The sequence below is a fragment of the Camelus bactrianus genome, chromosome 22 (assembly GCF_048773025.1).
Source record: "Camelus bactrianus isolate YW-2024 breed Bactrian camel chromosome 22, ASM4877302v1, whole genome shotgun sequence".
NCBI classification, from domain to species: domain Eukaryota; kingdom Metazoa; phylum Chordata; class Mammalia; order Artiodactyla; family Camelidae; genus Camelus; species Camelus bactrianus.
In genome coordinates this window covers 28,878,655-28,986,936 of record NC_133560.1, presented here as the reverse complement: position 1 = coordinate 28,986,936, position 108,282 = coordinate 28,878,655, and the positions used below count along the sequence as shown (strand labels likewise).

The 108,282-nt window shown below is 55.0% G+C and overlaps 5 protein-coding genes across 15 annotated transcripts; 1 reads left to right on the top strand and 4 right to left on the bottom strand.

Moving 5' to 3' along the window:
- Positions 1-2,166: 2,166 nt before the first annotated feature.
- On the top strand, positions 2,167-24,495 carry HDGFL2 (HDGF like 2). 3 transcript variants are annotated; one of them, XM_074351058.1, is made up of 16 exons: positions 2,167-2,348; positions 4,728-4,804; positions 4,899-5,037; positions 11,318-11,509; positions 15,092-15,208; positions 15,319-15,390; positions 16,143-16,305; positions 16,415-16,490; positions 16,571-16,883; positions 17,944-18,047; positions 21,809-21,882; positions 22,082-22,152; positions 22,535-22,636; positions 22,810-23,023; positions 23,750-23,882; positions 24,180-24,495. In XM_074351058.1, the coding sequence occupies exons 1-16, from the start codon at positions 2,277-2,279 to the stop codon at positions 24,280-24,282; spliced, it is 2,022 nt and encodes a 673-aa protein (XP_074207159.1). In that variant the 5' UTR covers positions 2,167-2,276; the 3' UTR covers positions 24,283-24,495. The 3 variants fall into 3 exon arrangements, with proteins under 3 accessions (XP_074207159.1, XP_074207160.1, XP_074207158.1); XM_074351059.1 differs by having other exon boundaries at positions 16,140-16,305; positions 24,183-24,495; XM_074351057.1 differs by having other exon boundaries at positions 16,140-16,305.
- On the bottom strand, positions 24,472-36,521 carry PLIN4 (perilipin 4). 4 transcript variants are annotated; one of them, XM_074351050.1, is made up of 8 exons: positions 36,364-36,521; positions 36,180-36,247; positions 35,527-35,674; positions 34,576-34,637; positions 29,377-32,929; positions 29,071-29,258; positions 26,929-27,006; positions 24,472-26,856 (listed from the first exon to the last, which is right to left on the bottom strand). In XM_074351050.1, the coding sequence occupies exons 2-8, from the start codon at positions 36,228-36,230 to the stop codon at positions 26,524-26,526; spliced, it is 4,413 nt and encodes a 1,470-aa protein (XP_074207151.1). In that variant the 5' UTR covers positions 36,231-36,247; positions 36,364-36,521; the 3' UTR covers positions 24,472-26,523. The 4 variants fall into 4 exon arrangements, with proteins under 4 accessions (XP_074207151.1, XP_074207149.1, XP_074207148.1 ...); XM_074351048.1 differs by lacking the exon at positions 26,929-27,006; XM_074351047.1 differs by lacking the exon at positions 26,929-27,006 and having other exon boundaries at positions 29,068-29,258; positions 36,364-36,519.
- Positions 36,522-39,719: 3,198 nt separating this feature from the next.
- PLIN5 (perilipin 5) lies at positions 39,720-47,155 on the bottom strand. Of its 3 annotated transcripts, XM_010966733.3 has the most exons (8): positions 47,015-47,154; positions 46,153-46,233; positions 45,134-45,329; positions 44,145-44,227; positions 43,593-43,773; positions 42,543-42,742; positions 40,927-41,055; positions 39,720-40,764 (listed from the first exon to the last, which is right to left on the bottom strand). In XM_010966733.3, exons 2-8 carry the CDS (start codon positions 46,210-46,212, stop codon positions 40,234-40,236), a joined length of 1,380 nt encoding a protein of 459 aa, XP_010965035.3. In that variant the 5' UTR covers positions 46,213-46,233; positions 47,015-47,154; the 3' UTR covers positions 39,720-40,233. The 3 variants fall into 3 exon arrangements, with proteins under 3 accessions (XP_010965035.3, XP_074207161.1, XP_074207162.1); XM_074351060.1 differs by having other exon boundaries at positions 39,720-41,055; positions 47,015-47,155; XM_074351061.1 differs by lacking the exons at positions 45,134-45,329; positions 46,153-46,233 and having other exon boundaries at positions 39,720-41,055; positions 47,015-47,077.
- Positions 47,156-48,094: 939 nt separating this feature from the next.
- LRG1 (leucine rich alpha-2-glycoprotein 1) lies at positions 48,095-50,610 on the bottom strand. 2 transcript variants are annotated; one of them, XM_010966735.3, is made up of 2 exons: positions 50,458-50,610; positions 48,095-49,481 (listed from the first exon to the last, which is right to left on the bottom strand). In XM_010966735.3, the coding sequence occupies exons 1-2, from the start codon at positions 50,508-50,510 to the stop codon at positions 48,464-48,466; spliced, it is 1,071 nt and encodes a 356-aa protein (XP_010965037.1). In that variant the 5' UTR covers positions 50,511-50,610; the 3' UTR covers positions 48,095-48,463. The 2 variants fall into 2 exon arrangements, with proteins under 2 accessions (XP_010965037.1, XP_010965036.1); XM_010966734.2 differs by lacking the exon at positions 50,458-50,610 and adding an exon at positions 50,146-50,451.
- Positions 50,611-54,190: 3,580 nt separating this feature from the next.
- SEMA6B (semaphorin 6B) lies at positions 54,191-85,483 on the bottom strand. Of its 3 annotated transcripts, none has more exons than XM_074351055.1 (17): positions 85,179-85,483; positions 65,337-65,486; positions 65,073-65,196; positions 63,396-63,456; positions 63,172-63,234; positions 62,618-62,719; positions 62,118-62,208; positions 61,658-61,777; positions 61,069-61,157; positions 59,560-59,777; positions 58,629-58,760; positions 58,262-58,411; positions 57,396-57,578; positions 57,162-57,308; positions 56,315-56,392; positions 56,127-56,185; positions 54,191-55,740 (listed from the first exon to the last, which is right to left on the bottom strand). In XM_074351055.1, exons 2-17 carry the CDS (start codon positions 65,455-65,457, stop codon positions 54,830-54,832), a joined length of 2,649 nt encoding a protein of 882 aa, XP_074207156.1. In that variant the 5' UTR covers positions 65,458-65,486; positions 85,179-85,483; the 3' UTR covers positions 54,191-54,829. The 3 variants fall into 3 exon arrangements, with proteins under 3 accessions (XP_074207156.1, XP_074207154.1, XP_074207157.1); XM_074351053.1 differs by lacking the exon at positions 85,179-85,483 and adding an exon at positions 66,338-72,288; XM_074351056.1 differs by lacking the exon at positions 85,179-85,483 and adding an exon at positions 66,170-66,288.
- Between the last annotated feature and the right edge of the window lie 22,799 nt (positions 85,484-108,282).

The following is a 108,282-nucleotide window of genomic DNA, read 5'->3' as shown; positions in this document are numbered from 1 at the left end:
TTTATTTGTTTTATTATTATTTTTAACGGAGGTACTGGGGATTGAACCCAGGACCTCGTGTATGTCAAGCATGCACTCTACCACTGAGATGTATCCACTCCCCTGCAAACAGCTTTATCGATATCTAATTTACATGCCCTAAAATTCACCTTTCTAAAGTGTACAATTAAATGAATTTCATTGCATACTTACAGAGGTCTGGGACCATCACCACAATCTAATTTTGGAACATTTCCGTAAGCCTAAAAAGAAACCTCATACCCCTTTGCAGTCACCCTGGATTCCTACCCTCAGCTCAAGGCAAACACTGATCTACTTTGTGTCTTGAAGAATTTGCCTTTTTTGGACATTCTATCAAATGTCTTATGATGCTGGAATCATAGAGTATGTGACCTGCCTGGCTTTTTTTTTTAACTGAGTATAACGTTTTTGAGGTTAATCCCTGTTGTAGTGTGTATCAGTGCTTTGTTTCTTCTTACTGCTGAAGAGTCAGCAATACAATTCATCATCAGGGTACACCACATTTGGTTTATTTACCTGTTGATGGACATTTGGGTTATTTCCTCCTTTTTTTTGCTTTTGTGAATAATGCTGTTATGACTTTTAGTTGTATATGTTTTGGTGTGGACGTTTGTTTTCATTTGTCTTTGGGTAGATACCTAGGGTTGGAATTGTTGGGTCATATGGTAAGTCTATGTTTAACTTTGTTTAAAAAAAGTCTTTTTTGAGATATATTTCACGTGCATAAGGATGTTTCTTGACTTTAAAGTATTATCTCTGTACCTGGTGATCAAATCTCTCCAGTTTTTTTGTCCAAGAAGTCAAAATAAAATGAAAGTGAAAATAAAATTTTAAATTTAAAAAAATAAAAAAGAAGTTAAAATAAAACCCAAACTTCTCACAGATATTTACAAGGTATATGATAGGTCCTCAACAGATCCTTTTGTTAATCCCTCTGCCCCAGATGCCCTCCCGGCGCCCACCCCACTAAATGGACCTGTCTCTAGTCATCTTTGAACTCTGGTTAAACTGTTTCCTCCACAAAACCTTCCTGGCCCTCCGGGATAGACGAAGTCTCAGCCGTTACTCAGCTTTTTCTTAAACACTATTCTACTTTGAGTTTCTTCCACGGATCCTAGTTACAAAGGTATTAACGTTTCTTTGCCCTGCTAGACGTTGAATTCCTCAAGAGCGGTGGGTAACAGTTCTCCCAGTATTTCCAACTGGTAGGCACAGTTTCCAGAGCCTTAGGGGTGGTGAAATCGTTTAATCCTTACTCCCCTATAAGATCGGTATCATTATGAGTCCCATTTTACAGGCAGGGAGCCTGAGGCATAGAGGTTACGTAATTTGGCCAGCCAGTGCTCAATACATTTTTCTCGACTGAATTAATATGTATATTGGGTATTCTGTGGCTCTGGCATATGGTAATAAATTTACCGTGAGAGAAGAAGTAAGTGTTCTGTGCATCTTTTGGCTGTTTATCCTCAGACCCCGCCATGGCCCACCCCTACCCCTAAGTCCCGCCTCCTCGAGGAGGCAACGGCGCGGCCCTATTTTGAGTTGAACCTTGTCTCTTAAGATGTCCAATGGCGGACAGCTGCTTAAACCTTTCCTTCTGTGACAGCCAATCCCCGCTGTCTACCTTGAGCCGCTTCACCGGCGGTACCCAATGGCCTGCAGCTCTATATTAAGCCTCTCCTCAAGGGAGAGGGAGGCTATCAATGACCCGCCCCTATATTGATTGGGCCTTCTTTCCTGTGGTATCCAATGGCATGCTTCCTGCTTAAAACTCCTCCTCCTGCGGCGGCCTAGGGCCCGCCCCTCTGCCCTAAGCCCCGCCCAGAAGAAGCCTGACTGCCCGCCTCTTCACTCTTGGAGCGCCTATGTTTCTCTCCTCCCACCTTTTCTCTTTCACCTCCCATAACCTCCGTCCACTCCCATTAGGCCTCTGGGTCACGCCCCCTTGGCTCTACCCGTTATCCAATCCCGTTAACTTGCTCTGCTCCAACCCCTCTTCTCATTGGTTCCCCTGCGCCTCTATCCTCGCACGTGGTCATGAGCGACGGCGTCGCCAGCCCGTGACGGCCGGTGGGCGGGACTTCCGGTGGCGCGCAGCCCAATAAGCACGTTCAGATCCGCTACCCAGGCCGCCGCCACCGCCCCCTCGGCGCTCTGCTCCCGCCCCCGGCTTCGCCTCCCGCTGCCGCCGCCTCCGCCGCAGCCGCTGCCGCCGCTGCTGCCGCTTCCCGCGGCCTGGGCCTCCCGCCGCCAGCATGCCTCACGCCTTCAAGCCTGGGGACTTGGTGTTCGCCAAGATGAAGGGCTACCCGCACTGGCCGGCCCGGGTGAGGCCGCGCGGGAGATGGTCCAGGCAACGGGGGTGGGGGGGTGGGGCAGTAGCGGCCCCCGGCCTGAGGAACTTGCTCCCTGGGGGTATGTGGGGCTCCCGGCCTGAGGAAGCCTCGTGCCTGGAGGCCTGGTGGGGGGGGTCCCCGGCCTGAGGGACCCTAGTACCGGGGGTGTGGGGGACATGGGCCTGGACGTCTCAGGGTCCCGGGCCTGAGGGACCCGCCCGATGGGGGTTTGGGGAGACCCCGGCCTGAGGGGCCCACTCCGGGGGTCTCAGAGCCGAGGGACATGGGGTTGAAGGACCTGGAACCTGAGGGACCAGGGTTCAAATTTGAAGAAGGTCGGTGGGTGTCAGGGGAACTGAGAAACCTGGGATTTGAGGAGAGGGCTCAAACTGGTGGGAAGGAGGTACCCTAGACTGAAAGACCTCATTGGAGGGCAACAAGAAGCCAAGTTCCGAGGGGCTGGAGGTCGTAAGCCACGCCTGAGGGGGGGGGGTGGCCTAGGGATAAGGGATAAAGTAAGAGAATGGTTGAGGGTCAAGGTTGAGAGGTGTTTAGGGAGGCCAGGGCTGGAAATGGGGCTGGGGGCTGTGTTTACAAGGGCGCTGGAGCTGAGAGGACTGGATCTGAAAATGTGGGGCATCAGAGACCAGAGGTTGGAATGAGACTTATTTGGGGAACCCTGGGGTCTGGTGCCCTGTGAGGACCATCCCCCCCACCCCCAGACCCTACTGGAGGAGACTGGTTGGGGCACCAGTTGGAGGGAGGGCTTGGTGTGGAGTGATGCTTGAGACCAGCCACTGGGACGCAAGCTGGAAAGGAAGAGCATCTGAGGGAGGGGGCTGGGCCAAGCGGAGTTTGGGGATCCCTTTTGGAAGAAGCTGGGATTCAGAGAACCTAGGTGATTCGAGGGGTTCAGCTCTGAAGGGCGTCTTAAGTGAGAGTCCCAGATCTGCAGAGTGGAGTTCCATGCACTGTCTGTGGGGCAGGCCAGTGTGGAGGAGGGGCCAGGAGGTTGCTGTCATACACAGACCTAAGTCACCCTAGAACTGAAGTTGTTGGAATATGCTTGGTAGGACTGGAGAAATTTGGGGGGTGGGATGTGAGGCCCAGGCAGCAGTGGAAGCAAAGGACAGTAGAAAAATGAAGCTGAATGTTCAGCTGGAACAGGAATACAGGAGTTGCCTGGGTGGTACTGTGGGGTTGCTAGAGATTTCGCCCTCACTCCCTACTAGAGCCCCCTCCTTGCCTCCCTCTGGGTGGAAGTAAGCAGAAGGGCATCACACAGAGCTGGGCATTTGGTTGCAGAGAGTCTTCCATAAGGTGCCAGGAGAGGGCTCTGGGTCTGCTAACCAGGCAGCCCTGTGAGTAATCCAGAGCCGGTGCTGCTGCTAGGATGTCTGGGCCTCAGGCTCAGATGCAGGTCCTGGGTGAGAGCAGAGCAGAAGTCAGGCCTGGAAGGCATGGCAAGCTGGTCCTCAGGGTGATGGAAATTGGGGATGCTTCTGTGCAGGAGCGGGATGCCTGGGATGAATGAACAGGGCCCAGAGCTCAGGGAGCCACGACTCTGAAAAGTAGCACAGAGAACTGAGGAAGGAAGCTGGGTGAGGGGGCAGGGAGGATTCCAGCAGCCCCTAGGCTTTGAAGAGGATGGGAAGGAATTAGTGGGGACCAGAGAACCCAGTATAACCTCGTGTGCTCGGGCTTACTTTCTTGGGGGCACCAGAGTGATAAAACTTTACGGGCACTTTCCTTATTCAAGAGTACCAGCTTCTCCCTCTCCTCCGCGCCCCACTCCAGCTGGCTTTCTCAGCCCAGAACGTTTCCAAGCACCTGATTGGAAGTGAAGAGGCTGCTAGCCTCCTGTGGGGAGGTGACTGACAGCTGCTGGAGCCCATGGGCCTGTAGGGAGAGGGTGGGACTTCCTGGATGCTCAGGCCCTGTCTCCTGCAGCCCACCCCCCACCCTCTGCATCCTTGGAGCTGCCAGCTGGAGCCTGTGGGAGACGGATCACTGATCACCTCTTTACGGGAGGGGTGTCCTGTGGGAGGGTCCTGGGAGTTCATAGAATCTGGGCTAGGCCCCACCCCCTGGCTCCTCAGAGGACCATATTTGGCTTTGCCCAGGTGAAACATCTACCTTGGGGGCACAGAGAGCACCCTGGGGGGGAGGGGGCAGGTATGCAGTTTTTGGGGGGTTGTTGCACAGAAGAATGCAGATGTCTAACTGGAAGCTGATGTGTCTTCCTCTGTTGAAGGCTCCCCCTCCTCCCAGCATGATTTCCCCCAAGTAACTTGGCTGATTTCTTGGTGATTTCCTGGGTCAGTGGATGGAGCTAGCCCCAGCCACCCCCTGACTGGTCTCTCACTGCAGATCGATGACATTGCTGACGGTGCTGTGAAGCCCCCACCCAACAAGTACCCCATCTTCTTCTTTGGTACACACGAAACGTAAGTGTCCTCAGCTGGGGCTGGGTTTTCCCCACCTGGTGCCTCGTGGGGTGGTCCAGCTCACCTGTGCCCGGCCCGTGCTTCCTTTCTCCAGAGCCTTCCTGGGACCCAAGGACCTGTTTCCCTACGACAAGTGTAAAGATAAGTACGGGAAACCCAACAAGAGGAAAGGCTTCAATGAGGGACTGTGGGAGATCCAGAACAATCCCCATGCCAGCTACAGCGCTCCTCTGGTGAGTACATGTGGGTGGAGAGCCGCTGGTGTGGTGTCTGCAGAGCCCAGGTCAGCACGGGGACCAGAGGCGGTCTTAGCTTGTCTCGTGGCAAAGGAGGAGGCCTCTGGGATGGTACTCCTCCAAACTCGGCCCCGCTGACATGTGGGGCCTAATCGTCCTCTCAGGGGCCATCCTGGGCACGGTGGGTGTTCAGCAGCATCCCTGGCCCCCACCCACTCGGTGCCAGGAGCTCATTCCCTACCCAGCTGTGACAACCAAATATGTCTCCAGGTGTTGCCAAGTGCCCTGGGTTGGGTGAAGGGGTGCAGGGTCAACCCTGGTGAGACCCACTGTGCTCGGATTAGCCTCAATGCATAACTTTGTTGTTATAGCTCCAAAGAAACCTTTTGTTTCCTAAGGAAAAGAATTTTTTTCTTTCAATAACACCCCTTCCTTCCCCTATTACTGCCAGATTTCAGACTCAGAAAAAGGCCATAATTAGCAGATGTTAAAGAGTTCTTGGTTAGGTGAGAAAGAAATGCCAAGAGTCACAGATGACATCTCAGTGGCAAATCAGTGTCTGGAAACATTCAGGGAAAAGAAAAGAATTTAGAGAAGTTGAAGTTAAATTCATAAAAAGCTGTAGAAAGCTGAGGAAGGACGGCAGGGGGAGCTTTGCTCTGGGTGTGTGGGGTGAGGTTGGCGGATGAGGGGAGGCTGGGCTGGGGGTCTCCACTCTGCTTTTCGCCACCACTCTTGGGGTTCCTGCGGGAGGCGCGGAGAGGTGGAGGAGCCTGGCCTCAGGAGGGGTGGGCTCGAGGTTGGCTGGGAGGCCAAGGGAATTGACTGCAGGGCTCAGAACTCGGCTGTTAAGAAAGAAACGGACCTCCCATGTGGTCTGCGGGCAGGGAAGCAGAGCTGGAGAGAGCCTGGTTTGTGTGAGCGAAGGACTGAGTAGTTCTGTAGCGTCTGGTCCTGCTTGAGAATTCGGGGTCTCAGGATGGTCTGGATGTGCCTCTCCTGCAGCTCAGTCCACCCATCCATCCGGCAAATGCTCCTGTCTTGACCCCTGCCCTGCTCGGGCCTTGTGGCCTCCTAGGGACCAGGAATCCACGATGAAGCTGACACACCTCTGGCCTCCTGGGAGCTCAGGGTCCAGAACCCAGGGTCCTTCCACAGGTATCTGTCAAGCACCAAGGGCTTGGCAGCACCTGCCCGAGGGGCCTGGCCCACATTCCATGCGCCTGGATGTCTCTTACTTTTTCTCCCCTGGTGGGTCTGGGAGACCGAGGTTCCCCCTGCTTTGATCCCTGCCGTCCCTCTGGGCTTTGCTTGTTCCTGACTTGGGTAAGTGGATCGGAAGTTCTTTAAGGTGGTTGAGTTTCATGAGCTCTTTTTCTGGCCCCAGCTCAAGATCTGTTTAGTCTCATCCTAAGCTTATTGCCTCCTGGTGAATCATCGCACCATTTAATACTTATTACACACCTTCAGCCTGCTAAACACCGCGTAGACACCTGCCCTCGAGGAAATGAAACTCAAAAATGGTGTAACCTGGACATTAAACCAGCCCTCTGCAGACTCCCCAAGTTGAGAAGTAGCTGTAAGTCTGAGTGTTTGTGCTGTTGCTGTTGGTTCCCTGACCCATCTACACCTCCAAACTGAACATCGGCTTAAAAATGCAGATACCTGGGCCCCACCCATAGAGATTTAGGTTTAGTAAAGGCCTAGGGCTGAGGCCTGGGCTCCTTGAGGTATTCGTCCCACGCGTTACCCTTGATGCTTCTGATGGAGCCAGCCCACAGCAGGCTTCTGGAAGCACCGCTTTGAGGGTGCCTGGGCAGTCTGTCTTTTCATCCTGTGAGTTTTTAGTTTATTTTTACGTTTCAAGTGGGAATACAGACTTCATTGTACAAGACTGAAAAATACAAAAGGGCGTACGGTGTGAGGTCAGTCCTGCCTCCCAGCTGCTCTGTTTCGATTTCCTTTCAAGGTAGCCCCAGCTACCAGTTCCTTGGGTGTCCTTCCATGATCCTTTATTCATGTAAAACCCTCCATAGCTTGCTTTTTTAGAGCATGTAGTTCTCTACTTTGCTTTATTCCATCAGTAACGTATCTTGACAGTTGATCCCTCTTGTCGTGCAAAGAATAGCTTCATTCTTTCTGACAGCCTTAACCCAGCGTGCTCCCACCAGGTGCATCCTGCCAAGCCCAGAGGTGGAAAATGGTATCTCAGGGTGGCTCCAGGCACACAGTGATCCCAAGATGGGCTGGGCAGGCCATATCTTTTCCATTTTACAGCAGAGCACACTGGGGACCAGAGGGACCCTGCTAGAATCTGCCACCTCTGAGACCTAGACCAGGGTTTTTGAACACTGTGGGCTGGATCACTCTCTAGGGGCGACCTGAGCACTATGGGCTGTGGAGCAGCCTCCCTGGCCCCACCCACTGGATGCCAAGACCACCCCCCACCACTATCTTGACTATCTGAGTGTCTCTAGACTTGGCCACATGCCCCCTGGGGAACCGGATCACCTCTGGTTGAGAATCACTGACGTTAAAGGTCCCCAGTTGAACATCCTCGTGACTGGACAGAGGAGGAGATAAAGGGACCTGTCCCAGTAGCTGGTTAGAGCTGAGCTGGGACTAAGACCCAGGCCCCTCGTCCCCCAGGCTGAAATTCTTTTCTGGTCAGTATAAGATGGGGACAGGGGATTACTGGAGCAGGAGGCGGCTGGGAGAGTGACGTCTGTGCAGAGGGACCTGGGGCGAAGAGCCCTGCTGTGTGGGTGTGTGGACCTGCATTCGAGCCCTGGCCCTTCCTCTTGCTCACCGTGCACCTTGGGGATCGACGTCACCTCTCTGAGCCTGTTTCCAAATCTAAAACAAAGGCTCAGGGTAGAGCCAGCTCTCGTGGGGCTGTTGGGAGAACGCAGGGAGCAGTGTGTGCCTGGCACCCAGCATAGCCACGTGGGTAGCGCTCAGTGGGTGAAGGGGCGGTAGTGGGGACTGAGGAGGCCAGGCTGGGCTTGACTTTCCCCTTCCACCTCAGTCACCCCCCTGACCTGTGAAGACGGCTAGAGAAACCCACACTCATCCCACTCAGCCAGCGGGTCTTGGGGTGGGCCAGCTCTGGGCCTTTACTTCTTGGCTCCTCTCCCAGCCGCCAGCATTCTTGTCCCCTAAACATCCCCATGGGGGTCAGATTTCCCAGAACCTTTGCTGGCAGGTGGTTCGATCCCATGGGCTGAGCCCAGGAGATCCAGAGTTCCTGGCTTTATCCACAGGCACAGTGGAGGGCAGGTTACTTACCTTCCCAGAGATTCTGTTTCCCGACTTGTGGAATGTGCCCATTTGTCCTGGTCACCTGCCCGGGCCATCGAGGCACAAATAGGGTCACAGTCAGTTGAGAGCTTGGCAGACGCAGGGCGGGATTTTCCATGAGCAGAAGTGTGTCCACTGGGTCAGGCTTCGAGGCCGAAATCGGGCTGGCTTGCACCCCAGCACTGTTGCTTACTCGCTGTGTGCTCTGGGGCTGTCATGCCGCCCTTTGCCTCGTTGGCGGAGTGAGGATGCCAGCTCCCACGTGTGACATGGGGAGTGGTGACCACTCGTATATGGGGGTTAGACCTAACTAGTGCTGCCTCTTCCTGCCACGGTGCTGGGCCCATCCCTCCTGCAGATCAGGAGGGTCTCGGACCTGCCATCTGCTCGCTCATGCTCCAAGCTGCTGTTTTCCCCGAGAAACCCCAGGGATGTCATCTCCCTCCTCCACTTGCCAGGGGTGCTCCAAAGAGAAGCAACGCCCCGGAGGAGAGGTGTGAGGGCAATCCCTCTGTAAGTCTTATTTTTCTCTCCTGGGGTTTCAGGTTCAGGGCTTGACTTCGTTGTGTGGCACTTTTTAGTCTTGTCACACAGCAAAGCCAGGGCCCTGTCGTTGTGCCTGGGGGCCTTGGCCATGATGACTCAAGGATGCTGGTCGATGGGGTCCTGGGCCTCGTCTTCCTTGCTGGCTCAGTGGACACCGTTAGCCCTTCTGCGCAGAGGCTGTGGGGGCTCAGGACCTCTCGGCGAGGAGAGCAGGGGCCACGTACAGGGTGAGCATGGAGCAGGAGGAATGGACCGCCGGGCCCCTCTGTCCACACCCTCCACCCAGGCTGTCCCCGTCCTGGCCCCGGCACCCGCCTCCTCTCCCACGTTTCCGTCCCCTTCCACGTCTTTCTGCTTCGATGTGCTGCCGAGGCCTCGGTTCGGCCTCTGGTGCTGACCTGGGCCCTGCGCCCTCCTCCAGCCCCCCGGCCACGCACACTGCCTCTCCCGGTTCCTTGTGCCCAGTCTCACTTGGTGCATCTCGTCACCGTGGCCCTGGGGTCCCCCTCTTGCTCCTCCTCATGTTTTTATTGGCCAGCGTGCGTGCCCACTCCCATGCATTGACCCCTGGCAGTAATCACACCAAGGGAATGTGACTTTTTGGAGTCTGTTGGAATGTCCTTTTTTTTTTAATTGTGGTAAAATCCACTTAGCATAAAGTTCACCATTTTAAGCATCTTAAAGTATATGCTACAGTGGCTTTCAGCGCGTCCACAGTGTTGTGCAACCATCACCACTGTCTGATTCCAGAACACTCCCATCACCCCACCGAGAAACCCCCTCCCCATTAGCAGTCACCTGTAATTCTTCCCTCCCTTCAGCCCCTGGGAGCTCCTTATCTACTTTCTGTTTGTATGAATTTGCATATTCTAGACTCTTCATATAAGTTGAATAATGTATTTGGTCCTTTGCATCTGGCTTCTTTCACTTAGCATGTTTTCGAGGCTCATCCACATCGTGACATGATTCAGAGCTTCATTCCTTTTCTTGGCCAAATAGTATTCCATTCTGTAGCTGTCCCATGTTTTGTTTGTTGGTCAGTAGATGGACACTTGGGTTGTGGCTTTTACAAAATCTCAGTCTCTCTCTTTCTTTTTAAAAAAAATCATGATTTAGAAAAGAAGTACCATTGAATAGTGCAGTCAGATTTTACACTCGGCCTTGGCCGTGATGGGTGCCCCGGAGCGGTAGCGGCTCCCTGGAGCCGGGACCTTGTCTTACTGGTCTCTCGCCCCAGCACCCAGCGCAGGGCTGGGCGCGTAGTCAGTATTCCACACATTCACTGGATGAATGAATGATGGCTGAATATGACCAGGCCTCCTCCACGTTTCTCCTACAAACATTAAACACCCAGAACAAGTTCAAAAACAGACCCAAGAAAGCCCTGTGGCCTGACTCACTGTGCTCCTCTGGACCCGTGATAGGCCCTGTGCGGTCCGGCCCTGGCCCACCCTTCCGTCCTCTCTCCTGCACCCCAGCCACACCCACCTCTCCGTGTCTCTAAGGGCACCTTCACCCTGCCTCCTGGAACTCTGGCCCCGTCCACTTTGCATGCTGGGGACGACTCCTCAGCTGAAATGTCATGCCCTCCAAGGGCCCCCCCACCCCCACTTCAAAATCTTCCTGTCACTTTGCCCCCACCTTCCCCTGATTCCTTCACTCCTATGCACCAGTATTTTCCAGTCAGCCCATCACTAGAGTGACGCTGATCTGTTGAAGTGGCTGTGCTCAGTCTCTCGTTAGATAGTAAGCTCCCCGGGGCAGGGGCCATGCTGCATTCACAGCTGGGTGCCCACCGCCAATCTAGCACAGTGCCTGGCACCCGGCAGCTGCTCGCAGCCAGCTCAGTGTGTAGTCAGGTCCAGCAGGCGGCCAGCACGGAAGAGGTGCTGTCTGCGTGTTTGCAGTTTTTGTGGCTGTGACTGCCTGAGCCTGCATTTTGGGTTAAACACGTAGAAGCACCAGAAGTTCAAGCCCAGCAATCCTGCCCTAGGTCATCTTCCTCCTCAAAAATAATGGGATGATAATGATTTTTACAAAAAGCAAACCTTGATGGACTTCTTGCTATTCTGTGCACTGACCTGAGTACATCACTTCTGCCTCATCCTCGCCACGGCCCCATGAGGCCCAAGCGGTGTTGTGCCCATTGCTCAGATATGGGAACTGAGGCACAGAGAGGCTTACGTCACTGACCCAGGGTTTGCCCTTGGACCCCACAGTGCTTGAATCCTAGCGCCCAGGACGCGTGTCCACTTTGCCCTCCCACCTCAGTTCGCGGGGCTTTCTGGGCCTCCGTTCCCTCATTTGGGGAGCGAGCGGCCGGGCCTTGATACCTGAGACCCTGCAGGTAGGCGCTGTCCTGTGAGTTGCCGTCTTGGTTGGGAAGCCCTCCCAGCCTGGTGGTGACCCGCTGTCTCTGCCCCCGCCCCAGCCGGTGAGCTCCTCCGACAGCGAGGCCCCTGAAGCAGACCCAGTGGGCGGGAGCGAAGACGAGGAGGACCGGGGGGTCATGGCTGTGACTGCCGTGACTGCCGCAGCTGCCAGTGACAGGATGGAGAGTGACTCGGACTCGGACAAGAGCAGCGACCACAGTGGCCTGAAGCGGAAGGCAGTGGCCTTGAAGGTAGGGGCGGGGCGGCGCACCTGGCCTGGGGGGGACTTCCTCCCACCAGGGGTCCCATCTGGCAGCCTGCTCTCCCTGCCTGTCCTTTCCTTCTTTTCTTTTTTAACATATATTAAAAAAAAAAGTGAGGTAGTGTACACATATCATGAAATGCCCTCTTTCAAAGTGTACTATTCAGTGGGTTTTAGTACATTCACAAAGTTGTGCCACTGTCACCTCTGTCTCTCTGTCTAGTTCCAGAGCTTTCCATCATCCCAAAAAGAAGCCATGTCCCCATCAGCAGTCACTCCCCATCTTCCTCCCCAGCCCTTGACAACCAGGAATTCACTCTCTGTCTGTGGACTGGCCTGTTCTGGACGTTTCATATCTATGGAGTCACACATTGTGTGTCCTGTGTCTGCTTCTCTCACTGAGCATCATGTTCTCAGGGTCTGTCCACGTGGGAGCGGGTGTCAGAGCTGCTCTCCTGCTCACGGCTGAGTGATGCTCCCGTGTGTGGAGGGACCACGTGTTTATCCATCCATCTCTTGATGGACATTTGGGTTGTTTCTGCTTTGGGCCGTTACAAATAATGCTGCTGTGAACATTCAGGTAACAGGTTTTTGTGTGGACGTGAGTTTTAAGTTCTCTTGGATAGATTCTCTTTCCTGCCTTTTTTCCTCTCCTCTGCCTTTTGACTGCTTCTGAGTATTTGGGTGCAGAATGGAAGGACCAGGATTTAGCAGCAAGTTCTTTTGCTAGAGTAAGGCATTCTTTTTATGATTTGTAAAAATAACATTTGCTTTTGGTTCCAGTTGTAACCATAAGCCACGCTCATAGATAAGTTAGAAGATGCAAAAAAAAAAAGAAAAGATGCAACAGCATAAAGAAGCTGGTGGAAAATGCCTGCACTGAGACAGTTTCTGCGCCGAGGACTAGAAACACCCTGATGTGTTTCTCAGTGTTCCTGCGTGTGCCTTGTGTCGGGGTGCGGGTAAAGTACAGAGTTGGCAGTCATACGTACAGTATGTGCCGTGCTGCTTCTCCACCTAAAATGAGAGCATTTCCTTGTCGCTAAATATTATTTTATGATGCAGTTTTCAGTGCTTGAGAAGTAATCTATGGTATGACTAAATTCTAACTAATATCTTGGTAAGATTTTGGGCATTAAGCTTTCCCTCAACTTTTCATGATCTACTGGGCATTGGTTTTAAAAAGTCCCTGCTGTTTCGGTTTACAGTTGTTGGAGAAGTTAAACAGAAATAAGTAGAAAATGAATGCCCCCCCATCCTACCCCATAGAGATAAACCACTATTTGTAGGTCAGTATATATTCAGCCTTTTTTTTTTTTTTTTTGCGGTGGATGGTGGAGCCAGCTTTGCATTAAACGAATTTGAGAATTCACTACTACGACACCTTTTCTCCGCACTCGGAGACATTTAGAAGACCTCTTCCCTCCTAACCCCGTGCCCCGGCTCGTCGTCGGTGTTCCTTGCCCCCATGGCAGGGGCGGTGGCGGGGAGGATGCCATGGTTTTCCGTTGGGTCAGCTTTGTGCTTTCTCTCTAGTTAACATGACTTTGTCGCTGTTTTCCTGTGAGTCTCTGGATCTGGTCTTCATGTTCACACTTCTCAGTCTCTCTGTGGAAGGCCTCCTGTTGTGAGGATTTCACAGCAGAGCCCGCCGCTGCCTCGGGGAGTAGGGGCCCCAGAGTCCGGCAGGAGGGTTGCTGAGCCGTCTGCCCGGCTCTGTTCTCTCTGGGGTCACAGGTTCTTGCTGCCCCCATCCCTCCCCACATCCTCCCCTTGGGCCCCGCCTAGAAGGTCCTGCCTCAGTCATCTTAGTCGTCACGATTCCTGCCCTTCCATCTGGGGAGCCAGGCCCCACCCTGGCTTGAAACGCCCAACCTGTGACTGCTTCGAGAATCTGACAGAATGTAACTGTGCATGGGGAACAGAAGTGTCCTGGGGTTATGCTGGGTTCCCTGAGTGCTGGGTTGAGTCCCTGTGCTGACAGGCGAGAAGGGAAAACACACATTCCCTGTCCCAGTGAACTGGACCCAGGGTCCCGCCCATCCCCATCCCCTCCTGCCCAGGAGGGGGCCTGCCGAGGTGTGAGGGGCGCCGGCCTCAGCATGGCCGTTCGTCCTGGGAAATGGGGCCAGACTCCTGCAGGCCCGGCCCCAGCCGTGCCCCGTCCCCTCCCTAACCACTCATTGCCCTCTCCCACCGCCTCCACCCAGGGACTTTGTGCCTGCGTCTCCTCGGCCTCCCTGCAGGCTTCCCCGTGCCTTTCCCTGACCGCCCCGCCATGGACGCCCCTTCCCGCCGCACCTTTCCTTCCCCAGGACTCACTCTTTGATTCCTCCCTGAAGTTTCCGCTGGTCTCTCCCGACCAGAGGACAGGTTAGGTGGAGTTGGGGCCTCATCTCTCATTGGCGCATCACTGATATCATTGACCCACAGACAGGGGCCTTAAACAGCAGCCGTCTGTCCTCCCACAGGCCTGGAGGCTGGACGTCCAAGATCCAGGGGTCGGTGGGGTCAGTTCCCTCTGAGGCCCTTCTCTTTGGCGTGAGGACGGCGGCCTCCTCCCCGTGCCCTCGAGTGGTCTCCCTCTGTGTTTGTGTCCTGATCTCCTCTCCTTACAAGGACACCAGTCACACTGGATCAGGGCCACCCTAATACCTCATTTTATCTTAATTATCTCTTCAAAGACCCTGTCTCCAAATAGTCGAGTTCTGAGGTCCTGGCAGGGCAGGGCTTCAGGGTAGGAATTTTAGGGGAACACAGTGCTGCCCCTCACACCTGGCCTTGGACAGGCCCTGGAGTTGGGGAGATGCTCCATGAATGATTGTGAAGAGAACCAGTGAGTCTCGGCCGTGACAGGACAGAGGCACAGGCGCAGTGTAACTAAAGCGACGGCCGACGACGCGAGCGGACGAGGCCGTCAGTTGGCAGAGACCTGTCTCTCAATCTCAGTCCTCTGCCTCCTCAGTTCTTCTTTTATATGATTTCTGAAGTTGGCTTCTTTGGGTGGACATCTGGGAGTCCACGGGCCCCTGAAACTGAATTCAGAATTGTGTATGTGTGTACTTAAACAATCTTTTTTATTAAGGTGAAATTCAGAGAAAAACTAACCGTTCTAAAATGTACAATTCAGTGGTGTTTCGTACATTCACAACGTTGTGTAACTACTCCCTCTGTCTAGTTCCAAAACATGTTACGTGTTTTTCTCGGGAAAAGATCCCTGGTTTGGTTTTTCTTTATTTTTTTTCAATTGTAGTAAATTACACAGAACGTAAAATTCACCATCTTAGCCACTTTTAAGTGCACAGCTTAGTAGCACTAAGTACATTCACACTGTTGTGCCACCATCCCCATCATCTGCCTCCAAACCTTTCTCGTCTTCCCAAACTGAAACTCTGCCAGTGAAACACTCAGTCCCCACCCTCTCCCCCAGCTCCCTGCCCCGCCATCTACTTTCTGTCTGTGGATTTGAGCCTCAGCTCTTCCCGGGCTGTGGGTGGTCAGGAGGGAGACAGCTCTGCCGAGCACAGGATTTTTCTCAGTTGCTGATCCATTCGTGCTGCTTCCCTTCCAGATGTCGGTCTCAAAACGGGCTCGAAAGGCCTCCAGCGACCTGGATCAAGGCAGCATGTCTCCATCCGAGGAGGAGAACTCTGAAAGCTCCTCTGAGTCGGAGAAGACCAGTGACCAGGTGAGCCGCTGGCTGGCCCCAGGCGGGCATGCCGGGGGAGGGGGGCACAGGCGGGGCTGAGTGGCAGCCGGCCAGCGAGTGCCACATCCAGCCCTCTTCTCTCTGCCCAGGACTTCACCCCTGAGAAGAAAGCCGTGGTCCGGGCCCCGCGGCGGGGCCCCCTTCCAGGACGGAAGAAAAAGGTACAGAGTTTTGTCTTGTTTTGTTCCTATTTGCCGGCCTGTGGAAGCCCCTCAAGCAGCAGCAGCCATGGTCTGCGGCAGAGCCGGTCCGGTTTGGAGGAGGGTAGGCTGCAGGCCCCCAGGAGACCCCAGGGACCGCTTCTGCCTCCACTTTCACTTGTGGCTTCGTCCTGTGGTTTCCGAGCACTGTGTGCACAAAGCACCTCCCCAGCGCAGGCAGCCACCCAGCCGCCACCGACCCCGAGAGGGACTTAGAGGCAGTTTGGAATATGCAGTGCTGGGATGCTGGCGTCGGAAGGGATTAGCGCACTCTTAGGGGCCCGTGTGAGAGAGAGAGAGAAAGCATGTGTGTGTTGTGTGCGTGTGTGCATGTAGGAGTGTGTTGTCTATGTACAGGAGTGTGTGTACAAGCGTGTGTCTGTGCCTATATGTGTGGGTGTGGAGTGTGCGTGTCTGTGAGCGTGTACACGGGTATGTATTACGTGCATATACAAGTGAATATGAGTGTGTGTGTGGTGTCTGTGAGCATATGTGGTGTGTGTGTGTGCGCACGTAAACATGCATGTACAAGTCTGTGCCTCCTGCATTTGGAGGAGGCGGTGAGGCGCAGGGAGGTCTCCCACCCTGACTCAGGTGAACAAGCAGGCAGCTGTGGGCACAGATTCTGGGCCAGAAGGAAGGGTTTCTGGTTTGGGGAGGTGGGTTGCTGCAGGGGCACTTGGGGGCACCCTCGCCCCGGCCTCTTCCAGAAGGCGCCCTCAGCTTCTGACTCAGACTCCAAAGCAGAATCAGACGGGGCCAAGGCTGAGCCGGTGCCCATGGCGAGGTCCGCGTCCTCCTCGGCATCCTCCTCTTCCTCCTCCTCCTCTGACTCAGAGGTGTCTGTAAAGAAGCTTCCTCGGGGCAGGAAGCCAGGTAGGCCGGCTGGGGAGGTGCCACCTGGTTCCCTGGGCCTGGCCTGTGGGGGTTGGGGGGCTCCTGGTGGCAGAGCTGGTTGAGGCCACCCCCTCCTCCTCTGCCGCAGCTGAGAAGCCTCCCCCCAAGCCCCGGGGGCGGAAACCGAAGCCTGAGAGGCCGCCGACCAGCTCAAGCAGCGACAGGTGGGTGCCAGGGCCCTGCTGCGGGGCGCAGGCGGCGGGTGGACCCTGGGACCGGAGCCCTGACCGGCCCGCACCCGCAGCGACAGCGACGAGGTAGACCGCATCAGCGAGTGGAAGCGCCGGGACGAGGAGCGGCGGCGCGAGCTGGAGGCCCGGCGGCGCCGGGAGCAGGAGGAGGAGCTGCGGCGGCTGCGCGAGCAGGAGAAGGAGGAGAAGGAAAGGCGGCGCGAGCGGGCTGAGCGCGGCGAGGCCGCGCCCGGGGGCAGCGGGGGCAGCAGCGGCGACGAGCTCAAGGACGACGACGAGCCTGTCAAGAAGCGGGGCCGGAAGGGCCGGGGCCGGGGCCCCCAGTCCTCATCCGACTCGGAGCCAGAGGCCGAGCTGGACAGAGAGGTGCGCGGGCGTCCCCGGGGCGGGGGCAGGGCGCGGGGTGCGGGAGGCTCCTCCTCTCGCTGGCGCTTCTAGCAAGCCCGTCCCTTTACCTTGTGCGTCTGCTGGGCGCCAGGAACCGGCAGTAGGGCCGTATGGAAACAGAAACCCACTGTTAAGGAGCTGACATTCCGGGCAGGGAGGCTGGCAGTGGTTGGTCACGAGTGGACGGCCTGAGGACGGTGTGTGGTGTGTTCCAGGGCGTTCAGTGCCAAGGTGAAGAGTGAAGCCAGGGGTAGGGGGTTGTGAGCTGCTGGGGTGAGAGGGTGTAGGCCTGAAAGGCTTCAAGTGAGGAGGTGGCATTGAGTAAGGATCTAAATGAAGTAAGATGAAGTGAGAGGTGATCTGGGAAGATACCTGGGGGAAAGGCATTCTTTGCAGAGGGCGTAGTACGTGCAAAGGCCCTAGGGCAGGACTGTGTCTGGTGTATGGGAGGAACAGCAAAGAGGCCTTTATGTCTGGACCAGAGTGATCAAGGGGGAAGAAAAGGAGGAGGGGAGGACAGGAGGGACAGGACCATTAGCACTGTGTGCTACTGCAGGCCCATTAGCTCCCTGTCCTCGTGGCACTCAAAGGCCAGCCTGAATCCAGGAATCTGACCACCTCCCAGGCCCATCACCTGCTGGTCCGAGCCTAGAGCCCCGCACAATGGGAGAGGAGGAGGAGGAGGAGGAGGAGGAGGAGGAGGGAGCAGGACAATGCCCTCTCCTCTCCCCACTGCTCTCCCTTTTGTCGAAAAAACGGGACCAAGTTCCCTGGCCTGGGAGGGGTCCTGCTCAGCAAGAGGAGTTCAGTGGGGCCGCCTCCTCATTGGGTAGTCCTTTCAGGGCCTGAGAAGCTGCTGTCCAGGGATGGACTGGAAATGGGGTCCTTCCTCCTATCCCATCTCGCCCGACCCACCAGCTCCCATCAGCGCGAAGGTGGCAGCAGGGTGTGTCCAGCTATATCTTTAAGGGGACAGCTCATGGATCCTGGGCAACCCCGCACTGCCGCTCCAGCCTCTCCCTTTCTCTGGCTGCTGCAGGTGAAGAAATCTGCGAAGAAGTTGCAACCGCAAAGCACAGAGCCCGCAAGGAGACCCAGCCAGAAGGAGAAGAGAGGGCGCTCTGAAGAGAAGCCTCGAGCCAGGTCAGTTCCTGCTCTGCCTCTCCTCCCACAGCCCCTGGGGGTTCTCCCGCCTGCCTGTCCTGGTCCCCATGATCCTGGGCACCCCTACCCCTTGCAGGAAGGTCCTGGCTTATTCTGGTTCTTGGGGCCGCATCAGGTTATGCAGGAGCCGCTGCCTTGGACTGCGGTCCTTCCTGGAGCATGCCTCTCACTCGGAGTGACCCTGCCCCCAGGGAACAGCAGGCAGTGTTGTCATGCTGGGGGGCTTCTGGCATCCAGTAGGTGGGGTCCGGGGAGGCTACCCAACACCCCACCGTGCCCAGGATGCCCCCCACCCCGAGAATGACCCAGCACCCAGTGTTAGAACTACCTAAGGGAGAAAGTGTCCCTGGACCACTGGGGACTTTTTAAGTCCAAGGCCCACTGACGTTGGGGAACAGAGCCCATCTCCCTGCCCACCTTCTCCGTGGAATCCCAGCTGGCAGTGAGCAAACCTGTGCACTGGGAACATGGCAGCCGGACCCCCGAGCAGGACAGAGTCGGAGGGGTGGTAACATGCATGCTACCATTTCCCAGTGTCAAATTGGAGCGCCTTTCATTTATTTATTTATATTTTTCCAAACTGCTCCCTTGTCCCCTTTGGTAACCATAAGTTTGTTATGTCTCTGAATCTATTTCTGTTTTGCAAAGAAGTGTATTTGTATCATTTTTTTAGATTCCACATATGAGTGGTATCATATGATATTTGTCTTTCTCTGTCTGACTGACTTAGTATGATAATCTCTGGGTCTATCCATGTTGCTGCAAATGGCAATATTTCATTCTTTAAAAAAATTTTTTTTCGTGTATATAGTCCATTGTGTGTATATACACCACTTCTTCCTTATCCAGTCACCTGTTGGTGGATATGTGGGTTGCTTCCATGTCTAGGCTATTGTACATAGTGCTGCTGTGAACACTGGAGTGCGTGTATCGTTTCAAATTAGAGTTTTTGTCTTTTCGGGATATATGCCCAGGAGTGGGATTGCTGGATCATGTGATAACTCTGCTTTTTAGTTTTTTAAGGAACCTCCATGCTGTCCTCCATAGTGGCTGCACCAGTTTGCATTCCCACCAAGAGTGTGTAGGAGGGTTCCCTTTTCTCCACACCCTCTCCAGCATTTGTTGTTTGTGGACTTTTTGATGATGGCCATTCTGACCAGTGTGAGGCGGTGCCTCATTGTAGTTTTGATTTGCATTTCTCTGATAATTAGCGATATGGGCCATCTGTATGTCTTTTTGGAGAAATGTCAGTTTAGATCTTCTGCCCATTTTTTGATTGGGTTGTTTGGTTTTTTGATACTGAGCTGTATAAGCTGCTTGTATATTTTGGAAATTAAGCCCTTGTCAGTCACATTGTTTGCAAATATTTTCTTCCATTTCATAGGTTGTGTTTTCATTTTGTTAATGGTTTCCTTTGCTGTGCAAAAACTTTTGAGTTTAATTTGGTCCCATTTGTCTATTTTTGATTTTGTTTCCATTACTCTAGGAGATGGATTAAAAAAAATTTTGCTCAGATTTGTGTCAAAGAGTGTTCTGCCTGTGTTTTCCTTTAGGAGTTTTATAGTATCTAGTCTTACATTTAGGTCTTGAATCCATTTTGAGTTTAGTTTTGTATAAGGTGTTAGAGAATGTTCTAATTTCATTCTTTTTACATGTAGCTGTCCAGTTTTCCCAGCACCACTTATTGAATAGATTGTCTTTTTTCCGTTGTATATTCTTACCTCTTTCGTCGTAGATTAATTGACCATAAGTAGGTGGCTGGATTTTCCTGTTCCATTGAGCTATGTGTCTGACTTTGTGCCAGTACCATACTGTCTTGACGACTGTAGCTTTGTAGTATTAGTTTGAAGTCAGGAAGCGTGATTTCCCCCATCTCTGTTCTTTCTCAAAGTGGTTTTGGCTGTATAGGATCTTTTGTGTTTCTGTACAAATTAAAAACATTTTTTGTTCCAGTTCTGTGAAAAATGCCATTTATAATTTTATAGGGATTGTATTGAATCTGTAGATTCCCTCGAGGAATGTGACCATTTTAACAGTATTGATTCTTCCAGTCCAAGAACACAGTGTATCTTTCTGTTTGTGTCATCTTCAATTTCTTTTGTTAGTGTCTTAACAGTTCTCAGAGTATAGGTGTTTTACCTCCTTAGGGAGGTTTATTCCTGGATATTTTCTTCTTGTTGATGCAATGGTAAATGGGATTGTTTCCTTCATTGCTCTTTCTGATATTTCATTATTAGTGTATAGAAATGCAACAGATTTCTGTATATTAATTTTGTATCCTGCAACTTTTCCGAATTCATTGATGAGCTTGAGTAGATTTCTGGTGACGTCTTAGAATTTTCCATGTATAGTATCATGTCTGCAAACAGTAACAGTTCTACTTCTTCCTTTCCAATTTGGGTTCTTTTTATTTTTTTTTCTTCCCTGATTGCTGTGGCTACTAGGACTTCCAAAACTCTGTTGAATAAAAGTGGTGAGAGTGGGCATCCTTGTCTTGTTCCTAATGTTAGAAGGAGTGCTTTCAGCTTTTTGCCATTTGTATGATGTGAGCTGTGGGTTTGTCATACGTGGCCTTTATCATGTTGGGGTACATTCCTTCTATGCCCACTTTCTGGAGTGCTTTTATCGTAAATGGATGTTGAATTTCATCAGAAGCTTTTCTGCATCTATTGAGATGATCATACAGTTCTTTTCTTCAGTTTGCTAATGTGGTGTGTATCACACTGCTTGATCTGCAGATAATGAAAGAGCTTGCACCCCTGGAATAAATCCCGCTTGATCATGGTGTGTGATCTTTTAACATATTGTTCGAATCGGCTTGCTGGTATTTTGTTGAGGGTTTTTGCATTTATGCTCATCAGTGATAATGTCCTGTAATTTTCTTTTTTTGTGATATCTTTGGTTTTGGTATCAGGGTGATGGTGGCCTCATAGAACAAATTTGAAAGTGTTCCTTCCTCTGCAATTTTTTGGAATAGTTTCATAAGGACAGGTGTTACCTCTTCTCTAAATGTTTGGCAGAATTCACCTGTGAAGCCGTCTGTCCTGGGCTTTTGTTTGTTGGGTTTTTAAATTACTGATTCAATTTCAGTACTGGTAGTTGGTCTGTTCATGTTTCCTATTTCTTCCTTGTTCAGTCTTGGGAGATGGTGCCTTTCTAAGAATTTGTCCCTGTCTTTTAGGTTGTCCATTTTATTGGCATATAGTTGTTCATAGTGGAGTCCCTTTTAGGAATTCATGCACTGGGTTTTACACAACTGGCCACTGACCCCTAGCCCCTGTTTTTTTGTTTTGTTTTGTTTTGTTTTTGTAATTGAAGTGTATTTGATTTACAATATTGTGTTTCTGGTGTACAGTATAGTGATTCAATTATATACATTGTTTTTTATATTCTCTTTCATTGTTGTTTATTATAAGATACTGAATATAGTTGTCTGTGTTATACAGTAGGACCTTGTTTATTTTATATATTTTTCAGTTACATAATTAAACAAGGAATTCTGGGCTTTCGTGTTGTTTTGCTAGAAAGACCCAAAGGAAGGGTGAGGTCTTTGTCCCCTCGGGTGCAGCCCTAAATCAGGTCACACCGGACCTTGAGCCCTCTTCTCCCAGATTCCTGGGCCTCCTGTAGATTTCCTTCCACAGTGACCATGGGTCACCCCTTGTGGGTCATCCCTTGGTGGGGAGGATGGAGGCTGTGGGGACATTGGTGGGGCCGTCTAAGGGCTCAACTCCCCACAGGCCCGTGAAGGTGGAACGGACCCGGAAGCGGTCGGAAGGGTTCCCACCGGACCGGAAGGTTGAGAAGAAGAAAGGTGAGGGGCCGGTTGCCTAGTTGCAGCCCCCGTCGTCACTGAGAGGGAGGAGGGATGGCTGTGGAAGGGCTGGCTCCTGTCACCGGAGCGGTGCTGGGGCAGGTCCCCAACCAGCTCCTGGGAGGGGCCGCAGGAGCACCTCGGTGCAGCCTGGGGCTCCGTGCTCAGGCCTCGGTGCCACCTTCTCTCCTGAGCACAGAACCTTCTGTGGAGGAGAAGCTTCAGAAGCTGCACAGCGAGATCAAGTTCGCTCTGAAGGTTGACAATCCGGTGAGACCTTCCCCTGGGTGCAGAGGTCATGTCACGGTCCCCCTGGCCCCTCACTGCTAGCGCTTCCTTAGAAGTTTCAGGACACAGAGGCAAACCCAGGCTCCCACAGGGTGGGCAGCATGGGGTCCTTGTTCACGTGGGGGTCCCCCCTGCTGAGGGCCTAGCTTGGCCTCCTGAGGTGCAGTGCTCTGCATCTCCACTAGGTGGTGCCATGCAAAGTCCAAAGATCCCTCAAGTTCTGGGTCCTTCCCACTGTCCCTGGGGTCCCTGTCACTCAGCCCTCCCCTGCAGGGAGAGCCCCAGGGGGTCCTTCTCTGCCCTGTTGGGCCCCAAGGACCCTCTCAGCTAGGAGCTGTCCCTCATTGCCCTTGCCGCCCTGCAGGATGTGAAGAGGTGTCTGAATGCATTAGAGGAACTGGGGACCCTGCAGGTGACCTCACAGATCCTCCAGAAGAACACAGACGTGGTGGCCACACTGAAGAAGGTATGGCAAGAGCCTGGGGGGAAGGGGCTGGTCAGGGGGGCAGAGGGCAGCTTGGGAGCCGGGTGCCCGGCCACAGCAGCCACAGTCAGCGAGGAGGAAGCTGTGCACAGGGGAGGGTCTGGGCGGGGGCTGAGGCTGGCTGCGCCTCCTGAGCCAGACCTCTTGGTGGCCAGATCCGCCGCTACAAGGCCAACAAGGAGGTGATGGAGAAGGCTGCGGAGGTCTACACACGGCTCAAGTCTCGGGTCCTGGGACCAAAGATCGAGGCCATCCAGAAAGCAACCAGAACTGGGACGGAGAAGGAGAGGGCCGAGGTGGAGAAGGCCGAGGAGGCGCTAGCTGGAGAGGAGGCCCCCACGGAGAGGGCGGAGGACGAGGCGAGCACTGGTGAGGAGCTGGCGGGAGAGGGCTCAGCACATTCAGGGCCCTGAGAGCATCCTGGAGCTTCTCTCCAACAGCCCAGGTGGCACGATCCTGTTGGCACTCTCTGCACAGGCTGGCTGTGTACACGAGGCATTGGCGCCTGGTACACACACCCCTAGGCCACTCAGGCTCCAGACCCTCAGTGCAGATAGCATGGGAGGCTGTCTGTGTGCAGCCAGGTGTGGAGCGTTACTGGGACAGGCAATCGCAGAGGTCTGGGAGGGAAGGGGCACAGATGGCTGGGAGGAGAAAGGGCATCTTTGTAGGGGACCAGAGAGCCTTCCTTCCTGATGGGGTCACATGGTTGTGGTGAGAGATGCTTAGAGCAGCCCTTCAGACTGGCATCAAGATAGCTTAACCAACACTGCCTGGGGGAAAGCATGGAGGGGGAGCCTTTCCTCATCTCTGGGCTGTGGCAGGCTTTTTACCAGTGTTGCCCACCGCCCCTCCCTCCTCCAGGCTGTGTGGTCAGGGCTGGGGGCTGGCTAGAGGAAGGACCTGCACACAGCCAGCTGTCCCCATGTGTCCAGAGGCTCAGGGGTGGAAGTGAATGCAGTCATGCAGGCAGGTCCAGAGTCCTCCAGGACTCCTGCCCCAGACCGACTCGCCTCCTGCTCGTTCTCTATGGGCACCGTTTAAGGGGTCCCCGACAACAGCCCCACAGTGTCCCATGAGGCTCTCTCCCCCCAGATCTCTCAGCCCCTGTGAACGGTGAGGCTGCGTCCCAGAAGGGGGAAAGCACGGAGGACAAGGAGCAGGAGGAAGAACAGAACTCAGAGGAGGGGCCAGGGGGCGGCTCCTCCGAGGACCTGTTACACAATGAGTAAGTGTCACTGGGACTGCGGGGCGACTTTCTGAGAGAAGGCACGCTGATGTCTGAGCTGCTCCCAATGGGGTAAGGGCCACAGGGACTTCTGCCCCCACATGCTGGCCTCCCACCGTCACCTTTGCGGCTGCCCCCTAGACCCCTATTGAGGGAACCCTGGCCATGCTGAGCGTCCAGGGCCAGCCTGTGCGTGCGGGGCTGCAGGCCTGGCTGGGGGAGCGTCGGTCTCTGTAGGTGATAGGAGGGGGACAGACAGGAAAGGGGTCTGCTCACCCAACCCGTGCCGTCCACCAGCAGCGTGCGGGAGGGCCCGGACCTGGACGGGCCCGGGAAGGAGCTGCAGGAGCGAGAGAGGGTGCGGATGGACTCGGAGTCCCTGGACGACGAGGACAGCTGAGCCCGGCAGCCTGCGGCCAGGCCCCGCTGCCACATGCAGATGGCCCGAGGCCAGCCTGGCTCCTTCCCGGCGCCCGGGGAGCAGAGAACTGTTGGGGAGACGCTGTGCTGTTCGTTTGTATTTGTCCCCGTGGGTTTTTTTCTGCCTAATTTCTGTGATTTCCAACCAACATGAAATGACTATAAAGGGTTTTTTTAATGAAAAAAAAAGTCACTTTTATTGGCTTGGTTTTCTAGTGGTGTTACTGGTACAGCTGGGCCAGAGCTGGGGAGCGGCTTGCAGCAGTCAAGGGCCTGTCGCGGGACAGAGGGTTTTAAGCCATGGGGTCACCGTTAACAGCGCTTGTGAACTTGGTTCTGATGCTGCTCCCAGCCCTACAGGGCTGACAGTCAGTGGGGGTGGAGCAAGGCCTTTCCAAAAGTCCAGGAGGAGGAATACAAACCTCTCAACTTCGGAGCTCGGAAGGAGGCTGTGGTTTGATGTTCCTGTGTCTGTGGCCCAGTGCTTGGGTGGGAGCAGCCGCTGCCTCACTCCATCAACTGACCGTTTCCTGTTCCCGCTCAGGCTGCGGTGGCTCTGGGGCCCACAGGGCAAGACCCAGAGCCCTGGCAGCACCGACCCCAGCCCTCAGGCCAGGAGATGTGTGCAGACTGTCCACTGTGCTTAACAGAGGGTGTGGGTGCTGGGGGCAAGCCTTGCTGTGTGATGTGTGTGACGTGGGACAAGTGGCAATCCCACCTGGGGCTTCTCTTGCCTCACCTGTCACCTGGATTCAGATGGCAGACATGTGCGCGGTTCTCAGCCACGGTAGCTGCTGCTTAAACTGTGGCCTCTGCTGTGTGTCCTCTGCCCTGCCCGTGGCTGAGCCCCTACATCCCAACTGAGAGAGGGGCCATGGTGTGGTTAGACTTGAGGTTGTCACTGAGCTCAATTTCTGGGAATGACTGTTTCCAGTGTCACCACCTCTGATGACTACGTGATGGAAACCAAGGAAGGAAGGACCGGGTGCAGGTCACAGCCAGAAGTGCAGGGCCTCTCAGGGCTCCTGGCAGCCATGGTGACCCTCTGAGGGGAGCTGGCGCATCCGTCCGGGAGCTCAGAGCACCCCATCATTTCTGAGAGGAGGGTGCGCTTCAAGCCCTCCATCAGGGAGACAGCCAGGGGTTTGCTGGCGTGATACAGGTTCTAGGAAATAGGGGCTTTTAACAAGGGTCAGGCTGCTGGTGTTCTGCCCCAGGGGAGCAGGAACAGGGCAAGGGGTGGGGGCAGGACCTCTGTGGCTCCAGCTTCCCACATGCGGCATCCATCACCAGGCTGCCCTGAGGCTCCAGGGAGAGCAGGGCCAGGAAGGAAGGGGCCGTGGACCCACGGCTGCCATCCCAGCCCGTCTGTGGGCTGGAGCATGTGACCAACACCTGAGTGCATGTCGAGCACATTTTGTCACGTGCCCTCTAGGGTCCTGTTCCTTGTAAGGGAGCCCTTTTATTCCTTCATCGGCAGCCTCTGTGCCCAGGCACCTTGGGGACCCAAGAACATCAGCTCTGGTGTCGTTATGCTCAACCGTGACCATGTGGATGGGCCAGCAGGCGAGTGGGCCGAGGCAGGAAGGGACGTGTGCTCATCCCCTGCCTGCAAAGGCCAGTCCTCGCCTGTGGTGGCTGCTGCAGCTTGGTCTTCTTGAAGCCTCTTGGCCCCTCCAGGGGTCAGCAGAGGCGGTGGGAGCCTGCCTGCCTCAGGACGATGGTGGCGTTCTGGTACTTGGGGTGTGGGCTGTCTGCTGAGGGGTGTGTGCTTTGAGAGCAAGGGTGGAGCTGCCTGGAGCCCAGGACGGAGGAGCAGAGCCGCCTGCTAAGCTGGCAGCTAAAGGGCCCAGACTTGGGTAGATGACCTGCCCTAGACGTGAAGGATAAAAGGGTCGGAGTGCAGGTGCTGAGTGGAGAGCCTTCGAGACTTAGGCACGACTCCAATTCTCATTCCTAATTGGAGCACTTGCTCGAGATATTCAGGCGAAGGCCCCCGTCTAGGGTCTTAGCAGCCTGAGGCCGCTCGGCCAGGAGAAGGTCCAGCCGTGCTCGGGGAGAAAGGTGGACAGTGTGGGCAGGGCGGGAGCCGGGTGGGTGGTGTGGCAGCTTGGTGTCTCCATTGGTGCCAGCCTGCAGGGGCCGGAGCTCCGGGGGTTGGAGCTGGTTTCAGGCCAGGGAGAAGGCTCGGCAGAGGGCTCCCCAGGCAGAGGAGGGGCTCCTACAGCTGCTGCCCCCCGGGCTGCAGGGCAAAGGGCCCCACCAGCCAGCTGAGCGGAGGGCTGTGCTGCACGCCCTCCAGCAGCTGCTCCAGCCGCTGCCACGCCTGGACTACAGCCCAGCGGCTCTGAGCCAGGCGCTCCGCCGGCAGCTCCGCACCGCAGTCAGCAGAGGAGACGACGCTGTAGAGCTCGCAGAGGCTGCGCCGTGCCTGGCCGACCTGCTGCTGGAGCTCGGCAGGAAGGCCCTGGAGGCCGGAGGCCAGGGCGCTGTAGGCCACGTGGAGCTGCTGAATGAGGCCGCAGGCCTTGGACAGAGCCCCGGCGTCTGGCACCTGTGGGCAGAGGAGTGAGGTGAGCGGGGGCTCAGGGGGTCGGGGGGCGGGAGCGCAGGCCCCTGGTAGCACCTCTTGGGCACCGGCTTCCTCTGCTCCGCTGCTCTGATCCTGGTCCTGCCTGACTGGAGCCTGCTGGGCTTTCTCAGTCTGGAAGGAGAGCCCAGCAGAGACATGATGGATTCTCGGCAGGGACCTTTCCCACGCCCCCCACCAGGGGCAGCATTCCCAGGCCTGGCTGGCCCTGGAGCCTGGTGTTCACCTTTCCCATGGCATGGCGGAAAGGCCTCCAGTTCAGAGCCAGCCGCACCAGGATGGTGCATCTAGAAGCAGTTATCCAGATTCCTCATGAGGTACTCGGGGGCTCAGACAGCAGAGTGTCAGTGTCACCATGACACACCGCAGCTCCAAAACCCTCTCAAATCTCCCAGTGGCCTTTGGACCAAATCCACCTCCTCACCATGGCCTGCACGGTCTGCCTGGGACACCTCCGACTCCATCTCCGGCTGACACCCCGTCATGCACTCTGCTTGGGCCACGCTGGCCTCCTTTTGTCCCCTAACCATGTCCTGCATGCTGTCCCATGTCCTGCCTCAGGGCCTTTGCACTCAGCCTGGAGAAGGCTTCCTCTGGCCTGGTGCGGTGGCCCCCAGTCCTTCCCTGTCAAATCTCTGTTACTCTCCCCAGAGGCACATCACTGTCTAGCTACCATGTTTCTTTGTTGTTTATCTCCCCCCTTCGGTGGGGGCTCAGTCGGACCTTTTCCTCCTGGATTTTTGGGTCCCTGGTACATTCGGAGTCCCCTATCCCCCACCATACATTGGCTAATCTTCCTTGTCCCCCTAAGAGCTGGTGAGGGTCAGCGTGTGGACCAAATGTTGGCCCCAACTTTCGATCACCCATCCAGCTGTTATCCCAGCAGCTGACTCCATCGGGGGGCCTACTAGTCATCTTCAGCTTACGTTGTCTAAGGCCAGGCTCTTAATGTTCACCCCACCTACCCGGCATCTCCAAGTGTCTGCTGCTAAAAGTCTCCAAGGCTTCGTAGGGTCTCTTTCTCACTTCCCACATCTAACCTGGCTGCAGACCCTCACAGTTCTGCTTCTGAAACATCCAGAACCCACCTGCCTCGCCACCACTGCTGCTCTCAAGGTCCTGTCGGCACTTGCCAGGATTTTTGCAGAAACCTTCTCATCTCCCAGCTCCAGCCCTTGACCCCCTGTGGCCTGTCCTCTCCACAGTAGCCAGAGTGCTTCTCTTAAATACAACCTCCGGTGGATAAGGCCATTCCTCTGCTCACAGTCCTGGAGCCGCATCCCCGGCCCCACCCACTGGCTGCCAGGAGCACCACCAGTGTGACAACCCCAGATGTCCCCAGGCATGGCCTAGTGTCCTCTGGGGACAGGAGTGTCCTCTTTGAGATCCTCTGGGTTGGAGCAGTGGTTTTCAAATTGGGGTTCAATTTGACTGGGAACACAGGTGCCTGAGCATACCCCAGGGATCCTGACTCAGGCAGCATTGCTGGGTTCCTCACCACCTGTGTCGGTGAGGCTGTTCAACATTTAAGAGCCATGACCTTGAGAACTTGGAGAGTCTCAGAGCTGGGGGCCTATCACCATCTGCATCCGCTGTGGATGGGATGCTGCTAAACTTCCTACCATGCACAGTTCCACCCGCACTACCCACAGGGAGCTGGCGCAAGTGTCAGCAGGGCTGCAGCGGAGAAAGCCTGGGTCAGAGGAAGCGAGTGGAGACAGCGAGAGAGCATGGCCTTGCTGGCCCAGTGCCTATCCCCGGGATGGCATTCAAGTCACCTTTGATTGGGTCCTTTTTTGCATCACTGAACCCCACCCAGATCACATGGGCTCCTCCTACCCTGTCCCCCACTTCACTGCACCTTCCAGCCCCAGCCGCCCTGCTGCTCCTTGGAACACATTAGCTGGTTCTCAGACCACTGTCTGTCCTTGGGGTCCCCACTTCCCCATGACTCCACACCATGTGGCTCAAAGGGACACACTCCTGCCCAGCCCACCCCTCTGCACAGCTGCCCTGCCTCCTCCTCGGCACCCTCATCGGCTGCAAGGATCTGGCCTCGTGCTCACCGTGCTCCCTGGACACGAGCCTTGTGAGAGAGCCATCTTAGTGGCCGACAGGCGTGTTTGTTGAGTCCCCGCACTGAGGAAGGCACCAGGGGAAGGGGAAGGCTCTTACCACCTTGACAAAGGCATCCTCGAGCTGGGCCAGCGCGGCCCTGGCCTGGAACTGGCCATGCTGCAGGTGGCTCAGGGCGTGCTCGAAAGCCCGCTGTCGGAAGCCGGGGGCCAAGTCACCCAGACGCACAAAGTAGCTTCCTTGGTCGGCCGTGAGCACTCTTGGCCTAGGTTGGGAGACAGCCAGCCGAGCTGGAAGGGAAGACAGTGGGGGTCATTCAACCCAAGAGGCCCCTTGGGCATCAGGGGTGTGGGTTGTACAAATGACCTGCCCCTGCTGGGAACTGGGACCAGCCTGTCCTATTCTCACCTTGTTCCTCAGCACTCATGGGCTGGAAGATCTCCCCCAGCTCCTCCAACTCATTCCGGAGTGTCACGAAGCTCTGGGCCCCTTCGTGGCCATGTGTGGTGGCCCCGTGTCCCACATCCTCCTTGCCCAGTACGGCCTCTTGTGTGAATGTCATCACAGCTGACACGAGGTCCTCTGTGCTGGCGGTGGCTTCACCTGCAAGGTCCAGGCCTTCACAGAGACTGTGCGGGGATGTGGAGACCCAGCAGGACTGAGCCTCATGAGGGCTTTGAATGGTTTGTTCCCCTCCTTCATCCGAGGTCCTGGAACTGGCGAGTCTACTTGAGGTGGCATCCTGGGAACCAGGCAGCCAATGCTGGATGGTGCCGAGGCCAGTTTGCACAGCTCCTTGGGCCACACCCCCTGCCCTGCGGAGCCCACTGGTCACAGCATCTTTAGAGTCCACAGAGACGGCCTTCCAGGTGTCCAGGCCCCCCTGGGCGGCCACTTGGGCCACATTCACGGCATTAGTCACGCCACTATAGACGGTGTCCCATGTGTCTGTTGCAATGTTCTGGGTTGTATTCAGCCCAGTATGCACAGCCCCTTTGGCCACACCCACTGCTCCAGTGAGCCCAGTGGCCACAGTATCTTTGGTGCCGGTCGAGACAGTCTTGGTGGTGTCCATGCCAGTCTGGATGGCCCCCTTGGCCACACCCACTGCCCCAGTGAGCCCAGTGGACACCACATCTTTGGTGCCGGTTAAGACAGTCTTGGTGGTGTCCATGCCAGTCTGGACAACCCCCTTGGCCACACCCACTGCCCCAGTGAGCCCAGTGGCCACTGTATCTTTGGTGCCTGTCAAAACAGTCTTGGTGGTGTCCATGCCAGTCTGGATGGCCCCCTTGGCCACACCTATTGCCCCAGTGAGCCCAGTGGACACCACATCTTTGGTGCCGGTTAAGACAGTCTTGGTGGTGTCCATGCCAGTTTGGACGGCCCCCTTGGCCACACCCACTGCCCCAGTGAGCCCAGTGGCCACTGTATCTTTGGTGCCTGTCAAGACGGTCTTGGTGGTGTCCATGCCAGTCTGGACGGCCCCCTTGGCCACACCCACTGCCCCAGTGAGCCCAGTGGCCACTGTATCTTTGGTGCCAGTCAGGACGGTTTTGGTGGTGTCCATGCCAGTCTGGACGACCCCCTTGGCCACACCCACTGCCCCAGTGAGCCCAGTGGCCACTGTATCTTTGGTGCCTGTCAAAACAGTCTTGGTGGTGTCCATTCCAGTTTGGACGGCCCCCTTGGCCATGTTCACTGCCCCAGTGAGCCCAGTGGCCACTGTATCTTTGGTGCCTGTCAAGACGGTCTTGGTGGTGTCCATTCCAGTTTGGATGGCCCCCTTGGCCACACCCACTGCCCCAGTGAGCCCAGTGGCCACTGTATCTTTGGTGCCAGTCAGGACGGTTTTGGTGGTGTCCATGCCAGTCTGGACGGCCCCCTTGGCCACACCCATTGCTCCAGTGAGTCCAGTGCACACTGTATCTTTGGTGCCTGTCAAGACAGTCTTGGTGGTGTCCATTCCGGTTTGGATGGCCCCCTTGGCCACACCCACTGCCCCAGTGAGCCCAGTGGCCACTGTATCTTTGGTGCCTGTCAAGACGGTCTTGGTGGTGTCCATTCCAGTTTGGACGGCCCCCTTGGCCACACCCACTGCCCCAGTGAGCCCAGTGGCCACTGTATCTTTGGTGCCAGTCAGGACGGTTTTGGTGGTGTCCATGCCAGTCTGGACGACCCCCTTGGCCACACCCACTGCCCCAGTGAGTCCAGTGGACACTGTATTTTTGGTGCCAGTCAAGGCAGTTTTGGTGGTGTCCATGCCAGTTTGGACGGTCCCCTTGGCCATGTTCACTGCCCCAGTGAGCCCAGTGGCCACTGTATCTTTGGTGCCAGTCAGGACGGTTTTGGTGGTGTCCATGCCAGTCTGGACGACCCCCTTGGCCACACCCACTGCTCCAGTGAGCCCAGTGGCCACTGTATCTTTGGTGCCTGTCAAAACAGTCTTGGTGGTGTCCATGCCAGTTTGGACGGCCCCCTTGGCCACACCCACTGCCCCAGTGAGCCCAGTGGCCACTGTATCTTTGGTGCCAGTCAAGACGGTCTTGGTGGTGTCCATGCCGGTTTGGATGGCCCCCTTGGCCACACCCATTGCCCCAGTGAGCCCAGTGGCCATTGTATCTTTGGTGCCAGTCAAGATGGTCTTGGTGGTGTCCATGCCAGTCTGGACAGTCCCCTTGGCCATGTTCACTGCCCCAGTGAGCCCAGTGGCCACTGTATCTTTGGTGCCTGTCAAGACGGTCTTGGTGGTGTCCATGCCAGTCTGGACAGTCCCCTTGGCCATGTTCACTGCCCCAGTGAGCCCAGTGGCCACTGTATCTTTGGTGCCTGTCAAGACGGTCTTGGTGGTGTCCATGCCAGTCTGGACAGTCCCCTTGGCCATGTTCACTGCCCCAGTGAGCCCAGTGGCCACTGTATCTTTGGTGCCAGTCAGGACGGTTTTGGTGGTGTCCATGCCAGTCTGGACGACCCCCTTGGCCACACCCACTGCTCCAGTGAGTCCAGTGGCCACTGTATCTTTGGTGCCTGTCAAAACAGTCTTGGTGGTGTCCATGCCAGTTTGGACGGCCCCCTTGGCCACACCTATTGCCCCAGTGAGCCCAGTGGCCACTGTATCTTTGGTGCCTGTCAAGACAGTCTTGGTGGTGTCCATGCCAGTTTGGACGGCCCCCTTGGCCACACCCACTGCCCCAGTGAGCCCAGTGGCCACTGTATCTTTGGTGCCAGTCAAGACGGTCTTGGTGGTGTCCATGCCGGTTTGGATGGCCCCCTTGGCCACACCCACTGCCCCAGTGAGCCCAGTGGCCACTGTATCTTTGGTGCCAGTCAAGACGGTCTTGGTGGTGTCCATGCCGGTTTGGATGGCCCCCTTGGCCACACCCATTGCCCCAGTGAGCCCAGTGGCCATTGTATCTTTGGTGCCAGTCAAGATGGTCTTGGTGGTGTCCATGCCAGTCTGGACAGTCCCCTTGGCCATGTTCACTGCCCCAGTGAGCCCAGTGGCCACTGTATCTTTGGTGCCTGTCAAGACGGTCTTGGTGGTGTCCATGCCAGTCTGGACAGTCCCCTTGGCCATGTTCGCTGCCCCAGTGAGTCCAGTGGACACTGTATCTTTGGTGCCAGTCAGGACGGTTTTGGTGGTGTCCATGCCAGTCTGGATGGTCCCCTTGGCCATGTTCATGGCGCCAGTCACCCCACTGCAGACGGTGTCCTTGGTTCCGGTCAGCACAGTCTTGGTGGTGTCCACACCTGTCTGAACGGCCCCTTTGGCCACACCCACTGCCCCTGTTACCCCACTGGCCACAGCATCCTTGGTGCCTGTGAGCGTCGATCGGGTCATGCCCAGGCCTCCCTGGACCACGCCTTTAGCTGTGTCCACCACGCTGGCCATCCCAGAGGAGATGGCATCCTTGGTCTTGGTCATCTTGGAGCACACCAGGTCCTTTGCTCCGGAGATCATCTAATGAGGAAGTACAGTCATGATCAAGCATAGAGTTGAGAGGCACCTAACCACCCCCAACCTCCTCCGTTGATTCCTCATGTGCCCTGGGGAGAGGGACATCCCCCCCATCAGCCCTGCCTGCTCAGCTCCCACCCAGCATACCTCCTCCCTGCTTTCAGGACACAGCCTCAACAAGCTCTGCTACAGTGGTCCCCCTGATTCAGGAGACCCCCCACCACTGACACTGCTTCTGAGCACTTCTGGGACCCTCCTGAGCTCGCTCAGCAGGCCACTGAATTACACAATTGTTCATCTTGCCTAATCTCTATTTATGGCAAATTTTCAGCCTGGTTTTCTCATTATAGGGAGAAGTTTGAGGAGACCAGATGCTTCTTAAAATGAATGTATTCAAGTAAGAGAAGAGGATCAACGTTTAGAAAAATAACAGGAAAAGCACAGGTGAAGCACAGGGCGTGCACCACAGCCAGCTGTCAGTAACTTGAGTTTTCGACCTTCCAAAGGGCAGCTTTCTCTAGTTCATCGTTTAAACTGCTGAAGGGTTGTGGTGGCCTCAGGGTCACCACCCCCCAGGTCATGCTGTTTCCAATTCAGGGGTTCTTAGCTGGGGCGATCCTACCCCCAGCGATGTCTGGGGACACCTGTCGCAGTTACAACTTTGGGGAGTGGGTGTTCCAGGCATGGAGTGGGTGAGGGCAGGGAGGCCGCTGCACACCCCCCAGCGCCTGGGACACCCCCCACAATGAGTGACCCAGCCGTGTATTGTCCGGAAGGCTGAGGCTGAGAAGCCCTGAGCACTTTGCAAGTAGCAGGTGCTCCATTAACACGAATGAGGATGAGTGGAGGGGGCAGGGAGAAAAGATGTGGAGGGGTCCCTCAGCTGCGAGGGTCTGTTTTAATTTGGGCCAGAGGGTGAGCCTGCTGGTTCTTCCCCCTCTGAGATGCTCCAGTCTGGCTGAATTGAGGGCAGAGGGGAGTTGAGGAAGGCTCCAGAGTGGGGCGTGTGCTGGGTGGAAGGGTTATATTAGGGCTCTGCCATGCCTGCTGTGGCCCTCAGCTGTCTTACACCAGCCACTCTGCTTGTCCAGGCCTTGGGGACACGATAACATGGGCAGTCCCCATTTATCCAAGACTGAGGATAGATGCAGTGTCAGCTATTATTCAGCCTCTGCCTGCCCAAGATTCAGATCCCACACTACCCTGTCTTGCTGTGTGACCTTCAGCAGGTAGCTTGGCATCTCTGTGCTTCAGCTATTGTGCAGGGTACTACTGCTCCCTTCCTCACAGGGCGGTTGGGAGGATTAATTACTAAGCAGCATGTGTGAAGTGCTTAGCCCAGACCCTAACAGGTGGTGAGTGAGTTACCACTGTTTCAGCTAGGCCTGGAGCGGGGTGGTAGGTGTGTAGACCGTATGGAGCCTTATTGTTTCAGGTAGTGAGGCAGTACTGCACCCATTTCACAGATGTGGAAACAAAGGCCTAGAGAGGAAGACTGCCTGGAATCCCACAGTGGGACACACAAGGGTGCCTGCCCTCACCCTGGCCTATGACAGCCCCCCCAGATGGCAGGAACCAAAACATCCCAGGAAGAGGTAGCCCAGAGGGAGATGGAAGCCATCAGACTAGGCTCTGCCAGCTTCTCTCACCTTGTCTGAAGGCGGCAGCATCTTCTCTGCCCCCTTGGCCATCTGCTCCGGGTCGGTGGCCGCTGTGGGGACAAGAGCCAGTCAGGCAACCCAGGGAGGGTGAGGGACACAGGCTGGCATCAGCCGCCCTGGTGCCCATTGCACAATCGGTGGGCAAAGCCTGAAAGGTCAGGAATGTCCTAGCCTCCCTATAGGGACAGCAGAAGGTGACATCCACAGCCGTGGGCCTGGCTCAGTCACTAGCCCCGCCGGGGGCTCCCTCAATCCCCAGGGCCTCGGTCCCCTGGAGCAGGGGTTCTGTGGAGTTTTCTCTGCCTGGGTCCTGGGTGCTGGGTGCCCACCCGGGGGGCTGCAGGGAGAGGAGTCGGGGCTCACTCTGCCCCACCCCCACCCCCGCTGGCAGCTGCCTGTGGGCCTGAGGACATGGAACAGAAGTCAGCTGGCTGCGCTCCAGGCCCAGAGCAGGGCCCAGCCCGGGCAGCCACTCCAACCCGAACTTCCCTGCACTAGCTCGTCTTCTGGCCTTGGGGCTGGGGCTGCCCCGGGCACCCTGGCTGAGCAACAGTGTGACCTCAGGGAAGCTGCTGCCTCCCTCTGGGAACACAGTCAAAATCTGCGATGAGCTGAGACATGCAGAACACCCAGCCCCTGGTCCTTGGTGCATCTGAAAGGGGGTGAGGGTAAGCAGAGAAGGGGTTGAGAGTGTGGGGGGCACTGCTGTGTTCACACCCCCATCTCACTGGCTATGCCACCTCAGACCACTCCCGCTCCACATTTATGCCTCAGTTTCCCATCTGGCGCTAAATAACTGTGCCAGCCTCATTGGGTCTATTGAGATGATGCAGGCACATATGAAGTGCCCCCCCAAGATGGGCAGGAGTCCCTGCCAGGGCACCCCCATTCCTGAGGCCCACCTCCAGAGCCCCCGCCTCCACGGAGCTGTGCACTCACCCTGAGCCTGGGGCTGGGCGGCCTCGGGGGCTGGAGCACCTGCAGGATCTGCAACTGGCCGGGACTCTCTTGCTGAGCTGTGGGTGTTGGCCACCAGGTTCCGAGCAGAACTGAAGCCAGGCAGGGACCCGAAGAAGCTGCCCAGGGTCTACATGGGGTGGGGGGCAACATGAGTGGAGCCAGGCTGTGGCGGGGGTGGGGCAAGGGAAGCATCAGACAGCCCTGGGTTCCAAACCGCCTTGGGCCCTTGCTCCTGGGCGACCTCAGGGACGTGTACTAGCCACTCTGAGCCTCAGTCTCTTCGCCTGGGCAGTGGGCAGGTTCAGCCTGCCTCCCGTGGACAGAGGAAAAGTTCCTCCTCTACGTCTCCAGAGGCCTTTTCCTTCCATGGCCCACATTTCACAGATGGGGAAACTGAGGCTCAGAGAGGAGCCAAGGCAGGCCCAAGGTCACACAGAGGGGAAGGAGCTGAGGCTTGTGTCCCCCACCCTCCAGCCTGAGACTGGAGAGAAGATTGGCACTGTGGCTCTCAGAGCCCTCCCACCCCGCCTGGGGAAGCCCCACCGGACCCCAGGACTTTGGAGGTCCCTTTCCCAGGGTTCTGGGGGCTCTCCGTGCCCCAGCTGGAGTCTCCCCCTCCTGCCTCCTCTCACCTTGCCCTTGGGTTTAGGGGGGTCCCGGCCTCCTTCATCTTGAGCAGACATGGTAATCCTCTAAGAAGCTAGAAGGAGGCAGAGAAAGCGTGAAAGGGGGCTTCAGGCCTCCTGCCGCACACTCAGAACCCCGAGGAGCCCCCGACGCCCGCCTGGAGGCCAGCCGTGCCCTGGGATTGCCCACCTGGACCATGCGGCAGTCCCCGGGAGTGACGGGCAGCACCGCTGGCAGCTGGCTCTGCTCTCGGCTCCCAGGCCTTATAGGGTCTGGGGCAGTGCAGGCCTGGCCGCGAGAGGCAGGCGGCCAGAGGGCCAGGGGAGGGCCCTGGACGGTCACATGCCTGCCTGCCCGGCCCAGTGTGGGCCCCGGGCCCAGCACCTTTTCCCTGCTCTCAGCACCAGGCAACCTCTGCCCACGGCACCTGCCCCGACCAGGCTGAGTGATTCATGGGCCTTCCTGTACCCTCAAGGCACTGCCTGCTTATTCTCTTGGCCTCCGGTTTACATCTGGGTTTGGTTCAAATCTTTTCTCTGCTGGGCCACCTTGGCCAGTTACCAGGCTTGTGCCTCAGTTTCCCCTTCCAGACTCCTCACCGTGGCCCACAAGGTCTTGCTTCCTCCCTGCCCTCACCTCCTCCCTCTCCCCCTCACTCACTGTGCTTCACCCACACAGGCCTCCTCTCTGTTCCTCCAACTCTCCAGGCCTGGTCCTGCCACAGGGCATTTGTACCTGCTGTTCCCATAGCCTGGAGCACTCTTCCCTAGACACCCACGCAGCTTCTTCCCTCACCTCCACCAGGCCTGCCTTTTGTTTCCTGCTATGTCCCCTGCAATAGAACAATACCTGGCACACAGACGGCACTTAATAAATATTTGGCTAAATGGACCAACTCATAGGGTGGATGTAAGCATGAAATGAGGTTACACGTGTAACCTGTTTACCACAGTGCCTGGTACCCAGCAGGTGCTCAGCAAACATCAGCTTAGCATTGTCTAGGCAGAAAGAGGAACAGGGTCTGTCCCAAGCAGGGAGGGAACATGCCACATTGCAGAAGGGCTTCCCTTTAAGGGCCAAAATACATCCCAAGACAGGTACCAACAGGATTAGGGGGCCCCTAAGAGGAGATCCAGGCCTGGTGGGCTTGGGCCAACCCAGGGCGGCTTCCCAGAAGAGGTACTTTGTGCCTGAGGCCACAGACTGGGAAGTGGCAGAGACAGGATTTGAACCCAGACCCAGAGCCTAAGTGCTGAGCAGGCTGCCTGTGGGTGGGTGTGCAGGCAAGCAGAGACATGATTACTATGCCCTTCCTGAACACCCACTGCCTGCCCCTGGGACAGGGATCCCAGCTGTGTGCTGGCAGTGGGGTGGGGGTTCTAACCTGCTTGGTGGCTCTGGGCACTAAGCCAGGAGGAGGGAGGGTCCAGCCACTGGCCCTGATGACCCCCAGGTTGTTTCCTTGGAGTCACCACTGTGTTTGCCAAACAGTTGGGGAACAAAACAGGATGTCTCCCAAACTCTCTCTTCCCAGCCAATGCTTCTCAAAGGTGGTGGGGGCGGAAAACCCTGAATGTGCCCCTCCCCTCCCCTGCAGGGCTGCCACAGAACAGTGAGGGGGAGAAACGCAGCCAAAATAATAAGAATGATCATAAACACCAATTCAGGTCCCACCCCTCCTCTGCCCACAGCCCTCCAGGCCTCCCACCTCCCTTGGGGTAAATAGCCCAAGTCCTCCCCGCAGCTCACAAGACCTGCCCCATCTCCCTGCCCTCCCCTCCTCCCTCTCTCTCCATTGCTCTCTGCTCCAGACACATGGGCCTCTTGGCTGTTCCTCCCACACACCAGGCCCAGTCCTGCCTCAGGGCCTTTGCACAGGCTGTTCCCGCTGCCAGGAATGCTCACCAGTCTGCAAATATGTCACCTCTTCAGAAAGGTCTTCCCGAACTCCTCCTTTCCTATTTAAAAAAAAAATCACCCTCCTTGTACCCCCGACACTCCGTATGTCCCATCTCATTTTTTTCATCATTAACACTGAGACAGTTTACTTTTCTTGTTTATTGTGTGTCTCTCCTACTGTATCGTAAGGTCCTAGAGGGTAGAATTTTTATCCAGTTTGTTCATTTCTGTGCCCCCAAGATGGAGAACTGCCTGGCACACAGTAGGTGCTCAATAACTAATTTTTTTGAGGGAGGAGGTAATTAGGTTTGTTTATTTTTAATGGAGATACTGTGGATTGAACCCAGGACCTCGCACATGCTAGGCACACACTCTACCACGGAGCTATACCCTTGCCCTCAGTAACTATTTGTTGAATGAACAAATGAATGAGTGGGTAATAGCTTCCATGAGTGAAGCGTCTGTTAGGATTGAGCACAGCTGCCTTACCCCCACTTTCACACCCACTTCACAGAGGAGAAAATGGGGGTTCAGAGAGGAAGAGTCACTTACCCACTTGAAGGCAAGGCAGGGACTCAACCCCAGGGCCTTAACTACTGCTCCCTCCCCGCGGATTTCAGGACCTCCCTCATTCTTTCCCTCCCCTCTGCTCTGGTCAAACTGATTCTCAACTGCTGCGCCTTTACCTGAGCCGGTCCCTCTGCCACATGGCCTTTCTGTGTGCCACTCTGCTCCCGCTCACTGAGCCTGGCCCTCCAGGGGCCCCCAACCTCACGGGGGAAGAGAAGGCAAGGCTGCCTGTGGTTTCTGTCCAGGTAGAAAGGGCTTGGAGTTCCAAGAAGGTGGGCTCTGGAGGGGCAGAGCTGTCCCACTGGGGGAGTCAGGGAGGGCCAGGGAGGTGGTGGTATTGGGGCTGGCGTGAGGATGGGTGAGACGGCATTCCAGTCCCAACCTGAGCAAAGGCACCAAGGTTGGGGAATGTGCACCAGCGTCTGTGTCAGGCCGAGGATGAAACTGGAAGTCCTCAAACACCAGGGTGAGGAGCATGGGTGTTTGGTCTGAAGGTGACAGGGAGCCATGGACATTCCTAAGCAGCGGCAGGAGGTCAATCTGGCTGGCGGGAAGTGGTTGGGATTCCCAGAGCCACCCTTGGACTGGGTCCCAGGGAAACCAGGGGCCACCCTGACCTCACCACAGCAGACTGCAGTTTCCCAACGCCCTGCCTGGCCACAAGGGAGTCTGAGGGGCAGCCAAGAACACGGTCAGAGGACGGGAGGGCCCCCATGAGGCTGGCCTGTGGCCCTTGCCCTGCCTTTGTCTCCCCCATCCTGACTGGTACAGCTGGTCCAGGGAAGTGGGCAAGGAAAGGCTGCTCCCTCTGACTTCTCCCTCTTCCTGATCCTGCTGCCTGCAGTTTCCAAGAAATTCATTTAAACTAAGGTGTGAACAGCTTCCACACTAAGAGGCTACATTTGAATGCTTTAACCCAGGTGGGCTGGGCGCTAACAGTAGAACCCCAGACAGGTTGACAAGCTGGTCAGGGAGGCATCACTCCTTTCAAACCTAGAACCCTGGCTGGTGCCATACTCTCACACACCTCTCAGCCACCCTCACCCCCACCCCTGGAATAGACACTGGCCTTTGGACAACATTAATCACCTTTATTCTGGAGAGTAGACACCAACCAGCAAAGCAAGTGGGTGTGGCGGGTCCAGCTGTAGCAGCCAGATATCTTTGGGGACCCCAGTCCAGGATGGACAAGAGGAGGAGAGAGATGCTCACTTTTCAAAGCCCCAGATAGAAGCTTGTGCTTCTACTTGGGCAAAACGTATGCTTTTCTGGGGAGTTTTGATCAGCTGCTTGGGGTGGGACAATTGGGACCACAGGCCATGAACCCAGCTTGGGGCTAGTCAGACCTGAGTTAGGTTAAAGTCCTCACGTGTTCAAGGGGAAGACTGGGAATGGTCTGATATCAATGAAGCTGGTCTAGATTCAGAATTCAGCCCCTAATCCCCACCCAGCTCTATTCCCCGGCCAAGGCCAAGGCCAAGGCCAAGGCATCGGCTAGTAGTGCTGGGGCATGACCACTAGGGGGCAGCAGAGATAGCCTGGTGCAAGACGGCCTCCCGCTGCCTCTGCTGCCCCACGGTCCCCAACAGGTCAGAAGTCCAGCTCTGGCATCAGAGTGTGCTTGGGGTGGTTGAGGGGCTCAGGCTCCTCCTCGGGAATTTTCCCTGGGAGGCCTGTCCCGTCCCCATGCTGAGCTTCCCAGGCTCTCTGCTGGGCTGGCCAATCCAGGTGTGCCCAGCGTGGGTCGGGCCCCCCCACGACCTCGTCCACCAGGGCCTCCAGGTCGGGCGGGGGCCCTGACCGCTCCACCAGGATGGGCGCGAAGGGCCCGACCAGCCAGGGCAGTGGCACGGCCTGCACCACCAGCTCCAGCAGCTCGTCCACACAGGCGTGGGCCCGGGCCATGCTGCCCCGGCCCTCGGCCAGCACGGCCGCCGGCACGTCCCCGAAGCAGCGGGCGTCGGCGAAGGCGACCTGCAGGGCGTCCACGCTGCGCCGCACCTCGGCCACCTTCTCCTGGGCGTTGGGAGGCAGGCCCCGCACGCTGGTCTCCAGTACGTCCACGGTGCTCTGCAGCTCCCGCATCAGACTGCGGGACAGCACCAAGGTCTCCAGCTCCGCCTGCGGGGGAGGGGAGGACTTTCGCCAGGAACACTGCCCTGCCTCAGTTTCCCCAGGGACACTCCAACCAGCTGACCTCAGCACTTGGTTGGAGATGGCTGGAGTCTGGCCCCTGGGTGGATCCAGACCACCCTCACTTTCCCTTTCTCCGCACCATCCTACCTGGCTGCGGCGGCGGCGGCGGCGGCGGCCGTTCTCCGGGGAGCACTGGCTCCAGTCCTCCCACAGCTCATGCACCTTCCCAGGGCGGGCTGGGGTGATTGGGGTCACCCCACACTGCATGCGGTCGATCTGTGGAGTGGGAGTTAGAGCTGGAGGATTCGGGGGTTGGGGGAGCCAGGACCCTAGCCTGGATCTGGCCTCAGTAAGCATTTAGGGAACAACCCCTGTACATAACCTTCCCCACCTGCTGATTCAGCCTGGCCAGCCTGCCATTTCTCTCCTCTGCCTTTGGCTAGACCCTGTGACCCGTGGTTCTCCTGAAGCTCAGGTTCATTGCCAGGCTTTTGCCCACGCTGGTGCCTCTGCCAGCTACTCCCCTTCCCCCTGCCTGGTTCACTCCAATTCAAGTCTCCTTGTAGATGTCACCGTCACCCCCTCCAAGAAGCCTTCCTTCCCCTACTCCTGGCTGGGCGGATCCCTCCTCTGGGTCCCACAGCACCCAGCATGCTCTCCTGACTCTGATCCCCCTACTAGACTGTGAGTGTCCTGAGGGGGCCACTGTGCCTTCAGTGCCCGGGACAGGAAAGGTATTAGAAGATTAATAGAAATAAATTGTGGTTCATCCGTACGATAGAACAGTCTGCGCTCTGTGTCCACGGGTTCTGCATCCTCAGATTCAACCAAAATTCTCAGTTTGTTGAACCCTTGGATGTAGAACTGGTGGATACAGAGGGCAGACTGTCCTACATACGCTGTTTTGTAGAAGTGACCTGAGCACCCACAGATTTTAATATTCGTGGGAGGTCTTGGAACCAATCCCTCACGGATACCAAGGAACGACTGTATTATTCAGCCTTAAAAAGGAAGGAAATTCTGACACATGCTACAATATGGATGAACCATGAGAACACATGCTCAGTGAAATTAGCCGTCTCTGGGGCTCACAGGTGCCCTCTGGTGGCTGCTTCAGGAGAGACAGACTGTGGGGTATGGGATGAGAGCCTGGAACCAGGTGAGCCATCTGGGGGCTGGACCCAGGTGGAGGGACGAGATGTCGGCCGGCTCAGGGCAGACTTTGAAGGCAGAGCCAACAGTACTGGCTGATGTGTTGGATGAGGGAGAGGAGGAGAAGAGGAGCGTAGAGCTTGACTCTCAGGTTTTGGCCTGAGCCTCTGGAAGGACAGAGCTGCCGTCAGTTGAGATGGGGAGCAGGGTGGGGGGTGTCTGAACTTGTCAAGCCCAGCAAACAGGAGCTGTTAAGTTCCTTTGGAGCAGGGAGGGGTGCACGATGAGGGAAGAAGCTGGGTATGAGATAAAACCCAAAGTCTGGGGAAGATTGGGGTTGGTGACTGGAAAGCCCAGAAAGAAGTACCTCCACCCACTTCTCATCTACCTTCACTGCCTGTAAACTCCAGCTACTACTTCCCTCCTGACTTTTCAGGCTGAGCCTTGGTGCCCACTGAGTGCCTCCGGCCCAGGTTCCCCGACTCCCCAGCCCTGAACACACATGGCTCTGCCTCCCCTTTCAGACTAGCCCGGAACCAAGTACTCCACTGGCACTCCCTCCATGCTTACTGGCCTGCATCTCCGGGCTGGGGTGGGCAGAGGGCTCTCACCAGCTCCAGAGTCTCCTGCAGCTGGGCCAGCGTGTCCTGGGCATCATGTTTCCTCTGCCTCAGTTTCCCCAGAGAGTGCTCATATGCCAGGTGGCGGAGCCGCGCAGACAGGGAGCCCAAGCGCACAAAGTAGCCCTGATGTCGCCTCTGCTCTTCCACCGAGCCCACTTCCGGGCCCTCCGCCTCCGCCGCCAGTGCCGCTGGAGGAGGGGGAGGGGGTGGGGGTGGGGAGTCATCGTGGCTATGCCCTCTGCCTCTGCTCACCCTCCTGGGTGGATAAACACATGGGTGCCTAAATTTATAGTTTCCCTTTACGTATTAACTCATTCGACCTTCCCCAAGCCCTACAATGCAGGCACTATTATTAGGTCCATGTATAGATGGAGAAAACAGAGATAAGAGAGGTTAAGTCCCACAGCGTCCAAGAGGCAGATGTGGGATTCGAACCAGGCACTCTTAACCATTCTCCTAACTGCTTCTGAAAGAACTGATCACAAGTGCTTGGCACACAGTAGGTGTTTCAAAGATGCTTCACAGCCTTTCTGCCAAGGAGGGAGTATGTCCACATGTACGTCTAGGGCCGTAAAGCAGGGCTGAGAAGTCAGATGGCCTGCAGGGTCAGCAGACAGGATGTAGAACTTGGAGAATGGTGGGGTTTAAGGGAACCATGTAAAGGGGAGGATGCTATTCGACCTAACTCTCCGGTTTTTCAAGGCAAGCTAGAAATCAGGATTTGTAGGACAAAATCTGATTTTTCAATGCATGTGATGAATTAAACCATTTTAAAGGCATTGCACAGGCCAAATACTACGATATGGAGGGCCACCAGTTTGACACTGTGGCCCTCGAGTCTCTAGTCCTGTATGCTCTTGGGGGTCTGGGCAGTCAAGTTTCTAGGAGGGTGTGTGTCAGGGACTGTGTTAGTGGACGGGGAGGTCAGGCCTGGGCCGGAGCTCCTGCTGATCTGCTGTGTGGCCTTGGGTGAGTCCCAGACCTCTCTGATCCAAAACCCTCAGGGATGGGGACTGGCAGGAGATTCAGGGACCTTACCGAGCTCTTCCTCAGTCATGGGCAGGAAGTGGTCCACCAGCTCCTCCGACTTGCCCAGCACGACGTCCACTGCATGGCTCATAGATTGTTTCAGCTCCACACTCCAGCGGCGGCCCTGCCGCGCCAGGCCCACCACGCCTGTCACACCACTGGCCACTGCGTCCTTGGCTGAGGTCACCACCTGGTGGGAGGGACCCCTGGTTTCCAGCTCCCTTCCCCTGACCTCAGCTCCCTGGGGCTTCAGGGCAAGGACCCCTGGCTCCTTCCTGGCTTTGGGCCACAGTTTCCCCTCTATAAAATGGAGGGAAAGAAAATCGCTTCCTCACAGGTTTGTCGGTGGGCTTCCCAGCACCAGCTGGCACATATTAAGTGCTCAGAAAATGTGGGTGTCAATTATTTTCATCTGGCTGGTGTTTTGCAAGTTGACGAAAAAAGCCTGACTCGTCCTTGGAGTCTAACCAGCCCAGCCATCCAGGCCAGCTCAGAGGAGACTGCATTCCTCGCTCCCACCTCTACCCACTGCAGGTCCCCACAGTCTGCCGGTGCTGGTACCGTCTCCGAAGGTTGCTGGAGAAAGGGCAGCTTCTCCTCCAGCTTGTCCAGGCCCATGCAGGCTAGACTGTTCACTGTAGCCACTGCAGACAGAGAGGCAGGGAGTGAGAATCGAGGAGATGTGGCAGGAGATAGGGACACACAGAGGGTCACAGAGGGAGGGGGTGCTGAGGGAGAGGCAGAGAAAAAAGGAGACACACACAGAGGGAAGGAGAGAAACTGGGAGAGACAGAGAGAGGCCTGAATCACGGGGGGCACTTGGCTGGCCCCCTGCAAGGGGCTGGGGGGCCCTGAGGGTGTGGCTGGGCCACCAGGCTGGACCCTACCTCTCTGCCCTTCTCGCCTCTGCCCTACCACTGGCTACTGCCAGCACCAAGGTGACTCCTCACTGGTGCCCAGCTCAGATGCCCCAGGAAGCAGGTTCAAGGTCACATAAGCCAGCTGAGAAGGAAGCGGGTGAGGCCCTGGGCTGGGACCCTCAGGTGATCCCCTTCCTCAGTGAGATGTGAGGCCCAGGGTCTCTCTGCCCCCTTTCCCCACCACCAGGTGGGGAGGCAGGGACAGAGGGGCAGACTGGGGAGAGAGGCTGGACTCAAGGCACATCAGGCCAAAGAGATGACAGTGAGATGGACAAAATGGGACGAAAGAAAGGGGACCACAAGTAAACAGCTCAGGGCAGTCAGCCAGGCGATCAAACTGCAGAGGGACAATAAGCAGAGGCAGAGGGCAGGAGGGATGCAGGTACCATGGTGGGGGTGGAAAGGCAGAGAATGGAAGGGAAGATGGAGCAGGCAGAAGGACCCAAGAGAGGGTGACACAGGTGGCTGGGGGACAGGCAGGCAGAGACTAAAGGCACACAGGATAGGTAAGGTGAGGAGGAATGCCAGACCCCTGGGGTCCATGGCAGCCCATGTCACGCAGAGGGAGCATGAGTGGCCAGGGGAGTGGGACACACCACAGGACCCAGGACATGGGCTTGGGCGACTCACGCTGGGGCTGCAGGTGGCTGAGCAGCGGCTGGGCGTGGTCCAGGGCATGGGTGGTCAGGCTGCACACGCAGCGCTCGGCCAGGCGACAGGCAGAGCCCAGCAGCGGGTGTTTGTCCTTGGTGGCACTGTAAGCATCGGAGACTGCGGTGCACGTGGCCCTGACCAGGGGCAGGGCCGCCACGCGCTGCAGCACGTTCTGCAGGAAGGGGGGGCGTCAGCGGGGACCTCAGGGGTGGTGAGGGGCTCAGCCACATGCTGGATAGCCCACTCACCCTCTGGGGGCCAGGACGAGGGGTGGGCAAGAGGGGCCGGGGCGGGGGGCGGGGCGCGCTTTGAGCACAGCTGTGTAGAGGCAACGGAGACCCGCCCAGAGGTGCGCCTGTTCTCAGTAGCATGCACAGAGTGGGGCCAGGTCTGAAGGAGCTGGTCTGCTCTGCTCCAGGGAAGAGCCACTAGTGTCTGGCCATTAAGAGCACAGCCTCTGAAGCAAGGCGACCTGTGTTTGGTTCCGATTTGGCCACTTCCAAGCTGTGCGAGCTTCGGCAAGTGAGTGCACTGCTCTGTGACTCAGTCTCCCCATTTGTAAAATGGGTCTCTAGGGCTGTGGTGGGGATTCAAAGAGCCGATGTATGTGGCTGCTTGGGACACTGAGTGATGCCGAGTATAGGCCATGATTGCTGCTACTATTATTGTTGTTAAGAGTGCCATGATGGTGGACACAGAAACAGAGAGATACAGGCAGAGACCCAGAGATGGGAGAGGGAGAGAGTTGAGCAGAGGCCACGTAAGCTGGCCGGGAGTGTCTGGAGAGACATGCACCTCCCTGGGCCTCACTTTGCCCCTCTGGGAAATGGGTAGAATGTGCCTCTCCTCCACCCCCACGGTCCAAAATGCTGTGAGTGAGGCACTCACAACAAGGATAGAGGTGAGTGGAGCAGATCCCGTCTGAAACTACCCTAGGAGGGACTGTCCCCCCACCCTCTCCCGTGCCCTGCTCCATGGGGGCCACAGCCCCTCACCTGCTGGTCCTGCTCCCACAAACTGGTTCTGGGGGCCTGAGCTGCCTCCTCTTCTGACATGCCTGCTGCAAACAGGTCACCCTGGGGGGCAGGATAGAGTGAGGGCCCTGGCACGCCAGCTTTCTCGGCTGCTGCCCAGGCCCTGGGCTCTGTCCGGCTTGGGCTTTGTGACCCAGGCAAGTCTCATTCCCTCTTGGGGCCTCAGTTTCCTCATCTGCAAAATGGGGTAATGATGATACCTACTTCAGAGCATCACGGGCAAGGACAGTGCGTGCACAGGGTTACAGTAGGTGCACACTAGAGAGCCTCTGGCAAGGTGGGGCCCCTGTCGTGATTCAAAGCATGGGCTCTGGGGAGAGAGACACCAGCATTTGAATCCTGCCTTGACCGGCTCCCTGACTCTGGGCAAATGCCTTCACCTGTGTGGGCTGCAAAGGGAGGCAGACCCCTGTTGCCCCTGGCCTGGGACAGAACTGGGCAAGTAGTCCCCTGCAGGGGTGCTGGTGGTAGCTCAGGAATCCCAGTAAACCCACAGTCCAGCTTGACAGACAGGGAAACTGAGGCCCACAGCGGGCCCATGCTGGGCCCAAGGTCACTCAGTTAAGTATACTCAGAGTGGGAGTTCTACCTCACACTCCCCGCCTGCAGCACTTCCCCCGTCCCCACCCAGCATCCTCTGAACCCTAGTCCTCGCCCAACTGGGTCCTGAGCTTGGGCCAACTGGGCCAAGGGTCTCAGCCACCTGCTCCGGCCCATCACATCCCTATCTCCCTAAGCCGCTGGACTCTCGCTCACCCGCTCGCGCACCCACCCACCCACCGGGCTGCAGGGCGCTCCTGGACGCTGCCCGCGCGGCACTCACCTGGGCGCGTGCAGCCTCAGCCCCCAGGTACCGCGGCGGACCCTAGACTCAGGCTCCAGTCTCCACCCCCAGACCGCCCCGCCCGCCTTATAGCGGCTTGGGGAGGCGGGGGCTGAGGTCCCGACCAATGGAGAAAGGCTGTCCGGGGGCGTGCCCAAGGGCGGGGCTTAAGACCCCTCCCCTTCTTCCCAGTGGCTCCTGGAGCGCTCCTCAGTTGCCATAGCAACCTGGAGACGCTGGTGCCCAAGGATTGAGCTACTTTTGTTGGCCAAATTGGCCACCTGTCACCCTCACTGCTGTTGCAGCAGAGACAGTGGAGGGCGATTACAGCCCCCACAGATTCTCCCCGTGACCTTGGGCAAGTCCTCAAGGTCTTTCCTTTTATTTTTGAAAATCTGCCACTTAACTAAATCAGGAGACAGACCGGAGCAAAATGAGGCTCACAGTGCTTAAAACCACTTGCCCCAGGTCGCCTAGTGATTGAGCAATCTGATTCAACCCCAGCTCTGCCAGACTCCCGAACCCTGGCTTTCATTGCCACTCCTGGAATGACCACGGATGTGGGCACTACCCTCCTTCCAGGGAGGGTCAAAAACCGAGCATGCCCAAACATCCCACGATCCTCCCAATCTGACCTTGACCCCACCATGCCCAACGCTGTGTTGGCAGGTGGCCCAGAGGTTCTGGAGCTGTGAAAATACAGCCCCCCTGGGCCTCTGCCCAGGTGTTCAGCCCTATCCAGCCTGCCCACACTTGCCCTGGGCAGCTGCCCTCCTGGTTATCATGGGCCAGTGTGAAAAATTATTTGGAGCCCTGAAGCAATCTGGTTTAATTTAAACCTTCCCCAGGACGCAAGCTCTATCAGGAATCCACTGGTAAAATGACACCCAGGGCAATGGTCAGGGTTTTATTTCCAGTTCAGTCCTGGGACGGGAAGAGGGGGAGGAGCAGTCATGGCTGTCAGATCTCAATTGCCATTCGTTTGGGATTTCATGGCGTGGCTCCTCTGTCCTCCAGCTTCATCCTGGAGACCTAGGAATTCGACTTGGGAGATGTTAGGAACACAGCAAATACATCCAATTCCATTCCAAGTTATTTATTAACCTCTTCTGGTCTGACCCCAAACACAGTAATGCTAGGTTAAGGGGAACCCAGCCCCAGGCCCTGCACTCAGAGAACCCCTCAAACTAGGGGACAGAGTCAGATGGCCAGGGCAGGCTGAGGGAGCCAGAGACCAAGAGATCTGGGAAATGGTGCCTCTGGAAGAGGGTATAGCTTGAGCAAATTGCAGAGGCAGGGAAAAGCCCCAGGTGGGTTTTGGGAAGTGTGGGCGAAACAGGTCCTGGCAACAATTGGAAGCCCCAGTCTCACCCTCAGAAGGTGGGATTATTTGCTAAGTGGGGTGCAGTGTTCTGCCAAGCCTTGTCTTCCCACCCCCACCTCAGCCCTTCAAGGGGACCTGGCCACTGCCAAGAGCATCTGGCCCTTCAAGGCTCTAGGGCCAGCGCAGCGTGTGTCATTCCGGGAGAACATCTTGTCTTCGTTGGCCACAAGCCACTGGTAGAGGTCGTCCAGTTTCCGGTCGCAGATCCAGGGGTTACCGGAGATGTCAAAACCGTCCTTCATGTTCCCAGCGGCCTTTCCCAAGGATGTCCAGAGCCCCTCGGGCACAGTGGTCAGCAAGTTGTTGGAGAGGTCCAGCATGTCCAGCCTCTGCAGACCTCGGAAGGCGCCGGCTGCCACTGTGGCCAGCCTGTTGTCGCTCAGGAAAAGGTAGCGCAGTTTTGGTTGGGGCTCCAGAAGTTCCTCTCCAAGCACCTGCAATCTATTGCCCTCCAGGTGAAGCCGTTCCAACTTCAAGGGGCCCCTCAGAAGATCAGGGGGCAAAGTCTTCAGGTGGTTATTGCCAAGGTCAAGGGTGTGCAAGTCGGTGAAGTTGGCCAGCAGCCCAGGGGGCAGCATCTGGAGCTCATTTCCCGACAGGTCCAGATGCCCCAGGGCTTTCAGGCCATGCAGCCACGAGGCCTCCAGGCCTTTCAGCCGGTTTTCCTTCAGCACCAGGGTGTGGAGGGCAGCCGAGACCTGGAAGAGGCCGGCGGGCAGCCGGGTCAGGGAATTGCGGGTTAGGTCCAGCACCTTTAGCTGAGGCACAGGCAGCAGGAACTTGGCAGAGAGGTCCTCCAGCTGGTTGCTGGAAAGGTGCAGTTCCTGCAGGTTAGGGACATCCTGGAGGGTGTTGGCAGGCAGCTGAGTCAGGTTCAAGAACTCCATGGCCAGGTAGATGGTGTCAGCTGGGAGGGAGTGGGGGAGTTTGGCAGGTGGGTGGCAGGAGACGGAGCTGCCATTGCTTGACTGGGATACCAGGCAGGCATCAGGATTCAGATTTGGGGTGACCCCCTGGGCTGAGGTCACAAAGAGCAGTAGCAGGAAGAGGATTCTAGAAAGATGGGGGTCCCAGCCGGCTGGGCTGCAGGCAATGACAGAAAGTGCTTAATAAGTCAAAATAAAGATATACATACAGGTGGAAAAATACCTGCTTGCTTCTTCCTGTCTCTATTTCTACCACCCTGGACCATGCCACCTCGTTGCTGGGCTGGCCTAGTGCGGTAACTTCCTCTTCCTCTCCTTGCATCCACCCTTACCCCCTACAAAGCCAGAAGTAGCTCCTGTCCTAGGAATAATTCTAGTTCTATGAAATCTGAGTTTCTTAGTCTGGCCCCTAAATGCTACCCTTCCCCATTGCCAGCAGCCCCAAATGGCCTATTAATTACTCACTAATTTATTCTGCTCTCACTTGTTTCCTGGGTCATTTCTTTTCTCCCTGGCTCCATGTTTTGAAGGCAAAGCCCATGAGCTCTTACTCATCCTGCAAAGCCCCAGCTCCAATGCCCCACTTTCCACAAAGCTTTCTCTGAACTTCTCAAGCAGAACTCTCAGTTTTCCCCTCTGGGCTCCTTCTCTTTTTGTCCAGCCCTGACCAAACCAGGTTAGGTTACATGTGTCTGGCCCCATCTCATTCCAAAGTGCTAGGGTGCAACCCAGGACTCCAGGTACAAACAGGACTCTAAGCATGAAAAGTGCATCCTCCTTTGCACAGGGCTGGCATTTGGCTTTGGGAGGGGGTGACTTACAGTTGGCACTGTAACCCTTGGAGGGTTGGGGCTTCTGCTCCTTCTGGTGACTCCAGCAGTGATGTCCTAGCCAGCAGCACCAGAAACCACCCAAACATCCTTGGTGGCTGTAGCCCGTGGACCACCTGGGGCTTCTGCAGTGAGTGTGTGTATGCGAGTGAATCTGTCCATAGTTTGAGCCTGGGTGTCAGTCTGTTCCAGTCTGCAGGCCTATGTCTGGCTCTGTGACTTCGGTGGGACAGGCGGACTACTATCCATATCTCTACCATCTGATGTCCAGGACTCCCCAGGATGGGTGGGGTGAGGACCTACCTCTGTTTTCCCTCCAGGCTCCAAGAAGACATGGCAGCCTTTCTCTTTTCCATCCAGTTTCCCTTGGTCTGGCAAGGTGGCCTTATACCTGCCTGGGCTGGGGGCAGGGACACCAACCATAGGGAAGTCCCCACCCACGTCCTGTTCCTGTTAGGGGCTGGACTTAAGCCAGGCAGGGGAAAGGGAGGAGTCAGGATTGCAAAATTGCTTCCTGGCCGGGAGAGGAGAGGAGGAGGGCTGCCCACTGCCTTCTCTCCGGTCCCTGCCCCTCCCCCCCCCCATTCCTGCATTTGGAAGGTATCTGAGGCTGAGTCCCACTTCCCCCAGCCTAGGAATCAAGGGTCAAGTTCGCAAGGCACCAGTCTTGGGGGATGGGGGCAGCTCTTTGAGCAAGAGGTACTATTTACAAAACAATCTGAGCCACCAGGAAGCTCAGTGAGGAGAACAGAAAACACTTGTCTTAAATTCATGACATACTGTTATTGGGTTTTTTAAATAAAATAATTTTTAAAAACAGAATTTAAAACTGAGTGATACCAAAAGTCTCTACTGTCTTTGAACAACAGTCTAAAAGGAACTAAATCTGGTTCTTACCTTGTTCCGAATCCCAGCTCTGCTGTGCCTGCTTTGCTTTGTGAGCTTGGGCAAGCGGCTTAGCTTTTCTTGGCCTCAGTTTCTCCATCTGTGAAGTTGACCTCCTTCTCCGAGGGCCCCTTCTGACCTTTCTTTCTTCAACTGAAGTGCTACTTGTTTCGGATCTTTCTCGCTTCCTAATAAATGTATTTGGAGGCTACACATTCCCCTTCGAAAGCTGCTTTGATCGCATCTCACAGGCTTGGTTATTCAGTTATTCAGTGCTTTAATTCTTGCTGAGTTTCTAAACATCCAGGTGTGATGTATTATCTTTATCTGCATGTCTGGCCATGGCCTCTTTTCAAACCCAGCCCAATTTCTGAAGGATTTTGTCCCTGTTCAGTTCTCTCTTAGTGGACACACAAGCTGAAAGGGAAACAGGCAGGCTGGCATAGGAAGGCACATATAAAGACAGACAGATACCACCTACATGAATACCCGGACACAGGCAGGGACACAGAGATGGGGGAAATACATAGAACCAGAGACACAGGCAGAGCAGGACACACAGGAGAGAACAGCAGATCTGCAGAGATGGAAAAAAAGACACACACACGAAAAGGCAAAGGACCTGAATAGATGTTTTTCCAAAGACATACCAATGGCCAACAGGTACACGCAAAGGTGCTCAATTCATTAATCCTCAGGAGAATGCAAATCAAAACCACAATGAGACGTCACCCACTCCTGATGGAACGGCTTCATCAAAAAGAGGAGGTAACAAGTGCTGGTGAGGATGTGGAGAAGGGGGACCCTTCGGCACTGTGGGTGGGAATGTAAGTTGGTACGGCTGCTATGGAAAACAGTAGGGGGGTTTCCTCAAAAAATTAAAAATAGTAATTCCACATCTGGGTATGTATGGAAAGGAAATTAAATCAGTATCTTGAAGAGATATCTGTTGTGGGGTCGGGTATAGCTCAGTGGTAGGACATGTGCTTAGCAGGCATGAGGTCCTGGGTTCAACCCCCAGTACCTCCATTTAAAGAAAAGACATTAAGAAAAAAAAAGAAGAAGAAGAGATATCTGCACTCCCATGTTCATTACAGAATTGCTTACATCAGCCAAGACATGGAAACAACCTAAGTGTCCATCAACAGACGAGTGGATAAAGATGTGATACATATATATGTATGTATATATATGGTGGAATATTATTCAATTATAACAGGCAAATCCTGACATTTGTGACAACAAGGATGAAACGAGGGCATTATTCTAAGTGAAATAAGCAGAGAAAGACAAAGGCTGAGTGATCTCAATTATAGAAAATAACCAAATTCATAGAAACCAAGAGTAGAATGGTGGTTGTCAGGGACTTGGGGGGAGGGGAAGATAGGGAGACGCTGGTCAAAAGGTACAAATTCCCAGCTATAAGATGAATAAATCCTGGGGATGTAATGTACAACGTGGGATTACTGTTAACAATACTGTGTCATATACTTGAAAGTTGCTAAGAGATTAGATCTTAAACATTCTCAACACTCATACACATACAGTAACTATGTGCGGTAATGGAGGTGTTAACCTTATTGTGGTGATAATCTTACAATACATATCAAATATATCAAATCATCAAGATGTACACCAGAAACCTACACAATGTTGTATGTCAAATATATCTCAATCAAGCTGAAAAAAACAGACATGTTCAGGAGGAGCTGCTAATTGCTGTCATGTTGTTTTGTGTTTCTTTGTTTAAATCAGTCTCCTCACGATAACGGGGGAGGGGGTCCGTCTTGTTCACTGCTCAGTCCCCAGAGCCCAGCGCACAAGAGGTGCTTTATCAACATGGGCTGGAAGGAAGGGCTGTGAACTGTAATGACATAATGCTAACATGAGCTCTTAAAATGAAATCAGATCATGTTCCCCGCTTAAATCTCTCTGATGGCTTCCGGTCCCACTTAAAGTTCATAAGGCTGGAGGAGGGGGATGGGGAATCAGTGTTTCACGGGGACAGAGTTTCAGTTTGGGAAGATGGAAAAATTCTGGACATGGATATCAGGGATGATGGTACAACAATGTGAATGTGCTTAACGTCACTGAACAGTACACTTAAGAATGGTTCAAGTGGTAAATCTTATCTTTTCTGTTATTTACAATTAAAAAAATAGTACTCCTCACCTGAGAGGCCCTGCCTGCCTAGGGCCCTGGACTCCCCTCACCCACGCTGCTCCAGCCACACTTACCGCCTTGGCCCTCCTCCAACCTTGTTCCCACCACAGGGCCTTTGCACTGGTTGTCACCGCTGCGTGGAACACTCTCTCTGCACATCTCCGCCCAGCTGCTTCTACCAGCCCATCCCACCTTAGCTTAAATGTCACCTTCTTTGGCAGGCCTTCTTCAACCCAACCCCCACCCCAACATACAGTCACCCCTACCTAGCACGTTATCTGTTTTTTTTCTTCATTACACATACTACTAATTCAAGTCAAGTCCTGATTTGCTTGTATGTGGTCAGTCTCCCCCACTAGGCCGTGAACTCCATCAGGACAGGGGTCTTTGTCCCCACAGTGTCTGGCACACAGTAGGTGCAGAGTAAATATTTGCTGAACTACCAGACACTGGCCCCCATCTTGATGAAGATGGAGACCCCTAAAACTCTCCCACTTCCACATCCAGCTCCCCAAAATCCTGTCACTGCTGTGACCTTGCCATGACCATCATGGGTGCTCCCAACTGCCCCAGGCCACGCCGCTGTCCAAGTCCCACCCCCAGGAGACAGAGCAGACCCAGAGCCTTGGGGGCCGGTGGTTGTAAACAGTTTTATTGATGGGGGAGTGGGGGGCAAACTCCAGAGAGGGTCCAGGAATCAGCTGGCCACTCAGCTGGCATGCATGGTCAGCTGGAGGTCAAGGGGGAGGTCCTAGGGGACGGGTGGCATGGGACCCTCTGACCACCCTGGGGCCATATTTACAGGGGGACCCGCCCACCTTTGCCGTCCCCTAGACCCCCGAGCCCTTAGACAGCTGCCAATATGACTTCTGGGCAAGCCCTCCCAACCCCCTGCCTGGAACCCTCTCCTCATCTCCTCATCTCCCCTCAAACTCCTAACCGGCACCTTGGAGGCCCCCCGGCCTTCTGGAAGCCCCGGCGTCGGCTCAGCCAACACCCAAGCCGCTGGGGCCTCTGCTCACACACAGACACGCACACTGCACGTGGTCGCCCCCACGCGCACGCGGCAGCAGCCCTCGGGCACACACGCACGCCTCCCTCCCCTCCCTGGCCCCTTGCACACAGACACGGCATGCACACAGACACACACACACACACACACACACACACACACACACACACACACACACACACGCCGGGGACCCAGGGCGAGGAGGGCCTTTGGGTGGGACGGGGAGCTTGGGTCTGCGGCCGTGCCCCCTCTTCCCACCGCCTCCAAGCCCCCGGCCGCCACCCCGAGAACGGAGTTGTGCAACTGGTTAGAAAACTGCAAAAGAAACGCAAATTGGAAAACAAACCAAAAAAACCCACGCGCAGAAGGTCAACCTCAAATCCACAGCACATTCCTCCCGCCCGCCCACCCCGGTCCGCCTCAGTGTCCTGCGGCCCCGGGGGGACCGGGCAAGGGGGTGGGGGGCGAGCCCGTTGTGCTTCCGTGCGGCGGAGGGGGGCCCCGACGCGGCCGGGCTGGACGGGGTCAGGGGGAGCTGAGCACCCACTCGGAGCTGGCCCGGGCCCTCGCTCCTGGTTCCCGTGGCTGGCACCGCCGAGGCGCGGGGGCCCCGGCCTAGGGCACGGGGGGCGCAGTCCTGTCCGGGCCCCCGTACGCGAGGAGGTGGGCCAAGTCCGTGCCGGGCCGGGCGTGGCGGCCGCGGGGCCGGGCCTCGCCGCTGTTGATCGTGTGCGTGCGGCGCAGCGCGGCGGCGGGCGGGCCGTGCGCGGCTGGCCTCCGGAGGCTGCCCGTGGGCGGCGGGCTCCAGGGCCGAGGGAGGCCGTCGGCGGCGGAGCTCGGGTCCGAGGGGCCCGTGGGCGCCGACACCACCCGCCGGCGGTCCGGGCTGGCGTGGGGGGTGAGCGGGAAGTCGCTGTGCGAGGCGCGGCCGGGCCGCGCGGTGAAGAGGCGGCCGTCGGGGGCCGGCTCGCCGGGCGCGGGGGGCGGCTCGGGGGCGCGGGCGGGCGCCAGCAGCAGCAGCGAGGACGAGGCGGAGGCCGAGAGCAGCGCGTGGCCGTGCTCCCAGGCGCGGGGGCCCAGCGCGTGCGGGGCCGGGGCGGGCAGGCGCTTCTGCGGCAGCGGCGTCTGCTCTGGCGTGGGCAGCAGCCCGGAGTCCAGGTCGTGCGGGCCGCCCTGCAGCAGCGTGGCCTTGGCCCACCCGTTCTGCATCAGGGGCGCCAGCAGGGCTTCGGGAGGGCCCCCCGTGCCGCCGCCGCCGCCGCCTGCGCCCCGGCCCCCGGGCCCGCCCGCTCGGCGCTCGCCCAGGCGGCTGACGCTCAGCACGGCCTCGCCGCCCCCGTGCGCCAGGATGGCCTCCTTGTCCTTGCGGCGGGCCAGCTCGCGCCTCTCGCGGAGGCCCAGGTACCAGCCCACGCTGAAGCCGGACACCACGGCGCCCACCACGAAGGCCGCCACCGACGACGTCACCAGCAGGTTCACTGACACCAGCCCCGCGCGCTCCTCCGAGAGGCTGGCCCGCAAGAGTCCTGGCCGGGAGGGCCGCGTGAGAGGGGCCGGCGGGGTCGCTCCCCCGCGCACCTCCCGCGGCCTCAGGCTTGGCTGTCCACCCAACTGGCTGTCCGTCTCTCTGCTTCATGGCGTCCCTCTGTCCTTTCCAGAGCCCCTCTCCTGTCTGTCCGGCCCCTGGCATCTGTCTTCTCAGAGTTTGCCCAGCTGCCTGTCTCTGCCCCTTGGGGTCTGTCTGTCCTTTTCCCACCTCCCTAAGTGGAAGTGGGACCCTCTGCCCTTCCCCAGCCCTGGCAGATGCCAGTCACCCTGCCTATCTGGGCATGGGCAGCAAACGGCGTGAGAACCCTGGAGGACCAGGATTTAGAGTTCCCAGGCCTCCTCCCCACCCCTCCCCTCCACTTACCTGTGCAGTCCCCTAAGCCTGAGGTGCTGGCCCCGGACACGTCCTGCTCAAAGGTGGCTCTGATGGGGGGAGGGCAGAGAGGTGCAGTCAGCAGAAGCCCCTCTCTCAGAGCTGTGGTTGGCGGTGGGGGGATTCCCCGATCATCAGGTGGGTCAAACACCCTCCCCATCCTCCCTCTTCCCCAGTACCTGGTGCCGGGGCTGAGGAAGATGCAGGAACCATCGGGGGTCCACCCGCAGTAGGGGTCCTGACTGCCAATACAGTTCCTAGAGCAGACAAGGGACCCGGTGGGCAGATCAACCACCATTCCTTCTGAGGCACCTCCTACTGTCACCACTGGGAGTTCTCGAGACATATCTTTGAGGTGGGGGCTACTCATTCCCCATTTTTCAAATTAGAAAACTGAAGCTTAGGAAAGTTTGCTTTTGCCCAAGTGACAGAGCCAGGCCTGGAGCCTAGGCAGGCTTGCCCCAGTCCGTGGTTTGGGTCTGTGCAATGGCATCATTATTGCTAAGACGGCGTGGGTGGAGTGCTTCATGGGGAGGGCACACACTGAGTCCAGAAGTGTGCCAGTATTTTATCTGCATCTGATTTTGCCACCCATTTTAGAGGCAGATGAACGGCCACCTCTCTGGTCCCTAGATTCTGCTCCTGATGCTCTTAAAAATGTCAGTCACATCCCATCCCTGCCCTGCCCGCAGCCTTCCATGGCTCCCACCTCCCTCGGGGTAAAATTCCAAGTCCTCCACCCACCCCACAAGGCTCTGCACGACCTGCCCCATCCCCTCCCTGCCCTCACCTCTTCCCTGTCTCCCCTTCACTCTGCTCCAGACACACAGGCCACCCCGCTGTTCCTCCAATACAACCAGGCCCAGTCCTGCCCTAGGGCCTTTGCACGGGCTGTGCCCTCTGCCCTGCTCATCGTTCAATGAGTCAGGATGCTGTTGGGTCCTGGACTTGAACTTGGCTTTCCCCCTCTTCCATGCTCATCTCCCCTAGCTTCCCCTCTCCACAGCTGGCCCAGGGGGCACTCACTTCATGCATCCTGAGTACTGCTGGCAGCGCGCCACAGGCACTCGGACCACACAGCGGGGGAAGGCCGCCAGCAGGCCACCCGAGGCTGAATCCAGCTCCAGGCTCAGCAGCCGCTGCCCCGTCTCAGCACTGCCAGACCATCCACACCTGGAGGTGAGAAGATTGGTAAGACTCTAGGGGCACGCCCTATCTGCTGCCTGCTGGCCCTGCCTCTCGGCCTCTGCCCAGCCTCACCTGTCCGGCCTGTAGGTCTCAAACTCCTCCAGGAAGACACTGGGCCCGGCAGTGCCCGAGGCGCTGGCGTTGGGCCAGACAAGGAACTTGAGGACAGTGCCCGCCTCGGAGCCCAGGAAGACGACAGTCTGGTTGCCCCAGGGGCCAGCGCCAACGTCCACAGCCACTCGTGTCAGCTGGTGCCTGCAGCCAGGGTGGGGCAGAGGTCAGGCTGCCTCGCAGGCCCTGGGGTCCCCCGGGCACAGTCAGAGACACCACCCACGCCAGGCAACGTGGGCATGGGCGTGGCTACCCAGGTGCACATCGTGGAGAGAAATAGACCCCCAACCCCATCTCCTTCCAGTGTGCCTGTCTCTCCGTGTCCCCTTCCATCTCTCTGTCTCTGAGTGTCTCCCTCCCTGTCTCAGCTCTATCTTCCTCCGTTTTCTGTCTCTCTCTCTCTCAGGATTTGTGGCTCTTGTTTGCTCGATCTCTTTCCGTCACTCTGTGTCTCTCTCCATCTTCTCCATCTCCTCCGTCTCCATCTTTTTTTTTTTTTTTTAGTCTCTTTATTTTTTTGTGGGGGGAGGGTAATTAGGCTTGTTTGTTTATTTATTTATCAAATGGAGGTACTGGGAATAGAACCCCGGACCTCGTGCATGCTAAGCACACGCTCTGCCACTGAGCTACACTCTCCTGCCTCTCCGACTCCATCTTTCTGGGCAGCCCCGGAGCCACATGCTCAGCTTTCTTGAGTGTCTGGCTCTCCACCTTCCCCTCGTGTCAGAAGTTGGCCCTGTCCTCCCTCTTCTCCCACCAGCCTGGCCTGGGCTCTCATCCCTATCCAGACCTGGCCACCAGGATCCCAGCCACGTGGAGGGACTGACCGCATCAGAGTCCGAACAATCCAGGGAGCATGGCCCAGTGAGGGCACTGCCTCGTCCATCAGGGGGTGCGTCTTGACAAAGTTGAGGATCTCGTCGGGGAAAGCGCTGGACGCATTGTACTGCATGCCAGGAGCCGCACAGCACCCGGGCCTGGGTGGGGATGTGGAGGTGGTCAGGGTGGATGCTGAGGCCCCCCACATAGGGGCTCTGATTCACCAGGGGACCTGCTGCCCTGCCCAAAGGGCCTCAGTTTCCCCCATCTGCATAATAGGTACAGCTGAACTCAGCAACAGCTAAATAACTGCCTGGAAGTCCCAGGGTCAGGATCCTACCCCAGCACCTAACTCAGGATTGAGGGGGCTCTCACCGGGGCCGTGGCACCTGATCCTCCGGCACGGGTGTCCAGATGGACTCAGGGGACTTCTGCTCACGGAAGCGGCCTTCAAACACGGCAGCCACCTGTGCCATGTCAAAGGCACAGACTGCCGAGCCAGGGATGCTGGGGAGGAAGAGAGTAAGATGAAAGGGAGTGGTGAGCCCAGCGGGGGGGGGGGGCACCACCCTGGGGAAGCACGTGGAGGAGCATTTGTCCTCTGAGCTGGCAGGCGTTCAGGCCCCTGGGCCAGGCATTGCTGCTCACTTGTCCAGTCCACCTGAACAGTTCTCTGATAGGACCATAGTTCAGCCCCTCCCTGGACCCCACTGTCACTTGCCTGGTCATCCAGTCTTCCAGGAGCCACTATTGCCTCCTTTCAACCCATTCCCCGGGGGGCTTTTCAAAAATGCAAACCTTGCCCTTTTCTGCTCCTCACTCTCCCATGGCTCCGTAGTGCTCTCAGGGTAAAATCCAGGCTCCTCCCCACAGCCCATCACCTCCCTGCCTTCATATGCTCCTCTCTCCCCCTTGCTCCCTCCACTCCAGCCACATGGGCCTCCTTCCAACTGTTTAAACATATCAAGCTCGTTGCAGCCTCAGGGCCTTTGCACATGCTATTCCTCCAACTTGGAACACTTCCCTCTTCCTCCATCTCACACCCATTGATGCCTAGTTCCAATGTCCCCTCCTCCAGGAAGCCCTCCCTGATCCCTCCTCCAAAGGCAGAGGATGAGGACCTCCCCATCTGCCCAGTTCTGACCAAAGGGCATTGGAAGGTCAGTGTCTGGCTTAGCCTCATCCTGACCTGGGACCCAGGCCTCTTGGGAGTCCAGTCTTGCTCAGTGCAGTGTGAGAGAATATGGGACGTCTCTGCCCATGCCCACCTAATGCCCCCAGTTTGCTCCCATCAGTGCCCGCTGACCTGTTGCTGGGTGTGGAGAAGACAGCAAGGACCACGGGCCGGCCCCCGAGGCTGACCACGGCGGTGACGGCCCGCAGCACGTTGAAGTAGAAGTGGGAGTCCCCCGGCACAGAGCAGTTGAGCCGCGCCTTCAGGAAGGACGTCCACTGCTTCTCCAGCACGCGAGGGGAGCCACCCACGTCGTTCTTACACACCCGGGCCACGCGGGACACCACCACCTGGCATGTCAGTGGCAAAGTGGGGCCTGAGCCCTGTGTCCCACAAGGCCTGCCCGCAGGTTGTACTGCCTGCCACCCAGGATGGAGGAGCCTGGCCCTGGCTTACTGTGGGTCCCTGGCCAGTCACCGTACCCCTCTAGGCACCAGATTCCCGGACATAAATGTGGAGGTGATGATAATCACAGCCACCATGACAGTCATAATCACAGTCACCTCCATTCACCATACAGATCACTCACCATGTGCCAGGCACTTTATTTTCACCATCTCTTACATCCCCCTCAAAGCTGTACAAAGGGAAGGCCTACTGATATCCCCATTGTATGGATGGGGAAACTGAGGCACACAGGGAAGTAACCAGCCCAAAGTCACTCTAGTTGTAAGTGGTAGTCTGTGTGTTTAACTGTCTGCATGGATTGAGGGATGGAATGGATGAGTGGGTGTGTGGACGGATGGATGAATGGCTAGATGGGTAGATGAATGGGTAGGTGGATGATTGGATGAAAGGATAGTGAGTGGATGAACAGGTGGTTGCAAGGAGAATGAGTGGATGGATAGGCAGATGAAGATGTTGGATCCCAATGGATGGGTAGATCCATGGGTTGATAGGAAGATGAATGGAATGGATGAGCAGGTTATAAGGAGGAAATGGGGGCAGGCAGATGGAGAGACGGATGGTAGATGGATGAGGTGATCAGTAGGAGGACAGATGGATGGATGGTTAGGTATATGAGTGAATGGACAGGTAGATGGATGAATGGGTGAAGTCAATGAGTTGGAGGGGGTGGATAGACATAGAGGTGTACGGAAGGGTAGATGTGTGGATGGATGGGTTGGTGGATGAGTGAGTCAGGGGCTGGGTGGATGGATAGATGGACAAATGATTTGATGGAAGTGTGGGTGGGCCAAAGAACAGATAGGTGAGTGGGAGGGTGGCTGAGTGGGAGGGTGAGCAGGCAGGTGGATAGGCAGTGGATGAAGGATGGGTAAGTGGATGGCAGGTGGATGGGTGGACAGGGGAACAGCAAAGGAGCACCAGGACTGGAACCCACCGGCATATCTGACTTCGGACCCCAGAACCTCACCCCAGGGCTGTGTGCACGCAGGCTGCTCCAGAGGTCTTTGAACCTCAAGGCCCTGGTCCTGGCTGGAGTGGACAGCCTTGAGGTCCTGAGGGACCCTCTCACCCCAGGTGGAGATTCAGGGACACCCCTCTGCTCCCCACTTCCCATGATTGGAGCCTCTCAGCTACACTGCATGGGCCCCTCTGGGAGGGGAAATCGGGCCTTACCTTCTCCAGGTAATTAAACTCCATCGCGATCTCCCGGAAGAAGAAGTAGATGTGGCTGCCCCACTCCACCGCATGGACGAAGTAAGGCTCTGTAGAAGAGGAGGGGTCAGAACCCAGCCCGTGGCGTAAGAGAGGGGCTTTCTGGGCTGGGAGCGCATTAGTCTGGGTGGTTGCTTTTACAGTGAAGGGAGGCCATCAGCCAATTACCAGGAAAAAATAAAAGAGACTCAAAGATCTGAGGGGTTTTTTTTGGGCGGGGGGAGTGGGTGTCAGAACCCTAAAATCACCATGTCTACTTTCCACAAACAGCAACGTCTACTATTTTGCCTCCTTCCTCCCTCAGGTGCTGAATTGCTGAGCTCCTGCCATACCTCCTGTGGGGTTCCATTCCAGGCTTCTAAGCCACCCATTTCCAGCAAGTTCTGCTTTAGGTCCAACTTAAATCTTTTCCTTCTAAGTTTATCTTCAAAGAGGCCACTAGCTTCCAAAGATGAGATGAGAGCCTCCTGCCTGTCTCGTCTGGGACTGGTATTCTGGTAGGGGGATCTGACAAAGGTCAGCCCTGCCAGGTCGGCCCTTATGGCCCCACCTTTGAACCACTTGGAGTCGTGTTTCACGGTGCGCAGAGTGGGCCGGTCCCCAAGGCTGCGGTAGATGACTGCATCGATGGCCAGGAAGTCGGTAACGGTGGCTGTAAACAGCATCCCTTCTGGATTGGGGGAGTCGAGGTAGATGAGATTAGATCCCAGGGGTCAGGGGCTGGGTGGGTCAAAACTTGATCTTTGAGACTAAGCCCTGAGCCTGAGTGAGCCCTGTCTAAGCCCCCTGGCTGAGCCCCCACCCTGCTGAGACCTTGACCTCAGGCTGATCCCCAATCCCCAGATGAGCCGCGACCTCAGCTGAGTCCTGACCTGGAGATTCTGCCTGTTTCACAGCTGGACAGATGGTCTCCCAGCCACTTTCTAAGGACCCAACTCCAAGAGTAGAAAATGCCATGCCTTGCTCGGGCCCCGGGCCTCATCGGATGGTCGGACTTAGGGGACACTCACCAGAGAAGAGGGCGACATTGGCGTGTTTGGGGTCGTAGGGGCAGCGGGCCATGCCGCTGATGTTGTCCCCAATGGGCTGTAGTGTGTCCATCTGCAGGGGGGACAGGGCCTGAGTGACAGAGCTCCTGCTATGCCTAGCAGCCCCTAGCTCCCCCAACCCCTCCTCCAAGGGGAATCCTGACGCCACCTTGGATGTTGTGTGACTTGGTCAGTCACTCAACCTCTCTAGGGCTCAATTTACTGATCTGGGTCTAAGATCGATCTTAGTTAATCCTCTAACTGGCTTGTAGCTTAAGAAGCTGCAGCCTGTACAGGCCTCCTTGGGAAGCCTCGTCTGGAGCTCCGGGTGAGGGGGCGGGGAGAGTATATCCAGTAAGGCTTCCTGTAGGAGGTGATGTGGCCTGGAGAAAGGGCACGACCAGTGACCAGTGGAGGGCCGGTGAGCAAAGGTGCGGAGACTGAACCTGTAGCGGACAGGGCTTCGAAGGGCAGTGACTCACGCTGTAGTTGGCACACACGGGGTTGAAAGCATTGGAACCACACACGAAGAGGGTGGATTCGTCCCGAAGCAGAAGCACCTTTACAAAATTTCGACATTCGCCCTGGGTTTGAGGCGGGGGAAAAAAAAAGCTAGGGTGGGCGTGGTCATGAGCGTGGGCGGAGCCAAGACTGGCGGACAAAATGGGACGTAGCTATGGTGAAGAGAGGGATCAGAGCAGAGGTGAGGCCCTGCGGAGAGGGGCCAGGGGTGTGGGCGTGGCCAAAGGAAGGTGCTAAACTAGGGCATGGCTGAGGGCGTGGCCATGACTAAGGGAGGGGCCCAGAGAGGGAAATAAGAGTATTTGAAGGGGTAGAGCTTTGGCAAGATGAGGGCTAGGGGCGTGGCAACGGCTGAGGACAATTTTGGGGGCGTGGCCAGGCTGCAATGGCAACACCAGGGGTCCTGGCTTGGAGAGAAAGCAAAGGGCTATTTGCCCCAGGGGTGGCTGGGACGCATTGGGGGGTGGTTGGAGGCGTTGCCAGGGCTGACCGGGCGTTGACCGGGCCCACTTACCTCCTGTTTACCCTTCATCCGACACACGTTGATGTCGCTGGGGTTGGAGCGCCAGGTCAGCTTCTGGGGGCACAGGGAGCTGGTGAGGGGAGCAGGGTCCCTGACAGCCCTAGGAACCGTGCTAGGCAGGACCAAATCCACCTTGCTCCCCAGTCAGTGTCAGGTCCCCCTAATGGGAGCCCCAAGCGATTCCCCCTTGGCTCCCGCCTGCACCCCCTCCTCACCCTCTGGTACCGCAGCTCCGTGGATGTGGGGGGCTCCAGCTCCACTCGATACAGGTTGTCCCTAGAGGAGGGGTGCAGTTAGTGAGAGTGGGGGGCCTCCTGCCAACATATTCTATTCTCCTGGCGGCAGACGTGGTGTCCAGGATGTATCACACAGGGCCGTCGAACGCCTCTGCCCCGAGAAGCTCCAACACTGAGCATGTCCTAACATGCCTCTGCATGCCCTAAAACGAGCCACGGGTTCTAGCACACTCCACATGCCCCACCAGGCCACCCCACGCTACACACCCCACGGCCTAAGGGCCTACACTCAACACGACGAACTATCAGATGCCTTTACATCAGATCTCTGCCCTTCAGCATCCCTTGGTCACTCCCTGGATCTCACCCCTCCCCCCATGCCCAGAAACTGACCTGATCACGGTCATTGACCATTGTTAAGTCCAGCGGTCATTTCTGTGTCCTCCTCCCCCTCTCCACAGTGTCTGACATGGCCAGTCCACCCTCGTCCTGGGAACTCCATCCTCACTGCGTCCCTGGACCCTGTGCTCCGGGTTCTTCCCTTTCCCATCCATGCCCCTCCTGGGTAGCCTGGTCCACTCTCAAGGCTGGAACTGCATTTATGCCCGGAACACATCCACAGTCCTGTCTCCACCCAGGGCATCCCCTGAGCTCCAGACTTGGAATCCAGCTAACCCTCGAGGTCTCTGTGAGGAGGGCTCACAGATGTCTCACACTCAACTTGGCCACGCTGCACCCAACCATCTCCCAAACCTGCTCCAACCCTGTCCCCCATCTCGGCTGAGGCAGCTCTGTCCTTCCAGGGGCACAAGCCACAACTTGGGAGTCACCCTCAACTCCTCTCTTCCCCTTCCCTCCCACACATCAGCCAATACTGTCAGCTCTGCTTCCAATATCTATCTGGAGTTCACCCACTTCTCACATCCTCTACAGCCACCACCCTAGTCCAGTCCCCATTAATGCCCACCTGGACCAGCATAGTCCCCTCTGCCCTGGTGTGGTGGCTTCCACCCTTGCCTCCACAGTCCGCCCTCCCCAAAGCAGCCACCAGAGAGAGCCTATGAGCACCAAAGTCAGGCCCTGCACCCCTCTGCCCCCAGCCCTCCAGGGCTCCCATCTCCTTTGAGGTACAAGACCAAGTCCTCACCGCCGCCCATAAGGCCCTGCACCACCTGCCCTGTCCCCTCCCTGCCCTCACCTCCTCCCTCTCTCTCCCTCGCCCACTCTGCTCCAGCCACAGGATCTCCTTGCTGTCCCTCCACCATTTCAGGCACAGTCCTGCCCCAGGGCCTTTGCACCAGCTGAGTCCTCTGCCCTGATTTCTCCCTCTTTCCCAGATTTCCTCATGGCTGGTTCCTCATCATTCAGGTCTAAACTCAAATGTCACCTTCTCAGAGAAGCCCTTGGGGTGGCACTTCAGCACTTTCTGTAGGCACCCAGTAAATTTTGACCAAATAGCTGTCCCCACCTGGTAACACACCATAGCAGGCTCTGGGCTCCAACCACACCCAGAGTTCAGCACCCTTAAAACTCCCACTCCCAGGACACACATTCACTCCAGCCAAACAACAAGCCCTATCACGCAAACCTCCCTAAAATGCTACCACCCGCTCCCCACACCTCACCCTGCACCCTCTCCCGGACAGCCCCTCATACCTGTCCCCGATGAACAGCGTTCTGTTGACCCGCAGAACCCGCTGGATGTTGAGGTCGTCAGCGCCCTCTGAGAGGGTCAGGTGTCCCGGCCCGAGGCCCACGAATACGGGATAGTGGTTCAGGTCTGGGGGAGGGCGGGGAGGGGTGTGATCTAGGGCTGGGGGGAGCCTGGCCTGGTGAGCCCCCGGGGGGAAGGGGGCAGCAGATCCAGCTGAGGAGCAAGACCCACCCGCGGGACTCCCCCTCTCCAGGATTCCCACTCACAGTCCCTGGGGGCCACACTGAGCGGCGGCGGCTCCTCGGGGAATAGGCCGCGGGCGCCTCCCAGTAGCAGCAGCAGGAGCAGTAGGGCCGGTTGGGGAGGGGGCGCTCGCGGGGTCCACATGGCGAGGTCAGGGCGACGGGAGGTGACACCTGCGAACGAGGGGAGGGGCGGTGAGCTGTGCGGTGAGCAGCGCGGCTTGCAGTCCCGACTGTTGCCAGCAGAGGGCCACAGAGGCCAAGACCTTCAATTCCCAGAAAAATCCCCCACTGGGATAATAATTTAAACATAACAACAATCAGGGCAACGACAATAACAATACCGCCACTTGTTACTTACCAGGACAACCTTCTGACCACATTGTAATGAAAGCTCAGGAAACGGTCTAACAAAAAATTACTACTAATGAGAATATTTAAATAATTTAACAAATGCTTTTCAATGAATAATAATAGATACATTTCAAAATATATTTAAAAATTCAATCTCAGAGCATATGCTAAGGATTACTAGCATTAAAACACAAAAATCTTGAAAGGCTCAAAAAAAATTCAAGGGGGAGAAGGCCTAGCTCAGTGGTGCCTGTGTTAGCAGGCACGCGGTCCTGGGTTCAACCCCCAGGGCCTCTATTAATAAATACAAATGAATAAATCTAATTCCCTCCCCCCAAACATTTTTTTAAAAAAATTTAAAGGCTCTTGGAATTTTGTAAACCACAATCTGGGAACAGCAATAATTTAGAATCACAGAATATTCCAGCTGGCCAGGAACTTCAGAGGCCCCATAAGTCCGACTTCCTTCCTGAGTCCAGCCTTCCTGCCCTCTGCTCACATACCTCCGTGACAGGAGCCTCACTGCCTCTCTGGAGGCTTGTACCCCACTCTCGATCAAGAGAATTTGAAGAACCTTCCAGGTGTGCAGAGCAGGGACACCACCCCCACCCCTGCCCCAACCCTACACCCCCATCGATGATCTGGTTGGTGGAAGTGTGAGCAGAACTCACCCTCTGGAACCCAGCCCTCCACGCCCCTTCCAGAACGGGTGCAGTCCAGAGGCCCCAGTAAGAAACCCGCAGCCTCGTCCTTCTGGAAAGTCCTGGGCAAACCCCATGCCTCAGTTTCCCTGTTTGAGCAGCAGGGACATCTCCAAGCCCTGCGCTGGCCTTGAGGCTCAGGGATTCCGAACCAGGGGAGGTGGACTTGAGGTGGGAACTTTGGCCCTGGAGGATTCAGGGCCAAAAAACAGGAAGGCCTTGCGTGGACCAGCAGAGTTTCCTCTCCATGACCCTGAACTTCCGGGATTTGTGACTCAGCGGACGCCTGCGTCCCGTGTGCGTGGACCTGGCTCTGCTTCCTTACAAGTTTCCTTCCCCGGCTCCTCCCCTGCTCCGTAGTCGCTCATGGCTCCCAGTGACCCCACATCCCGGCCCCAGACTCTGCCTGCCCCTTGAATCCCCCAACTGGACTGCCAGCCCCCCTGCTGCCAACTCTGCCCTGCACACTTCATCTCCACAACACCTGCTGGGCACCCCACCTCCAACTGCCCTGAGCCTTTTTTTTTTTTTAACTTTTTTTTTACATTGAAGTAACATGTATATAACATAAAATTTGCCATCATAATCATTTTTAAGTGCACGGTTCAATGGCACTTTCTCATCTTCTCAAACTGAAACTCCGTCCCATTAAACACTCACTCCCCATCCCCTCCCCAGCCCCTGGCCCCACCGTCTACTTCCTGTCTCTGTGGATTTGACTCCTCTCCATTCTCCTGTGAGTGGGATCAGACAGCATTTGTCCTTCTGTGTCTGGCTTATTTCACTGAGCATTGTGTCTTCAAGGTCCATCCATGCTGTGGCGTGTGGTCAGAATTCCTTTACTTTTTTTTTTTTAACATTTTTTTTGTTGTTGTTGAGTTATAGTCATTTTACAATGTTGTGTCAAATTCCAGTGTAGAGCACAATTTTTCAGTTATACATGAACATACATATATATTCATTGTCACATTTTTTTCTCTGTGAGCTACCATAAGATCTTGTATATATTTCCCTGTGCTATACAGTATAATCTTATTTATCTATTCTATGTTTTGAAATCCCAGTCTGTCCCTTCCCATCCTCCACCCCCTTGGCAACCACAAGTTTGTATTCTATGTCTATGAGTCTGTTTCTGTTTTGTATTTATGTTTTTTTTTTTTTTTTTAGATTCCACATATGAGCGATCTCATATGGTATTTTTCTTTCTCTTTCTGGCTTACTTCACTTAGAATGACATTCTCCAGCAACATCCATGTTGCTGCAAATGGCGTTATGTTGTCAGTTTTTATGGCTGAATAGTAATCCATGGTATAAATATACCACATCTTCTTTATCCAGTCATCTGCTGATGGACATTTAGGCTGTCTCCATGTCTTGGCTATTGTAAATAGTGCTGCTATGAACATTGGGGTGCAGGTGTCATCCTGAAGTAGGGTTCCTTCTGGATATATGCCCTGGAGCGGGATTCCTGGGTCATAAGGTAAGTCTATTCCTAGTCTTTTGAGGAATCTCCATACTGTTTTCCACAGTGGCTGCACCAAACTGCACTCCCACCAGCAGTGCAGGAGGGTTCCCGTTCTCCACAGCCTCTCGAGCATTTGTCATTTGTGGACTTTAGAATGATGGCCATTCTGACCGGTGTGAGGTGATACCTCATTGCAGTTTTGATTTGCATTTCTCTGATAATTAGTGATATTGAGCATTTTTTCATGTGCCTATTGATTATCTGTATGTCTTCCTTGGAGAATTGCTTGTTTAGGTCTTCTGCCCATTTTTAGATGGGGCTGTTTGTTTCTTTCTTATTAAGTCGTATGAGCTGCTTATACATTCTGGAGATCAAGCCTTTGTCGGTTTCATTTGCAAACATTTTCTCCCATTCCGTAGGTTGTCGTTTTGTTTACTTATGGTTTCCTTTGCTGTGCAGAAGCTTGTAAGTGTCATTAGGTCCCATTTGTTTATTCTTGCTTTTATTTCTATTGCTTGGGTAGACTGCCCTAGGACAGCATTTTTGAGATGTATGCCAGATAATGTTTTGCCTATATTTTCTTTTAGGAGGTTTATTGTATCTTGTCTTATGTTTAAGTCTTTGATCCATTTTGAGTTTATTTTTGTATATGGTGTAAGGGAGTGTTCTAGCTTCATTGATTTACATGCTGCTGTCCAGTTTTCCCAACACCATTTGCTGAAGAGACTGTCTTTATTTCCATTGTATATTCTTGCCTCCTTTGTCAAAGATTAGTTGACCAAAAGTTTGTGGGTTCATTTCTGGGCTCTCTATTCTGTTCCATTGGTCCATATGTCTGTTTTTGTACCAATACCATGTTGTTTTGATTCCTGTAGCTCTACAGAATTGTCTGAAGTCTGGGAGAGTTATTCCTCCAGCCTCTTTCTTTTTCTTCAGTAATGCTTTGGCAATTCTAGGTCTTTTGTGGTTCCATATAAATTTTATTATGATTTGTTGTAGTTCTGTGACGTATGTCCTGGGTAATTTGATAGGGGTTGCATTAAATCTGTAGATTGCCTTGGGCATTGTGACCATTTTAACAATACTGATTCTTCCAATACAGGAGCATGGGCTATCTTTCCATTTTTTTAAGTCTTCTTTAATTTCCTTAATCAGTGTTTTATAGTTTTCCATGTATAATTCTTTCATGTCCTTGGTTAGATTTATTCCTAGGTATTTTATTAATTTGGGTGCTATTTTAAAGGGGATTGTTTCCTTACTTTCTTTTTCTGTTGATTCATCATTAGTGTAAAGAAATGCAAATGATTTTTGAACGTTAATCTTGTAACCTGCTACCTTGCTGAATTCTTTGATCAGCTCTAGTAGTTTTTGTGTGGACCTTTTAGGGTTTTCTATATATAGTAACATGTCTTTGGCATATAGTGACAGTCTTACCTCTTCTTTTCCAGTTTGGATCCCTTTTATTTCTCTCTCTTGCCTGATTGCTGTGCTAGGACTTCCAGGACTATGTCGAATAGGAGTGGTGATAGTGGGCAGCCTTTTCCCAGATTTTAGTGGCAAGCTTTTGAGTTTTTCACCGTTGAGCACTATGCTGGCTGTAGGTTTGTCATATATAGCTTTTATTATGTTGAGATATGTTCCCTCTATACCCACTTTGGTGAGAGTTTTTATCATAAACGGGTGTTGAATTTTATCAGATGCTTTTTCTGCATCTATTGAGATGATCATGTGGTTTTTGTCCTTTCTCTTGTTGATGTGATGTATTACATTGATTGATTTGCATATGCTGAACCACCCTTGTGTCCCTGGGAAGAACCCCACTTGATCATGATGTATAATCTTTTTTATGTGCTGTTGGATGCTATTTGCTAGTATTTTGGTAAAGATCTTTCCATCTATGTTCATCAGTGATATTGGTCCGTAATTCTCTTTTTTGGTGGTGTCTTTGCCTGGTTTTGGTGTCAGGGTGATGGTGGCTTCATAGAATGAGTTTGGGAGTATTCCCTCCTTTTCAATCTTCTGGAAGAGTTTGAGAAGGACTGGTATGAGTTCTTCTTTGTGTGTTTGGTAGAATTCCCCGGTGAAGCCGTCCGGTCCTGGACTTTTATTTGTAGGGAGGTTTTTTATTGCTAATTCAATTTCATTCCTAGTGACCGGTTTGTTCAAGTGGTCAGTGTCTTCTTGGTTCAGTCCTGGTGGACTGCGTGTTTCCAGAAGCTTGTCCATCTCCTCTAGGTTATCCAGTTTGGTTCCATATAGTTTTCCATAATATTCTTGTATGATATTCTGTATTTCTATGTTATTTGTTGTAATTTGTCCATTTCCCTTTCTTATTTTGCTTATTTGTGCTCTCTCTTTTTTCTTCTTTGTGAGTTTGGCCAGAGGTTTGTCGATTTTATTTACTCTTTCAAAATACCAGCTTTTGACTTGATTGATGTTTTTCTATTTTTTTTTAATCTCTATTTTATTTATTTCCTCCCTGATCTTTATAATCTCCTTCCTTCTGCTGCCTTTTGGGGCTTTTTGTTCTTCTTTTTCTAATTCATTCAGCTGGTGGGTTAGATTGTTTATTTGAGATGGTTCTTTTTTGAGGAAGGCCTGTATCGCTATAAACTTCCCTCTTAGCACTGCCTTTGCTGTGTCCCATAAACTTTGTGTGGTTGTGCTTTCATTGTCATTTGTCTCAAGGTATTTTTAAATTTCAGCTTTGATTTCCTCATTGCCCCATTGTTTTTTTAATAACATATTGTTTAATCTCCATGCTTTCCTTTTTTTCTCCTTTGTTTCTCTGTAGTTGATTTCTAGTTTCATGGCATCGTGGTCAGTAAAGATGCTTGAGATAATTTCTATCTTCTTAAAATTGTTGAGGCTTCTTTTGTGCCCAAGTACATGATCAATCCTAGAAAATGTTTCATGTGCACTTGAAAAGAATGTATATCCTATTTTTGGGGGGTGTAATACTCTGAAAATATCCACCAAATCTAATTTTTCTATTGTATCATTTAATTTCTCTGTTGCCTTATTTATTTTCTGTCTGGAAGATCTGTCTAGTGATGTTAATGTGGTGTTAAAATCTCCGACAATGACTGTATTCCCATCAATTTCCCCCTTTATCTCTGTCAGTAATTGTTTTATGTACTTGGGTGCTCCTAGAATTCCTTTACTTTTTAAGGCTGAGGAATATTCTACTGTGTGGATGGACCACATTTTATTTATCCATCACTTGTTGATGGACACTGGGGACACTTTTGGCTGCTGTGAACAGCAATGAACACAACTATGCAAACATTTCTTTGACAACTTGCCCTCAATTTTGTGTGGTACCTTGCCCTCAATTTTGTGGGGTACACACGTGGGAGTGGGGTTGCTGGATCATACAATATTTCTATGTTTAACTTTCTGAGGAACCACTAAGCCCTCTTCCACAGCGGCTGCACCATTTTCCATTCCCACCAGCAATGCCCAAGCGTTCCAGTGTCTCTTGCCAACACTTATTTTCTGATTTTTGATAGTAGCCATCCTACTGGGTGTGAGGTGGTGCTCTGTGCCTTTTATTCCATGTTTTTATTGAATAATATCTAACTTCAGAAACTTCAGACAATAGCTTTGGCCCACACACCATGCAGCACTTATGGCTGGGAGGGGTCGAGTCCCAGCCCTGCCGTTTACAGGCCGTGTGGCCCTGGACAGGTCGCTCCACCTCTCTGGGCCTCAGTTTTCTCACCTGTAAAATGGGCAAAGTAACAGTATCAACCTCACAGGCCCGTGGCAGGTGTTGGCACGGCATGTGGCTCACTGTAGGTGCTCAGTAAATGCTAATTATTATTCTTGTTGCCGTGGACATATTAAGTACCAGAGGCTGGGCTGGGTGGTTTGAAGGAATTGCTTCACCGAGCCCTGCAATGGCTCTAGCAGGGTTGGTGTAAAATTCAGCCTATTTTGCAGATGAGGAAACTGAAGGGGGCTGACTCAGGGGCCACGGCCCCACCAGAGAGGATGCAGCAGCTGGACTGAACCCAGGGCTCTCTGGCTCCAGGATTTCGCTCCTAGGGGTTGAGCATACTAACAGTCATGACAAGACTAATAATCGCCCGTTCCCTCATCCCTCCACCTGGTGAGGCCAGCAGTAACTTAATACCCAGTTCACAGATGGGCACACTGAGGCCCCAGCTCGGGATGGGACCTCACGGTTACTTATTACTCCTGGTTTTTGTTAATTTTGTGATGAAGCAATTCAGGGTTAGAAGGATGTTCACTTCCTCCCTCGGTCTGCAGCTGCCCCCAGCCTCAGCACCATCCTGGGACCCCTGAAACCCAAACTGGGGTTTTCTTGCCTCAAACCTGCTTCTCTTACCAAGTCCTTGACTTAGAGCCAGTCCTTTTGCCCTGGAGCCAAAGACCAGGGTGTCGGCCTACCAGTCCCTTCCTCTGCTCTGAGCACCCCACAGCCCAGCTCCCACCTCCTACCTGGTCCCCCACCTCCAGTCCTGCCCCCTCTTGTATCCTCCTCAAGGTGGCAAAGGAATCTTTTGGGAACCCAAATCTCACCTGTTTCTGACCTTCTCTGAACCAAGGTCTCACCACTGCTGCACTGCTAACATTCGGAGTCAGATCATTCTCTGGGGTGGGGCAGTCCTTGGCACTGTGGGGTGTGGCACAGCATCCCTGGCCCGCACCCACTCGATGCCAGGAGCATCCCCTAGTTGTGACCACCAGAGATGTGCCCAGACATCACCCAGTATCCCTTAGTGGGGCAAAACCACCCTCAGCCAGAACTTCTGTTCTAAACCCCTCTATAGCTCCCCGGTGCCCTTGAAATGAAGTCCCCTCTCTTTCATCTTTGCCTCTGGGCATGTGCACATGCTGTTCTCTCTCTCTCTGCCTGGAACACCGTCTTCCTGCTCCCAGTAACCTGGTGAATGCATTCATCAGGTCTCAGACACCTCCTCCAGGAAGACTTCCCAGATCAGCCCAGATCGACTTCCTCCAGGCTCCTGCCTGCCAGTGCATTGCCCATAAGCAACCTGATCAGCCTATCTTCCAAACGCCTTGTTAACTGTTAGTCTTCCCCACTGGACTCTGAGCCCCCGGAGAGGCCAGGACTGAGTCTGTCTTGGCCACCACTGTGTCGCCACCACCCAGCACAAGGCCTGGCATACAGTAGAAGCTCAATAAATAATAAAAACAAACACCAAGCACTTGCTATGTGCCAGGCACTGTCAGAAGAACTTAAATTAACTCACTTAATTCACATAACACACTCGAGAGGTGGGTCCTGTGAATATGCCCCCTACACAGAAGGGGAAACTGAGGCACAGAGAGGTGAAGTCATTTGCTTAAATGGAAATGGTGGAGCTGAGACTGAAATCCACTCAATTAACAGTAGTTATTTTGACAATCATGCAGAACTGAACCCCACATGCTATTCTTGTGGAGTCTGGGCCGCTTTGGGACCAACCCACTGCCCCTGGCCTCAGTTTACCCCCTGACCTGGGGTTATCAGAAGCCTCAGCACCTCCCCCACCTCCCCCAGACCATCTGCTTTTCTCCCTGAAACTTGAGGCGCCTCTGCCAGCAGCCGCCTGGCGCCCGCCTGCCTGGATGTGGCCCCACCACCTGCCCCAGCACCTGGCCACTGGGAGCCGCCCCCTGGGGCCGGGTGGGGGGAGCCACGTGGCCAGCGTGTGCACCCCACGGTGTGCAGGGCACCCTGCGCCCACATGTCTGCGTGCCTGCGAAGGGGGGTGTGGCTCCTGCCTGCAGCCCAGGGATGTGCATTCATGTCTGAGGGGGCGGCAGGGACGGTCTGAAGGAGACAGAGATCCAGCCCCTACCCAGGAGGACTCTCTGCCTGACCTCGTGACCATCACTCCAAGTCTTGGCACACAGACCCACTGCACAGATGTGGAACCTGAGGCAGGGATGGCCACTCCCTGCAGGCCTCCCCTCTTCACGCTCCCACCCGCCTTCCCAGGCACCATGCGGCCCTAGCTGCTAGCACTTCACCATAGCTTGATTTCCCTTCAGGAACGTTTCTCCCACCCGGCACTGCTTCAGGCCAGGGTGTCTGGGCTACTCCTGGCGCCCCCAGCGCTCCAGCATAAACTTGAGGATCAGCTGGTAAGTTCCAGAATGAACAACATAAAACATAAAACATAAAACCTGTTGACTGGCAGGCTCCCTGTCTCAGCTGATGGCTCAGGCCACACCTGGGAGTCATCCCCCAGCTCCCTCCCTCACTCCCCCTACTTCCCCCGCCTCATTCTCTCACCTTCACATCCAGTGCCAGCAAGTCTGGTGGAGTCTGCCAGATTCATCCGGAAGTCTTACCTCTTAACAGTCTGCTCCCTGGTTAGCTCTCAGCATCTCCTGCCTGGACCCCACAGTTCCCTCCACCCCTCTCCTCAGCTCCCACCCTCGCCCCCAGTCTGTCCTCCCCTTAGCAGCCGCCAGAGGGCAACTGTGAGCACCTGAGTCAAGCCTGGACCCTCTGCCCACAGCCCTCCAGGGCTCCCACCTCCCTGCTGTAAAAGCTCAAGTCCTCGCCATGGCCCACAAGGTCCAAAAGAACCTGCTCCGCCCCTTCCCTGCCTTCACCCCCCCCGACACTTCACTCTGTTCCAGCCACACAGGCCTCCTTGCTGTTCCTCCAACAGACCAGGCCTGGTCTTGCCCCAGGGCCTTTGCACTGGCTGTTCTTCACTCCTGAAAGCCTCCTCTCGCAGATTCCCATGTGGCTCCCTCCTTATTTCAGGTCTCCACCCCCACCCGCTGGACTCCAGAAATCTCTCGCCTCCCCATGCACCCTCAACACCCAGTGTCCAGTGTTACCCTCTCTGTTACTCTGAATATGGTCTTCAGACCAGTGGCAGCAGCAGCCCCATTTGGGGGCAGTTAGGAATGCTGAGTCCTGTGCCCACCCCAACCAGAGCCTGTGTTTTAGGCAGGAGAACCCTGAGACGCCCGGCTCACGTGTGGAGCTCACCAAAGCAAATAACCCCTGATCTGCCCTCCTGGAAGTGTGAGCGCCATGAGGGCAGGCCTGGGTGCGTCTCGGCCAGCAGCACGTCCCCACGGCACCAGGCACACGGTCAGCGCTCCACGATGGCTTGCTGCGAGTGAATGAGTGAATGAGCGAAGTGTCAAAAATCAGCAGTCGGACAAACAGCTGGTCTCTCCCCGCTGGTTCACGTTAGCCCGTCACCTCTGCAGTGTGCACGTGGGTCCACAGGCAAGTGGGGCCCCCCATGAGTGTCCGTGGGCCCTGACATCTGTGTGTTCGCACGTGGCCACAGACGCAACCCCAGCACACGTGTGTGCCTGTGTGCACATGTGTGCGCACACCTGTAGCGTGTCAGAGCCTGTATCCCACCCCCACCGAAGCTGCTGCCCGCACCCCCCACCGATGCCTTTCTGGCCAGGACCTCAGTTAACTGTGGGCACCAGGCTGGCCAAACCCATGTCTACCCACCCTCCCGCTGTGCTTCGTTCAGTCCCACTGGTGGGCTGGGGAAACTGAGGCCCGGCGTGAGGTCTGGACACGCAGTACTGTCAGCTACGAGCCCCAGTTTGGCAGCTTAGTTTCCGGAATCGTCTGGCCCAGGTTCTAATTCGATCTCTGCCTCTTAGCAGCCCCCAGACCCCCAGCGGTCACGTCCTCCGTCTCAGCCTGGGGTGGCCTCCATTTGTAAACTGCAGGTGACTGTAGGTCCAACCCTAAAATGTTACTGTGAAGGCGAAGGGACATAACCTAGACAAGGACAGGAAACCACGCCCACATACATGTGGTTTCAAATTTCCTGGTGGCCACATGCAAAAGGTGAAACTCACTCCAATAATGTTTCATTTAGGCCAGCAGATCCCAAATACTGTGATTTCTACCTGTCATCAACACACACACGGTTAACGAGGCGTTCTCCACGCTGCTGCTGGTGCTTCATCTCTGGACTCCGTTGGGATTTTTTCATCTACAGAGCATCTCGAGTGGGACCAGCCACTTGTGATTCAACAGCCACATGTGGCCAGTGGTACCGTTTTGGACAGCCCAGTAGATGAAGGGCGGGGCATGGCCTGGCACACAGTAAGCCCACAGTAAGCCTCAGTTACCATTATTATCATTGTGCTGTTTTTATTCAAAAAATGTCCAATTCCGTTCCGTGTTCCAGTTCCGTGCTGGAGGGTCTAGCCACAGGCTCCCCTGGAATAAGCCTGCATGTAGGGAGGATCTACCTCCACTCTCTGCCTGAGCACCGAAGTTCTACTTTCAATCTGCCTTAAACCCCTCTTGCTTCCAGAGAGTGCCGGAAGCAAAAGTCTAGGGGCTAGAGTTTTAGTCCCTCTGGCCTGGGCACGTCCAGCCTGGGATTTTGAGAATTGGGGCTTGAAGGGCAAAGCCCACCCTCCTCTCTAATCCCCCTTCCACTACCATCAAGCAACTCCTTTATTGTACATCACAGGCTCAGCTCAGACCCTGCACTCCCCTGCTCAGAGGCCTGCTATGGCTCCCTAGTGCCCACAGAGGAAAGAGCCAACTTCATACCTTGATTATTTAAGGACACCTCCCACTCTGGGAATGGCTTTAATATTCCACCTACTCTCACCTCCTGCCAGCCAGGCCCAGAATTCACAGGTCTCACGCCCAGGCCTTTGTTTAGGCTCTCCCCTTTGCCAGGGGGACCTTTTTGGCTTTCTCAATCCCCAAGCTGCCCCTGGAATCCCCTCCCAATCACCCACACACAATAACCTCACCTTCTCTCCTTGAGGACCCACAGCCAATTCCTGCTCACTCATCAAGTCTACCTGTGGATGCCCCCTCCTCCAGGAAGCCTTCCCTTATTGCCTTCCCTGGGGGAGCACGGTTTCCCTAGGAGCCAACCAACCTCACCAACTTGGGAGCATCTGTGGCCAGCTCTGGCTCCCTGTAGCCCAGACTGGAAGCTATTACTGAGTGCCAGCTGTGCACCAAGCACTGTTCCCTGGGACACAGCAGTGGTCAAGACAATTGCAGAGTCCTGCCCTTGGTGGGGGGTTCTCAGACCAGCAGGGAGATGAGGGTACACGCATTCCCAAAAAACAGAGCTCAGCTTCTGACAATGATGATGAAGCATGAAGAGGAAAATGCACAGAACAATGGGAGACTGACAGCAAAGGGCTGCTTTAGTAGGTGGTAAGGGGGACTTCCTGGAGGAGGGGATGGTAGAGCTGAAGCCTGGAGGCTGAGAAGGAAGCCACAGTGAAGATGAGGGGAAGGGTGCTGCGGGGGTGGACATCGAAATGGCAAGGTTTGGCGGCTGGAACTGTTAAAGGAATAGCAAGAAGGTGCCGGTGGGCGGGAGGCTGCCGTACCATAAGAGAGGGCCCCAGGACATCCGCCTTTTCTAGACAAGACCTGCAGCCTCAATTTCCTCATTTGTAAAAGATGGCACTAGAGCAGGGCCTGGTACACATGTTTGCTCTATGTGAAATGACCTTGCTGGGTGACCTTGGGCAAGCAGCCCACCCTCTCCAGACCACAACAGGTGACTGGGTGACCCCGGGCCAGGCTCGAAGCCCCTGTTTCTCCATCTGCCATAGCGAGGATGGGGGTGGGATGCCCGTCTCCAGTTCCATAGAAGGAGCTCCTGTCAGCCCGGCCGCCCCAGGATTCCAGCTCCGGGGCCCCGCGTCCCCGGGGGGATCGAGTAACCCGGCTGGGCAGCCAGGCCCCTGCGCCGTCCAGGTCTAGTTACCGGCTCTGCTTACAGCTGCCTCCTCCAGCTGCCTCAGTCGCCCCGGCGCAGCCCAGCCGGGCTCTGGGGCTGTCTAGGAACTTGGTAGAACAGCCAGAGGAAGTCCCTTGGGGCCCTGGCCATGGGGGCACTGAAGAGAGAGGCACCCTCATCCCCCAACGCTCCCTCCACGCTGGTTAACACCCCTCCCAAGCCTGGGAGGCGGCCAGTGCACCCTTCAGTCCTCAACCCTCCTCCTTGCAAATTTGGTTCCCGGAGCCTCAGTTTCCCCATCAGTGAACCAAGCATGATAACCTTGGATAACCAGCTTCAAAGGGTTATCACGACGGGTAAGGGAGCTACACACAGTAGGTGCTTAATTAACTGTGCTGACTGCTGTGCAGCCCAGGGTTACAGCCTTCATGTCTCTGGGTTTGCCTCTGTAAATCGGGGATGAGAGTGTCACCTCCAGGAGGGCGGGGGTTCCGGCGCACAGGCGGTGCTCCACAAACACGATGGAAGAATGTCCCACTAACGGTCCCTACTTATGAACGAGAGACACAGATAAGTTCATTCCAGCCTTCCTGAGCACCTACTGTGTGCCAACATGGCCGGGGACTCAGCCCTGACCAGGATCATGCATGTCAAGGGCTTGGCACAGAGCCAGGCATGCAGTAAGCACCCAATTAATGCTGAGCATCTCATTTAAAGGGGATGGTGCACAGAGTACCCGAGCCATCTCCTAGATGCACAACACAGCAGCCCAGCAGAGCAGGGATTTAAGCTAAGATTTTATGAAGCCCCTACTGTGTGCCAGGTGCTGGGCCAAGCCCTTTGCATGTGTGAACTCGTTTCCTGCCTGCACCAACACTATGATGCAGAGACCAGCCCCATTAGCCTCATTTCACAGAGGTAAAAACTAAGGCTCAGAGAGGTTAAGACACTTGGCCAACGTCACACAGCACAGAGGGGTATAGTCGGGATTTGAACCCAGGCCACATGGCTCTGCTGCCTCTCAGTGACATTTACTGAGCACCCACGATTTACCATCTGCCAACGAGGCTGCAGAGCCTAAATGCACATTTTGCAGATAAGCAAGCAGAGTCCCAGAGAGAGAGGCCACCCCAGTCCCAGGCCACTCAGGGAGCCAGGGTGGAGACCAGGTGGCAGAGGCAGGACCTTGGGTGGGGGACATGGACAGGTCCCCAGGGCTCCCAGCCCAGACAGAGAGGGGGGCTCCTGGGTAATTAATTTTAATCACTGTTTGGCAATTGGGCCGCCAGGAGGCAAATTGGAAGCAGCAACTTGTAATTAGGAACAGGGAAGAGGGGGCTGCTTTCTTGGTGATGCGGCGACCATGCCGGGGAAATGAAAGTGTCATTTATAGCCAGTGGGTAATTAGGGGGCCTGGGAGGGGGCCACTCAAGGGGGCTGGGGACTCCAAGGGAATCTGGGCTGGGGCTGGGGTTAGGGGTCAGGCACCTACAGACTCCCAAGTGGGGGGTTCTGAGCAGGCCTAGGGACAAAGCCCCCAACTTAGGTCTGAACCTCAATTTGGAGGAAATAGAAAAGAGTCGGGTCCTGCTCTTGGGGCTCATTCTGGGGGACAGAGGGGAGTACGGGTCGGCTCTAGGGGGCTCCACTGGAGAGGGGACAAACAGGTCAGTTCCCTGCCCTCGGGGGTCCTCGATCTGGAAGCAGAAGATGATGAACCCAGCCCCCCTCACTTAGGGTTCTGGGAGCCCTCCTCTCCCCCAGGCTGATGCTCCCACCCAGAATTCCTCTGGCCACTGCCCCTCCCCTGAGGCCCCTTCTGGGAGGCCAAGTGGGATGGGACCAGAAAGGCAGGTCTGGAGGGGCACATCTCTGAGAGATGCTGGGCCGGATGCAGGTGGGGCTCTGCCAAGTGCTGCTGGGAACGGAAGACCTGGCGAATGAACTTGAAGAAGACAAAGGCGGGAAACCGGCCCTGGGGGATGGCCCTGGGGTCACAGCGGACCACAAGTCCTGGTGAGTCAGGGCTCAGGAATGGCAGAGATGCTGGCAGAGTGACGCGGGTTCCAGGGGATGGGCCGTGAGAACTGCGCATCAATGGAGCAAAACAGCCAGGGGCAGGGGCCCCTCATTTTACTGGGTGACCTTGGGGATTTAGATCTCAATCTGTGTCTGTCTTCCCAGAGCCTGGAGCTTAGACATTCAAAGGGGAATAAGAACAAACATTTATGGAGCACCTGCTGTGTTCCAAGCCCTGTGCATTGGGCTTTGCAGAAAGGACTGGTGGAGTATGTGGGAGGGGTTTCCTTACCATTTTACAGGTGAGGAAATTTAGGCCCTGAGTGGGCAAGTAATACGCCCAAAGTGGCAGAGCTAGGAAATGGCCAAACTGGGATTTGAACCCAGGCCAAATGGTCCACATGCCACCCTTTTAACCACAGCACTACACGACCCCAGAGAAAGGGGCTCTCAGTCCCTCTGTACATCCAGCAAGTCCAATCTACCCTCATCCTCTCACTTCTTTTCCATCTGCTGCCTCAGCCTAGCTGGGCCCCATCACTGCTCACCTGGACCAGTGCAGTCCCCTTCATCCTGGTCCCCCAGCTCTAGCCCTTGCTGCCCACAGTCTGCACTCCCTGCAGCAGCCAGAAGGCACCTGTGGACACGTGAGCCCTGCCCCACCTTGCCCCACCTTGCCCCTCCTCTGCCCACTGCCCTCCAGGACTCCCACCTTCCTCGGAGTAAAAGCCCAAGTCCTGCCTGCTGCCCACAAAGTCCTGCACCACCTGCCCCATCCCTTCCCTGCCCTCGCCTGCTCCTTCTCTCCCCATTGCCACATGGGCCTCCTTGATCCTCCAACAGGCCAGGCACAGTCCTGCCCCAGGGCCTTTGCATGGCTGTTCCCTCTGTCCAGGATGCTCTTCCTCCAGCTCCCTGCATGGCTGCTTCCTTTCTGCGTTCCAGGTCTCACACAGATGCCACCTTGTCAGAGACATCCTGTCTTACCCCATCAGCTAAGACAGCCCCTCCCTTCTCTGCGACATCACACAGTGCCATTGTCTTCAGGGCCCTTGTTATTCTTGATTTACTTCCTATCCCAAGTTAGTGTCCACGCCCCCATCCCCCATGACTGGTCTGCCCTGGTCATCGCTGGGTTCCCAGCATGTGGTACACAGTAGTTGCTCATTAAATATCTGTCAACTCATGAAATGAGAGCAAAAACCTCACAGCTCCCAAGGAGGTTGGGGCCAGAGGCCACAAATTTCAGCTTTTCAAAGTTATTCCTTGTTCTAGAGTAAGAAAAGAACAGGACCAGGCCTGGGATTTCACCCACGTCCTCTTGTTTAAATGTTCAGCCTAAGGGCGAGAGAATAGCACTCAACTTTCACAGCTGTGGACACTGAGGCTCAGAGAGGGGGCAGGAGTGAAGTGAGTGAATGAAGAGATGGATTCAAACCCAGGTGAGTCTGATCCAGCTGCTGTGGTGATCTCTAAGGGCGAAAATTCAGAGGGGCTGTCTCAACTGCCCCACGGATTCCGATTGGGCCTTCAGGGAAGGGAGAAGGTTCCGAAACTATCAGAAAACACGTGGCCTCCTCCTGGTGAACTGCGCACCCGCCACGGTCCTAGCTGCAGTGCCCCTCCTTGATGCATCTTCCCTGATCCACTGGGCAGAGCCAGTTTTTCTCGGCCCCATTTTGCCCTGACTCTGATCTCATATAGCAAAGAGGGCCAGTTTCTGCCTCTGTTTTCTCCCCTTCATCCTGCAAGACTTCTGAGGGCCAGCCAGGCACTGGAGCTAAAGCCTCCCACTCCGGGGTCTCAGGGCCACCCAGCACAGGGCATGGCACATGGGCTCCACCGGCAGTAGTTTTTAGTGCCTGATCTCCCCACCTGCTCTGGCCCAGGTCTCCCCCAGGGCCCTCCTGCGAACCTACGAACCACAATCCTCCCCAGGCTCCTGCGGTTGGGAAGTTGTCTCTTAGGTCTGTCCTTGGAAGGCAGGCTCAGCCTGGGACACGATGCATCCTGAGAAATGCAGTCCTCACTGGACTGGGCCTCCCTCCCAGCAGGCCCTGGGGCTGCCACCTTTGGACCCTGGGGCCAGTGAAGGGGCATCAAGGGTGGCTGGCGGGGGGGGGTCCCCCTGTATCCCTGCCCAAAGAGATGGAGAGGGGTCCTTGGCCTTCCAAGTCACCTCCTTAGCACATTCTAATGCCTGCCCCTTCAGCTGGACATCCCTCAAGGACAGGTGATGAATGACCAGGGTAATGAGAAAGAATTATGTGGCCCAGGCCCAGACCTCTCAGGCCACACACCAAACCCCGGCTCTGGCAAGCCAAACCTATGCCGTTCACAATGGTGGGGGTACCTAGCAGGGGGGAGTGCCCCCTGGGATCCCCTACCCCGAAGCCAGCTTCTAGGTAATTTGACCACAGGATGTAGGGGGCTGAGGTCCCCTCCTGGACTGCCTTGAGCCACAAGATCCCTCTTTCTGCTCGATGAGGCCCCACCCACAGTCAACCCCAATCACTGTGGGTCTCAGGTGAATCAGTCTGAGAATCTCCAGCCCTTTAAATGGCTTAGAATTTGGGAATCACTGCATCTCAAACATTTTTCCAGGATTCTGCCTCCCAGGATGGGTGGCTCTCCACCTCTCTGAGCAGCTCAGTTGCTAGTAGCTACCCTTTCTTGTGGCTGCTCCAGGTCTGAAACATTGCCCATTCCCTCCTCTGCTCTAAAATCTTCCATGGCTCCCTATTGCCCTTGGGATAAAGCCTGTTCCTTAGCTTGGCATCCATGGCCCCTGCCACCTCTCAGAACTCACTGCTTATCGTCTCCCACTTAAAATAGCCCAGCCACTCAGGGCTCCCCCAACACACCCTTCCGTGGCTGTCCCCGCCACTCCCTCTGCCTGCAAACCCTGTTTCTCTCTCCTCCTGGCAACACTGGCAACATCCTTCTCATCCTCAGTGCCAGCACCCCCTCCTCCAGGCAGCCGTCCCTGCTCCCACCTGTCCTGACCCTGGCTGAGTCCTCTCTGGATTCCTAGCATCACCTGGCAGGGGGCTGGATACACAGGACAGGGCCACACCCCAGGGTCAGCTAGGGGCACCCTCCTTCAGAAGATGGTCAGCGACTGGCACGTCCTTCAGCCCCTGGGGACCCAGCTTACCTGTCCCGCCAGCTGACGTCAGGGTCACCTTTGCAAGGACAGTTTGATTTCAATCTTCCTGGTCCAGTCCCAGGTAACCCCAGCAACTCCCGTCTCAAGCCCTGGGTGGCCACTGCAGATGCCAAACCCTGCCACAGCGCAAATCGCCAGCACTTTCTCTGCCCAGTGGACAGAGGTGAACGGCCCCTCCTAGGTGATTCAACCTCTGCTGGGAGACCCTGCCTCACCTCAAAGCAGAGGCGGTGACAGGCCCTTGAGGCCCCATGGGTGCTCAGCCCTGGTGGAGGGCAGGTGGGCAGGTGGAGGGAGAGAGAGAGGTTACAAATCCAGGGTATTCCTTGGGACATCTCTCTGCCTCATCTTCCTTCACTCAGGTTCTAAAACCAAGAGTAGCTTCTGTGAAGACCGCAGCCCAGAGATGGCTAGAGGGCTGTCTGAGGCCACACAGTGGCACCCCTCCTGTCCATCCCCGGACTTCTCTATGCCGCTTTTTTGTTTTTGTTTCTGTTCTTGTTTTTTTTTTTGGAGAAGGGGGGAGAGCATTGGAAGCTCCAGGTCTAATTTCTGCCCTGCCCAGATTGGCAGGCAGAGGGGGGTTGTTTCCAAGGAAACCTTTGGGGCAGCATTTGGGTTTCAGCCGATGTGAGGCTCTTTCCCCCTTGATCTAATCTAATAGTCCTAGTAGCAGAGAGGCCTGGCCTCCCTCTCTACCCATTCTGCTGCCTCCCTGGACCTCAGTTTCCCTGCCTGCTCTTGGAAGTGCGCCAGTTCAGGGAGGACATGCTACAGTTTAATGAGTCTCCTGCCAGGCGCTCAGATACCCAATATCCAAGGGGCCTCCTAGGGCCACAAGGACCACCATCTACCTTCCCAAAGAGCTCAGGACCCCTTCCAGGAGAATCCTGACCCCATGCACGACTCCCAGCCATCTCTCCACATCCAGTACTCTGTCTAAATAGAGTTGCAGCAATTGCCCAGATACATCCAAAAATTTCATCCTTGAAAGAAACCATGTTTACTAGGATGTGGGAAAGGGGCCGGTGGGTGTCTGTAGAGGAAGGGATGGCCCAGGGGTACTCAACTTTGATTTTGGAGAGTGCGTTGTACCCCTTGAGAAGCTGAGGGAACCCAGAAAAATATGAAGCAATGCAGTTAGGGAAACTGGGGGGCTCTTTTGTAGCCCCAACCATTAGTCCCCCCCTTTCTCCAGAAAGAAACATCCAAAACTTGAGGGTCCCCTCCCCAACCTCAAGCCCCAGTTCCCCTCCAGTCTGGAGGCCAGAGATGACAGCCTGGTGGGGGGATGCCCCAGACCTCAGCCAGAGAGGGCCAAATGGGGGCTGAGTGTCTGGGAATTGCCCCCAGCCCCGGGACTCTTGCAGATCCTCCCGGCTCCAGCGTCTACAGGTCCCGGGCAGGGTCTAGGGCAGGGGCGACGGTTCCCTAAGGCAGTGCCCCATCTAGAAAGTGCCCCAAACTCGGAGGGTGCCCAGAGGCAGAGAGCAGGACAGGGGGCATGTGACCCCGCCCTGGAGACCAATCAGCGCCCAAAGGAGGGGGACCACACTCTGAGCCCCCCACCCCTCCCGGCGCACGCTTGGAGAGAGACGCTTTCTTTGTCCCTTTGTCAGCTCTTGGGGGGCCCGCGAACCCCTGGGCCCCCACTGCAGCAGGGGGACCAGGCTGGTTGGCTATCTACCCCCTCCTCGGCCCCTCCCCCACGACCCAGGCCCTGGACTCGTTCTGGGCCAGGCATGAGGTTGGAGAGGGCTCAGGGGCACCCAAGGTGCGGCGCTGGACCGCGGAGCCGGGCGGAGGGCCCTCACCTCACGGGGACCACCGCACCAGCCCCCTATCGACCTCGACTTAGCTGTCAGGGCTCCGCCTCCCAACACCACCCCCAACCCCGGGCCAGCAGGCCCCCTGCCTCCCCTGAACCCCCCACCTGGGCCCAAATCCAGCTCCCCAGCGGCGCAGCCGCGAGCCCCCATTATTGTGCCTCCTACGGCCCCCCTCCCGAACAAAAATCTCCACCCGCTGCGGTGCCGACAGAACCCCCATTATAGCTCCACATACAGGCCCCCAGTCAACAATCTAGGCCCCCCCCTCAGCTGCGGTGCCATTAGACACCCCCATTATGGAGTCTCATTCAGCGCCCCAGGCCCAAATCCAGACCCTTCAAAGCGTTGTTACTGGACCTCCATTATACTGCTCTACACTGAGACCCCCCTAAAATCCGGCCCCCTCCCTAGTTGCGTTGCTGACAGATCCTCCCGTTACAGCTCTCCACAAAACCCCTCCCCGGCCCAAATCCATCCCCCTCCCCGTGGTAGGGCCCCCAGGCCGCCCCATTATAGCGCCTGACCCGGCCACCCCAGCCAACAATTCAGCCCCCCAGCTGCGTGCGGGCAGACACCCCCAGGATAGCGCCTCCCCAGCCCCCTCTCGCAGACGCCCCGGGGCGCTTACCTCGGAGCCGCGGCCGCCGCGAGTGCGCGGGAGGGAGCGCGAGGGCGGGAGGGCGCGGGTAGGGGGGGGGGTCGGTGCGCGCACCTGTCCCGGCCCGGCCGGCTCAGCCAGGCATCCCGGGGTGGGGAGGGGGGCTGGGGGCGCGCGCTCTCCCCGCCCCCGGGCCCGCGGTGCTGCGCTGGGGGTGGGGGCTCAGCCCCGGCCCCGGGCGCGCTGGCGTCGGCTCCGGGGGGGGCGCTGCGCGGCGGCCGGACCGGGGGCGCGCCGCGGCCGCATCTCCTCCGCCCGCCGCGGCCGCCGCTGCGACTCGCGACTCCGCCACCTCCGCCCCCACCTCGACAACCCCCCCCAACCAAGCTGGGCCGGAGCCGCGCAAAACCCGGCCCGGAGCGAAGGCGGCGCGGAACGGAGGGCGGAGCCTGGTGGGCGGCTGGAGGCGCTGGGGGCGGGGATGGGGGTGGTGGAGGAGCAACCCAAGAGAAGACACCCTGCTTTTGTCCAGATGGAGGGCCTAATTGCCGCTCCTTCCCGACTTACTGCCCTGGTTCACTCTGGCCAGACCCGCAGCCCCAGGATCCATCCCCCATTTGATCTGAGAGGATGACAAGGATGCTGCAGCGGCAGGAACCCCGGGGGTCTACATGGCCTTCTTCACATATGAGGTCATTTATTGGATCCACAAGCATTATATTTAACAGCACTCAGTAGACATGCGAGGAAACTGAGGCATGTGGGGAGTCTTGTCCAAGGTCACCCAGTTAGAAAGTGGCAGACCTGGGATTTGAACAGAGCAGGCTGGCTGCAGAGACCATGGGACCCAGCCCTAGAGGCTGCCTTTTGTCAGGCCCGATGGGGCGTGACCCTGAAGCAGGATCCTAGGTGGCTGCAGCATCCCCTCAGCCGGTGGGGCGCACTCCTGCCCCCCGCCCCCACCTGTGGGACTCCAAGACAAATTGGTTTTCCTGTTTCAGAGACCTCCCATAACCTCCCTAGCCCCTATGACGCTGGAACAGCGGGAGCCCCTCTCTGTCCAAAGCACCTCCCCATGTGGGTGTGACTGTGTATGTCTCCCCGCTGAGCTGCATGCTGTCCTGGTCCCTCTGGCATCTCCAGTATACCGTATAACAGAGATGCTCGATAACGTTTAACTGTTATGTATTCCCTTGACATTTCTTGCACACCTACTGTGTGCTTATGCTGACACATAAATCACATCATTCAGTCCTCAGGGCAGCTGCATGAGGCTCCTGCGGATGGGAAACTGAGGCACAGAGAGGGCGACTGGCTCGCATTCGTCTTCTTGCCTCAGATTAGGGAGCATCTGTGATGTGTGACTGGCCTGCTAAGTCCCACCCATGGCCCCCAGCTGTACGGCAGCGCAGGCAGGCTGTGTGGCCTCCCAGTGGCACACACACGCAGTGGGGACGTGGGGGTCAGAACTTGAACCCCGCTCTGCAAGTCACACTGGGTCCTGGGCCACCTGCAGCCTCCCTGGCATCCATGGAGACAACCCGGTTCTTCCAGGGCCCTCAGCATCTGCCCAGGGGCTGTCCTGGTAACCACAAACCTCCGCCAGCAGCCAGGCCTTCCTGCCAGTGGTTTTTCTCTGGCACACTTTCCGGCCCAGCCAGAGCGTCAGGCAAATCAGCCAGCACCTGCCCTCGTCCAGACCCTACCCCATGTGCCACCCCCCACCCCGGAGAGACTGAGGCCTGCCTGACGAGGGAGGGCTAAGTCCCAGCACCTCAGCTTGGTATTCGCCTCCCACCTCCACACCATTATGCATTGGGGCCCGTCCCCTGGCATGCCCTCCCACCTCCAGCCTTGGGCCTAACTGGGCTCCTCTGCAACCTATTTTTTCAACAGACATGTATTGAGCACCTACTGTGTGTCAAGTCCTGGCCTGAGCAGTCAACAAGGCAAACTGTCTCCCTGCCCACAGTCTAGCAGGGGAGACAGAAGAATGATTGGGGGCAGAACTCAAGGTATAAGTACTGGCTGAGATAGAGGAGAGCATCCTGGGGGCTCAGGAGAACCACAAGGTGATTTTGGGGCCTTAGAAGGACCACAGACAGATTTGGCAGAGCACATGGGGTGCAGGGGGTGGTGGGAAGGGTATTCTAGGCAGAGGGACCTGCTTAGACAAAGGCCCTGAGAGAGGCCTCACCCCTGCAGGATGGCTCAGCTGCCACCCAGGCTCAGCAGCCATGAATGAGTCTTTCATGTCCTGGACTAGGGCAAGGTCAGACTGGGCTGCTCCCTCCCCTGCCCTGGGCTCCTGACTGTCTGAGCCTTGACCTGGAGGAGGGTGGCAGGAAGTTCACCGCTTGCCCCAGGCCCGTGGAGGGGCAAGGCCTCTCCCGAGGTCACCAGCGCCAGCAGCACCCTCCTAGTTGTGTGACTCTGAGCAGAGCCCCGCCCCTCTGGTCCTCAGTTTCTCAGGCCGGGTTGAGCTGCGCTGCGCTCCCGTCCAGCTCCGACCCGGAGGAATCCAGTGCGTGTTTTGCGGATGCCCGCGGCCACTAACACCTCTTCCCAGAGCGGCCGGTCTGCGGCCCCAGGTCCAAGGGGTCCCTGGGAGACCTGGAGTGAGTCAAGAGGCCTTTGGAGCCCTCAGGATGGACTGAGGCTAAGTCTGGTCCTGGTGCCTGGAGCCTGCGGGGAAGAAAAACCCCGCCCCGCTGCCTGCGCACTCCCCATCAGTGCTCCCTGCCTCGCCACCCTGCTGTGTGACTTGCGCCGGCCCCTGCCCCTCTCTGGGCCGCTCAGGACACAGGCCAATGGGCAGAGGCTCGGAGAGGTCAACAAGATCCCGCCCCCTTCCAGGAGGGTCCCAGCCTTGGTTTCTCCAGTCAGGTCCGGCCCTCTTTAAAGCCCAGGTTGGGGGTCGTAGCTGCTGGGTCGAGCCTCGGGTCACGGCTCGGGCCTGGGAATCCCCCGGGGGCTCGGAAAGGGCAGCCCCGATTGGCTGAGGCCGCCTGTGACGTCAGGGCCTCCCCGACACCCCCTCCCCCAGAGGCACGTGGGGGCGGCCCTAGCAGGGGAGGGGCCCGGGGTCCCGGAGGATTCGGGGTGTCCCCCCAGTCTGAGCCGGCAGCTGGGCAGCGCAGACGCGATTCTCCTCGGACAGATTTTTCCCTCGTCCCAAATCCCCCTCCAGCCCCCCCAGAACGGCAGCTGTTCCGGCGGCAGATGCGCTGGCTAAATCCGCCCAGCTGGTCCCTCCGCAGAGCTAACCGCCTAGAGCCCATGGTGGGGGGTAGGGGTGTGTGTCGGATGCAGGGGTAGGGGGCATGGCCCTGACCCATCTCTGCCCCTTGCCCTTTGACCTCTGCCTGCTCGCAGAGGAGGGTGGGAGCTCCTCTCATGGACTCTTTCTCAGGTTCAAAGACACTCCTGGGTCCCCTGGAGGATTTGGGAGACCTGGTGCCCATAGAGGGTGTGGCCCTTTCCAGAGACTATGCAGCACCTCTGGACCTGCTACCCAGAAAATGCCCCATATTGTTCATGTAATATTTATAATGATGAGCTAACATTTATTGAGCATCTACTGTATGTAGCCCCATGATTCTAGAGCATAGCTATTGTTATTATCCCATTTTTAGTGTGGAAACTGAGGCCAGAGAGAAATGGCTTGGCCACTCACATAGCCAGGAAGTGAAGTTGGAATTTGAACCCTACGCTTTTAATCATTTCCATGGGCTCAGGGAACCCCTAGCTAGGAAGGTTCTTAAGGCAAGTGACTTGGGGTCACTCACTTGAGTGGGGTCTTGATGACTCTTCCTTGTCCTCTGCCTGGGCACCTCTGAGCCTGGCACAGATCCTCCCTCTCTTACTTCTTCAGCCACATAATGGGTGCCACTCTCATATGGAAGCACTGAGGATCCAGGGGGGCTTCCTGGAGGAGGAGGAGGCTCCACTCTGAAATGGTGGGGGTATAGCTGTTAAGGGCTTGATGGTATTGCTGAATATGTAGTTTCTATACTGAACCTGTCCTGCCCCAGGGCCTTTGCACTTGCTGTCCTCTGCCTGGAATGTTCTCCCCATGTGGCCCCTCTGCTCCTCCGAGTCTCAGCTCAAATGTCATCTCCACAGTGAGGCCACCCTGACCTTGCACCTACAGCAACATGCTGTCCCTTTCTATCTTTTTACCTTGCTTTGGTTTTCTTCATTCTATTTTTCACAACCATTGTTTAGTGTCTCCCCTACAGCATCATTTTGTTCCCTGCTGAAGCCCCATTCCAGAGCAGCACCTAGCACACAATAGGTACTTAATAAATGCTTGTTATCCAGAAATCTCAGGGACATGGGCACAAATCTAGGTTGGAAGGCAGAGGGCAGCCATGGGGAAGGTGCATCTGATAATTCTGTCTTGGTGTGTCTAGGAGCCTAGGCCATGGCCCTGTCCTGTGCCCCGATCCGGTCCTCCCCAAGCCCCACTTCCTTTTGCCCCCCCATCATTCTACTTCAGACACATTGGACTTCTCCCTCTTCACTGTTCCTCCAACATGTCAGACACCATCCAGCCTCAGTGCCCTTGCACTGGCTTTTGCCTCCACCTGATCGAGGCATTCTTCCTCCAGCTCTCTGAATGACCCCTTCCCTGGCTACTCCAGGTCTCAGCTCAAATGCTCCCCTGACATCCCCCACCTAAATAATCACTCCCAAATAGTCACTCCCTTTTCTCTGTTTGGATTGCTTTGCTGTACTTTTTGCCAATAGAATTTCTTGTACCCATTTACTTGTTTCTTTCCCATTCCTCTCCCCCAGCCCCATCCCTACCTCCCGTCATCTCTGCCAGGGCAGGGCCAGAATCTGCCTTGGTCTTGGCTGAGCCCCTGGGGCCTAGAACAGGGCCTGGCACACAGCAAGCACTCAGTAAATGTGTTGAACAAATGAATGAATGAATGAATGGGGGCCTGAGAGCTCTCTAGTACCTGCCTTCATTGTACAGAAGGGGAAGTTGAGGCCCAGCTGGGCAGGAGGCGAGCCCAGGGTCACTCAATTCCCTCATTAGCAAAATGAGGCACCTCTTCTGGCTGGGGGAGGAGTATCCAGTGAAGTAATCATCTCAGGAGCACTTATTAAGTGCCTGCTGTGTGCACTGCATGGCTCCAGGTATTGTATACATTTTGAGCCAGAGCAGGATTTAAACCCAGGATGCCTGGCCCCTGAGTTTGCCCAAGTCCCCCTCCGCTGCAGTGGAGAAGGTGTGTGTGAGGCCTGAGCACAGAGTACACCTTCAGCTAGGCAGCCAGCGGGGATGGCTGAAGGCTGCCCAGCCTGAGACGCTCTCTCCAGCCCCTTGGACCCAGGGTTGTGGCTTGAGCTGACTGTGTGTCTGGCTAGAGCTCAAGCCAGACACTTAAAACACCATGCATACCCCGAGGAAACAGTACAGAGAGAAGCAGCAGGATCCACTCCCTGATTTGTGAGTGGAAATTAATTAGAGCACTTCCTCCCACTCAGAACCAATGACATCCCCAGATAGGCCTGGGAATGTCCAGGATCATCACAGAACCCCTCTGCCCACCTGCACCCTGCACTTCCTGCACAAGTCAGAAGTGGCGAGGCACACAGAGACCTTCCAGCTCCCTGGGTCTGTTCTTGGGTATGGAGAGGAAACTGAAGAACAGAAAGGGCAAGAGGCCAGTGTCACTTGAGGGGAAGGAGAAAAGTGTCACATTCTCCCTGTTCAAAATCTACCCTCCCCTGGGCCCCCTGTCCCAGCCTAGCCAACACGTGGAGCTCAGTTCCACCTCAGGGCTTTTGCACTTGCCGATTCCTCTTCTTGGGAAGGTCCTCATGTGCTTGGTCAATGTCCTGTTCTCCGAGAGGCCTTTCCTGACCATCCCAGGAGAAAGGGGGGACAACCGTTTTCCACTGTCTCTTTTCTTTCCTCTGAAATCATCTTGTTCATTCATTTAAAAATCAGAGATGGAGTGGTGAGCTGCCCTTCATTGGAAGCAAGCAAGCTGGTGGAAGAATGGTTGCTGTCTCTGCAGGAGATTCTGACACCTGCTACAGCGTGGATGGACCTTGAGGACATGATGTTCAGTGAAAGAAGCCAGTCACAGAAGAACAAATACCGTGTGATTCCACCCACAGGAGGTCCCTAGAGGGGTCACATCCACAGAGACAGAAAGTAGACAGTGGGGTCGGGGCTGGGGAGTGCGTGTTTCAGGGGGAGTTTCAGTTTGGGAAGATGGACAAGTTTTGGGTCTGGATGGTGGTGATAGCTACAGAACGAATGTGAATGTATTTAATGCCACTGAATTGAATACTTAGAAATGGTTAACAAAGAAATACTACACTATATATATTTTACCACAATTAAAAAAAAAAATCAAAACTGTTATGGTGAAAAAAAAATACCCAGACCAGACAGCCACAGTAGAGGGTGTGTGTGAATGACCTCAGCTGGTGGCAATTCCGTCATTGCCACCAAGGCTGTCGACTCAAGTGACGCTGACGTCGCCGTGTGGAGGTGCAGTTGGCGGTCTCTGAGCTCACCCTCCACACCCAGGCTCCTTGTACCCTTAGGGCCCTGCCTGGGACAAGCTCAGCTTGCTCCGATGTCTTCAGGAAGCAGAACTGAGCCCTTGGGTCTTGACCCTCTTGGCCTATTTAGTCAGCTAACTTTATTGAGCACCTACTGTGTACCAGGCTCTGCTAGCTGGTGCTGGGGACACAGTGGCGACCAAGACAGAGCCAGGTTTTATCCTGCCAATGCTCACAGCCCATCGCAGGAGATTAACTTCCTTAACAAGTATTAATTGAGTACTTACTGGACGCCTAGATTGTTCTAGTCACTGCGACCCAGCAGCGAACAGAATAAATAAAAGTCTCTGGCCTTATGGAGCTGACGTCCCAATGGGATTGACAGATAAACAACATAAATTAGTGAGAGCTATCCTGAGCCAGATGATGCTAAGGAGAAAAATTAAGCCAGGAAAGAAGATGAGGAGTGATATTGGGAGAGATATTAAGCAGGTGGTCAGGGAAAACCTCATGGAGGAGGTGACACCTGAGCAGAGACCTGAAGGAGGTAAGGGACAAAATCATGCAGGGCAGGGGAAGAGCAGCGGGAACTGCATGTGCAAAGGCCCTGGGACAGGATCCTGTTGGAGAAACAGCGAGGAGGCCCATGTGGCTGGAGCAGAATGAGTGAGGGGGAGAGAGGGAGGAGGGGAGGGCAGAGAGGTATTGGGGTCATGGGGGAAAGTTCAGATTTTATTTCAAGGGCACAGGGAGCCATGGGAGAGTGTACAGTGAGCAGGTGAGATGATCTGATTTAACTTTTAAAAAGGTCCCTCTGGCTGCCTTGCAGAGGACGATGCACCCAGGGCAGGAATGGGCCCAGGGGAACAAGAGGGAAGGTGACTGCACCAGTCTAGGGGAGCAACATGGGGGCCTAGACCAGGGCAAGGGCTGAGGAGGTAGAGAGGAATAGGCAGATATGAGAGGCATTTTGGATGCAAAGACATGGGACTTGGGGAGCAAAGAAGAGAGAAGAATCCAGGAGGGCTCTGAACTCCTTCCCTTGCAACACCCTCCCCTGTTTGGCTCTTCACTCCCCATCTCTCTCATCTTTCATTGAGCTCAACTCATATCACCTCCTCCAGGAAGCCCTTCTGACTGCCCTGGCCAAGTCTAAACAGTCTGCCTTGGTCCTGCCAGCTTCCCAGCGCCCAACAGAACGCAGAAGCCCTATGTGTTCCCTGAGAAGGAGGAAAGATTCCAGGGTTCTGGAATTCAAAGATTTCTACAAACCAGTAATCCTCACCTCTGGGCTTAGAATCTCATCTGCATCTCCCAGGGATGGGTCCAGTGATGCCCCTCTTTTCTCAGTCACCTGGCAGGGGGAGAGGAAAGCAGAAGAGGTTGAGTTCATTGGGGGAAACTGAGGCACTGCCAGCCACTTCCCTCCACTGCTTTCCAGTAGGGGGTCCTTGGGTTTGGGGGCTTCGGCTCAGCTACTGGAGTGGGAGCCTAGCCAGGAAAGATCTGGAGTGGGAGAGAGGCGAGGCCAGGAGGGGCTAGAAAAGTGTCTATTTTTCTTCCTGCAGCTGTATTTATAGATTCCCTTTGATGTCCCAGCGGTTGGCTGACCTGGTTCTCAGCTGCTGCAGGAGGAAGATAGGTTCTCGGAGCTGCTTCTCAGAGCTGAGTTGGGGTGCCTGGATGTGGAGAGAGAGGTGTGCAAAGACTGGGTCCCCAGGCCTGGGACAGAGGAGGCAGGGAGCTGGCCTCAGTTTCCCCACTCGCCAGATGGGGCTATCAGTGTACAGTTCTCAGCAAGTTGAAAGTGTGACTGGTCACAGTGTAGAGTAAATGCTCATCAGTGATTAATTAACTTATTATTCAGGGAACCAGTTAAATGGTCAAGCTGGTTCTGAAAGCATTGAAGGAACTGGGTATTTATCAGGAGTTTTCTTTTTTAAGAATGTTGGTGGTGGCGAGGTTATAGCTCTGTGGTAGATTGTATGCTTAGCATACGCGAGGTCCTGTGTTCAATCCCCAGTACCTCCATCAAAATAAATAGATAAATAAACAAACAAACAAACATACCTAATTATCTCCCCCCAACCAACAAAACAAAACAAAAAGAATGTCAGAATGTCATTAGGCTGGATACACACCAGTGACTCTCCTATATGCAACAGACCGTAATTGCAGTTTTTTCACCAGACGGAAATCTGCAAGTTAACTGTAACTTCCCAGGGCCTGGGTGCTAATCAGGTGAACAGGAGCAAAGTCAAGCAGAAGCATTTTCTCATAGAACCACGAAGATCAATAGAACTTTATGTGATGATGAACATATTTAAACTCACTTTCCAATACGGCAGCCATCAGCCATGGGGCTTTTGAGCACTAAGACTGGGGCTAGTCTGAGTGAGGAATCGGATTTCTAATTTCATTTAATTTCAATTGATTTAAATTTAAAGGGACATTGTCATACGTGGCTGGTGGCACTATTTTGGACAGTGCAGCAAAAATGAAGTCATCTGTGATGGACATAGACAGTACCACCAGGGGAACATGGAAAGCCCAGGCTGCACCCCCTTTTCCTTCATTTCCAAGTTTTGTATGAATTTTCTTAACAGGTATAACAATAACATAACAGCAGCAATTATAACAGCAGCCCTGTTCATGGAGTGCTCCCAGTGTGCTAGGTGTTCTCACACAGACACCAGAGAGATATCTTGTTGACCCCAGCGGAGCTCAGTTATACAGCTTTGTGACTTTGGGCAAATTGCTTATCTTCTCTCGGCCTCAGTTTCCACATCTGTAAAAAGGGACCATATTTAGTTTGGGGGAGAATTAAATGAGTTAATCCTATAAAGAAGGCACACAGTGAGCACACAGTATGTTGTTATCGTAGTTATTATTGATTGGGTTATTTCATCCTGTGAGTCACATAAGCTCACTCTGTGCCTCAGTTTTCACATCTATAAAATGGGGTCACCTTGGGAACTCAGAATCCTACTATAAGATAGAGTTTATTCATAGAAAGGCTCTAAACATGGCCCCAGGCACAGAATATGCACTGAGGATGTGTCAGCTGTTATTAGCATTGGTGATGGCAGTGACCAGAGAGGCTGACTAACTTTCCCAAGGCCACACAGCCAAGCAATGCCAGAACTAGGAGGTGAAGTGGGGTCTTTCCAGCTTAGGTTGGGAGCAATGCCAGGGCTCTCCATGAGGTCAAGAGGGACAGTGTTAGGCCTCTGAAGACCCGGCGCCCAGGCTCCAGGGTTAAGCCCCTGTGGCAGCTGAACTTCCGTGAAACTACTCCTCTGAAATCCCTGGGAAGCAAGGCATCAGGTGTTCCGGAACAGGCGCCTGCTCTTGACAGGCGGGCACACACATGGAGGGACAGCTGGTGGAGGACGGGTGGGCCAGGGAGGAGGGGCCCAGGGGAAGGGGGCACCTTGGCCAGAAAAATAGGTCACAAGCTGCCCCAACGCACCCACCCCCAAGGTGGGGGCTATAAAGCTTCTCTTTCATGACAACCCTCTAGAACCTCAATTCCTTCATCAACATTTGGCAAATATTTATGGCACGCCTGTTGTGTTCCAGGTGCCCTGCTGAGGACTCCCGTCGAGGACTGGGAAACTAAGGCTCAGAAAGAAACACTCATTGTCCAGGTTATACAGCAAATAAACAGCAAAAGCTGGGACTGCAAGCCAGAGGCTCTTGCTCCTGCCTCAGGGCCTTTGCACTGGCCGTTGTCTCTGCTGGGAACACCCTCTCTTGGCTCCTAGTGTCTCTAGTCTCAGTTTAGATGACACCTCCTGTGCGAAGCCTTCCTTCCTCGACCCACCAGCTCCCTGACTTCTCCTGCTGCCTGTGTGCCCCCATCACAGCCCTCTGACCCCCATCACCCCACTGCCCATCTCCCCCACTGGACGGTGAGCCCCCACAGGGGGTGCTTAGAAAGGCTGAGATAGAAGAGGAGGCTCAGTTAGAGGAGGAGGCAGGAAGGAGAGAGGGCGCTGAAAGGGGAGAGGCTGAGAGTGGAGGGAACTCCGAACACGGAGGGGGCTCAGGAAGGGGCGGGGCTTGGCGAGGGGCGGAGCTCGGCAAGGTCGTGGAGCCGCCCTGGTTCAGTTCTCTCCTGGGTTCCCTGGACGCCGGGGTCCGAAGTGTATAACGTCACCGGGATTAGCGTCCACCTAAAAACTTGGCCGCATTCCCAGGCTCAGGGTCGCCGCCCATCCCGCACCCTACCCCCCTCTTCTGGGGTCCTTCAGGTTCCTCCAATCCTCCTTCCCCCCAGTCAGCTGTGTCCATATTTATAGCGGTGGGGGCCCAATGTCACTTCACTTCCGAAAGGGATTGTGCCCCTTAGTCCTGCCTTCAGAAGCCCCCACACCTGTTCCCGGCACGAGCCCCGTGGCCTGGGGGAGGGGCGGCCTCTCCAGGAGCCGCCGTGGGGGAGGGGCTAAGCTCCCTCCTCGCTCCGTCCCCCCCCACCCCGAGATCCCTCCTCCCTGAGTGTGCCTCCCGCCCCTCTCCGAGCCCTCGCCCCTCTTGGAGCCTCCGTCTGATCTCAGGACTCCACCTCCCTGCCCAACAACCCCAAGCCGCTCCGTTCCCAGGCCCCCGAGGCCCCAGCGCCGCCGGCCCCTCTCCTCCCCCGGCCTGCCCATTGTTCTGGACCCGGGGTCCTGGGGGCTGGGCGGGCAGGGGTCTGCCTGCAGGGGGCGGGGCCCGCCGGCTGCCCACCCGTCTCTGGGCAACGCTGACAAACCTGGAGCGATGCTGGCCCCGCGCCGGACACAGAGGCAGCGCTGTTCTCCGGGAGGGTCCGGAGGGCACTTAGGTGACCGCCAGAGATGGGGGCATTTCTAACTGCCCCAGGTCAGAGAGCGGTTGGTGGATGGGGCCATGGGAAACCCTGCGCCGTCCCCATTGCATCCGCAACTCATCAACGGCCCTCTTTCCAGCTCAGATCTTACTGTTTGGCGGGACCCCACATCGTCGCTTTACCCGGCTGCTCACACGTGGTCCTCATAACCCTGCCGCTGGCTTTGGCAATTAAACCCACCTTTCCGATGGCAGTCTGGGAAAGCATGTGGTGACTGGAGTGGTTAAGAGACCAGGTTCGGCTGTCTCCTCCCAGCACAGCCCAAGGGATCCTCTGAGCCTCAGTTTCCTCATCTGTACAGTGGAGGCTGGATTCCACTGCCCCTGTGTGGGAAATCAAATGCTTAGCACAGGCTGGGTCTCTCAGAGAGATAAGAGTTCAAACTCAGGTTGCCACTTACCAGCTGTATGACAGACAAGGCCTCGTCACCTCTCTGTGCCTCAGTTTCCCCAACAATAAACCGGGAACTGTAATAGTATCTCCTTCTTAAAGTTGTGGTGACAGCTAAAGGGGTTAATACACGTACCTCCTAGGGTGTAATGAAGCCTTCCACAATGCTAGCGGTCACTCCTGTTTTCCCTCCTGAGTCAGTGTTGTTTCTGAGACGGGCTGTTTGCGTGGTGGGAGGGGTGGGTTGTATTCCCAGGGCCTCCCAGGCTCCTGGGCTTGGAGTCGGAGAGTGAGGTAGGTGTGTCTAGGACTGATCCCCCTGCCTATTGAGTGACACTCCTCCCTCCATCTCCTTGGCCTGAACTTCGTAGACCACCCAGAGCCCCTCCAGGCCAGCAGGCCCCCAGCCCTCTCCTTCCAAGCAGAGGCGGTGGCGGCTTCCCCATCCACCCGCCCAGCAGTCACCCAGGTGGGGGCCCCAGCCAAGGGCATCCTTCCCAGAATGCAGTTTCCCGGTGTGGGGGCCCCACGGAGGGAACAGGAGAAAAGGTAGTGGGACAGAGCACAGACACCTGACTCTTGGAAACCGGGTAGTCACTGGAGAGGAATGTGGGATCAAGGAAAGGGTTTTAAAAAGTGCCTGAACTGTGTAAATGCTCCCCAAACGGATGCTGCTAAATATACTTTTATTAGATAATAATTAAAATCGTTATCCTGATGATGGTTATTACCAGTTCCCGATGCTCTGGGCTCTAAAGTCTGTCACCCCCTTCGGCTCACAGAGGAAGAGCTAGGAGCGACAGCAGGCGGCCAGGGCCTTGCAGCCCGAGGTCTGGGCCCCGGAGGGGCCACGTGGAGGCATCGGCTTCTATTTTAATGTGCTGCCTTCAAAGCCCAAGAGGCTGCAGAGTCCTGTCTCTTGGGCTGGGAGCGGTATTGAGGCCGCTCCAGGGAGGAGGGAAAGCTAGAATCAGCTCTAGAAGCATGGTGGCTGGGGCGGGGACAGCCGGAGCAAGGCTGGGAGGTGGGAGGCCTCCAGCCTGGCCTCTTCCAGCTGCCGGTTTGCAAGCTCTGTCTGGGAAGTGCTGTCTCAGAGCTGGGCCTGAATGCTGGCCCTGTCAGCAGGTGTGCGTTTACTGAGCACCCACTGTGTGCCAGGCTCTGGGAGCTCAGAGGCTCCTGTGACAGATATAAATGAAAGAAACTCCCAAATACACATGCAGCTGAAGCCAAGAGAGCTTCAAGGAGTCAGAAAATTGCAAGGGAGTGAGGGAGCAGAAGGGCTCTCCTGAGCAAGTGGCACTTGAGCCGAGAACGAAGGATGAGGACCGGGAGGGGGTGCCTGGCAACAGAGCAGCAGGGGCAAAGGCCCCGATGCCACATGAAGCATGGATTGTTTCAGAAGCTGGGTGGTCCCAAACACCAGGCCCCGTGTTAAGCATTTTCTAACTATTAACTTCTTTAATTCTTCTGGAAGCCCCATGGGGGAGAGGGGACTGTTACAATCCCACTTTAAGATACATGCACCCGATGTTCACAGCAGCACTATTTACAATAGCCAGGACATGGAAACAGCCTCAGTGTCCATCGACTAATGACTGGATAAAGAAGTTGTGGTATTGGGGGGGAGGTGTAGCTCAGTGGTAGAGTGCACACTTAGCATGCACGAGGCCCTGGGTTTCACCCCAGTACCGCTGCTTAAATAAATAAATAAATAAAAATAAATCCCCCCCAGAAAAAAAGAAATAAAAATAGAAGTTGTGGTATATATATACACAATGGAATGCTACGCAGCCATAAAAAAGAATAAAATAACACTATTTGCAGCAACATGGATGGACCTGGAGATCGTCATTCTAAGTGAAATAAGCCAGAAAGAGAATGAAAAATACTGTATGATATCACTTATATGTGGAATCTAAAAAAAAAGACAGACGAACTTATTTACAAAACAGAAACAGACTCAGACATAGAAAACAGACTTATGGTTACCAGAGGGGAAAGAGGGTAGGAAGGGATCAACTGGGAGCTGGAGATCTGCAGATATTAACTACTGTATATAGAATAACTGAACAACGAGTTTCTCCTGTACAGCACCAGGAACTAGATTAGTAGTTCCTATAATGTAGTAACCTATAATGAAAAAGAATATGAAAACAAATGTATGCATGTATATGAATGGCTGAAACATTTTGCTGTACACCAGAAATTGACACAACATTGTAAACTGACTATACTTCAACTAAATAAAAAAACTCTGAAATTAAAAAAAAAATAAAGACTTGTGGAGATGGAAAAAAACCCATTTTACAGTTGGGCAGACTCACGCTCAGAGCTGTTATGTGCCCATGTGTCTCACCACTTTGCTACACTGCCTCTCTGTCTGGATCTGTGGGTTGTGAGTTTGCATGTGTTTGAGTGTTTGCATGCATCTTGATGTCACCAGGTATATAAAGATGAAACATACCAGGGGCTTGCACGGGCCTGGGAGGGGGCCCTGGGCCTGAGGTCAGTGGGTCCCCCAGTCCTGGAGGCTAGAGACAGAGAGCAGGTGGGCAGCAGGCCCCCTCTGGTGGGGCAGAAATTCCTGGAGCAGGGCTCCCTCCCACCTGCCGTGGCCTGGCCCTGGTCCAGCTGCCGACCTTGGGAACTTGAGTCCCCCTGGGGGATGCAGGCAATCAATTAGAATTGGCAGCACCCGCCTAAGTAAAAGGCTTGCTTTAATGCGGAGGCCAGAGGGCTGCTGTGAGTGGCAGGCAATACGCTGAGACAGGCCTGGCCAGGGTTATGGGTTCCCGTGGCCACCAGTCCCCACCTGCCTGCCAAGTCCATGAGACCCTGTGCATGCTCTTAATCTGTGTATCATCATCAGGCCAGAGATATTTACAGATCTGCGTAGAGCAGCCTTCAAATCTTGTAAGCTACTAACATTTATTGGACACCAACTGTGTGCTAGGTAAGGACACAGCAGGGACAAGACACACCCTGGCCCCAGAGCCTCTCAGTCTAGTGGGAGTGACAGACATCACCAGGTAACCCACACAGGGTAGTGAGGGCTGTGATGATGCCACACAGGCAGCAGTGGGGACAAAAGGAGACCTGAATTACTGGCTCCTGAGTGCCCGGCCCGCTGCTGGGGGTCCTGGGGTCACCATAATGGCCAAGATTGATTGGGGCCCCGTTTTCCTGCCACTCACAGTCTCATTGGAGTGACAGACTTGAAACCAGGCAATTACAACTTAGGGTCATGATGAGGGACACCCAGGCATTTGAGGGGTGCAGTTGAGGTACCTGGACCAGCTTGGGGATCAGAGAAGGCTTCTCAGGGCAGGGGCCACTGAAGTTGAGACTTGAAGGCTAAGTAAGAGTGGGAAGAGTAGAGAACATGGTCCAGGTATGGGTGTAGCATGTGCAAAGGGCCTGGGGTCAGAACCAGAGGAAGGATTATTTTTAAGAACTGAAGCAGAGAATAAGATGTTGGTAAAGGCCCAGCCCTGTATGGGTGGGTCTGGTTTATTATTCTGAGGGCTTTTGGGGGGGATTTATGTTTTCCTGGTAAACTTTTTTTCTACTATTTGACTTTCAAGCTTATCTGCATCATTCTTTTAAAAAATATTTTATTATGGGAAATTTCAAACATGTATAAAAGCAGAGAAAATAATACAGTGCACCCCCCACGTACCCATCATCAATGCAACATTAATCAATTCATGACTGATCTTGTTTTGTCTCTTTTGGTATTATTTTGAAGAAAATTCCAGAATCATATAATTTATACATACATAGATCAGTTTGTATCTCTAAAAGCTAAGGGCTCATGGTTAAAAAATTAACAATACTTTCATAATATCATCAAATATACTATCCGTCTTTAAATTTCCAATTATATTTTAAAAAGTCATAGTTTTTTTCTACAGTTTGAAGCCGGATCCAAATACTATTCTCATACAAAACTGGTTGACTTCTCTTTATGTCTCTTTCAGTCTATAGGTTCTGATCTCTTTTTCTTTTTTTTTTTTCCCTTGCAATGTATTTATTGACAATACAGCATTCTGTTTCAGGTGTGTGTTCTGAAAAGAACATAGAGCTGGATTTGGGGATTTTTTTGTTGCTGTTTCTACGTATCTAACCTGAGACTCCTTGTCTTTCAAGTGTGAGTTTAACCTGTTTATAGTTATTGCATTTACAGATGTATTTGGACATATTTCCATCACTTTATTTTATTGTGTTTTCTATTTAATGTAATTTTCCCCCCCATTGCTTCCTTTTTATCTTCTCTTTAACCTTCTGAATTTCTGGGATTTTCTTTATTTCCTTTTTCATTCCCTCTTGTGATTTAAAATTATTCATTCGATTTCTGTCTTCTGAGTAGCTGCCCTTATACTTAAAGAAAAAACATTCATTCTTAGGTTATCATAGCAGAAAGTTAATGAATGTCTCTTTGCGTCTCTCAACAAGACAAGATCTTAGGATTCATGCATCCCCGAGCCTGCTCCCTTCCCCTCCATACACACGCACACATGTGTGTGCATGTCGTTCTTGCTGGTCTTTGAGTCCTGCCTTGGCACACCCAAGGATGGAAGTGCAGGAGGGGTGCCCATGTGGGTCACCAAGGCCTGCAGAAGTGGTCAAAGAGGTGGAGTTGGATTCCAAAGGCCCTAACTCTCTGACTTCAGGCAGTTCCTGCTATGGGCCTCAGTTTCCCCATCTGTAGAAAAGTGTTGAGTCCCTCCTGCATCTGAGGATTTTGACCCCCACCTTCCCGCCCTCATCTTGGTTCCCACCACTCAGGCAAAAGACTGTGCAGGGGACTAGGGCGCAGGACTGAAGTGCGGGGAGGGGGCTCCAGGCGCTCGCAGGAGACACTAATGTCATTATTTACTTCACTGAGCTAAATAATCTCGGGAATTGCTCATCAGGGCCTGATAATTCGATTGGATTTCACGCACAATTAGGCCTTCAAGGCTGAGGCATTCGTTGCTTAGGGAAGAAGCCAGGCTCCCTGCCAGAGAACTCAAGGTGAGGGGGCAGCAAGGGGGGCACCCAGCCCCGGAAAGGGCCAATATGCAGGCCGGGGGGGTCTGGATGCCCCCACCAGTGGGGCCAGCTGGAGCTAGAGTTGAAGACCCATCAGTCAAAGCCAATTTGGCATCGTTCATTGATTAGTTGATTCATATTTGGAGAATTTTTTTTTCTTTTGACACACAAAGTCCAGAGGATGCTATCATGTCAGGACCAACCTCCGCTGATGAACCCAAGTTAAGGTTTTGTCACTTTTGCCTGAGATTTTTGGTTTTCTTCTTCTGTGGAAGAGTTCAGAATGATCACTTTAAAATCTAAGCCACAGCCATCCCTCCTCTGCACACAGCCCTCCAGGGCCCCTGTCTTTCTCAGGATAAAAACAAGTCCTCCTCTGGGCCCACAAGGCCCTGCACAACCTGCCCTCCTCTCCTCCCTCTCTCCCCCTCACTCACTCTGCCCCATGCAGGCCTCCTCACTGTTCCTCCAACACACCAGACGTAGTCCTGCCCCAGGGCCTTTGCACAGGCTGTTCCCTCTGCCAAGAATGACTTTCCCCCCAAATCTTTTCTTCCTAGTGATTGGTCACCTATTTAGCCTTTGATGCTGCTGCTCCAAGCCCCTCTTCTGTGCAGTCTTAATTCTCCCAGTCTCCTCTCCCCCTTCCCCTCTGAGCAACCTCCACCCCCATCCCCCACTCCCTTCCACCCCAGCCTGACCACAGGGCCTGTGGACTGGTCTGTGGGCAACCATCTGGGCTCCAGCACCTGCCCAGGTACCCAAAGACAGCTGCTGAAAGAAGACAAAGCAGCAGTTGAAACATATGTGCTCCTATTGTTACTGTGAGTCTAAGGCTGGCTGGGTCTCCCTGGCTGATCTCTGTGATTCTCTCTCCATCTCTCCTAATCTGTGCCGATCTCTGTCCCCTGGTGTGTCTCGGTGTGTCTGTGCATCTCTCCCTCTCTCTGGCTGTGTTCCCTTTTGTCTCTGTCCCTCCCATGGGGTGCCTGCTGCATTCACTGCCTCTCTCAACGTCCCCCACTTCCCTCGTCCTCAGCCGCCTCCTGCCCTCTCTCCCTCCTTCATCCCCCCTACTCCTCCTTTCCAGTTCCCCCTCACTGCTCCTCCCTCACTCTTCCTCCCCTCCTCTCTGTCCTCCCCTCCCCCAGGACACTGGGGACCCATTACCTCTCTGTCACTGGCCACAGGTGGGAAGATGGCCTGGTCTCTCTCCATCAGCTCCCTCCCCCCATCTCCTTGCCTCTCCTCTCTCCTCTGACTTTGCATTTCTTTGTTAGCAGGGATCTCAGGCATGCTGGGCGCTCTCCCTCAGTGCTGCCCGTCTCTGAGCCCCGCATTCCCCTTCTTTGCTGCGCTGGGTCCCCCTCTATTTCTGGGTCCCTCCGTCTGCTCCCTACCTCCCAGGTACTCAACTTAGGGCTGGGAGGCGGAACTGAAATGTACCCCGTGGCCTCGCCTTCTCCCTGCCTGGCTGTGAGTGGGGGCGAGTGGGACCAGAGAAGGAAAGGGCCCTCCCCAAGGTCACACAGCATCTGGCCTGGGACCCCCTGAGCCTCAGGTGCGAGTCCAAGTGGGGTCCATGCTTGCCGTGTCCCCCTTGGCAGTTCAGCTTCCTCATCTGCATGGGGTCAATGAGAGTGCCACCTCACTGAGAAAGTGGAATCAGGGAACCTCTGCAGACATGGATTTTCCCAGGAGGTGAAAGCGGACGAGGGAGGGGCTGGCCGGCTTTGGACCCGCAATTTGGTTCAGAAAGGGTGGTGGAGGTGCAGGTCTTGAGGGGAGGTGGGCTGGTGGGATGAGCTGGTCTGTTCTACCCCAGGAAAGGAGTGTGGAAATGGGGGGCTAGAGTGACGTCAAGAGCACCAGGTTCCCTAGCAACAAAGATGAAGCTGACAGACAGGGTCAAGGCCACTGATGTCTGGGGAGGGGGGCACATTTAAGAAAAAGGAGTTCATATTCAGGATTTTCTGGGGGCAGGGCAGACATTAATCAAAGAATCTGTGTGTTACACAAACTCATTTGTTCAGTGCATCTCTATTGAGCACCTACTGTGTGCTACGCTACTGGAACACAGTCATGGACAAAACGGACAGAAGTCCTCACCATTGTGGATCCGCACTGGGAAAGAGGACTCAAGATGAATATATAAGGTCACGTGATGAGCTGAGATGTGGATGAAACAAAGTAGGGTGTGGGGGTGAGGGAGGGGGAGGGGGCTATTTTAGACAGAGGGTGGTCAGGGAGGGCCTCTCTAAGGAGGTGGTGCTTCAACATAGACCTGAAGGAGATAAGGGAGGGAGCCATGCAAAGCCATGAAGGAGGAGCATTCCAGGCACAGGGCACCGCACGTGCAAAGGCCCTGAGGGAGGGCCATACTCAACTATGAGGGCTGTTTATATAAATAGAAAATACATGTTTCAAGAGTAATAGGATAACATTCTAAATTAAAAACCCCCTATGACTTTTAACAGCTGTGTTGTATTCCGTAGCATGGGCCTAAAGGGATACCCTTAATAAAGCCTCAGTTCTAGAATGACCCTCCAAGGATCCCCACCTCCTGCTTTATCACCCGCTGTGTAAGTCCCTCCAATGGGACGTGAGGGGGCCTGCGACTCACTTCTAAACAATAGAATATAGCAAAAGTGATGAGACGGTACTTCTGAGATTAAGTTACATGAGATTGTAATGCTGTTTTGCAGTTTCTCTCTCTCTTTCTCTCTCTCTCTCTCCCTCTGGCTCTTCTCACAAGCCTGCCCTGACAGAGAAGCCACATGGAATGCCACCAACACACACCTGGCCAGGCTGGACAGCGAGCCTGCCCCGGTCGCACTTCTGGTTGAGACTGCGACCCGAGCCGTCTCCCTGAACGTGGCCTTGTGAGTCGCTGAAGCAGGGCGCCCGGCTAAGCCAAGCCAGGTTCCTGACCTGCAGAAACTATGGGGTAGTGACGTGTGCTGCTTGAAGTCTTTACATTTGGAGTCATGCCTTGTGCCACCAGAGATGACCAAGCCAGCGCATGTGGCTTCTTCAGGCTGGAAGGCAGGTTTCTCGGTGGGGAGCACAGAGTGCGGCGGGGAGAGGAGTCTTGCTGGTAGGGCAGTGGGGAACCACGGGTGTTTGGGGGCAGCGTGGGATGGGACGAATCTCGGTTTTCGCTTGGTCGTTCCGGTTATGGCTGGCTGGGAGGGGACAGAGCTGTCAGAAGGCAGGATTGGAGGAGGTGGGGGACCCCCGATGGGACCCCAGAAGTCTCCTGTCCCAGCAGCCCAGACTGTGTAGTTGCCCAGACAGTTTTACATCTTCTTCATCCTCCAAATCCCCATCTCTCTCTGCCCTACTCCCTCTGCCACTGCCCGTGATGGAAAATGGAATTATATTTTTGTAACTTCTTGTTTTTCCTGAAATGAGTTCCATGTGCACTGGGCTAAATTTAAAATCAGATGGATGCAGGGTGATCGTGCTCACTCTCGTTCCCCTTGGGGAAAAATAAACGCCTCTATCCAGGTGCTGTTTCCCACAGGGGTGGGAGCCGGGGCGGGGGGGTGTTTTCACTGAGGAGTGACAGGGCTGAATTGGCACCTCTGGAGTCCCCCATCTTGGCCCTGGTCACCCTGCATCGCAACCGCCTGCTTACAGGTTTGTTGCTTCCTCAGGACCTCCGCGTTTGCTGTTCTCTCTGCCTGGCACACCCTTCCCACACGTCTCTGGGGACAACTCACCCTTCAGCTCAAATGTCACCTCCTCTGAGAAGCTCTCCCTGACTAACCAGCTCAAAAAGCTGCTTGGTTGATTCCTATTTCACCATCTTCCGGCATTTTCTTTATGGTGCTTGCCACCACCTTAGGCGAATTCTCTCAGGCGGATGATGGCAGTTCATTCAGTGCAATTAAGCGAACCAGATCTTGGGTGCCCAACTTGTCCCAAGTCCAAACGACAGGCTGGCAGAGGCCTGCCCGTCCCCCTCACCTCTGTGATTCTCCCCGAATACCTCATTACCACTCAGCCAGCGGGTGTGAGTGGCCACTGCTCTAGACCATGTATCCAGTGGTCCCCGACACCGTGTGCATGTGAGAGTGACCTGGGGAGCTATTAAATCCTGCCGCCCCCTTCCAGCCTGCCCCTGCCTGCCTGAGATTCTGGGTTCATTGGTCTGGAACTGGTGACTGGGAACATGATTGAAATGTGCCACCAGGGTGTAGAATTGACCCTTCTAGGTTTTCTTTCCCAAAAAGACCAAGCTCCCCACTGCCTCTAGGTCTTTATGAAGCTGGTGCCTCTGCCTAGAACGCCCTCCCACTTCCTCCCCACTTATTAAGTCCGCCTCGACTTTCTCCCTTCCTTATAATAATTTATTTTTAATTTTGAAAGAAGTGAAAAAGAGAGAAAAGTGCAAAGACGAATATAGGAGACACCTGTGTATCTCCCAACCAGGGCTGACAGTGAATGGTTAACACTTGTTGTATTTGCTTCAGTTCTTTAAGAAACAAACACAATGTTTGAATGTTTGTGTATGTACATACTCTCAAGCACACACATTCATGAACAGCGAATAGGATTATGTTGTGTGTTAAAAAATGTGAATGTACTCATATGGTAAATATAATTCTGCAACTTACTTTTTTCACTCAGTGTATTTTTAACTGCCTGGGTTCAGATTCAAGCTCTGCCGTGTGCAGGCTCTGTGACTTTGGGAACATTACTTAACCTCTCTGTGCCTCAGTTTCCTCACTATCTATTGAAGAATAACAAAATACTTTGAAACGTAACAGCTTAAAACAACAAATATTGATTATCTCAAACACTTCTAAGGGGCAGAAATCTGAGCGTGGTTTAGCCAGGTGGTTCTGGCTTGGGGTCTCTCATGAGATTGCAGTCAAGACATTGGTTGGGGCGGCATCATCTGAAGGCTTGACTGGGGCTGAAGGAACCACTTCCAAGGTGGTTCACACCCATGGCTGCTGGCGGGAGACCTCAGTTCCTCATCATGTGGACCTCGCCATAGTGTGGCTTGAACATCATCACAACATGGCAGCCGGCTTCCCCACCCTCTCCCCACCCCCCATTGCTTGTGTGAGCCAAGGAGGAAGCCAGAGTGCCTCAAACGGTCTAGTCTTAGAAAGCACACATTGTCACTTCTGCCTTGTTCTATGCTCTAAAAGCAAGTCACTAAGTCCAGCCCATCCTCGAGAAGAGGGGAATTATGCCCCATTCCTTGAAGAAATTGTCAAAGAATTCATGGACATATTTCGTTTTTAACATTCTTTTTTGAAAATTTTGTAAAGGTTTTTTTTCTTTTAGTTTAGGGGTTTTTTTGGGGGGGTACAGGGGGGAGGTAATTAGGTTTATTTATTTAATTTTTTTTTAATGTAGGTATGGGGGTTTGAACCCAGGACCTTGTGCATGTTAAGCATGCGCTCTACCACTTGAGCTATGCCCTCCCCCACTGGCTGTATTTTAAAGCTGCTACATTTGGAAAATACAGACAGTAACACTCCCTCCTTTTTAGTGGGTGCTTCAGGGTCATTTTCTAAGGAATGCTATGTGTTATCACACATAAAGTGCTTAGCGCGGTGCCTGGTACATTGTAGGTGCTCAATAAATGCTGGAAATCATTACTGTACAGATCAAATTACTTCCTTTTTGACTGGTCTACACTATTTCATTGTTTGAATATGACTTCATTTAATTATCTGTTCTCTTGGTGGATTTTTTAAGTCAATTTCTGGTTTTAAAGTTTACAAACACTGCTGCCATGAGCAGTCTTTACACATCTCTTTATGAACTAGGCAAAATATTTCTCTAAGGATTATGATTAAAATGGGGTCACTGAATCACTGGATGTACTCACTCAGCATCATCAGTTTTCCTCCACCATCTCTGCCTACATCCCCCAAACATCAGCTCACCTGAGTCAATGCCTCAGGGCCTTTGCACATGCTGTTGCCTTTGACTGGAATGCTCTTTCCTCAGGTATCCACATGACTCCCTCCTCATTTCCTTTAAATCTCTGCTCAAATGTCACCACCTCAATGATGCCTTCCATGAATACCCTGTCCCTCCAGTAACCTGCTTCATTTCTGGTGAGAGAACTTACCTCCTGCCATCATATTATGCATTTTATTAGATTGTTTACTGTATGTATTCCCCACTGGAATGTCAGCCCCACGAGGCCAGGTATTTGTGTCTGTTTCTTCCACTGTTGCATCCCCAGCATCCAGAAAAGCACCTGGCACACAGTAGGTGTCCAGTAAATACTGGGTGAGTGGACATCCAGTCTGAGTGGAGCTCTCCAGGGTG

Excerpts from the sequence above, each read along its gene's own strand:
- HDGFL2 (XM_074351057.1), top strand. The coding sequence starts at position 2,277 with ATGCCTCACGCCTTCAAGCCTGGGGACTTGGTGTTCGCCAAGATGAAG. Across the intron at positions 11,510-15,091 it reads GGAAGGCAGTGGCCTTGAAG|ATGTCGGTCTCAAAACGGGC; the intron begins GTAGGGGCGGGG and ends CTTCCCTTCCAG. Across the intron at positions 15,209-15,318 it reads CGGAGAAGACCAGTGACCAG|GACTTCACCCCTGAGAAGAA; the intron begins GTGAGCCGCTGG and ends CTCTCTGCCCAG.
- PLIN4 (XM_074351050.1), bottom strand. The coding sequence starts at position 36,230 with ATGTCTGCTCAAGATGAAGGAGGCCGGGACCCCCCTAAACCCAAGGGC. Across the intron at positions 29,259-29,376 it reads CATGAGTGCTGAGGAACAAG|CTCGGCTGGCTGTCTCCCAA; the intron begins GTGAGAATAGGA and ends CTTCCCTTCCAG. Across the intron at positions 26,857-26,928 it reads AGGAAGCCGGTGCCCAAGAG|GTGCCAGACGCCGGGGCTCT; the intron begins GTGCTACCAGGG and ends CTCTGCCCACAG.
- PLIN5 (XM_074351060.1), bottom strand. The coding sequence starts at position 46,212 with ATGTCAGAAGAGGAGGCAGCTCAGGCCCCCAGAACCAGTTTGTGGGAG. Across the intron at positions 44,228-45,133 it reads CAGCCACCTGCAGCCCCAGC|TGGCTACAGTGAACAGTCTA; the intron begins GTGAGTCGCCCA and ends CTCTGTCTGCAG. Across the intron at positions 41,056-42,542 it reads TGCAGGAGACTCTGGAGCTG|ATCGACCGCATGCAGTGTGG; the intron begins GTGAGAGCCCTC and ends CCCACTCCACAG.
- LRG1 (XM_010966734.2), bottom strand. The coding sequence starts at position 50,414 with ATGGTAGAGATATGGATAGTAGTCCGCCTGTCCCACCGAAGTCACAGA. Across the intron at positions 49,482-50,145 it reads CAAGGGTTACAGTGCCAACT|CCCAGCCGGCTGGGACCCCC; the intron begins GTAAGTCACCCC and ends CATTGCCTGCAG.
- SEMA6B (XM_074351055.1), bottom strand. The coding sequence starts at position 65,457 with ATGTGGACCCCGCGAGCGCCCCCTCCCCAACCGGCCCTACTGCTCCTG. Across the intron at positions 62,209-62,617 it reads CCGTGTGTGCCAACTACAGC|ATGGACACACTACAGCCCAT; the intron begins GTGAGTCACTGC and ends TCCCCCCTGCAG. Across the intron at positions 55,741-56,126 it reads AGGCTTAGGGGACTGCACAG|GACTCTTGCGGGCCAGCCTC; the intron begins GTAAGTGGAGGG and ends CCTCCCGGCCAG.